The 144,179-nt window shown below is 42.0% G+C and overlaps 2 protein-coding genes across 3 annotated transcripts; one reads left to right on the top strand and one right to left on the bottom strand.

The window, feature by feature from the left end:
- Nucleotides 1-13,424: 13,424 nt before the first annotated feature.
- LOC125879262 (uncharacterized) lies at nucleotides 13,425-17,710 on the bottom strand. The gene is made up of 4 exons (XM_049561015.1): nucleotides 17,578-17,710; nucleotides 17,392-17,485; nucleotides 14,667-14,975; nucleotides 13,425-14,587 (listed from the first exon to the last, which is right to left on the bottom strand). Exons 2-4 carry the CDS (start codon nucleotides 17,474-17,476, stop codon nucleotides 14,226-14,228), a joined length of 756 nt encoding a protein of 251 aa, XP_049416972.1. The 5' UTR covers nucleotides 17,477-17,485; nucleotides 17,578-17,710; the 3' UTR covers nucleotides 13,425-14,225.
- Nucleotides 17,711-32,320: 14,610 nt separating this feature from the next.
- On the top strand, nucleotides 32,321-141,010 carry LOC125878966 (alpha-1,6-mannosylglycoprotein 6-beta-N-acetylglucosaminyltransferase B). 2 transcript variants are annotated; one of them, XM_049560513.1, is made up of 17 exons: nucleotides 32,321-32,821; nucleotides 34,235-34,347; nucleotides 52,060-52,204; nucleotides 62,885-62,994; nucleotides 65,756-65,829; nucleotides 67,859-68,026; nucleotides 72,341-72,505; nucleotides 79,982-80,151; nucleotides 102,451-102,582; nucleotides 107,742-107,875; nucleotides 108,847-108,977; nucleotides 119,462-119,617; nucleotides 119,784-119,930; nucleotides 120,049-120,165; nucleotides 126,065-126,139; nucleotides 136,074-136,339; nucleotides 140,287-141,010. In XM_049560513.1, exons 1-17 carry the CDS (start codon nucleotides 32,754-32,756, stop codon nucleotides 140,483-140,485), a joined length of 2,370 nt encoding a protein of 789 aa, XP_049416470.1. In that variant the 5' UTR covers nucleotides 32,321-32,753; the 3' UTR covers nucleotides 140,486-141,010. The 2 variants fall into 2 exon arrangements, with proteins under 2 accessions (XP_049416470.1, XP_049416469.1); XM_049560512.1 differs by having other exon boundaries at nucleotides 139,898-140,429.
- The last annotated feature ends 3,169 nt before the right edge of the window (nucleotides 141,011-144,179 follow it).

Raw genomic sequence — 144,179 nt, 5'->3', positions numbered from 1 at the left:
GACACTGCCAGCCATTTAGTTGGATCATTCGTCCGATCTTTTATGAGATACGGACAACAACTTTTGAAAGTAGCGGTCTTTGTCAAGTGACAACAAGGACTCTATGCAAGATTTTTTTGCTTCTATATAAGACATGACACCTTGTTGACATTAGCATGTCAGTTTAAGTACCACGCTTTCCTAGCATTCAGGCTGGGGGTAGAACTGTTTCCCCCCTTGGCTGACTACATCCCCCAACTATGACTACATACAGACTATATCTATGCTTTAAACAGGCGAAAGTGCTATTGCAGGGTTTGGTACATTATGCTGCAAAGGAACCAAGGTTGTTCAGTCACCACAAACATTTTGTTGAACAAATCTATCGGGATCACACAGAGATAGTGCTGACAGCTTAATATTCCAAGGATATGGTTGACAATTTATTGTACACTTTAAGCAGAATGGCTGCCAGCTGCAGAAAAACATGTAGACGAGTAATGGCACTTTTCTGATACAAATTATTTAGTCATCAACAACTTATGCAACATGCCACCTGAGAGAATGTTGATTAATAAATCACATGGGACCTACAGAGAATTACTACGCAGATATCTGTTTTTCCATCTCCAAGCATATTCTGCCCCATGGAAGATAAACGTATCTTCTTGTTTTGAAAGCCCTTTGATTTTGCCTCAAGATCTTCAAGGTTAACTCATTCTTCAAGCAGTAGATAAGCTGTAGATAACTTGGGGCATGCAACAACCTTGGTGAAAGTTGCATCAGCGTGATTAAATGGAAGAAGACACTGCCAGTACTGACATTTTTGCTGTTGTCACTGTTATTTACATTAACAACAGCAATGATATGGAGCCCCAAAGTGTTCAGCATTAAATGAGGAACTGTACAAAAGCCATATAAGTGAATTGTGAAAATATCCAGGAAATTTTTGAAACACATCACGTTATTGTCATTATTTCCATTTTCATAAAAACAAACACTTCTGTTTTTGCTCCCACTTTTCACAGGTTTAAGATGAAGCTCCAACCCCTTTCATGCACTGAATAGTTAAATTTCTCTAGTTTTGGCTGAAAGTTTGTTGAAGTCTGTTAGTAAGCACTTCTTCTTTTCAAAGATAATCTATACACCTGACAGGTGTGGCATATCAAGATGCTAATTTAGCAGCATCATTACTACACAGATGTGCCACGGAATGGTCAGAATAAAAAGCCACTCTAAAATGTGCAGTTGATTAAAGTTTTTTTTAAATCTAAAAATGATAAGCAGCAACACGCATCGTCAGTACATCTGTGCACAGCCACAGAGCTAAGTTCCTTTTTACAGGAGATAAATCCATATAAACTGGCGAGTAAACAACAGCTTGGGCATTTGTTAAATCTAAATGTTTTCCCTTACGCGCCTTTACTTGCTTGTTGCGCAATTGATGCAACAATACCTTATATTTTGTTGCACAACATAATTGGGTAGTTATGCATCTTCTTGTCCATGTGCTGCATTTGTTGGAACAAAATGTATTCACCCTGTATCTCCATTGGTTTAATGGAGGCACTGACCACCTCCTGTTCTTGTGCTCCGGTTGTCCTCTCAGTATAAGTAAGGTTAAAATCTCAAACATGTCATAAAGTACCTCCATTATGAGGAAGCAGAAGGATATAAAGTAGCACAGATATTGATACAAAACAATTAGCAGTCAGAAGGTAGTATATGTGCTGACTGGGATGATATAATGTACCTAAACCAAGTGGCAACCTCTGGGGTTGAAAGATGACGCCAACACAGAGGTGCCTGAAAAGGGATTTATACTTGTGTGGTAGTGTGTCTGTGTCACTCTGCAGTTACACCTCCAAAACACTGGTCGGTGGCGGGGTTTCTGTGAAGTGCTGTGAAACATGGCTTAATAGTGACAATTTCAAACACAAGTACACAAATCAGCTTCACTACATTCTTGGAACCCATTGGCTGTATTCGGTGTCTGACTTCCGGCAGACGGCGATACAGTCTCTGGGGGCAGACCCCTGATTTTTTGGCATTCCGGTTTGATTTGGACGGAAGAGGCAAATTTCTGTTTCTGACTTCCGTTTATGTATAAGTAAATATGCTGAACCATTGCGATGGATTCAGAGTTTGCAGTGACGCCAATTATGTTCCGCCTCGTTAGTTCACTGCACGGACCGTTTAACCTGGAAACAACTGCAGTCGGCTCAAATGTGATTGATCAATATCACGCGGACTACAAACAGCCTAGCACCGGAAACCAGGGCTCTTCCACTCTTCTTCCGGAGGCAAGATCTCTGGGGTTTGCCTACATATAGAGACTAGCTTCACTATAACTTGCAGCATTCACAGACAAAGCACTTTTGAACACATTTACCCACAAATACAACATGCTAATGGTTTTAGCACAAGCCTGTGGCATTTCATGTTGTATAAATTAGCCTAGTGGCTAGCAGACTTTTCCTCCACTCATACAAAGCCAGGGACAATGGCAACATTTAACAAAGGTTACATTACAAAATTCAGCTCCATTACAACTCACAAGGCTCACTGACAAAACAACGTTTTCCAAACAAATCTAAAATGCTAACGTTATTAGTACAGGCTACGTGGGGTATGGCGTAGGCGTCTATGTCGACGCAGAGCCTGCACTGTAGGTACGGTGTCGATTTGATGCAGCAGTATAAATCCCACTTAAAACTACAGTTTTAAGTTAAAGTTAAAATATCCAACTTGACAGCAGGAATAAACATTTTTACAACCTCATTCTCGGCTTCTCAGTCAGATCCCTCCCTTGATCCTCCACAGGTCCACCCACTTGCCCAAATATGGTCATTCTGGCTCCAAAAATACCAAGATGGTGAGAGCCGCAATGCTGAACTCAAGGCTTCAGAACAGGATTCCACAAACCAGAGGGTGATGCTACAGTAGCTATGTCCGTGATATTTGCAGTCTATTAACTAAACAAGCTGTGTAGAAAATAGCATCATGGAAACGACTGAAACTTTTCCCAGAAGCATAAATTCAAAACGCTGCCCAGCACTTAAATTTCTGTTGAGTAATACAAATCATCTTAAAAAGAGACATCATGAAATAAACCTTTCATTATAATGAGTTGAGTACTTCAATTATTTCACAAATTCTTGGTTGATATAGCTTATTTATTTCACACAATTAATTAATTTGATTACTTATTTCATAATGTGTCTTTCATTTGTTTAACACTGAACACTTTCGGGTTCCTTACTGAGATCTCCACTGTTTGTACACAGAGTCGATTGTGTTGAATCAGTAATAAAATGTTCCTTCTCTCCAGTCAGCGAGTTCAACTATGCTGAGTTCTCGCCTGATTTTCCAGTGAAGGTCTTAATGTTAGTGGGCTGCCAGCTGTAGACTGCAAACACACACACTCCATCCCTGACTTTACACACACTGCACTCTCTCTCCGAGGCGGAAGTGTGAAAACTCTTGTGTCATGAAGCTCATCAAGGAGGCGCACTTGGTTGGTTTCTGTGTTTGGGTTCCAGCGTGAGCCGAGGCTTTGTTTGACTGTGTAATGCAGCGAGATAATGGAGAATAATGTGACCAGCCATGTCTACCAATAGGGCGACTGTAGACTGCAGTGGACACACACTGTTTGTTTTGCTCTGATAGTGTTGCTCAGGGGGAGGCAGCAGTTTTGATTTTATTTATAGAAATATAACACATGTAGGTTTATCATATTCCTTCTCAACAATCAGAGACAAAATGAAATGCAATAAAACTACCTGTCTATAATTTTTAAAAAATGTACCAGTCATGACGCACCCAAGAAGCCCTTAATTAAAAGATTAAGCTTGAATGACATAACAATGGTTTCATCTCTGATATGTTCAAGAAATTGTTATTTGTCTTCTGTATCCTTGTCTCCACTCAATATGTTTCATCTCAGTAGACCTTGAGATGAAATAACATCAAAATTACTTTCATAGACAAAGAATTCTCTGTTTGAGTCTGCACTAATACCTGACGTCACCTGAATGAATCCCCATTCTCATCCAGCGTCAACTTGGACATCAATGACAGCGATAATGGGACAGATAAATAAATACAGCAGCAGAAACGTTGCCTATTCATAAGAGATGCACTGAGTTTAGGTGAAGAAGAGCCTTATTTTAAGTCTTATGTTTATGCAAAGATTAGTTAATAAGCAGGTATATAAGGTCAAAGTGAAAGCAGGGCTTTGTTTATTTCCGTGTAAAAAGTTCCAGTACAATTTTATTTATATTTTGCCTCTAGAAGATGCACTGAACTCGCACTTGCACTCAAGTGAAGAACCTTATTTAAGCCTCATTTCTAAGTAAGGATTTGTTAATTAGCAGGAGTGTGGCAAAACAAGGAAATGAAAGCAGTGCTTTGTTTAAATGTAAAAGTGCAAAGAAAATATTTTGTCCTTATCATTTTGGTCTTCATCATTCAGCCTTACTTTTGGGGCAGATTTTGGACAGACTGTTGTGTCCCAGACAGTTAGCACCAGGTCAATGAAAAGTTTAAATTACAAGCCAAAATTTACAGGTCACAGTGTAAGCGTGATAAACTGCATCTCGTTGCCGTCGCCATCAAAGACAACAATTTGAAGTGCCACTGAAGTTAAGGTTTTTGGCTCAGAATATTAGAAAAGGATAACGGCCTTTTTATCGTCTTTACCAAGAGTGTCTCTCTGTTAGTTTGGTGCTACAGTATTTACACTGAATCATTCAGCATAACGTTTACCAACCTTTGTTATCTCTGCGATTACAGATAAGTTAAAGAAGCTAAGCTCCAGAAGTTAACGTTAGCTTAACTAGAGCCCTTTGGACAACAGCTAACAATGATGTACGATCACCAAAGTACAAAACTAGAACAAAATAGGCTAATGAACTCCCAGCAAACGAGGTGACATGATGAACAACGCAGCTAGGAGCTAACGTTAGGCTAACTTTAGCTAACGTTACAGATGTAGACATCATTGTTAATCTTATTCACATTGAGTTGATGTTGTGGTCCAATGTTACCACACAACTTTATCCAAAGGAGACACTTTTCTCGGTTGAGATGTGGTTTAAAGGGTAAAAAAAAAATACACCTCATCACCCAGCCTCTCAGGATACCTTGTGATGGAGTTGCATGTACCCCATGCACACCGTTTGACCATTTTTAAACTTCAAATCTCCGAAAAAGCTCATGAAAACCGAACAAAACTGACTTTCTGTAATGCATTTCAATGAACGTCCAGGCAGAGAATGTCCAAGTGTATGGGAATGGCTATACGCACTGTGATTGGCTCATTGTGTTTGAGGGTGGGACTTAGCCATATGTCAATTACTATTACATCAAACATGATAAAGGTAAAACCAAATGTGGAAAACAACACAAAATAACTACAGAAAGGGGCAAAACAACCATAAAGCGACACAAAATTACAAAAAAAGAGACAAAATTACTACAAAGAGACAACATGACAAAAGCAACAAATTCTCACTCCGACCTCGTCACATATTGACATTTGGTCATGGACTTTCCAGATACGACGTGCAAGTGTGTTGGTTGTTGATGTTCCGGGACATCGTGTCAACTTCTGCCTGTTACGTGCATTGTCTTCTTTCAAAATACACTTCCGTTTTCACAGGAAATTTACAATTTACATACAGTGTCTTTCAAAATAAAGGCACTATGATGGTACAACACTGTGACTTGACCTTTTTTTCCCCTCAACAAAAGCAAGTAGTTAGGTTTAGGAAAATAGAACAGGGTTTAGCTTTATAATCTTACGGGATGCAAACACAGCTCTCCCAAGTGAAAGTCAGTGTTTGTTGGACCCACCCACTCCACTCTGACTTTTACTTTTCCTGGCGTGTTTCCCGCTGACGCCAACAAGCACCTTTAAACTATAATGTGACCGGCCACATATCATGCCAATGTTAAAGGACAGCTTTTTTCGTCTGTTTCTGATGCTGCAAACACAAACACAGTCGTGTCAAATAAACTGACGGATTACTCTACTTGTTATGTATCGTCACTGCATGAGTTAGACACAGTTAACTTTATTTAAAAAAGGCTTTTAATCTAAGTACACGCAGCTGTTAAACTTCGAGGTTGCCTTCCTTATTACCTTTTCCGGTGTTGCCACATCTTCAACACAGCTGCAGACCTTGTGAGTGTGTAGACACAAAGTGTTGTGAACGTACAGTATGTGAATGAATGCTACAGTGCTCCGATTCCACAGATGGAAGAATACCAGGGGATCAGAGCGAAGAGGTGGAGCCTGAACAACCGCAGTTACATAAAATAATTGGAAGCTTACATAACTGTTCAATGTTTGATGTAAGATGTTTTTGATGGCGCTCCTGCGGCACAGCTGCACTTTTGCTATCAATTAAAAACATTTAATGATTGCAGGTTACATTTGGTCTTCCCACATACGTGTCCATCACTGTGACTGCTAGTGCCTGGAATGACTATCAAAGTTATTTCAGGTAGAAGCTGAAGCAAAATGATGATGTGATAAACGAGCAGCTGCATTAACAAGCACAACAGGGTGTGGAAAAAAATTGCCTTGTCAAATATTGGCTCTGTTGATACATTGGCCTTTTTCACAGTGGCCTTAGAGTCTGCCAATTGGCAGAAAAAATGTCGGCATTGTATGTTTCTGCAAACAGGTTATGGTACCTTAAAACTTTAAATAACAACATTTAGTTATGGTTAGGAAAAGAACATGCTGCAGTAACTTCCTGTTTACACTGCTATTGACCGGGTGGCATTAAAGATGTTTGTTATGTCAAAATGTCTTCCACTGAAAAGGTCCAGTGGATTTATGGTGAGACATGGACAGCATTGACTAACTAATCGGCGCTGGTTATTAATATTATTGTGGCATATGAATACAGTCCATCTGATGCTCGTTTTGTTTGTTTACTTGCTGTTTCATCACTACTACAAATGCAACTGTAGCCAGTATTTCTCTATCACTATCCTCATTCATATTCTAAGAAGCTACAAATTATATGTAGCCACAAAATAAGCTTGAAAAGCTCCAAATCAGAACAGAAGTACAGAGAGTTGTTGCATAGAGATGATACACCACCGTCTCATCTGGTTGCATTGGTGTGAACCGCCAGGTTTTAGAACACTGTAGAACAGTGCAATGCAAGTAGTTGCCTGTTTCAACTTGTCTCGAATCTTTGGGCCTTGGAATGAGCTGTTTATATCTACACAGGGAGCGTGTCCTTGTCCATAAGTCTCACATGTTGCACTGCTATGTTTCAACAGAAGTCCAGAACAGGCAAACCAAACACTTGCTCTAGACAGGGCCTTTGGCATTTTCACGCTTTCACATCGGCCACCAAAGTTGCAGCAGCAACTGAAAAAACACTGATTTTTTCAGTGTGAAATTGCTTTACTTAGTGGTTATATTAGGAACTGATGTTCCTTGAATGGTTACCTGAAGCTGGCTCCAAAAGGAGTCAGTCACCATGGACTCTTGTGTTTAAATGCCCAACATTAAAGTGGAAATAAACATGTTTGTAGCCTGGTACAGAAGTGATTTTGATCTCTGTAGCAATTTTCCCATTAATGACAACTGTATGGGGTGTTAATTTTTAAATAGGTAGCAGGAAGACACTATGAGCCAGGGGCCAGTCAGCCTGAGCTGTTAAGAGGCTCAAAGAGAGCAGGTGTGTGAGCCTGATTCTTGATCTGTGAACACTCCCTGCACATGCTTGCCTGCTTACCTATAGATTGGTGCACCACACCTCTGCAGCAAGCTGCTTGAACTTTTAATTGCTGTTACAATATTACTGTTTGTCATTTTGACCCAAACTGACTGTTGGCTTTGTTATTGAAGTTCACTTGTAGTTATATGAAAGTTAAGTTAGGTGTTACATATAACTTACCAATTTAAATCCTATTAATGCATCGAAATGCCAAACTCAAGGCTTCAGGGGCCGGTTGCACCAACAGGGCTTACACTAGGTCTTAAGATAAGTCAGTTGTAACTTAATGTTCTAAGTCTTTCCTCATAGTTACCCCGGTTGCACGATTCAGGCTTAAGCCTTTTTCTCGCAAAGACCAGGCGTAAATCTTGTGCCTTGTCATGAGCACATGTAAAGTCAGAATCTGAACTGTTTCTATATATCAGCAGCCTGATACACAACACAAAAGGCACAAAAGTTGAACAGCAACCCATGTTAGCTTTCCTGCTACTATCTTCTTTTTATGTAGCTAACACACAGAAACAAACAGACATCTTGTCCTGACCTCAGCTTGTTAGATGAGTGACCAAACAAATGAAAAGTGTCCTGCTAATGTCTGTTATCAAGCAAGATATCAGGGTAATTAACGGTCCGGAGCAGCACATTAAGCAGCAGAACATAAACTTAGCAGCAAATGTCACTTGGGTCGATTCAGACGCTGGTGTGGTCCTTTCTCCGTAATACCACTGCTATCAGTGTACTGTTGGTACATGAGTTGTAAGCTGTAGCCAAGTTTGTTTGTCTCTCCTTTCCTTTCACGTGGAGCATTATGTCAATCAAACACAGACACATTTCTCCTGTGCAGCTCTATAAATCTTTGTATCTCAATGTCTATGCTGGCTATTTGGGGCAAATAAACACAAACAGTCCAACAATCAAATTTGTGCTAATGATGATGCTAACTGTTAATTATGGCAAAAGATGTAGCCATTGCGTACTCCTATTTTGAAGCACACGTTTCTTTATTTCGGTTAAAATATACTGCACGTGTCAAGAAGATGCTTTGAAAGTGTACTTTTAAAGAACAGTATAACATTGCATGATAAACCAAGGCAGTGACAGACACCTGCAGCAAAGATACAGATGACTAACAATAGCTGTTGCTGTTCATCTTAAGTTTATACTCACATGTCTTTGCTTGTAAATGCACATGTCTGCCTTTATCTATCCCTTCATTTTGCAGGGCTAAATTGGTCTGTTGAAGTTTCTGGAACATGTGTGTATGTAAGGAGGGATGGGTCACAGCTCCTCTTAAGGATGTAGGGAAGTGCGTTATTCTGAGAATCCATTTCATGCACTTGACGATATGGGTAGGAAGGAGCTATGAACTCAAGTCTGGGTTCATCCAGCCCTTTGACCATTATCATGTCATCAGATCTTGCCACTTTAGCAGCTGGGAACACGTGCACCACTGAGCAGCCTGTGGAGAGCAATCTAAAGTTGAGAGAGATCTGGCCAACGGAACAAAGGATGTGGGAAGTAATAGCAGCTGAATAATTTCTTGCACATATGTACAGAATGTTGTCTGCAACAAAGAACAGCTTCTGATGATCTGAGAGGTTTTGGATCACGGGTCCTCTCACTATTTACACTAAAGATGAGTCTCATATCTAAATAAATGTGGGTTTCACTTCTTATTTCTTTTCTTTTTCTGTCCTCATTGGTACAGAACATGATCTGCCACATGATTCTGAAAAATATCCGCGATGTGCATCATTGTGTCTGCATGGGTGCATGGGTGCCTATTAGCAGGAGGTGTTTCGCATGGCTTAATTGTCAGTCACGTAGCCTACAGAAGGAAACTGGCCGGGTATTTGTGTGTGTGTGTGTGGGTGTTCTTGGATATTTCAAAGTTTGAACTGTTCAGCTGCACTTTGTTTCTTCTACAAAGAGTGAACGTTAACAGAAAGATGACCTACGTATGTCTACTCTTATAAAAGCCCTGATCATTAAAGGAAATGGCCACTTTAGAATGAAAATACAGACAGTACTTACTGACTCTCATGCCGACAAGAAGTCCAGTGTAGTTTTTTAATCCACAAAACCCGTTCGGGGTATCGGAGGATAACATCTAGCCATACACTTGAAGTGCATGGAACCCATGTCCAAAATCATTTTGAAAATGTAATAAAACTCTGCTCATGCATTTCAAAAACATCAGAATGGCTCGTCCATTGTAATCCAAGTGCCCTGAAGCCGTGGCATGCAAAATTGCTTGTTGTGTTTACATGGCAACTCGTGCGAGACTTGAGAATGTTCAGAGACGTTCTTGTTCTCGAGTCTCATGTGAGTTGCCATGTAAACACAGCATGCCTGCAGGGCAGGCTAACTGACCACGGTGAGAAATGATGCTATAAAAGTGGAGTAAATTATGTCTTTTCAAGTCAATTTTGCATGCCGCGGCATCAGGGCACTTTGATTACAACGGACGAGCCATTCTGACATTTTTGAAATGCATTAGCAGAGTTTTATTACATTTTCAAAATGATTTGGACGTGGGTTCCATGCACTTCAAGTGTATGGAAAAATCCAGCTAGCTGTTATCCTCCGATACCCCGAACGAGTTTTGTGGATTAAAAAACTACACTGGACTTCTTGTCGGCATGAGGGTCAGTAAGTACTGCCTGTATTTTCATTCTGAAGTGGCCATTTCCTTTAAGAAGAAAATTAGTAGACAGAATTTATATATGATTAATGCTTCCCCAGCTCCACAAAGTGCTCTGGGTCCTAGTGCACGCTGTCGTGCATGTATTATCTTGATAGAGACTTGACACTGGACAAAATCAACATATATATTACCCAGCAATCATCATTGCATATCTGACAAAAATGTCAAAGAAGAAGAGGGAAAAAGAATAAATTAATCATTTAACTGAATAGTTTTACAGTATATTTATAATTTAAAAAAAAAAAAATTATAGCTTATATAGAAAAGCGTGCAAAAAAGAAAACTGATGCAGATGTATTTGCCTGTTTGAGGACATATAGCAAATGGCGCCATTTTTAATTTAATAAACGCACTGCCTGCACGGTCTACATATACCCCCCTGACAACAACACATAAAAGCAAATAATATCAGATAAATCAATGACTTAGACCACACTGTTTCATGAGGAATTGGATTGCTCTTCCAACCACTGCGCCTTTCAAAGCCAAGCGTGTCTAATTGTCGGTCTTTCATCAAATTTTCTGCACCAAAACAAGGAAACCAGCAAATTAGAGAAAAGCCAATATGTTGTCTTGACGCGGCCTCGGCAGCTTCAGTTCACCATAGCAACAGTGTTTTAATCTAGATGGGAGGACATCAGCTCAATCCTGTTGTCTCTGCAGACCCAAAGATTGAGGTGAAGCCTGGAAACAGCTTGAGGATGTTCCTGTCATGGAAAATTTGTTTACACATATGTTCACAGTAATTTTAATTGTTGGATAGTAGTGTTTTGCAAACAAACACCTACACATGGCTCTTTTAATTAACAACAGATTTTAGTATTTCTGACACACCAGGAGATAAACAATATTCTCCGGTGATTTGCATATAAATATTACTGATTAGATTTTTTATTTTTTTTTAATAACAGTGGGCGAATATTAACTAACTTTTCCCATTAAGATAAACAATATTGTTGCTGTTATGAAAGAGCAACAGGGGCATCAGTAGCGTAGTGGATAGTCCCAGCAGACAGGGGGACACTCAACGTGAAATAAATGCAGCTGGATGGAAAATCACATTTTTTTGCATCCATTCCGATACAGAGTCCTTTATATTGATACAGAGTCCAAGTCTAGTCCAGTCTACTGTTTTTATTCCTTGAGAGTCATCCTGACTGATCATGATATAAACTCTGTAATACTGTGATACCGTGACACTGCAATATTTTCCAAGACAGTTTCCATACTGTGAAAAGCTCATACCGTTGCAACACTACTTGGAACAGGAGGAAACTGCTAGCATGGTTCTCTTCAAAGGTGACACTTAGCAACATTGTTAAAGCTCAACAATTAACAAATTATATCTTGTTTGTAGAAACTCTACAAAAGCAGTTCCCACCTGGTGGGTCATGGTCCAAAAATGAGTCGCGGCCCATTCTGAATAGACCGCAAGTGACTCACGACGTGTCAAGTTTGTAAAGAAAAACACACTCTATTTTTAAGTACGGTAAATTTCCAGCACAGAGCTTTTATCCTGAAGCGCCATTTTCTGCTGCAGAGTGAGTGATTAACTGACAGCTACTTGACAGAGACAACAAACTAGCTCCACGACATAACCAGACACACTATGACGCTGAATATATTGAACTGCGTGGACCTCGAACTAATGACTAAGAAGAAAGAAAGAAAGTTGGGATGAACCACTCCTCTACAAAAACAAAATCGTGAAAACAACACGCTTCCAGGCTTCGTGCTAAGCTAACTAGCGGCTAGCAATAGCTTCATGTTTACTGCACAGAACGGCATCAATTCTCTCATGCAATTCTGAGCAAGAAGGTGATAATCAGATTTCCCAAAATATCAAAGTATTTCTGTAAGGCTTGATAATGATATTATTTTTACAAATTCATAAACTGTGCATTTCTGTATAGACTTTGGTAGCGTGTAGCATCTGTCTCCTGACATATTGGGCCTGAATGATTACAGGTTATAGATTCTGTTCTCTCACTGTGAAGGTGCTGCAAGAAAAAAACAGTCTCCGCTCTGTTACTCCTGTTACTCTGTAACTAATCTGCAGTGTGTATCTGCTCTCCACAGGGTCCTCTGAGGTCACGTTATCTTGCCTCTTAACTGCCTCTCCTGCTCTGGCAGCTTGCTTTAACAACTCTAAGCTCCCAGGCCTGGATGTCTCCTGTCTTTGTCCCTGTTTCACTGATGCATTATTTTTACTTTCTTTAGTTTGAGCCTTGAATCTCACGTTTCTATTAATGGCTTTGCTCCTGCTTGCGTAACCATGACTGCTATGATTAATAAGAAGAACGTTATTGTGCAACTAAAATACCTGCACATGTCCTCACCTGCTCTCTTGGCTCAGCCACTGTTGATGTTTACATATTACCTCAGGAGCTTATAGTTGTGTCTCTTTCTTCCTGCTGGATTTAACTGTACACCGGACAGCAGAGCTGGGGATGTTTTGCCACTCATGACTTCATGAAGTCGTCTAAATTAAGTGGTAATGTAAGTTTCAGTTACTTACCACCACCTGAGCAAAACCTGGGTGTAATCTGACACTTGCACCATTGAGCAGAAAATTTATCAACAAAATCTGAGATTGAAATACAAAAGCACATTCAACAGGCTGTAAAACCTTTGCTCCCGTCTACCGAACTACTCTACCGAACTACTTCAACCATGGGTTTTTCAAGCCTGGCGACACACTTGCTGTAATTGGCCTGAAGGGCTGCATACCTAAACACCTCTGAAGCAAATATGTTTGCAGCCAAGCGCAGTGAGGAGTTTACAGAAATCTAAACCAGTATAACCAAACAACCTCTCAGACCCGCTGTCACACCACAGATGAGCAAACACATCCGGTCGGAACAGCAGGCGTTCACCCTGTCACAGGAGAGGAAACATAGCTTTTAGGAACATCATGTACAGTACAGATCTTAATAGAGATAATGACGGACAGGCAAAGAAAGAAAACTTTACATGACATAGTCTCACAAAGCTTACCTGGAGGAAATGTTTATTACATTTTACCCATTTCAAATGGAACGAAGCAGATTTAGAAAAATAAAAATCCTTAATATACAATATCTACCACACATTGCATGTTATCAGAAGCTGTGTTTCAGATCAGTATCCACTTACTGTTAGCTATATTAAAAACATCACATCATATTTTGGTTTATGTGTCCCTAATCTATTCCTTTTAATTTCATTTTTATTGGCCCTCTGGTAGCTGCTGGGCCATTCACATGAATTATATCTGCTTAAAGGATTTTTTCAATTTTTTTGTGATAACTAGTAGGCAAATTTCCTCTCCTTCAGTGTCAGTGTATTTGCAGTAAATTCAGAATACTGATTCAGGTTTGCTTTACAATATTTACAATTTGCAAGCGCTGTGTTCATGCAGTGAATAAGCTGACCTTCTTGCATGGGAAGACTGCCCCCTTGTGGCCATCAGCATGAAGTAAAGGTTTTCAGTGGTTACAATGAGCATGATACTACCAGTAATACATGAGTGATATTTGGAAAAAAAATACTATATCAAGCAAAGATCTGTGCTATGGGAGTGAAAATATGCTTTCAGATTTTTACGCAAACCAAACAATACATGAGCCGACTTCTTCCCACCAGTTAAAGATTTACTTATCAGTGAAATATTAAGGTTTTTTGGAGCATCAAAAAAGCTACAAACTCTTGTCCTTCCAGAGCTACAGGCAGGTTTACTAAACAGTCATCTTCATGTCTGTTTTATCTCTGTCATATTTCAACTATTCTATCAGCACCTGAATTCCACCTGTGTCTTATGCCATAAATTTCACCATCGTGATTCCCACAATCATGCAGATCCACTGCAGTTTGACCATATTTCCCGATGAATCGATGACCAGTTTTTGAACCACATGTAGCTGTTGACTGGAGAGATATTTCCCTGTTGAAGGTATCCACAGTGAGCACTCATACGGCTGGCTCAGGTTTCCTTTCTGCACAACTATTGTACTGCTGACATTGTACCGCTGATTATCCACCACTTCCTGTGGGACGGCAAGGTCTGTTAAGTTAACGTCTCCCTGGAACCAGTGGACGGTGCCATCGGGGTAAACTCCTGTGAACCAGCACTCAGCGTGAATCTCATTGATGGAGGAGCCAAAACTTCCAAGGCAGTCTGTAAAGATTAAGGTCATTTAGAAAGATAACAGAAGACAGGGAGGAAAAGTGTAAATAAAGAAAAAGTCATAACTCACCTTGTACTGTAACTACAGTGTTCTTAGACCCTGATCCGGAAGTGGAGCGCAGTTTGCAGAGGTATGTTCCCTGGTCGTCTGGCATCACATTTAGGAGAGTCAGAGTGAGGCTGTGGTCACCACGCTCACACAGAACCTTGCGGTCAGGCTGGCCGTGTCCATTTTGACACACACTTTTGTCTCTAGCCAGCCATTCAAATGATCTAATATCCAACTGGTGTGACGAGACGGCATCACATGTCAGTGTCACATTGTTTCCACACTGGGCAGCGACCTGGGAAATGGTCTGTAGCTCCACACTTTCACTGACTGCATCATCAGAGAGAGGAAAAACAGTTATCTCTTTTAGTCACATTGTGTTATCATTTTTTTTATTTCAATGTCAATACTTAGCAATTTTTTTGTATTCCTCTTACAGGTGATTTAGATTTGGGGCTGCTGGTAAACTCTTAAAGGACTAGTGAGACATTTTGGGAAATAGACTTCATTGTTTTATGACCAAAGGCTAGATTAGAAGATAGGTACCACTCATGTCTGACCACAATTAATATGTAGCTATAGCAGCTAGCCTGGTTCTGTCCAAATGTTACAAAATCCACCCACCGGCACCTCTAAAACTCAACAGCGTTGAAAATCAAGATTAGAAAATATTTTGAAGATGTGGTTTGTGTTTGATTTAAGCAAATCCTTGGAATTTCATTGGAATGCTAAAAAGTGGGTGGGCTTGGAGTTATGCATGCTAAGGAGCTACAGAAGACTTTTAATTATTGTTTTGTTATTTTTTGTGTAGTTGATTACTCAAACTACAAACAATTGCGGGCTATGATAAGAAAGATTATTTTTATAGTTCTGTGCTGGTGATAGCCGTAGTCTAAGGTATTGTGTTTTTTGGTTGTTCGTCCATCCGTCTGTCCCATTCTTGTGAACGCGAATTTCTTCAAATGTGGCACAAATTTCCACTTGGACTCAATGATAAACTGATCAGATTTTGGTGGTCAGAGGGCAGAGGTCAAGGTCACCGTGACCTTGCATCCTTCTCAATCTCATGAACACAATATCTCAAGAACAGCTTGAGGTACCGTATTTTCCGCACTATAAGGCGCATCGGATTATAAGGCGCACCTTCAATGAATGGCCTATTTTAAAACTGTTTTCATATATAGGGCGCACCGCATTATAAGGCGCATAGAATAGAAACTACTGTAGTGGCTGGGGTTGCGTTATGCATCCAGTAGATGGAGCTGCGCTAAAGGGAATGTCAACAAAACAGTCAGATAAGTCAGTCAGTCAAACTTTATTAATAGAATACAAACCAACGTTCTGACAACTCCGTCGTAAGCGTGTCTCTTGAAAGGTGCCATTTTGGGGTCTTTCTACACACACAAGTGGCGTGGGACTGGAATTCCCCTTTACCATTTTTACCGCTGTTACTTCGGCGACGCCCCCTGACTACGGTAGCCATAATTAACCAATATTGATCCATATATAAGGCGCATCGGATTATAAGGCGCACTGTCGGTTTTTGAGAAAATTAAAGGCTTTTAGGTGCGCCTTATAGTGCGGAAAATACGGTAATTACTTCAAATTTGGCACAAACGTTCACTTGGACTCAAATGATGCACTGATTACATTTTGGTGGTCAAAGGTCAAGTCTTCATGATGTCATCTGTCTCATTTCTGTGAACGCCATATCTCAAGAACACCTAGAGGTCATTTCTTCAAATTTGGCACAAATATTCACTTGGACTCAACAATGAAATGACTAGAATTTTGTGGTTGAAGGTCAAAGGTCAAGGTCAGTGTGACCTCACAAAATATGTTTTGCCATAACTCAAGAATTCATACGCTACTTATGACAAAAGTTCACACAAATGTCTAATAGGATAAAATAATGAAATAATGGCATTCTATATCCAAGAGGTCAAAGGTCAGCTTAACTGTGTCATCATAATGTTCTGCATAAAACACTTTTCTGGCCATTATTCAATGTCAATTCTCAAGAACAGAAGGGGAGATGTCAGTCAGATCTTTAACTGGTGACACTAATTCTGGGTGCCCACCTTGAAACTGTGCTGTCGGGGGGACATTTGGTGTGAAGCATTCACACCAAGAGAAACCTGTCTGGTGCGCGGAGGCATACAACCACGGGGCGGCAATTCTAGTTTTGCATTACATTTTATGATTTCATATCACATGCACATTGTCAATTTAATCATTTTTTCACAACGTAGTTTGAACTACGTTTTAATTCACCAAGTTACTCTGAACAAAAATATAAATGCAACACTTGGTGCCACAGGTGTGGCAATGTGCAGTTACAGTCTGTTAAGTGCATAAAAAAGTCTTTAACTAGATCAAATATCAGGCAGAACCATAAGTTGTTTCCAGTCTAGGCTCAACTAAGTTAAAGTTACACAGTTGTAGTAACACGTTTACCACACAGGTGTGAATGTGTTATTGATTTTCTCATCCAATTTAGTAAGAGAGCCAGTTACCATGTTTCCTAAAATGTCAAATTATTCCTTTAAGTCCCAAAATGGGATTGAGGATATGAGGTTTAGCAAAAACACAGAAGAAACTGACTGAAAAATCAGTTTGACTGTTCCAACTGGAAGTCTCCTGTCTGCATTTTTCTCTTCAAGACTTACAACTTATCTTTTAACTTTTAAATCAGAAAAAAAAAAATCTGAAAAAACATCTTTTCATGCACAAAACAAAGCCTCACCAATAATGCAGACTGCTGACATGAACCAGATGATGGAGACCCAGCCAAAAACATGCTGCGTCCTCACACCAGAGGAGAAACTCATCACTTTGATCTGTGTTAAAAGCAACATGTATCACATTAGATCAAACCGCAGAGCCACTGTACTGTACAAGAGGTAAATAAAACAAGTTTGTCTGTACTCACCACCAAACACAAACACGCAGCTAACTGTCTTATATCCAGTGTGGATCTCTGCAGTGCTAAAGCTCAGGAGAATGTGGTGCCATGTGGTGTCAGGTTTTCACTTGAACAGGAGCAGACATGCCCTGGAATGAATGACTGTTGGGAAAGGTTTTGTTTCCTGTCGTCAGACGCCTGGTTAAAAGAAATCTAAAGACTCACAGTCCAAAACACGGAGATTTTATTTCGTAAATCGTCTCTACTTTCCTGGTTTATGAATAGTTTAATATTTTCTTAGTTTACACTTAATTCTGGCAGAACACCTGAAAAGGTCATGAAATATTTATTTTAGCAAATACATATGAATTACGAACAAACGTATACCAATTGAATATATTTAATAGTTTATTAGTAACTTGGATTTAACCATTTTTTTCCCTGTGTACTGACCCCAAAGAGCAATCTTCACACATATTTATTCATCATGAAATCAGTTTTGTCTTCCTTCATATTTAAAGCCCAGAGGCTATGTGAATATATTTCAAAGGTTTTCTAGGTCAGTGCTGCCGCTTCCATCAGATCTGACCCTTGCCCCTGACAATGTGGAGAGTTGGTGCCATCTGACAGTAGGAGTTCAATTTGACAGTTTCCACTGCTGGAAATAAGAGCATTGTGTTCTCTTCAGAAAGGGGGATTTCAGTGTTAATGCACCTTAAAGATATGGTAGGCACCTTATTTTAGAAGGATTGTTGTTATGTTTGTTGAGAGTCTCTTTAAAACCCGATAGCAATAAATGAAATGCTCTGAAAAAAGAACATTTCTTCTGTGAAAGCCTGATTTAATGGCAGAGAATCCTGCATAGAAAGTAGCATTGGCATTGGCATCAACTGCCTACACTGCAAAGCAACTTAAAAAAGGAAGACGTACTTATCAGAAAGAGTCTGACAATAAATGGAATAAAAAAGGTGTTAATGCTGGTGAAGTGTTTCAGAGATGGAGACAAAATGCTTACAGAAGCTTTAGTCTCACGGCTGCAGCTTCATGTTCACGTTTATGTAGCTAACGTTAGCTAGAGCCTCAAATCAAGGTGTGTCCTCTGCCTCACTCCCCGCCGCTACAGACCATCTCACTTGGAGGAGAGCTGGCAGCTGCTCTAGAGACAGAACCCAAGTTAGTGGCTTTGGCAATACGAATCCAGCCAGCACAAACCCCAGCTCCAACTCCTCGCTGGATCAGCTAAGTTAGACCCAGCGCTGTGACACCTGTTGCTGGGGCATTTGCACTGGCCAAATTTTAGCCGCTAAAGTCACCAATGGAAGGTCTGTCTCCACTGCCCGCTTTCCTCCCGGGGAAGCCCTTCACAAGGTGAAGGGATGGTGGGGTGGCTAACGTTATGTAGCTGAGTGATTTCCAACTGGTGGCTGATTTCCAACTGCCTCGCTACAATATGACAAATTTTATGATGTAAACTTAAAGTGAGCTTCCCCTGTTTGAAGACCAGCAGCCGCCACTGCAAAACTAATGACTAAGGAACAATCTGGATCCCGTGGCTACACCAGTTGGGAGCCACTGAACTAGCTAATTCTTGTCTTGGAGAGAGCAGGGCAATGAGGGGCTGAGCAAATGATGATTCAATAATGACTATATTTGATTGTTTGTAGTTTCCATATTAGCTCTCTCCCTGAAGCTGTTTTTACAACTCTGACTTGCACTGATTTGATTTTCAGTGGGCAGATCCTTAATTTGGGCTTTTAGACGACTGTATTGGAAATGCTTCCTTTTTAATCACCGTTATAATTAGAGCATTAAAGAGAGAATTTTACTCTGGGCTTCTATAACAGACTACTTGTAATAGCACCAGTTAAATTGTCCAGCTGTATGAAAGACAAAGGCTTTTTATTCAGCTCCTTCAGCACGAGGTGCACCTCTCTGAGTCACACTGCGAGCACTCTCTTTTAGTGCACCAGTTTGTTTATGGTTTGGAGAAGATTGCCTTTTAAGAGGTTTGTGTAATACCTCTTCTCACTCTGACTCACTTGCACCACTTATCTCTCAGAGGAGATGCCAAAAGACGTGACTTGGTGTGGGGCAGTGCTGGGGAAACTTCAGATTAACCGAATAAAAAAGCCAGCAATCTGCTTGTATCAGCTAGAAACTGGTGGAAAAACACAGTGGCAAAGAAATCTGTCCAGACACCTCCAGATACCACAGTAATCCTGTGTATGAAACTGCAGGCAAGCAGGAAATAACAAGTAACTCCTCACAATGAGAGGCATTGTCATGTTATTTTATTTAAATCAAGTTTATCTTTATAGAGCATAGGCCCCATTCAAGCCTGGTATTCATGTGTGATTTGTGTCTGGATTATCTGGATAATAACATCTTATCCATGTGTCTTTGCATTCATACCTGCTATTAAAATGCTGTTTCACTATCTCAGTCATGCTCACATTGTGCTCAGGTTCAGTTTGCTAATTATGTCTACCATACATCTTAAAAAGAAAACCTTGAAAAGATTCTGCAAAGACTGGGGTTGCCATTTACAAGGCCACAACTAGATCGTGCTTGAGATTATTTCCCATCCTGCTCCTGGTAGAAAGTATTACGCCAAACTCCCTTACAGATCCATGACATATTAAAGGGCCAGTGTGTAAAATGGGTTGAAAACAGTGACATCAGTGGTCAAATTCTAGATTGCAGGGCTCACTTGCTCACTCCTCCCGTCGGGTAAATGACGGCGGCCTCATAGGGACAAAAAGCCTTGCGCACAAGTTTTTCAGGAGTAGGTCTATCTAGTGACGAGGTGAATATTTATTTAGAAATCTAAACCATGTTACGATATTGTGATGAATCCCTCACGAGCAGGAAACCACAGGAGCGTTCGGGAAAAAGGCCAGTTTATTTGAGCACTCCAAAAACTCCAGTAACACTCCAGGGGGTAAAAGACTCCATCCCAAACTCTGACTCTTCTAGCGTAACAGGCACACTTCATACACACACACTCGTTTACCATGCTGAGTGGGGACCCCCTCCCCTCTCTGCTCCACCAATCTCCAGCCCGCACACTGACTGACAGCGTAGCCTGTAAACAGAGCTCAGCTGTTTATTTAGCCTAGCAATATCTCCGGACTATAGTAGCTGCAATGGACGACTTTGAACGCGATTTTGAAGAGTTTCTTGTAGCGGACACAGACCCAGAGCCATACCTGTTTGAGCTGGAGCATACAGATGAGGAACTCCATGTGTTTGATGCTGAGCGGGCGAGAAGAGAGGCTGAATGCACAGAATGGGATTCGGTGCTACTGCTACCATCGTTGGGGAGATATATCATCAGGAGGAAAAGCGCCGCAGAGAGTGCATCACAAGGAGTGAAGATGCGTCTTCTTTTCCTCGCAGATGACGGTTCGGGTTCATTCTCTCCTGTTGTGTGGTAAGTGGGGTCCATTCGCAAACTTCATAACTAAAAAAACTTTTCACTACTCTCTATCGACGAACTACCAACACACTCTGCTGTTTCCTCCTCCTTCTTCCTTCCTCTGTCTTCGTTGGTTCATTTATACACGCGAAACGCGTTCTCTGGCTGGCTGGATTGTCCGCTTGGTCTGCCGTACATACATGGCAGCGCAAGATGGCGATCTCTCTAAAGCAAGGCCCTTGATATATATATATATATATATATATAGAAGCATAATTATAAGGCTATGAAAACCAAACGAATTTTATTTTATAGCGATTATACACTTATATAAACATATTAATGGGTAGAATATTCAGATTCAGATTCAGATTGACAATAAACCATGCCAAATACTACACACTGGCCCTTTAACAATTCCCTACATGTCTGCAAAAAAGTCTAGCAACACAAGATAAAATGTGTCACGTGTCAACTGTATTCTTTTTAAATCAGCATCAATATAATCCATACACTGGACTATTTCAAAGACATTTTTCTTATATATGGGTTTTGATGCTGTAGTTGCATTTAAGTCACTACAGTAGACCCTAGTGCGTCATGCCATACACTGCCACCCACTGGCCAGGTGTTGTCAGTGCAACACAACTCTTTCAAAACGGAAAGCAAGAAATGTGCAGCTCAAGAGACCCGGGCAAGTAAATAAAATCTGGTAACATCAAGTAATATCTGAGGAGTAACACAGTTGTTAAATTATGTGATGAGGAAATTACAATTAACCATCTGTCCACTAAACTGAACATCAGGCATCGCTGGCTATATTTCAACTACTTAGTGCAACTTTGTTCTTGAAAATACTTTATCTGCAGTGACTTTCTTTGGTTGTAAATTAATTGATTTTTGTTATTAGAAGATAATGTACAGTTTTTGTGACAGAAACAATATTTTGACATCATTTTTGCAGGAAAAGTTCATTGAAAAAAATGACAAGAGCAAGGTTCAGTGCTTTTGAATGGCATTGAACAGTATTAGAATATGTTAAAATATGTGAACACTAGTTTAACAGCATTAAAAATATATTTGTATAGTTTCACATGATATATTGTAATCCTTAAATTAAGAGGAATAAAACAGTTCAGAAAAAAATCTTGACTGAGGTTGTGATAACCAGTTTTTTTCCACAGTCCAAGAGAACCAAGGCTTGTTCCCGTTCTTGCACCACCTGGGAGTTCCCTCCATCTCTCCTGTCTTCCTGATCTTCCTGAGACTGCAGCTGCTGGGTGATGACATGATATGACGTGTTCTTGTCAATGAACTTCAGGATTTGCACAAGTCAAGACAAAGGGCTTGCGAAACACTGATTAAATCAAGTTATTTGTTAAGAAAAACACTGAAGTTGAACCCTGACAATGTGGAAAAAGATGCCGTAGATATGAGTCAACACCTCTCTGGATTAAACATTAAGTACTACGGGTGTGAAGCAGTTCATAGATTTACATGTATTGAAACTGATTTATTTTTCAGGTGCTGCCTTTGTTCTTCACATCCCTTGTTATGTGTCATTTTCTGATAGTGTGATGCATCACTGCAAATATGAAAACATTTGCAGTTTGAGGCGAGCACATATTCTGTGGCAAGAATCAAATGATAGATTCAAAGACAGGTCAGTAGATAGGTAGGTATGGGTGATAGATGGATGATAGGTAGATGGTAGGTAGGGTGGAGTGGGTTGATGGGTGGGGTAGATGGGTGGGTAGATGGGTAGATAGATGGGTGCAGGTGGCAGTGCAGGTTGATGGCAGTGCAGGTGGCAGTGGCAGTGGGTAGATGACAGGCAGTGCAGGTGCAGGTGGGTTGATGGGTAGGTGCAGGTGCAGGTGGGTGCAGGTTGGTAGATGGCAGTGGGTAGATGGCAGGCAGATGGGTAGGCAGCAGATAGATGGGTGCAGGTGCAGTGCAGGTTGATGGCAGTGGCAGGCAGGCAGGTGGGTGCAGGTAGATAGATGGGCAGATAGATGGCAGTAGGCAGGGTGGGTTGATGGGTGGCAGTGCAGGTGCAGGTGCAGGCAGATGGGTGGCAGGCAGGTGGGTGCAGGTGCAGGTGGGTAGGTGGGTTGATGGCAGTGCAGGTGCAGGTGCAGGTGCAGGTGCAGGTTGGTAGATAGGTAGGTAGATAGATAGGTAGATAGGTAGGTAGGTAGATAGATAGATAGATAGATAGATAGATAGATAGATAGATAGATAGATAGATAGGTTGATAGGTAGGTTGAAAGGTAGGTAGGTAGGGAGGTTGATAGGTACAGTAGGTAGGTAGGATGGATGGACAGATGAATAGATAGATAGATAGATAGATAGATAGATAGATAGATAGATAGATAGATAGTTTCTATCTTTGGCTTCTCTCAAAACAGAAGGGTTACAGAAGCCTGGTTGAAGCTCCGTACACTGTATTAGAAGCTCCCAGCTATTTTTATTGTGCAATGTTTCGATCTAACAGAGATCCTAATCAAACACTGTCAAATCACATAAGACACATATTGTGCCACATGGCATTATAAATACCTTCAGGGGGAAAAAGTTTTTGTTGGAGGGAAATTTGGCAAGAATAGGCAGATTGGCTGCCAACAGGTTGAGGCACTGTCTGGTCTTTACACGCGAGCAATAATTGGAGATGAGGAGTAGCTGGCAAATCAGGCCGCGGGTGAGCGCCAGGGACTGAGGGGCCTGGTGGAGAGGTGCGGGAAACAGGAACAGCAAAGAGGTATGACATGAAACACACGTGAAACACTTTGTTTTGGTTTCTCACTATAGAAGAAAATGTATCAGAAATGTTATTTTTTTGAGATAGGCCTACCTGTGAAAGGCAAAAGCAGTGTTGTTCGGTTTTGTGTGTTTTGCAGGGATCATTGACAATGTTCCTCTTACAAAAGAACTAATGAGCACTGTTTCAGTGAGCCAGCACACAGCCAAAAAATGATGATTTTCTCTTCCTGTACAGCACAGCATCAAGCCTGAACAAACACAGGTGTGATCGTCACACAAACTCCATGTCTTTCAAAGTGCTTTTCATTTATTGGAGTTGAGAAAAAGTTCAGTTTTTACCTCCCATGATGAACACATCTACTCATATTTCCTCATCTTATCTTTGAGATTCCACACCAGATAAACAATTTAAAGACTCCAGGTGTGTGCAGTGATTTTGAAGGTTTTCTCTGGTTTTTCCCCTAACACTTTGGAACAGACGCTGCACACCCTGAGGCCCAACCCTCTGTCCTAATTGTATATACGGCTCCAGTTGCTCTCATCACTTGCCACTTTGCTCCCGGTAACAATAACCTGCAAACAGTGTTGTACTGCAGGAATGTGCTGGGATGGCTGCCAGTGCTGCATCCTCAACTAAGATGTTATTTATTTCTCTTCTAAATACTGTAAACAACCTCTTTACATATTAAATCACAAGATCACAAGTAATGTTGCAAAATGTTGAAAGTGTCACTACTAATTGTGTTGCCATCATTAATGAGAACAGTGTTTTGGAAGTGGGACACCTTTGATTACTGTGACGGAGGTGTTCCTGACAAAGACGATCAAGTAACAACACTTCAAAGATGCTGTCCTGCAGCTTGGACGGGAGTACACATACTGCTTCTGTTAATATTTTCCTCTCTGGGAAATGTTCACCAATATCTACCTATGCACTGTATTTCATTGAGCTTGTCGTGTGTTTCATGCTTAAAAAGCCTTAAAGGAACAGTGTGTCAGATTATGGGGATTTAGTGCCATCTAGTGGTGAGGATTGCAGATTGCAACCAGCTGAAACTTCACCCAGAATTTTTTCAGTGTTCATTGTTCAGGAGTTTTTTTTACTCGGGGCCAAATTATCCACAAAGGTTTCTTCCTCTCTGAAACAAACAGACTTGGTAAAACCTGTAATACGTTGAATAAAGCAGAATCACATTACAAATCAGTGTTTCACCCACATTGTTTGGCATGGCAGAGACAGGCCGCTGGTGCAGCGGGAGCCAAATTATCTCTTCAAATCAGATGGACCCGGTGATTGAAACCAGTGAAAACACTGAATAAAGTGGTTTCACATTAGAAAATCAGTATTTTCTGATGCTCTCATTGAGGCGGGGCATCTAACTACAGGTGACTGACTCAAAAACACAAATGACTCTGTTTAGAGCCAGTGATTGCCTTTTCCATTCTGGGCTTCTGTAGAAACGTAGTGGTGCAACATGGTGATCTCCATGGGTTCATCCCCACTCCCTCACTTGCACCTCTTCCTCGCATCTTAGCTCCACCCTCTTAAGACAGGAGGGAGATGAGAGGATGCGATGCGAGGAAAGAAGACATGAGGAAATATGTCTTTAGAGAAATGAGCCATCGTTTCCTCCGAAGTGTCGTGTGATGTGACATTAATTTCTAATGACGGTGGCAGCTGATTCCAGCTGGATCAGTTGTAGGCTTTACAGGCTTTGTTAAGAGCTATAGAAACCTTTAATGGAGTTTGTTTCTGCACATACATAATGTTATATGATAAAGATAAAGCTACCAGTGGCAGAGCAGCAGTGTTTTGTCTCTGATAGCAAACACCTGCACATGAAGAACCTGTGTTCTTTATCTTACGGTGTCCTGCTCAGAGCCACAGAATGCCTTTATATTATGTAGTCATTATTTCCATCTGTATTTATTGATATTATGATTGTGAGTTCATTTTTAAATACCCCAAACTATGATTATGGTGTCTTTTATTAGCCCAAATGTTTCGGGGAAAATTAAGATTCTGTAACTCATCAGTGATTTAAAAAGTGTTTCTTGCAGACAGAGACTCTCTCTGACTTTAATAACAGATTGTGAAGAGAAATAATCTCTAATAAATGGAGAGGTCGTTCGTGCTCCTTTTCTTGTTCCAATTTTTAACTAGATGGTGAATCAGAAAACAAATGAAATATAAAACTTGGGAGTGATGAACCTGAGTTAAAATTTTTATCTGTCTTCACTCTGGTATGAAACTCCACTGATGCTGTGATGTTTCAGATCAGCCCGATCAGCTGTCCAATCAGTAACTGATATCCAGTCAGGGGGTGTCGGTGGTAAAAGACTTTTGCCTAAAGGCTGCACTCGTGTATCCTCGCCTCCCTCCTCTGTGAAATCCCCCTCTCTTTACGACTCCTCAACTGTGAGCACATTTAATGAACTGAGGTGTCCTTAAAGATGGCAGGTGTCAATAGATTTCTGGGTCAAGGAGTTGAGGATAGATGAGATGAGGTGAGATATTGGGATGAGGAAATACATATAGAAGGCTCATTCTGAGATTCTGAAGTAGCTTATAAGTACAGCTGTCAGATAAATACAGTACTGTGACACCTGGCCAGCAGTTTGCCCAAACTCCCCTGAAACCTGAATTGGGATTTTCCAAAAATCTCCAAAAAGTATCCTGTTTTTTAGGAAAGTTTTGCCTCTCACACAGCTGTCACACAATGATGTGTTTATATACACAAAAAGGAAGCTACCTGTAGCCCCCATATTCTGACAGAATGCATCTCTTTTCATGCCGTGTGGTATAAAGATAGCAAAGAAAACCTCTGAAACTGAGAGCAGTTTGTGAGGCGCTGCTCTGCAGGTACAGTCCCTCACACACATTATGCACCCCTGCCGTGCTGATTGAAGAATACATTCTTAATATGACTCAATCTAAGTATAGCAGCATATGTTTTATTAAGTTATTATGTGAAGTGTGAAAGCTTTTGCAGAGGGAAAAGAAAGAGGAGGAAGACTCTGTTTCCATTCAGGCTTTAATGCATATGGAGCCTGATGGAGCTGTGTAAATGAACATTAAGACTAAGGCATCAGGAGTGCTGTGCCATCACTCACAGTTACATTAATGGTAACGCTGGACATTTATGGCGGTGTGAAGCAGGTGATCTATCTATGAACAGTCAGATATCTGCTGAGAGCCTCTCTGTGGGAAATAACTTGTCATGTGTAGCTGGTGGGTGCAGCAGGATGCAGAGAGGGAAATGAGGAATTTAAATAAAATCTTGTCTCTCAAGTGTCCATGGTCGGAGCTAGTCGGTGTCAAAACTCAGTGCAGCTCGATGTGAAACTCCCAGTTAATTGCACTTTTAAAAGAATGGCACAAGCTGCTTTCTCTGCCTGAATCATACTGAAAGATGTGGTTTGACAGCTTCTTAGAAGAGTGCAAAGTTAAAGCAGGGTGTGCCTATATAAGTAGGTAGAAATATGGAGTCAGAGTTTGTTCACTTTTGTCAGTTTAGCTTTTATTGTGCAGTCATGTGGATGGATTCGCTCATCATTCAAAGAAAATCATAATCTCTGCTCATTGTAGAAGTTGAACTGTTACATGACTGGACCACCTTGCCATAGGTTAATGTGTTTCTACAAGTTTAGCGCAAAGTTGAAAGGCTTATACTGGGGGTCAGCAACCTTTACTATTGAAAGAGCTGTTTTTCAGCAAAAAAAGAAGAAAAGAAAATGTGTCTGGAGCTGCAATGCATATTTGAATAAAGGTAACAGCCTATTAAGTCTAAATTAGCCCATCAACATTACGAAAAAGTCTAAATGAGCATTCATTATTTTTGATTTGCTACGAGGTGGCTACTCTGCAGTGGGCTATTTGTAATTATTTAGTACTTTAACTTTGCAGCATTGGTGGTGAAAGCAAATCAATCAGTCCACACGTTATTAAATCCTCTATTTCCCTCCAAGACTTTTCCTTTTTTGGATTTGGAATCCATAGCTAGCCTTGCTGGAGAGACTCCAGGCTAACCACAGCTATTGAGGTTTAGTAAATTTTGAAGGAAAAGGCTCCAGATTGTAGACATATGATGCATGTTTTAGTTGATGAAATGTTAAAACATTTTTTAGGTCTATGTATAGGCTACACATTTTTACAGTTGTAGAATACAATAATTGCTTTTGGCCTATAACAATGACAAATGAAAATCTGTTAGAAAACAATAATGTAGTAATGATTCCCATCAGAAGATAGTTATTTGTATATCCGTATATTTCTATGTCAAAGCCACAGGGAGCCACTGGTGAGGGTCTCAAAGAGGAGAATTTAATAAAAAAAAAAACAATGTGTTTGTACAACTAAGAAGAGTTTTGTATTTCAGGATACGGGGTGGACGTGTGGAATAGACTGCGTGATGAGTTGAAACAAAGCACAAGTATAAATCAATTTTAAAAGCTATCCAAAAAAGATATTTTTAGCAGATATACAGATGAGGAAAGGTTGTGCTCGAGGAGTGCATATTTATTTGTAACACTGCATGGTACTTGGACTGTAAATAAACTGGGTTTATTACTTATTTATTTAATTGGATGGTAAATAGACTGGGGATAGTTGTATATTAGTTGTGAATAAATTTGGGAATTTGTTGAACACAATATGAGTGAAAGAAGAAATGTAAGAAAGAGGTAAGGACATATAAGTAGTACTTCTACCTACTCCTTTTCTGACACTGTTTGTTTTGTTTGTTTTTAATTATGTTTATTCTTTTGGTTTGAAATAAAGTAATTCTTTAATTCATATAATAATAATAATAGTAATGATGATAAAAATAATAATAGTAATATGACTGATCACATTTTTTTTTTTAAATATAGCAAAACTGTCCACACATAAAGTCAGCTGTAACACCTGCCGATTTGTTAATGCGAGCCATTACTTTTAGATGGCTAATTTTTTAACAATATAGCTTAGCTGTTACCTTTAAATAAATATTTCAACTGTTTCCTAGCTAGTATCTGGCTAGTTTACAGCAGTTAATACCAACATTTATTTTATTTCATTTTATTTTATTGTAATTTAATTTATTTGTCTGCCTTTTAAAGCTTTTTAGACATATCCAATGTTTCTGAAGCTTAAAGCCTTTTTCCATTCTGGCAGTCGAGTCCAGTGAAGGGCATTGGAGACAAGATGTTTATTTTTCATTGAAAAAACTTCTGTTTTTCAGCTGCTTTGAGTGAAGCTCAGCAAAGAAATAAAATCATATGGGCTGAAGTGATGTGAACAGTCCTGCTTAGGATCCAGTCCCTGATTTTCTCCCTCATTCCTGGCAGGCAAACAATAGTAAAAACACTACATGTAGGAGTAATTCAGTCTGACTGGGTTTTATTTCTGATGCGATCAAAGCTTCAGTGCTCAGCGCGCTTGATTTTCCTCCCATTTTGTAACACATAAGCCCACATTTTCCACCGTGTTCCCCAGATGTGTATTTCCCTGTTAAATGCAAATACAGTGTTTAGTATAAAGGGAATGCTTTTAAGAGTTCTTTGTCCTTGGGCGTCTGCTTCTGTGAATCCTCAGTAAAGCGCAGGGAGTCCAAACCAAACAGTGGGAGGAAGAGAGAAATGGCAGTGAAAGGAGATCCTCAAGAGACAAGTAGACAGGCGGAGACAAAGATAGAGAGACTCAGACAGTGAGGCAGTATAGGTCAGCACGATAACAAATATTGTGGATAATGTAGTGGTTGAGAGGCCAACATGAAGCAGGAGGAGAAGATGGCTAAGAACAAGAGGAAAAATAAGATATAGATAAGAGGCATTACTCAGGGCTGGAGGAAGGCAGGGAAAGTAGAAGAAAAGAAAAAGAAGACATGAAAAGATAAAGATAAAATATAAGAGGTACCCTGAGAGGATGCTCCTGGTGGTAGTGTCCTTGGTTCAGCTCTCTCCAGGTGGTATGATTCATCTTCTCATCCAAAGGGTGTGAGAGCTTATCTCCGATTCAATGAACACGTGCTGATCTCTGGAGTGTTTTGCTCATTTGTGCAGCCATACTTGCTTTGCTTTAAAATATAAAGCAAAAAAATAAGTAACAGATTCCTATCTGTCAGTATAACACAGAGACACATAATCTGCTTTCTGAGGTTTCCTGTCACTGCATCCTGTAATGACAGCCCTGCAGTTGGTTAGATGAAAACCAGCCCTGTTGCCATTTTATAGTAAATGAATGTGATCTGACCAGTGGTGCATTTTAAATCTCTGCCCTGGCTTGTAATGTCAGCAGAGCCCGTCTCTCTGGGCTGCCGGCCAAGAGGCAATAGCGGCAACAGGCAGAGGCAAAGCCCAACATATGAGTACGAGTGAACACAGTTTCCATGGCAACAGAGGATGCTGCCGCTTGCTGTCCATTATAGTCCTGAACTCCTTTTTTTTAGTCAGATGATGGTCACTCTTTCCTTGATGACTTTAAAATGGTACAGCGGGTATACTGAGGTCAAGCAACAAACAACAATAAAAAACAGCAACAACCGAGAGACTAAGGGCCAACAGTCACCTTGTGATTGTTGATCATTAAAGGTCCAGCATGTAGGATTTAGGGGGATGTACTGGCAGGAATTGAATGTCATATAATAAGTATGGGTTGCAGCACTGTCGCCTGACACCAAGAGGGTTCCTAGTTTGAACCCTGGGGTGGAGGTGCCCTTCTGCATGGAGTCTGCATGTTCTCCCTGTGTCAGCGTGGGTTTCCTCCAGATACTCCAGCTTCCTCCCACAGTCCAAAGACATGCAGGTTAATTGGTGACTCTAAATTGTCCGTAGGTGTGAATGTGAGTGTGAATGGTTGTCTGTCTATGTGTCAGCCCTGTGATAGTCTGGTGACTTGTCCAGGGTGTACCCTGCCTCTCACCCAAAGTCAGCTGGGATAGGCTCCAGCACCCCCATGACCCGCAACAGGATAAGCAGCCCCCAGCAACCTTAGAAACAGCCGTGTATATTTTCACAGGGAGCAGATTGCAGTGTTGCACCACCATGTTTCTACAGTAGCCCAGAATGGACAAAATGACTCTCGATAGGGCCATTCACATTTTTGCATCAGCCACAGCCCGTCCACAACTAGAGCTTTGCAAAAATTTCTCTAAGTGCTTCTAATCGAGGTTCTTCTGTAGCCAGGGTCATGGAAGGGGCTGAGGCCTATACCAATTAACACTGGGCAAAGGGCAGGGTACACCCTGGACATGTCACCAGACTATCACAGGGGTGACACAAAGAGACAGACAACCATTCACACTCACATTGAGCATCACCAATTAACCAAGCCTGAATGTCTTTGGACTGTTGGAGGAAGCTGGAGTACCCGGGGAGAACATGAAGGACGCAAAGGGCCCACAATGCTAACCACTTCAACACCGTACCACCCAGCTTTTTTAAATGTCAACGTGTATAATCCAGCGAGAGGGAGACCTCTGTGGATGGTTCTGGTTCTTAAGTTATCAGAGACAAAAGGTGAGCACACATTAGTACAGTAAGTGCAGGGCTACTGGCCCTTATTGGATAAGCCGAATAGCATCAGAGAAACACTGATTTGTAACGTGAAACGACTTTATTCAGTGTATTTTCTTGTTTTAATCACCTAGTCTGTTTATTTTGGAGAGGACGAGACCTCTGTGGATAATTCAGCTCCTGGTTAAAAACCTCCTGAACAATGAACACTGAAAAAATTCTAACTGGGACAAGTTCCAGCTGGTTGCAATTTACAATCCCGACCACTAGATGCCACTATAGCCCCCTAAACCTTACACACGGTTCCTTTAAATTGTTGCAGAAGCTAACCACAACAGCAACTCTGTCAAATACTACATTTTGCAGTCTTAACTTTACCGTATTTTGATTTGATGTCCCTTTAAAAGAAGTTAAAACTGATCAAAGCCAGCGTTTTTATATTATGGGAAGTATAAATTCTCCGAGGCAGAATTCTCAAATAGATCATAAAGCATCCATCTTGAAAGAGATCTGACAGCTTTCATCTCTTAGTTCTACACTGTCTTTCAAACGCCTTAAATAAAGATTAAAAAGGCGTTTTCCTACAAAAATAGCACACTGTTATTACATCTGAATCAAGCACAGAGCTCTCAGTGTATTCTATGCTCAGTCCGCTGGGTGTCGCTGCTGAGCTGCTGTCAGTCTGCAGGGTCACAGTCACAGCAACGGAGCTGTCCACAGTGCTGAGATGTGTCCAGAGACCCCCCAAATGAACAATTACTGCACAACATTATGTCTAAAAATTGTGCTAAATTTATTTTGTAAGACAAATGCATGTCGCTGATATGGATTATAGTGATGTGTGTTGCTGAATTAATCAGAGAGAAATTTATTGCATATTGTGTGTTAATATTAGGATTTACATTGACTTGTGTCCAATATAATAATATTTTCTTACTCATACAACACTGAGGCGCTTTTATCATCAAGCCTTTTGTTTTCTGTCACCCATGGTCTGTTATCTGTTTTAAAAACACAAAAAAATAAATCATTTTGCAGTATAAATCGTTAGATGGCGCTCTTAGTGAACGAGCCACAGCCAAAGAGTTACTCACACAGTGAGGAGACAGAGTCAGAGCTCCATCCACTCAGAGGAATTCAAGGAACTCAACAGTCATGTGTTGTTGCACCAGATGCAGCTTTGTCTCCAGCAGCGTTAGGAGTACAGTTTAAACTGATTAAAGGACAATCATATATTTTCCTGCAGAACCGCAAAGAAGGACTACAGACCTGCTGCTCCTGCTGCTGCTCCTGCTCCAGGACGCACCGGCGGGAATCCCGCTGAAGTTCCTCACACACACTCGCATATAAACACACACTCACACAGAGCGCAACGCGGACAGCTGTCTGTCTGGCTGGGAAGTTGCCTGCCTCGTCACGCACTTCATCAATCCTCAGGACTGTGGTTGAAAGTTATGGTCTTGACGCTGGTAGTCACACAGACGCGCACAATGTTAAGGAGACCCGGAGCTTCCTACGTGTGTGGAAAATGATTGCAACCAGCGGCGAGCTTTCCATTATGGTGAGGAGATGTCTTCTCACTTTCAAACCATTCAGGTAAGACCCTCTTCTCCTGGATCTGTCGCAGCTGTTGGCACACTTCACTGCCATATTAAATGATAACAGTTGGCTGCATGGCTGATTTTATATTGTTGTGGGTTGTCTGTGTTTATTCTGCATCATGAAAATGAAAAATATATGATGAAATTAAAAGTAAAATGACTGGTGGTTATTCAGTCGCTGTGTAAATGCAACCACTTTACCCATTTTATATCTCCTGTTGTTTGCTGTAGCAGATCAAGCATTGCACGCGCACACCGTTGGCATTAATTGGAACAACTGGATGCCTGCTGTGCCCATAATTACCGTTTGCTTACACAGCTAAAACTTCCAACACCAGCAGCAGCTGGAGAGGAGTGAAAGCAACTCAAGCAGCTATAAACTCATTAAAACTTCCCCGGTTTGACCAGATAGGTTGCACACAGGCTCGAGGGCTCATTAGCATGAAGAAATTAGGAATCACCACGGTGGTGAGGATGTCCATGCCAGCGTGGGGAAGTCACTCTCTCAGGCGTTAAGTTCCCTGATGTTTTACAGCTTTCTGAGTGAATAAAGTGGTGTCACACATTATGTTCCCTGCCAGGGCTCCAGACCTGATTTAACATGATGGGTAACTCACATTCTGTACAGTTCAGTGGATGGTACAGAGAGAAAAGGATTATATATTTGTGTTTCCTCACACAGCCTGCATATCAGATCTCAGTTTTCACCATTACCTCACATATTGGATAATACTATGGCACTGTCACGCACTTGGGCTCTCGCTGAGTGAGTGCAGCCCCTCTGATGTCAGTTTTCTGCCTTATAAAAATTCAAGAAAGCACGCTGTGGTGTACAGAATGGAAGTGCGACAATCTGTCCTGCAGTTCCCCCTCTATAACAAAAGGATTGTTTCCAAACATTTTCTCAGCACGACTCCTTGAACATGCCAGACGAGCCAGCTTTGAGCTAATGGGTCCTAAGTATGTGTTATCTAAAGCTTGAGACACTGTGACATGTTTTCCATGTGTTCACTGCTCTCCTCCAAAATGCAACCATTTAATGCTTTTATTTTGGATGTCAGCTCACTGAGCACAGTGTGAAGACTCATCCGTGTAATGCTTCATTTGAGATGACACAGTCAAGTGAGTACACAGCGCTTTTGTGTGGGTTGATTGGTACAATATGAACTTTGCAAAAAAAATGTGTCTGCGCTCCATAAAGCCCAACAAAAGACACTGAGTGATGCTTTTTCAAAGAGCTTGTTGTAAAGTGAGCTCTCTTGCACACATGCCTTGTTTCATAATCTTCTTCTTCTACTGTCTCACCCTCATCTGTCCCCTGTGCTCCTTTTCCCTCTGTCTCATGAGCTCTAACCTTGTCACACTCTTGTCATTTAATCACCTCCTTGTCTCTGTCTATCTCCTGCAGGATCTTCGTGGTGGGGATTGGCTTCTTCAGCCTGTGCTTTCTGATGACCTCTCTCGGGGGCCAGTTCTCAGCCAAGCGACCCGGAGATTCCCCCTTCACGGTGCGAGCAGAAGGTAAGCCTGCAGTTACGTGTCAGTGCTGCTCGGTCGCCTCGGACTCCAGTGGCTGTGCCCTGCGCTGGTAATGAACAGGCTGGACACATGCTGAGAGCTTCATGGGGCTCCCTTGATTGCTGCCAGGGGGCTGACAGGCCTGCTCACTTTGCTCATCATGAATGCGTCGGGGGGGTACATGTCTCCCGGAGAGACTCCATCTTTTTTTACCCCCTTGCTTTCATCTCTGCTCAGTGCCCGAATGACCTTGCTCCAACCCACATGAACTCGTTTTAAGTAGTAGTGCTAGGGGCTGAAAATTTTAGAGGCTGAGGTGGGATTTGAGTTACCATATTGTGATTCTTGATATGTTGGCTATGTTGACTGTGTGAGTGTTTCATGTTGTGCAGATACACTGAATATATCATGCAAAGGAAGCAGCTCACCAGCTGAATTCCTATTGTAAGCTGAAACAAGCAAAATTAAGTTATGTAAACATGAATTAATCTGGCAGTGAAGATTAGAGATGAGAACTGAGAACCAGCTCCAAATGTCTAACCCATCCATTCCTTTTAATCAAGGCTGACATGTTTTTCTGACACTTGCACATTGAAAAACAATCACGTTAAACTCCTTTGTCTATTCTGGTGGCTGGGAACAAGAAGGAGTCATAGTAAAGAAGAAGAATTGGTCCAAAGTGTGGCTTCATTTCACACATAAATTGCCAACAGTGCTGTTTGTAATATCTGGAAATTGATCGTCTAAAGTGAGGGTGGAAACACCACTAAAACACTGAAACACAAGGCCTAAACTCCAAAAACGCCATGTATCTGATGCTCTACGCACAAATGCCACTGCTTCCCAAGAGGGCAGTACGTTTGTTAACGAGCATAAATATCCCACGTTATAACAGAATTAGCATCACGTAGGCAGGCAGGTTTTTTTTCCTTGACTAATATGTTACACCCACTACAGGTCTCTAGCATAAGGAAAGACATTAGAGAAGTTCAACATACAATCTATATTCCCCCACCTCACCCTCCTCAGGATCGACCCCCCCAGCTATCACTTACAAGGCAGGGTTTAATTTCCAATGTCACACCAGTGTACACTGCAATCAATACGACTTGCACTCGAAGTGCTAACACTGTTCCAATATTTCCACACGTGATTATCTTCACTGCAGACACCTGAAGCCTGCCCTGACTGTCTGACTGCATTTAACCTGAGCGAGTTGGTACAAATTAAAGAAAGAAAACTAGTCCACCTCGAGGGCAACACCAGTATCTTATTGCCTGTAACAGCTCACGTGCCAGGGTGGACTAGACTAAGAAAAAGACCAAACCAAACAAAACCAGACATCATAAACGGTCCCACAGCAAGAGCAGCTAATGGACCACTGATGCTCTGCAGAGACACAAATGGATCATCTTAAAAACACTTTATTACAAAATACTAAAATGCATACTGATTAAATGTTAAAAAACGACATGACTAAAATTTAAAATACCTGGTGCGTCGATCTGCTTTCCCTCTGACTACCAGCTGCCTTCAACCCAGCAGGGGAGCAGCCCTGAAATACATGAGACGTGCACCTGTCTCACCCAACATCACTGCCTTCGCTCCAACTCCTTCTTATATTGCATGTGTCACTTACCTGGTGCACCTCCTTTTTCCCTCCGTGCCACCTGCCACAAATATAAGCTAAATAAAATTGAATGTGGGACAAATATGCTCTCATTTCATCTATACTGCGTTCAGACTCAAACTGATCAGGAAGCAATAAGGGAATCGACCAATGACTTTGGTATCGATAAAACTGTATCAATTCCAATCCCTGGTGAGAACCTTTATAACATGTCATATCAGCACAGACATTCTTACCAAGTGCTTAATTGTCTCACAGTAATGTTTAAAAGGCAGTAAACCAGTGCCAGAGCTCCTGAAAGTGATGTAGTCATGGAGTAATGGTGCCTTTGTTTCCTAGTGACAGCTGTATGTTTCATTTGAGCACAAGCGATCATGTTTTGGTTGTAAAAAAAAGTCTCCTTAATCACCAGCTGATTGACAACTTCCTTTAGACAAATCTAATCTTAAAAAGTCAAACGTATCCAGCAACACTGACCTCGCTTCGCAGAGATCAAACCAATCAAAGCCGTGCCAGAAAAAAAACATCCAAACAATTTCTGAGACACCATCCCTGAGAGGAACTTGTTATCTTTCCCAGCACGTTCTCTGTGTTTGCGCTATGTGCCTCTGCATATAAACCACTACAGCGCTGGCCGTTTGGGAGAGTCACTGTTAGCTTTTGGACTTTTTGTCTCTCACCTTTTTATCGCTGCCTGGCACAATGTTGACACTGCGTGTCATCCTCTGTGACGGATACCAGCTGGCACGGGAAGAAGCAATGCAAATGAGGCGACAGTAATCATTTCATCCCTCCTGAATAATGCAGTCCATCTTTGGGCCAATCAGTGAACAGCATGTCACCCTGTGGTTGTTTGTTGTGCGAGATGAAATGTTTCTGAATGACTCCCTTGAATGATTGTGTGTGGTTATTATTAAAATATTGGCTTGTAGTCGGAGCAGCTCTTCATGTAAATCTGTGTAAATCTGTAAGTGTAGTAAGTGTTGTTGCCAGGTGCATCAGGTGTCATCATGGGAGACAATTTCAAGGCTTTTACCTATTTATGAAACAGTATATGCAAAGCTGGTTCAGGGTGAAGGAGAGGGAAAGAAAGGGGGGTGAGGGGGGTTTGAAGACAGGAGAGCTGTCTGATTAATTAACCACTCACGAGCTGCAGTAAAGGGAAGGCTTTCGGCCTCCAGCTCATTAAGCACTGCCTTGCTGCTAACCAGGGAGAGCCAAGCTATGTAAATTTTCACCCTTTCTCTGCGTGTGCGCGTGTGTTTGTGCACATGTGCGTGTTTGGGGAGTGAGGATTAGCAGCGCGGGGAGTTAGTGCAATGAACGAGCTGGGATGAGCTGTTCACAGGAGCAGCAATTTGTTTCCTGTGCACACCTATGGAGGGCTAAAGGACATATACATGCACACACACCTGCAGCCATGTTGTCAGTCATCATGTGTGTGACACGCATTAATGCAGGAAATGTAAAAATCTCCTAAACGCAGCGGAGGCACTTTAACATGCACAGTGTTTTGCAGCTGAAAGGTAAACAAAATGGCCAGGCTGTGCTGAGAAAACCCGCCTCCCCCCGTTTATTGCTCGTCTGTGAATGGCAGCGATTGCCTGAAGAGCAAAAGGTGTGAAGAAAAATATGTAATTATTGTCTTGCTACCTTCTGTTTCTCGCTCCCCTCTCTGCCTACCTCTCTACCTCTTTCTTTTTATGTTTCTCTGCAGCTCAGTCTTCTCTCACCTGTTTTTGTATTATTTTTGTCAAAAAAATCTCACCTGAAAAGACTCTTCTGCTTTTTAGGTCTGCACAGTCGAGAACATGCTCCATTTCCTGCAGAGTTATAGATTTCTATGTATAAAACAGCGTTGCACTCTTTGACACTCCAGAGCCAGAGACTCTGAGTACTACTGACTTGCATGTGGATCCCGAGTTATATATCCAGTTTTAAAATGCATGCATTTCCTTCATTACTTCCTTTTGAAGGTACAGGAAGCTAATGATGTGGAGAAGAAGTAAGAGGGGGGGGACAGAGGGAAGGGATTTCTGCCAGAGTGGGAAGCATGAAAGTTGGAAGCGTTTGATCCCAGATATCTTAAAGGCTCCAGAGGTCTACTGTAGCTTTCTAATAAGCTCTTTGAAGACCACCTTCACAGTGTGTCCTTTTACCGCAGGGGTCTTATTTCAGCTTTGCCACAAAGGGAGAAACAGGCCTAGGACACTTTCAGGTTTTTACACCGGTCAGAGGTAGACTAAATGGTTCAGATGTTAATGCGGTCTTTATTCCTACCTGCACGCTCCATTACCTGAGTTTTTTTTAGCTGCTGTCCTCTAAGTGTTGGAAAAATGTGTTTTGCTGCAGGCAAAGTGTGTGGCATCTCTCAACAGAGGCAAACGTTCTCTTTCTTTACCCAAATATGTGAACCCATATATTTGCCGCGTTTATGTTGTGTTGAATACATTTTGTCCCGAAAGATATGTTGACATCGCTCTGGAAAAAATAAATAAGTTTGTGGCTGAAACTCTGCAGGATTAAATGTAAAGAAATCCTGCCTTATCCACAAAGTTTTAATCCACCGCTAAGTCACGTAGTGGAGCATCAGGTGTGAAAGAAGCATCATGTTCAGTATCCTGTTCTCTGCGTTCCCTTCACAGAATCTTTTTTTTTCTTTCTGTATTTCATGGCTCAGCAGTCCCCACGACGTGATGCATGAAAATGAGTCTTTCTCTGGCATGGCTCTTTGTAAGGGTGTGGCATCTGCAGGTCTATCAAAGCTCTGAACTTGACTACTTTGTTCGAATGAAAAATGGGATAAGTAATCTGCCAGAAATAGAAGCGCTCTCCCGCAGCGCGTGTAGAAGTTATGAATAAAACAAACTGACCTTTGCTACTGATGCAACTTCACCGGTAGTTAAAGAGGAAGTGGAAATGAATGTGCAGCTGACTGCCTGGCTTTGTGTTTGACCAAAAAAAGAAAAACAGAGGCGTGAATAAAAGATGACTGCTCATTGTTCACTCTTTCACAAGCTCCTGTCACCTGCAGGAAAGACCAGTGATTTTCTCTTGGATTGTGACAACAGGGGTTTTACTGATTGTTTTTGCCAAGAAGGCCAGTTACTAGATTCAACTGCAAACGTGTTCTCTGTATCTCAGATTGCTTTATTGTTTATGGCTCGGTGGTTTTCAGAGTCTTTTATTTAAAGCATCATTTGATTGGCATTTAAGACCAAGGCTCATGTACAACCTGGCACTTTGCTCTTATTGTTTAGCACTACAATAGACACGTTTTCATCTCAATAGATTTCTCTTGTGTGTTTTGTATGTTGTCACCGCCTGCTTCTTACTGTAGAATAAACTGTTGAGAAAAACTGGTGTTGATTTTATTTCGTGTGAAGTGTTGGCGTAGACATTGGTACATTAAATTGTCTCCTGGGGGAAGTAGAGGGAAATGAAGTACTACAGTTTTGATTGTTTCTGTAAATTAGCCGCTGCAACATTATAACCTTTCTCTGAGCATGGTCATGAAGTGTGTGCATGCGTGTGGACATGCAGTACACAGAGAAACACAATCAATTTCGAAGTAATTTATTCTAGGTGATAGAAGAAGTAAAACCACTGAATAAAGCAGTGTCACGTTACAAATCTGTGTTTCTCCTAAACCGTTTGACACATCGCAGACAGGCTGCGAGCCCAGCACCTGCCAATGTGTGCTCGCCTCTTTACTCTGATAACTGAATGTGTGCTCACCTTTTTTTTTTTTTTTTTTCACAGACGTTAAGGAGCCGAATTAGCCACAGAGGTCTCTTCCTCTCTTAAACAAACAGACCTGGTGATTTAAACCGGTACAAACACTGAATAAAGCAGTGTCACGTTATAAAATTTGTGTTTTTCTGACTCTGCTGCTCACTACAGTTCAGTCAGGGGTCTAGATGCTGGTGGTGGTAGAGTTGGTGAAGATGAGATGAGAAAAAGATGAAGTGCTGGTGATCTGGATGGGTAGAGGAATGAGCCTTTGTTGAGCTTGTCCTGGACTCTGGATATGATGGCAGAAGGTGAACGGGGTGGAGGAGGGTGCAAAGATTCTGCCTAAAATGGCATCTGACAGCAGCAGAGGAGAGAGCAGGTTTGAATTTTTGCAGGAGCATCCTGATTGGCTGATAGAGATCGTGGATAACTAAAAAAGTGAACACCCATAGTCAGCTGATCGGAAGAAGCAGTAGGAGTGGGAGGGAGAGTGAATGGATGAGCACAAAGAAAGTCTTCCTGTGGCCAACATCAAAATGCGAATGGCCCTATATAGCACCAGTGTTTCCTTTGTCCGTTCTGGGCTACTGTAGAAACATGGCACTGCAACATGGTGACCTCTGTAGACAAGGACCCATTCTGTATGTTGACTAACGGCTCTGTCTAATGTAATAACAACATGATGTTTTTTTTTTCTTTTAAGGTGATTATATACAACACATTCTCACTCTGACCTCGTCACATATTGACGTGCTTGGTCATGGACTTTCCACGTCTACATACAGTGTGCAAGGTACCCTGGGTGTGTTGGTTGTTGACGTTGACGTTCTTGACGTGTCAAGTTCTGCCTGTTACATGCGTTGTCTTCTTTCAAGATACACTGCTGTTTTCACAGGAAATTTAACGTTTGCATACACTACATCGGAGCAACACCTCGAATTGATGTTTTTTTCCCTTCAACAACAAACACATGGTTGGGTTTAGGAAAAAACAACAGGGTTTGGCTTTAAAATCTTGCGGAACCCGCTCTCTCAGGTGAAAGTCAGTGTTTGTTGGACCCATCCACTATCAATCCCGCCTGCCCTACTCGAACATCCACCACCTTAACTCTCGTCCTTGTCCTGCCGTATCCCCCCCTTGATGCTGCCAGGTGCCGTTAAACTATAACAGCAACCGGCTGGGCATCATGCAGATGTTAAAGGATGCCTTTTTTGGTTGGTTTCCGATGCCGCATGCATGTGCTGGATTTTGACGACTTTGGAGTGAGATCGTGCTCTTATATACTAAATAAACATACTTATTATATTATATTATTATCACATTACCTACATCCTTCACACTGGACCTTTAAAGTGACTTTGGTACACAGGTTGATTTCAGCCTCTTGTGGAGCACATAAACTGTCGAGCAGGCATTATGTAGGGTGAGCTGCAAACTGGGTCAGGAAGTTCACTTTGAGACTTGGTTTAGGTAGCATTTTCTATTCTTGTTGTTTCTTTTGCATTCATGCAGAATTGTCTGTGTGCAAACAGGAAATATGTTTATGCAAATGCTCATCATATTTTTATGGTTCTGCACAGTCTGAGCACTGAGTGCATAAAAGAGAATAAAACTACTAAAGTCCCGTCCTGGAAACCGATTGTACGCTGTGACACCCGTGTGTTTCTGGGTGAACTGAGGAGTGTGTGTTTTTAATAAGGGTATATTAGCAGAGCTGAACTGGGTGTCTGAGTCAGCTTTTCCCTACCTTCCGAGTTTCCAGGTGTGCTTGTATCAAACACCATAGTTTAAAGTTGTGGTGAATCCAGGCTGCCGTGTTTTGGTGTGCAGTTTAATAAAACATCACTGTGCTTCTAACTAAACTGGTCTACGTGTGCATACTGTGAGCAGGGTCAGAGCAGATTACTAAAGAAAGAGACAGATTCAGGTTTTAATTGAAGCTAGAGAACCAGGTTTAAAAAATAGTGCAGGTTTTCCAGGCTGTCAGGTGCAATAAGAAGCTGGAGCTGCACAGAGTATAAGTGACAGAGGCTTTCTGCTCTAATAGCGTCTGGATCTGTCACTTGCCCCCATGCCAAAAGGAAGAGAGAAACTCAATCTCAATCAGTATACTCTGTAATGAATTTGAGAGCGAGAGGACGTCTGAGCATGTGTGTGTAAGAGTGCAGAGCGGGAGGAAATACATGAATTTATCCTGGTGACAGGTGAGATGGAGAGGTCTGACCATGAGGCCCCTCTCTGAGAAAACTAGCCGGCCAGAAGGCACGTCAGGAATGACAGGATTTATTTATTTGTGTCTGAATTATGCCGGTGGGGAAGAGAAATATTACTTTTTAATATAAATCAACATGACACACAGCTATAATCAATTTTTGATGAATAAATTATAAAATGAAGAAACACTGCATTTCCATTTTACTGAGCTCCTTGGAAAATAAAACATTATATGAGATGTTGGACAGCTTTATATTTGACTGGACTGTGTTGATATTGCTAAAATGTCTCCAGTACTCCAACAATAGAAAACAGTGTTTGTTGTCCCTCCATATTTAAAGGGACAGTTCACCCCAAAATCAGAAATACATATTCTTACTCTTACCTGTAGTGCTGTTTATCACTCTAGATTGTTTTCGTGTAAGATGCCTAGATGGCACTTGGCTTGTGGTGCTCAAAGTGATTTGAAAAACAGCAATGTCTCTTTGCAGAAATCATGTCCCAGTTACTCAAGATAATCCACAGACCCTGTTGTGAGCAGTTTCATGTAGGAACTATTTTCTTTCTTCCATGCTACACTCGCTAAATGTATCACTGCACAGAAGGAAGTGTGCATCTACTGCTAGTTCACCTCCACTGAGCTAGCTAATATTACAGCTCAGCCAAGGAGGACGCCACTGATGTTTACATCTCGCTGTCATGAGCACGAGCCTCTTGTCTGAGTAGTTCAAACTTCATCTGCGTGGTGAAAGAAAATAGTTCCTATGAAAGTGCTCACAACAAGGTATGTGGTAGGGTTGCAGTGGTGTACTGGTTTCAAGGTGTATCATGATATGAAAGTTGACAGTTATCATACTGTGTACTTTTGCTTATTTACGATATTGAAAAATGCAACTGGACGGAGAATCTCACCTTTGTTTTAGTTACTTTCAAAGGGGAGATTTTTTTTAAACATACTCCATGTAAAAAAATGGTTTGAAGTTTGTATTATAGTGATAAAACGTTTGTTCTACTAAAAATAACCCTTCCATTTTCATAATAATAATTTTGTGATACCATGAAAATATGATATTTTCTGAGACAGTTAAAATACTGTGGAAATGTCATATCATTGCAACCCTAGCCTGTGGATTATCTTGAGGAACTGGGCCATGATTTCTGGAAAGAGACATTGCTGTTGACTTTTTGGAATGTAGTTTTTCATAGGGACTAATTTCTGTCTAACAAACTACACCTGCCAACTAAATCATAGTGCAGAAGGAAGCGTGCATCTACTCATGGACAACAGGCTCGCACCCGTGACAGCTTGAGATGTAAACGTTAATGGCGTCCTCCTCGGCTAACCTGTAACATTAGCTAGCTCAGTGGTGCTATATGAGCTAGCAGTAGATGCACTCTTCCTTCTGCGTGATGATAAGGTTGGCGGATGTAATTTGGTAGAAATAAAATAGTTTCTACATGAAACTTCACCCAACAAGGACTGTGGATTATCTTGAGTAACCAGGTCATGATTTCTGGAAAGAGACATTGCTGTTGAGATTTTAGAATGTAGTTTTTCATAGGAACTAATTTCTATCTAACAAACTACACCTGCCAACTGAATCATAGTGCAGAAGGAAGCGTGCATCTACTCATGGACGACAGGCTGTGGATTATCTTGAGTAACTGAGACATTGCTGTTGAGTTTTTCAAATGTATTTTTGTGGCGCTTTGAGCACCACAAGCTGAGTGCCATCTAGTTCCATTATACTGGAGAGAAGGCAGACATCTCTACGGCTGATATCTGCAACACTCAGCAACTCACATCACATCAACAATCTAGACTGATAAACAGCACTACAGGTGAGAGGAAAAATATGTAGTTTTGATTTTGGGGTGAGCTGTCCCTTGGTGTATCTTGAAAGACAATGCATGTAACAGGCAGAACTTGACACAGTGTTCCAGAACGTCAACAACCAGTGCACCCAGGGTATCTTGCACGTTGTATGTGGCGGTGGAAAGTCCAAGTGCAAAATGTCAATATGTAACGAGGTCAGAGTGAGAATGTGTTGCAAAAACACAAAAACGCAAATGGCCCAATCTTGAGTCAGTGTTTGACTTGTCACAGAACGCAATGATTTTCTATTTTTAAGTGATTATACACTAATGAAAGCAGTTATGAATATTACATACCATTTCTGCCAATAGACACCCCTAAATCCTACAAACTGGGCCTTTAAGGTGAAACTCATTTCATCGCAGCAACTTTATTGCTTCTTTCTTCACATTCTTTTGTTGTACATCTGGCAGTTTTGATACCTGTGTGTGTGCTCAGGTGAATGTGTTTGTGTGGGTGCCAGTCAAGTGCTGCCGCATTGTCTTCATTTAAAGGAAATGCTCAGTAAAGCAGCGTGCGGTGTTACTCATACTCAGCAGGTATTCAGGGTTTTTTATCTCTAAAGAGAATAAATGACATTATTTTAAACACCTGCCGTTTAAGTGATGAGACAAACTTTGTGCAGCGACTGCACACATCATCTGAGCATCAGCGTTGCTGGTGGTAGAATTAGGCCAGTGTTGTGAGACAATGTTTGCGGAGCCTCCCGCCGAGATAATGTCAAGCAGCATCTAATTCCTGGCACTGCATGAGGGCCAAGGTGGTGAGATGCCACTCTTTCTTGTCAATATGATTTTGTTTGTGACTCTATAAATCAATCGAGTGCCATTATTAAAATATCTAGCTCTGTCTCCAACTGAAGGACTTGCTGATTTTGTTTGGGGATTTGAATAAAATAAACTGAACCACAGGATCTGTGATGGCTGAGAAAGATATCCAGTCAGTTGTGTTGCTTTATAGTGATCTGTGACATCAGTTTTTAGAGGCCATATCTAAACGAGCCACAGACAGAATGATCAATAAAAGCACTGGCGCCTCTCGTAGTTTGACTCGGATCTGTAACACTTAATGTGCAAACAGATGTTCTCTGGGGAACTTTTAAGCTTAACAAAACAGTAATCTGTCAGTCATGTAAAATGCTTTAGCAGCAGTGGCTCAGTAAAACAGGGTGAGGACTTAAAAGCATGATTTGCACAAAGAACAGCTAAGGTCGATGATAAAAGCAGACTTCAAACAAATGGCTCAAACACTAAGGGCTATGTTCATTTCGTCTGTATCTTTCCACGTTTTCTGAAAGCTTATGGAAACTGACAAAATGGAGCAGTACATCCAGAGATCTCAGAGGCAGTGTAGCATATTTCAAGCTAGATACGACTGTTGGAGATGACAAAGAAATTTAAATAATGACAAAACAGAACAAATCAGTAATATAGCAAAAAGAATTGTCTGTCCACATGTTGGGATGTATATAATGGCCACACAGACCACCGCTGTCCACAAGGCTGCCTCCGTTCAATAATACGACCCCCGTTGCCTGGTTTGTTATTGTGTGAAACTTTTGACTTTGCCGTCTGTACGCCGATGTTTCTGTTTTTGTATATAAAGGGAGTATAAATGATCCTTTAAAGAAGTATTTCACTGGAAAGATGGCCTTTTAATAAAACTAGGATGTCTATGCAGTAGAAAGATGCAAATGCTTTTGAAATTGGTGCCACAGAACCAGAGAAAAATTCTGCTTTTGCTCAAGAGGGAGAAAACCTAGAACTACCATAATGCACAGCGCTGCACCAGACCAATAGACGCTCCCATCGTTGGGTGACATGACGCTAACATGTCTGTTTGAAACAATGGCGGCCGGCTGGCAAGAAACAATCTTATATTACAGTTTAACAGTAAGCTAAAACATATATCTGTAACCATGTAAGGTAAGAAATAGGCTATGCAGTAACAGAATCTTGGTTTAAATTTGATCAGTGCTGCCTAGTTTTACCATTTTTTTGGGCTCTGTTTTCACCATGCAGGTATCAGTATTGGACGCACTTCCTGTTCACAAACTCTTGCTATTACAGCTAAAAAGGGCACAAAAATATGTTTTTAAAAACATTATAGGCAAATCGATTTCATTCCGAGTTTGAGAGACAGAGAGGCGAGTCTGTCTCTTGTTCTGCTTCTATACTCTTAGTGTCTGTGGTGGCACCATGGGTGAGGGACAATACAAAAATGATGTAAATTACGTCATCTGGTGGAGTTTCGCTGGAGAGTGAAGAGGGATATTTAGGCACCGGAGGGAAGTTTACTACAGGTCATTTACACATACTGCCCACACTGTTTTAATACAAAGTTGGCTGAAAATCAGTGAAATATCCCTTTAAGGCTGCTGGGATAGTCACATTTCGCCTCTCTGTCCCTCTCCTCAGCCACATTCCCACTTCCTCAATCTACTTCATTGCCATTCTCTACCTGCCCATCAGAAGCCTGCTAACTTTTCCTCCAGTCCCAGTCACCTGACCTTCCCTGCCCACGTGTTTCCTCTTTCCCTCGTCACCCCTGCAGTATTTAGCCAGCCTTTTGTTGCTCATGCTTCGTAACCTCAGGGTGTCGGCAGGTACTTAAAATGTCTTAAATTAAATCTTATCAATATGAAGTCTTAAATTTTTAATTTGCGAGGTCTTAATTGCCACAGTTATTTCGTCTCACTTCATTTAATTACCTTTAATTTATTTTTGTCAAAATGAGTCACGCTCTCCTGCTGCAAATCTCTAACTCTACCACTGAACCCAATGCTGTTGTCTTGCACTTACCTGTTGGCAAAATGGAGATAAACCTAACTCACTTTAATAACCGTATTCCTACATAAAGCCTACCTCTGCACCTCTTAGATTTGGTTAAAAATGATTTTGAAAAGGTCTAAAAAAACATTAAATTCAAGTGATGATACCTGAAGTCATCATGTAGCCTGTTGCTGGACTATTGCTGAAATCCAGTCTGAGTCAAAGGTTGGAATTTTCCACTTGAAATGTCAAACTTCCGAGCTCTAAACATTCCAGGTGGACAACACTGAACATAAAAAAGAAAACATGGCTGCCCCTGACAAACTTATTGTGTATAGTACACACAAATAAACTCTCAGCAGTGCAGCCTTGCATATATAAACAAAATAGAGGAGAAAAACCTCAGTTCATGTCAGACAAATCAGTGTTTTTCAGTGCATGTAACCCGCTCTGCATGCATCTGTACAGCACTGAAAACACCTCTTTCTGATCTGTACAAGACCTCTGCCTCTTTCTCTGTATAGATGCATGCTTGTGCCCTTGATGTTAATTGAAAAGGTCGCTGTTTTAATAAAAACGGTTGACATAAATGTACATTACTTATTAACTGTGCTTCTGTCAAGCTACATCTATAGGAAACCTGCAATAGTCAGTGAATGTGGTACTATTCTCCTTTATAATTGCTGTGCAGAGAAGATGTCTTTCAGAGATTGTTTGCTATAATCAGCCACCTAATAACACTAGTGACATATTTTGACCTTAATTTGCACGCAGAACAGGTTTTACTGTATGATAATATACTTTATGGTTTACCATTTACAATGTGCGCATCCATGGGTGTTGCTGTTGCTGTGTGATGTCAGACAACTTCCTCTTCGTGAGTTCAGGGTACAGGGATTTGCAAGAAGGAGCTCTGACTTTGAGTCTTTCCATTGTACTTTTTTCTAGTAGGAGGGTGGAATTTTTTTTTAGCTTTGAGCTGTCTTGAACGCAGCATTTGACATGTTGCCTGCTCCTGACCTGCTCACCAGCTTTTCTCTCGGGATTTGTTTGTCTGTTTGGACTGCCTTCCCGGTTTAGACTTGCCTGCCTCATGATTCCTGTACCTGCCTGTGTGTGAGCCTATCTATATACATATATATATGTATAGTATATACCTTCACTTTGTCAATAAATAAATCCCTGAAATGTTCCTATGTGCCTGGATTTTCTGGGCTCCTTCTCCTTGTTGCCTCACACCCACCCTTGTGACAGGGATGGCACAATAGACGGTCTGGTGGGGTACTACGGCTAGAGGGCAGGTACATACTGTTTTCTGTGGGGCTGATGAGAAAGTTAGGAGCAGGTGTGACAATGTGAGGATCAGGTGATGGGGAAACTGCTGAACGGAGAGAGAATGGTGGGGTCTGAGAAGACAGGGGAATTATTAGCTTGCAGCCAAATAAGACAGGTAAAAGGCTGTGGCCATGACATTGCAAGTATAATCTGAAAGTCAATGAAAATTGCTGTTTTGGGGTTGACTACACAGCGCATTGTCTTTTGAAAGGTTTTAAAGGGACAGTTCAACCCAAAATCAAAAAAATATATCTTGGCCCTTATCTGTAGTGCTACACCGCTCAAAAAATTAAGGGAGCACTTAAATCACACACCAGATCTTGATGAATGAATTATTCATGTTGAAAATCTTTACTGATATACATTATATAATTTGTTGAGAACAAAACGACGTAACAACGGTCAATGGAAACCAAAATCATCAACCCACTGAGGGCTGGATTCAAAATCACACCGAAAATCAAAGTAAACAAATTGAAATCACAGGCTGATCCAACTTGCGGGAATTTTATCACCGCAGCTCTTAATGTGACTCGGTAGTGTGTATGGTCCCCGCGTCCCTGTATGCACTCCCAACAATGTCTGGGCATGCTCCTGAGTTGGTGGATGGTGTCCTGGGGGATCTCCTCCCAGACCTGTATCAGGGAATCAGTGAGCTCCTGGACAGTCTGTGGCGGTACTTGGTGGCGTCCCAAAGGTGCTTAGTTGGATTAAGGTCAGGGAAACGAGAGTGACAGTCAGTGGCATCAATGCCTTTGTCATCCAGAAACTGCCTACACACTCTGGCCACAAGAGGCCGGGCATTGTCCTGCACAAGGAAAAACCCAGGGCCCACTCCACCAGTATAATCACTCTGAGGATTTCATCCTGGTACCTAACCGCAGTCAGGGTACCGTTGGCTATGACAGAGGTCTGTGCGACCCTCTAAGGATATGCCTCCCCAGACCATCACTGATCCACCACCAAACCGGTCATGCTGGATGATGTCACAGGCAGCATAACTTTCACCAGACTCTTTCACGCCTGTCACGTGTGTTAAGTGTGAACCTGCTCATCTGTGAAGAGAATAGGGCACCAATGGGGGACCTGCCAATTCTGGTGTTTTCTGGCAAATGCCAATCAAGCTGCACAGTGCTGGGTTGTGAGCACAGGTCCCACTAGAGGACGTCGGATCCTCAAGCCATCCTCATGGAGTTTGTTTTTCTGGTTCGAAACTTTTACACTAGCAGCCTGCTGGAGGTCATTTTGTAGGGCAATGCTTCTGTTCCTCCTTACACAAAGGAGCAGATACCGGTCCTGCTGCTGGGGTGTTGCCCTCCTACGGCCCTGTCCAGCTCTCCTGGCGTAACAGCTGGTCCCCTGGTATCTCCTCCATGCTGTTGAGACTGTGCTGGGAGACACAGCAAACCTTCTTGCGGCTGCACGTATTGATGTGCCATCCTGGAGGAGCTGGACTACCTGTGCAACCTGGTAGCAGAACAGAAAACTATAGAAGAATCAGTCAGGAAGGATAAAGAGAGAGCAACTGTCTGTGACCACCACATGTGAAACCATTACCTTTTTGGAGGTTGTGTTGTTTTTGCCTCTCCATTGCACCTGTTGTCACTTTCATTTGCATCATAGCAGGTGAAACTGATTCACAATCATGTGTGCTTCCTAAAAGGACAGATTGATATTCCTAAAGTTCAACTGACTTGGTGTTATACTTTGATGATTGAGTGCTCTCTTCATTTTTTAGCAGTATATATAGATTGTTCTGGTGTGAGCTGCAGAGTGTTGGAGATATTGACTGTAGAGATGTCTGCCTTCTCTCAAATATAACCGTTTACAGGGTCTGTGAGTGACATTAAGTCAAGCTGTATTTAACAGTAACTTAGATTTGTCCTTCCTGTCTGCAGTCTACAGTGCTGAGATTTTAGTATCCTGTTAAAGCAGTCAACTCAGTGAAGTCTGTCTGTGTTGCAGTGCGTGTAGCCAGTGAGTCTCTCTGAGGACAGTTGTTTATAGCTGCTTTGTCAGAGTTTCACAGTGCACACAGCAGGCTACAGTACAAATGGCGATCTAATTGGAATTTGTTCATAATATCGATTGTGCCGTGGCACTTCCGAAATTGAGTCGTTAAAGGAGATTAGCTGCTGCTAAATCGGCCCTTTATTAACCAGCAGATGAGGAATGACAGAGGAGGCTCTACATTAGCACATAGATACCATCAGCTCCTGTGCCGGACTGTGCAGTGGACACAAAAAAACACATTTGCCAATGTTTCCCAAGAGGCAGCAGGAAGCAAGAGTAAAAAGCAGTCTGATGAGCAGTTGATTGCAAACATATATAAGGCTCAGTTCTAAAAATGTATTGCGTAGGAAGGGTGTTCGGTCTCGGTAATGGTGATTTACGAGCACAATGTGTGCCAGGAGCATTACTGTGAAGAAATGTGAGTTCTTCCCACACTTTAGCCCAGCGGCTTTGTTTGGATTTAGTGCTGCCAAGTACACGGGAGCTGATAGAGGATCGTCTGAACTTGGCAAATAGTCTTGAGTCTGCTGAAATGAATGTGCAGAGGAATGGTGAAATAATTGTTTTGGTGATTTTGGTGCTCAAGGTTTGGTCTTGCAGTCACATGCAACAGGTGTCAGTGGGCAAAGTGTGGACAATATAGGATCGTCTCTTCTTTTAAATGTATTGTTAAACTGCTGCGATAAAGCTGCAAACCAAAATGGGAATTCATTTAGACTTCATATCTGTGGTAGAGAGAATTGTTGTCTAACTGCTGAATAATTCATAGCAAGACGTCTTTAGGCCAGTTCGAGTGATAATATTCTAGAAATGACTGAAACAGTGCTAAGCCAAAGAGTAAAATATGTACAGGCAGTAAAGGGAAGAGATTTAGTGGGATATCTGGGCACTAGACTGATTTCTGTAATCCTTGTTCCCGATGTTGAGTGCCTCTCCTCCTTTTTTATTTAAACCTCAACAACACACACATAAACAGTACATACACATGGACACAGACTGGTAGAAGTGGGTGGTTTTTTCTCTCGGTGCTTATTTTATTTACTGGTGTTGTAATACAATTTCTTTTCAGAGAAAGGTGACTTTCGCTCGGGCAGTGATAAATGAACTCTGACAGGAGAAGTGAGTCTGCCCACATTGCAGTTTCTAAAGCCTAATGCAATTGATGAGGGAACAGTGAGAGGTGAGCCTTTATTTTCACTCAGCCTCCAAGAACAATGTGAGGCTGTTGTTGGTTTCTAGTATTTCTCTCAGGGGTCCAAACGGCAAATAATTCACTCCCGAGTCCCAAGAGTGGTATTAGTCATCCTGATTTTTTGGATTTTGTTCATCAGAAACGACTTTTCGCCGAAGACGAATCGTGTTTTCATGAACTCTTTGGTGATTTTAAGCAGTGTTAATAATTACTGTGCATCGAGCTCAGAGCGAGTGATCACAGCAAACAGTGCAGGGTCGGGACCTCGACTCGATGCAGTCTGAGACCCGCTTTGACCCTGTTGTCTGTAGCTGCAGGCTCATTAATTGACTAGGTGTTGCTAACAGCATCCTTCTGCTTTACCACCTGTCAGGTCGTTAACAATATGAGCCCAGCAGAAAGACAAAACCAATACTGTCAGACTAATTTACCTGATCTTGTGTTGTGTGTGTGTGTGTGTGTGTGTGTGCGTGTATGCTGCAGAGCTGGCTCCGGTGAGCTGCTACTTTAGTAACAAAGGACAAAAGAAAGTAGAAACTAGACCGAGGTATATGGAACATAAAATAAATGGATTTCAAATGTGACCATGAGTGAGTCTGTGCTACATCGGTGGATTTAAACTGCTGGTGCACTAAATCATTTCAGAGAGGAGAATATATTGTGTTTGAAAACAGAACAACAGGCAGTTTGTTTTGTTCCTGTGACCTTGTTTGCTGCAATATTTAAAGTCAAATGTGGTTATATAAGATGTGACTTTTTATAGAGACACACTGTACCCTGCCGTAAAATTGACTCTTATTTTTTGTATTCTAATTTATCACTTACTCCTTTTACTTTGCTCTTCTGTTGAGAATGACTTTTTATCTCTTTTATTCTTCATCCCAACCCTCTCCTATCTCTATGATGTACTTTGTCTCACACTATCTGTCCGTGTCTGTGTGTTCTTCAGTGCTCGGTGGCCAAGAATCTCGTGGGGTGCTGAGGAAAATCAGTGACATGCTGGAGGTCATTATGAAGAGGATGGATGCTCTGTCTAAACTGGGAAACACCACAGATGCCCACAGGCTGGATGAGCTCAGCTCAGCCCTGGACAGGTACAGCAGCTTGGTTTTTAAATGCCTTTTTGGATCCTATGTAATGTTTTTTTAAACGCGGGAGTCTCCAGGGTAGAAACATGAAGGCATTGCAGAAGTGGCAAAAACTGCAGTTCCTCTAATGGCCACTTGAGGCTGGCTCCAAAACTAAGTCAATCCCCACAGACCCCTGTGTTAAAATGCCCAACTTTACAGCAGAAATAAACATGTTTACAGCCTGGCGCAGAAATGGTTCTGGTATTTGGTATTGCTATGATGTATGATGTGTGTTGCTCATTTAACCCCTACTGTGACAGCAGTGAGAGACACCAAGGTCACGAGCCAGGGAGGCTCAGACACCAAGATTATGAGCCAGGGAGGACAACAAGTGTCCTTGTTAGTCTGAAGAGATGTTGTGTTTTAGGAATGTCAAGGCGCCACATATTTTGACTGTTGATGTGCATGTGTTATGGGAACTATAAAGATAGCAGGGCAAGAAGACTTGCTAGGCACTCACTGACTGACTGTTCATGCGGTTGTATGTGTGAGTGTCTCCATTCATGAATGCTTATTAAAACTCAAGAAAGACAGCCGACGTGTGAAGACTTTTTCTTTAAACTGTTCATTAAATAGTAGTTTTGCCACCACAAAATTGGCGACCACGAAGGGACCTCATCTGTGAGCGGATTCTGGAATTCTGGACTGAAGGTGTGAAGACTGTGCGCACAGCAAGAGCTGAGGCTCTTACCACCTCAAACTCCCCCACAAAGGAAGGTTGAGAGGAGGGCCTGATGTCTGGAAAACCGGGATTCCCTTCACCGTTGGGGTCCAATGAACTTGGTGGCTGTCAACACCTCGCTGTCTTTTCTGGTGAGTTTTGTGGACTGCGCAGGAAAAGTCTTTTCCACCTATTGTGATAGGTTGGCAGACGTGCCAGGCACCGTTTCTGGGAAGCGGAGTGCAGGAAAAGTGGTGAGCTCGGTTTAGGTCAGGGACCTAAAGTAGTGTAGGTTGGGAACCTAACATGACACCTGATTATTTCAGCCGTTAAGGGCGGAAGAAAAGGTGGTGAGAAGCTGTCTGGGTTAAAGGAGAAGTAGAGACACTTGCTATCAAAGTGGAACAGGCGAGTGAGTGAAGCGCATTTTTTTTTTCTTCATTTCCTTTTTGTAAGTCGTGCGCAAAAAATCCTTTAAAGTGATAAGTTTGTGCATTTTTTGAGATTGATTTTTGCTTCCACAAGTTTGACTTACTTCTAATGCTAATAAGAAAACTGAGAGTTTGATTACAATGGGATCTGGACAGAGCAATACCTCAAAAAGGAAAACTGAGCCTGATTATAGTGCTCCTAACGTGAGATTTATGGAGATTAATTATGGAAAGGAGAGCGTGGCTCAGTTAGATCTGTGGGTCAATAAGTGCTGTTTCCTGAGAACAGGCAGCCTGAGTGTTAAACAGCTCGAGGCTTTAGAGGTGAGGTTGACAGACTTAGAAAGAAGGGGATTGGAAGTTTGGAGGTAAGGTCAAGTTTCAGGCAGATTGGTCAAGTTTTAGTCGTTGGATGAGGGAAGCCAAGCATAGGCAGGGCCCCAAAGGTTTCCTGGTGCAGTGTTCGAAGCTGGATTCGGACCTCGACTCGGCTCCACCCGAACGGCCTCCACCGTTTGTTGAACACCACGAACCGGGGGGAGTCAGCCCTCCCTACAGAGACATTGTTCTTCGGCTGATGACAAGATTGAAAACGGAGTTCCCTGTTCGTTTGGACTGGGAAAAGTGGTGGCGGTTAAGCAGGATGCAAATGAAACTATCTCTGCCTATCTATACCGCCTGAGACAAGCAGTGATGCAGTATGGTGGACTGACCGAACTTGAGTTATTAGCTTTGCTACCACAGTCTTTATAGCTCAATCCCCCTTCATGACAACTGTTTGTGGGTGGACTGTTATATAACTCACTAGGGCTGCCCCTGACTAAGAATTTTCCTAGTCAACCAATAGTCGTCATTTAGGGCCATTAGTCGACTAGTTGCCCACATGTTTACGATATTAATTTAATTATTAAATTATATATTTTGGGCGGGGCAACACAATGGTTTGAGTTGTTAATGTTGCCTGTTAATGACGCTGTCGGCAAAGCAGTAATGATTGTGCTAAGTGGCAAATGGGCATGTAACTACTTCCATGTTTCAGATGATATGTCATGTTTGTAGTCGACCAATGAAGATGAGTTTACATATCACCTTGGGTTCGTCCTTCACCTTCTCAAAATGATCCCACACTTTGGATTTCCTGCCCGACATGTTATTAACTAGCCTGTGGAATAACCGCAGGTACCTGCCCTGGAAATTAACCTGACTCCTGTCTGGCTGCTAAGCATGGACACTTCCTGTGTCTGTCCTTTCAAATTAAATTCCCGCATGGTCCAGTCATAAAGGTTTTGATTTGTTTTGACAAGGCGCAGCTCCTAAGAGAGTTTCACATTTGTTTTTTCGTGTTCTTTTGTCTGCAACTAGGTGACCAATGAAATCTTGCCGACTAATGACCTTTCTGGTCGGCTAACATTTGGTCGACTATTAGGGGGCAGCCCTATAACTCACACTTTAAAAGTGATTAAAGTTACACATAATTTAGGGCATGGCTGCTTTAAGTGACTAGTAGTTTTTAATTTAATTTAATTTTTTTTAATTTTATATACTTTATTAATCCCCGAGGGGAAATTCAATTTTTCACTCTGTTGTCAATTACACACAGGTCCAAACACACACATGCACAAACTGGACCTATACATGCACTAAGTGGAGTGATGTCAGAGTGGGCTGCCCATGACAGGTGCTCTGAGTGGTTGGGGGGTTCGGTGCCTTGCTCAGGGGCACCTCGGCAGTGCCCAGGAGGTGAACTGGCACCTCTCCAGCTACTACCAGTCCACGCTCCATATTTTTGGTCCGGACGGGGACTTGAACAGGCGACCCTCCGGTTCCCAACCCAAGTCCCTATGGACTGAGCTATTGCTGTCCGTTGACAAGTTGCTACCACAGCAACAACGTTGGTTAGGTAACTTAACCATGGCATAACCCCAGATTCACACAGTATATTCATAGCTGTATCTATCGCTATTTTAGTGTTTCAAGTTCATGAGAGTTGTTTTGCTTGACTGTAAAAGTCTTGTGCAGCAATTGGTTGCACTATAAGACCCTCTACAGAGTTGAATATTTAGTTTACTGCAAGAACCTTTTGTTTCAATGGTTTTAAGCCTGTTTTGCCAGCGAAAATTAGCATTAGCATTATCACAGTTAACCATAGCTCTAAATGCACCAAACAAGCAGCTATTGAAAGGGTTACCTCCACCCTGTCATCCAAATATGGTCGCATCTGGCTCCAAAAATCCAAGATGGCGTTAACCAAAATGGCAAACAAAGCTTCAAATGGGAGTCTACAAACCAGTGAGTAATGTCATACAGGCTGTTTCCATTATTTTATTCAGTCTATGGTTTTACATTAGAAACAGCAGTAGAATGTTGTCATGTACAGGCAGGGCTGACCCCAGTTCCTAGAGGAAGGCAGCACAGATCTGCACGATTATTAGGGAGTTGCAGTAGACCGGTGAAGAAAGTACTGTGTTCTCCTCATTCTTTTAGAATAAATGCACTCAGCTCTGCCTAAGGAGCAGTTTTTAAAAGCTGCATATCAGGCGTAGTGAGAAGAGGTACCCTGGAGGTACAGGGTGGAGGTGATGTGTATTTGGATGAATTTTTTATTTCCTTAATGTCAGTGTGTACCTCAGGCACCACTCCAGGGGGTCAGGGAGTAAAATTTCATGCCACTCCATCCAAATTATTACAAGTGTTGAGTTTGTTGGTTGAGCTTTAGAGTTCATTCTTGACCCTGGTTACAACAGTTTACAAAATATTCTCACCTCAAGGTCCATTGTGAAGCTTCTCTGAAGCTTTTGTTCATCACATGATCTTTATCAGCAGAATTTGCCTGGTTGTATCACACTTAAAATGCTAAGAAAAACTTTTTTGTCATATTTAAGTGTCTGACACTGCTGAGAGAAAAATGCCTGTATAACTGGTGGTTTCTTGGCTGACTTACTCAAATAATAAACATGAAATTCTCGTACTCGTCTCGTACTTGTACTCTTCGTCCTCCGCTTATCCGGGTCTGGGTCGCGGGGGCAGCAGTCTCAGCAAAGAAGCCCAGACAGCCCTCTCCCCAGCCACTTCCGTCAGTTCTTCCAAGGGAACAGTGAACAAGATCCCGAGATACTTAAACTCCTCCACCTGAGGCAGGACCTCCCCCCCCGACCTGGAGTGGGCAATCCACCCTTTCCCGGCTGAGGACCATGGCCTCAGATTTGGAGGTGCTGATTCTCAGTCGCTTCACACTTGGCTGTGAACCGTCCCAGCAAGAGTTGGAGGTCACTGTTCGATGGGGCGAGGAGGACCACGTCATCTGCAAAAAGCAGGGACGAAATCCTCCCGTCACCGAACCTGACACCCTCCACCACTCGGCTGTGCCTAGAAATTCTGTCCATGAAAGTTATGAACAATGAACCGGTGACAAAGGGCAGCCCTGGGGCAGTCCAACCCTCACTGGGAGCAGGTCCGACTTACTGCTGGCCATGCGAACCAGACTCGCGCTCCTTCGGTACAGGGACTGGATGGCCCTTAGCAAGGGGCCACCAACCCCATACTCCCGGAGCACCCCCCACAGGATGCCCCTGGGGACACGGTCGTAAGCCTTCTCCAAATCCACAAAACACATGTGGACTGGTTGGGCGAACTCCCATGCCCCATCCAGCACCCTGGCGAGGGTAAAGAGCCGGTCCACGGTTCCGCGTCCGTGACATGAAATTATTTTATTCAGTTTTTTTTAAACAATATGGCACCATCCCAACATATTGTTGTGCATGTATAGCTCTATCATCCCACCATTTCACTGGACTGTTTGTTTGTTCTTCCCATGCTGTCCGGAAGATGGTGTCCATCTGCTGTCTACCATCTGCCTGATTACATGTCAACACAGCATTATTGTAAATTGATTCAAAATTATTGATTGAGAGTTAACTGATTAAGGTAATTATGAGTGGGCTGGTGTTTATTTTTGTTATTTTATAGTGGAGACTGGTGATTTATTTGCTCTTTAATAATCTAAATAATCTGCTCATGACACAGTAGCTATCCTTGTCATTACTTAAGTATTCAGTGTGTAGTAGAACATGTTGGATAGTATATATGTAGTTGATGGATATCCAGGTGCTAAAGCCTGTACAGATGTGGTCCTGTTAGTTTGAGACCTGCCAGTAAATTCACTCTGTAAACTAACCTTGGACAAAAAGTTAAAACATTTTTTTTTCTAGTTTTCAAGGTGGTCGCTGCAGTGTTGTCAGCGGTGATAGAGAGTTGCTGTAATAGGCCGTGAGCAGCTCAGAGCTGTCAAGGTTAAATTTGAGGTGGTCCACTGAACATTCTTTCTAGTTCTCCAGCTCCAACCTGTGTGCCAGAGGTGAATTTCATTGGCATAGTAATAGTAAGATAAAAACAGGGAGGCTGAAGAAGTCCTGAGAGATAGACAGTGCAATGAAAGGAAGAAGGCCAAGTGCGGAGCCCTGGGGCATCCCAGCGGAGCAGGTCCATGCTGAGAAAAGAGCCTCATGCCGCGGAAACCTGGTGTTAAAGGAGATGTTATGTGTTAGAACAAACCCCATCCCTCTCCCTGGGTAGGTGGGAATATGAAAGAGACTGCCATATAAATATATATATATATAAAAAAGAAAGAAAAAGAGGAAGAGCAGGGGTCTTGCTGGACAAGTTGAAGCCGCCAACCCTGAGTTGTGTGTGTGTGTGTGTGTGTGTGTGTGTGTGCGCGCGCGCGCTCTGCGGTTGCCATGGCAACAGACTTTTTTCCTCATGCTTGCACCTGCTCAGGGTTTGAGGAGAGGAAGCTCCCTCCTGTTTTCTGCCTTTGCAGTTCATTTCGCTCCTGGACATAACCTCCGTCTTCCTCACAGCCGGGGTAATGTCTCCACCTCAACAGAGCCTCGCACAATGATATAATCACCTCAGGTAATATATTAAAAGGTATTGTAATAGTATTTGAAATTAACAGTATGTGTGGAGCTGCTGCTGACTGCAAATGATGAACAATGACAGAAGAGGTGTGACGCCTCACCTGACCTGTCGGGGGGAAAGTATTTATTGTATTCCTGCCAAAAAGCTGCATACATTTATTTTTATCTGCAGTTTTATATTACACTTCCAGAATTTAATTTTCTCCGCAAAATGCCCTGTGGATTAACTCTGTCATAGAGTTCTAACAATCATTTAATTGGCCTCTCAGGGACTAAACTGGAAAATGTTACAGTGACAAAGGCCAAATAGTTTTAAAACTGACTTAGTGCTAAAAATGTTTCTCACGCTGATACATCTCGGCTTCGGGTTTTTTTTTTTTTACCTCACTCAGGTGATTAAAAAACTCTGCATGGCTCAAGGTCAAGGGTTGACCCTGAAGATTAGTGAGAGATCTTCAGGCACGAAAAACTTTGCCCACCTGGTATTTCGTTTAAAAAGTAATTAGGTTGTCCTCTTGCTCCTCAACAGCTGATAGCCTCTCCTGGGTCAGAGTCCCTGCAGTATAAATATGGGACGGTTCTGAGTGAGACCGCAAATGTCTGTCTGCACAAAGTGAAAGCTTCTGTGCCACTGCATAATAATCATAACTGTGCATGTGTGTGTGTGTGCTGACTTCACTGCACTGTATGTCAGTGTGTCTGTGTAATTGGCAATTAATTTGTGCTGACCTGCTAGTCTAAAGTAGAGAGGGCTTGACTACCACTTGCCTCCTGGGCACCACATGGAAAAATGAAATTGGAGTTTAGGAATATGTTAAGTTATGCATATAAGTGCGCTTAGATTGCTTTCCCCTGGCGCACACACAGAAATACATGCTGCATCAATGAAATCTGAGGTTTACTGCTTGATCTCAGAACCACCGTTACACTGGTGTTTGTTACTTCCCCGAGTTTGTGTGTTCAGAGCTCTTTAATGAGCAATGTAAATTCCTGGAAAACTACAACATAACAAGAGAGCTCATTAAAATAATTCATTTATGTGTTTGTTTTCTTGTAAAACAGAGCAGTGATACAGTAGCTCAATCGATGAATGAGCACATATCATTAAGGTCATGTGTTGATGTGCAAAAGTTTGAGGTCAATATTTACTTTTCCCTTTGTTTGCTGTATGTTGGATGTTAATCTGAATGTGTGTTGAATTGTGTAGAGTCGTGGATTGAACTGCGAAGGACTTCCACCAGTTTAACAGGACTTTCACACCGGTAAATGGGCTTTGAGTCCTGTGTGAGTCAACGTTGGCTTATTGCACCTCTTTTCTGAACACTGAACAACTTCTAGGTACCTCAGCTCTGCAGGACAATATAGCCTAACATGTAATATAACATAATGAAATAGATAGATAGATAGATAGATAGATAGATAATTTATTGTCATTGTACGTTATACAACGAAACTTTGTTGGAATACAATATAAGTGTTTACATATGCACCAACACACACTCACATATTCACCAACACACACTCACTCATCACATCGTTTTCACCGTCACATAGACACACATTCATATCTATATTTTTAAGACATATGATAAATAGTAAATAAAAGCAATAAAAACAGCCAAACACAACAGTTATTGCCAGTAATACTCGTGGTGAAATTCGGTGGGAGGGCTAACGCATTAGGCCCATGGCCTATACTGATCAATAGTTCAGCTGCAGTAACATCACACGAAGATACAGTACCAGGTTACCGCAACAATGCACTACAACAAAACTAATTTAAGAATTAGGCTAACTCGCTCGCTCACACACCCACCCACACACACACACACACACACACACACACACACCAACTATTTTCCGTTGTACACAACTTTAATAAGAGGTTAGGGCTTGAGCCTAGGGCTGGGTGGTACGGCCTAAAATCAATATCATGGTATTATTTTGGGGGGATGCGGTGACGGTATGATATCACGGTATCGTCTTCTCTCTTTTTTTTTTACACTTTGAATAAAACAATTTAAAAAGCCATACAAGTCTAGGATGGAAACTATTTATCGTCAGAAGTTAAACGGTTGCTAATCCATCTATTATTGTGTATAAAATGTTATAGGCTAATATGTATAAACGTTAAAGGGAAGTGCTTCTCCTGCGGGCCTGGGTTTGGGGTGGTTGGCCAGGCCACATCCATCACGTAGCGAGGGAGATGCATGAGGCAGGCAGGCAGGCAGGCAGGCCAGCCGCCGTAGCTGGAGTACTGCGGTATGAAGGTAACCACAAAAGCAGTATGGCTCTTGTTTACTGCAGTAAGTTACCGTCACCGCGAATACCGCCCAACCCACTTGGGCCTGATTTTTGGATGAGGTCCCGCTCGATAGACAGCATTTAAAATAATCCACCTCGTTCAGCATGATGCTAACCAATTCACAAGACTCAAGGCTCACTCTCCCACTACAGTAACAGCGGGCAGGCCCTCACTGTACTTCCACGCACTGTCATTGGCCAAAAGTCAGTGGCCTGGGCTGAACTGGACAGTCAGTCAAGGGGGCTTGTCATGACACCTGTCACTCACGATGTGACAACAATGATTGGAAGCTGATTCTAGGATTATAGGCTGTTAAAAATCAGCTCATTTAGATAAATCCTGCGTTTTTGTGACTATGTTAGTGCTGTTGCTGCTATAGGTTCCACCAAATACAATCAGTTATAAGGTTCAATAACTAATATTTTAATATTTTTTTAATTTAATACTTTTCTCATCTTTACTGTATTGTATTTTATACCAGCCGTCTCTGGTTATTGCACAAAGTCTATTATGAAACCTTGGGTAGGTGAAGCAGGGTGTGAGGGGTGGGTGTGTAGTCTCTGGAGTCTGTCCACAGCTCTGGGGCATTCATTTCCAAAAAATATTTCATTTGTTGATATATTAATTAGTCAATCTACAGAAAATGAATCACCAACAGTAATTCATCAAGCTCAAACTTCTGCTGATTTCCTTTCTTTGTAAATTAAAAGCTCTTAGTTTTGAGCACTCAGTCAGACAAAGCATTATTTCCTGACAGACAATAATTAACAGATCAGTTGATAATCAAAATAATTGTTAGTTGTGGCTGGAGCTACAACAATAAGTCATTTACTTAATTAGACAATGGGCAGGAAATTAATCAGCAACATGTTTCATAATCACTTAATTGTTTAAAGGTATGTTGGAACTGTCAGTTCCTGTTTGTAGACATTATCACCAGTGAAATGTGACAGCCAACCCAAGAGTCACTCTTTTATGCTATAATTGTATTTTTTTCTGCACTGTGTCCTTAATTTTTGGAGTGGCCTCATGGAGGCATGCTGCTTATGGTCTGGCACCTCGTCAGTAGGTTTTTATAAAGTCCCAGCCTTACCTGCACACTGTGCCCGGAGAGAAGAAAATAAGAAAATACAGGCAGAAGGCAGGGTCTGTATGTTGTTTATTAGGAAAATCATGCATAGTATAGCTTTAAGTAATCTTCTGTGACAGTAAACTGAATATCTGAATATTTTTTTACGATTTGCTGACATTTTATAGACCAAACGATTAATCAGTTAATTATTAAGAAAATAATCTCTCGTAATGAAAATAATGATTCTGGCATGACTAGCTTCATAGAGAGTTGCACCAACTTCACACTACTGCACATACAGTAGATATCTGACAATCCAATTTGAAACTATTTTTCTTTTCTCTTTCGGACACCAGTAGGAATAGGATTTTGTTTCTTAGAGGTCTCTCTCAAGAATATTTAATAATTCACTGCATAAATCTATTAACCACTAAAAGAGGTAGTTGCAGTGCATTCCTGAAGTGTTGCAGCAAATGCTAAAACATTTGCCCTCTTTCCTTTGAAGGTTCATTTTTACACAGAAAGATAATATTTGGTGAACTGTTTCTTCTCCTTTGGTCTTTGCGCCTTTTAAACCAAACACAGTTACAGGTCTTGGAATATATTTCGATAAACTTAGGCTCTGGGGTAAGATGAAACTTTTACAATACAACTGAACCTGTCCTGGGCTGAACAGAGCTTGAGTTAATTTGCTGTTGCTCTGTTCTTCATTGACGTGTTTCCAAAATCTCCTAGAACTATAACACTGCAGAGACTGTACGTTGCAAACATTCGTCTGTTTTCTCTCTGTGCTTTGTCCTCTATATCTCCTTCTCCATTGTAAATATTGGTTCTCAATTGTTTTGCCAACAGCTTTTAGGCCATAGAGGTCAAGTGCAGTGAAACACATTAGCTAACAACCTAATTGTCTTCTGTTTTCATTCCCCTCCGGGGACCTGCTTTAATATGCCAAGCTACTTTTTTTTAATCTTAACAAATAAATTATCTGTCAGTGTTTTAAAAGCTTTTTCGATTTCACGCCTCAAGTTCCAGAGAATTAGCATTTCTTCCACTGCTTCACACTCACTGTGAAGGGTGGAAAAACAGCAAATACAGCTGGATGGAATGAAGCTATAAAAGAAATATACTGTAGTGTCGTGTCCTCTTTCTTTTGAAGGTGGCTGATTGCGGTTTGAACAGAATTTGGGTCATTAGACGATGGTTGTCGCTGGAGTCATTCTAACATATTCTCTTTCTTTTTGTGTGTTTGTGATCAGGATTCAGCCTATAGGGCTGGTGGAGCGGATTCAGGCCATCGCCCAGAACATGTCTGACATGGCGGTGAGGGTGGAGCAGATCCTACAGCGCAGCATGGCCAGCAACAGAGGTATGATTTCATACACACATACACACACATGCCGCCCACTCACACACCTGGAGAATACCAAATATAGCTGTGGCCCTTGAGATGTATCCCACCTGTCCGTTTCAAATCCATCCAATCTGAAGACACTTTTCCCCTTCTGCCCACATAAGCCTGACTGTCAAGCCTGGATCCAGCCCAACACTTGAATGCACAATTTATGTCTTACATGGACTCGCTGGTTGATCGTATAGAACATGACGTACATTATTCACAGCACATTACTCCTTCAAATAGCAAGCCTCTATTTGTGTCCTGGTGTAAGAGCGCCTGTGCAGCACAGTACAGTGCCCCATTGTTGCTGCCATATCATAACAGCACGGCTGCAGGATGCTTAAATCACAATGATGAATTACTGCCTAGTTAATGGGATCCGGGCCTGTCAGCTTTCTTTATTAGCCTTCACTCTCAATTTCTTTATTGGGCTCAGAATAGAAATTAGACAACGCAATTTAATTCACAATTCAATTCCACTCCTGTATCCGCTACATTGGACTTTGTGACTGAAAACTATTCACCTCACTGTCTCATTAAAATGTATCAGATAATTTGCCTGTTGTCATAACGTCTGATATCATTTAAGCAAGGCCAATGTGAACCTGGCTAAGTTTTGACAGCGGCAGGCAGGAGCACTTTTCATCGTGAGAGGTCTGCCGTTATCATGATAATCAGACAGAATGGCTGGCAATTATTTGTCTGTGATTGTGCTCTTCGACGCTTGGCAGGATGCTGGCGGAGGAGCTGCAACTGCTCCTTTAATTAGGCTCACTAGTGCCGGGCTTCAACGGGGAGAAAAAAGGGAAGAGGAAGGAGAGGAGAGGCAGAGAGTAAAGGGAATAGTGAGAGCGGCTGAAAGAGACAGGAAAGATTGGATGAGAAGGAAAAGGGAGGAGGAAGAAGGGTGGGGTGGGATGTTGGGGGGGATTATGATTTTTATGAATCACACTAATGCAATCTATCTATAGTAAATCCAGTGAGTGGGATGGAACAGAGACTTGGCCATTCAGCAAGGGAGGCCAAGCTTTTATGTGAGCTTGTTAGCTGGCTCTACTCTCTGATTTATCTCTGTTCATCCCAAAGGCAGGATATACTGTAATGTGAAAAGACAAACAGACTTAATGCCCAGGGGAAGCTCTGTAAAGAACTGTCTGATCAATATAAGCCCTGTTAAATCTTAGGAGATCCAAGGCTAGTGATAATTCTGCCTGTTAATGCATATAAATTGTATGGAGCTGGGTGTTGGATTAAAAAATTAAACCTATTACACTCATTTTTAGGTTCACACTTGTATTTAAGGTTTCTACTAGAACATGTTTACATGCCTTAATGGTGAGAAAACACTTACTTTTCCTCATACTATCTGTGTTGGAGCACCTTTATTTACTCTCTGTCTGAGATTTTAAACCCATTTAAGGCAAGGCGCTCAACACTTGGTGAGTGTTGCTCCACAGAAATGACGCATTTTCAACAGAAAAAAGGGATGCTCAACACTTTTCTGTCATGTCCCACACCTGAGTAATATCGTGAGCAACGTCATATTTTGTTGCACAATGTGATTGTAGTGTTACTGACATCGCCATGGAGATAGCTTTCAACCAACATCGACTCCAACCTGTATTACACATCTATGTCCACAGGAGCAGCCGTCTGTCAGCAGCAGCTCCTGGTGAGCTGAGATGACAGCGTCCGGCCAAACTGTCTTCAGCAGGCTGACTGACAGCAGACATTTACTGAACCAAAATATTTTTCGAGTCAGTGCTATGGGAGGAAATCAGCAGTATTGATTCATTGATTTTAATTTACTAACGCACTGCAGTGAGTGAGGGGAATCTGCTGGTCACAGATAGACCAGGAGCTGATCAATCGATGTAAATACACCTAATAAGGCAGGGGTCTCTGGTTACCATGCAGACGACTTTAAACCTTTCACCGAAGCATAAGTCGAGAACCACGTACGTGTCTTTACTTTCTGTCCAGCAACACTCATCAAAAGTGTCCAGCACCCTACTATAAATCAGGTTTTAGCGCCCGTCTCCCCCTTTCGAAAAAGCCCAGGCTGCTCTGATGGGTCAGCACTCCCGGGGCTTCTGTGTCTCTGCACTATCATTGCCGCTGGGGACTGACTATAACAGGGAGCAGCGGCCATGAAAAATCCCCAGTAAAAGTTTCCTACATAGGCTACATAATGTAAAGACTTGAAGTAGCGTGCCTGAAGCACATGACCATATTAAGAAATCTAGTACACCATGACGATGTGTTGAAGCCAGATTAGAAACATAGAGTGTTCAAAACGGTAGACAGGGTTTATTTCTTCATATGTTTACCTCATTATTTGAAACTTTGGCCATATTTAATATGAACGTCATGCACTGTGATCCTATATGAGACACAAAATATGAAAACATATCATAGGTCCCCTTTAAACTTTGATGAAATAACAGAATGTCTAGACAATGGAATGGAGGTTCACAGAAATACAGAAAGGATGCTCTAATTTAATCGACCGAAGATGTGAAAACACCGTAGACATGCTGGATGTACCTTGTCGGCATGTTTTTATCACCTTCCTCTTTGTGTTTGACTTTTGTGTCTGTGCACTTTCAGAACAAGGCGATGCAGCTCTTTTCGCTGATTTGTGCCGGTGTCTGATGAGTGTGGGCTTTTGTCGGAGCGTGTGTGTGTATAGGCTTTGATAAATACCCTGTATTTTTCTTCTCTTCTCCAGTCAGGGATGGAACATTAGGACAATGTGAGATTCCCAAAGATCCCCGTTATCCAGACTGTCCCAGCAAGATGGATGTAAGTCTTCATATCTCACTTAAGCCCAAACAATTTCACACAGAGAGCAAAATAGCCCATTGTCCTCTCTTGGTGATTCACCTTGGTGCAACATAAATTTTTTATAATAAGATACGAGGATGTATAAAGGCTGCTTGTGCAGAACTGGGTTGTCTTGGTGACAAAGAAAAACAGGATGTAGGAAAGAATAAAACACATAAACACACTGTGTATACGGTACATATATACATCCTATAAATAACAGCCAATGGCAGTAGTATCCACAGCAGGAAACTGCAGTGTGTGCAAACAGGTATAAACAATACAGCATGTCCAACGTGTGCTTCTCTCTATTAGCATGAGTGTGAAAAATATGCACCTTCTGTTCAATGTATATTTGTAAGAAGTTTCACCCACACATAAATAAATAAACATAGCAAGTGTAGAAAAAAAGTCACGTTCACCAGTGGTACACCATTGTTTATTCTTTGTATCACCATCATGTTTATGCATGAAATAGGTCTCCATAAATATGCCAGTCAGGTCCACACCACATGAATGCACTACACACATATATTATATACAATTTTGACTGCGGTCCAGTTAGTGTTGCATGTACAGGCCGCCTGCTTTACTATATCCTTACACTTTCAGGGGGTCTTGAACAGAAAAAGTTCTGTCAGGAAAACCCTGGAGGGAGAGTAAGATGGATGTTCCTTCAGCTCCCTACCACCTCATGAAAGCCATCCAGCGTAATGTTAGTTCAGCCTTATGACAAAACCACACCACCTTTACTATTCAAGTATCCTGTCTGCCTCCTCCCCTCGGACGTCCACTCTTTGCAGTGCAAGTCGGAAAATTAGCTGACCCGAATGTCTCCAACAAAATCTGCCCTCTCTGTAACATCTTTTATCAAGTTAGCGAGCTGGATGACCTCGTCGCACTGTTTTGCTGACTCCACCTGTGAGTGGGAAGCTATGGAAATGCTGACAATTATCTGGGCTATGTGCTCAAAGTACCAAAAAATACATTTGCAAAATTCAACAGCAATGTCTCTTTCCAGAAATCACGACCTGGTTACTCAGTTTAATGGCGGAACTATTTTCTCTCTACTGAACTACATCCCACAGTACGCTCCAATCCTCACCTACAGTCAAGAGCTTTGGGTAGTGACCGAAAGAATGAGATTACAGGTACAAGCAGCTGAAATGAGTTTTCTTTATAGAGACAGAGTGAGGAGACACCTGGAGCTACTCCTTCACATCCAAAGGGGCCAGGTGAGTGGGTTCAGGAGGCTGATCAGGATGCCTACTGGTCTCCTGCAGTTAGAGGTTTTCCGGGCACATCCAACTGGTAGGAGGCCCTTGGGCAGACCCAGAACAGCTTGGAGGGATTATATATTTCATTTGGCTTGGGAATGCCTCGGGATCCCCCAGGAGAGGCTGGAAAGTGTTGCTGGGGAGAGGGATGCCTGGTGAACTTTGCTCAGACTGCAGCCCCTGTCACCCAGCCTTGGATAAATAGGATGACGATAGGTGGTTGGATGGATGGATAAACTACACCTACCAACCGTATCACAACGCAGAAGGAAACGTATATCTACTCAGGGACAAGGGGTTTGTGCTTGTGACAGTGTGAGATGTAAACATTAATGGTGTCCTCCGCAACTGAGGTGTAACGTTAGCTAGCCAGTGGTAGGTAGCTAGGTGAGCTAGCGGTAGATGCACGCTTCCTTCTGTGCGGTGATAGAGTTGGCGAGTGTAGCTTGGAGGAAAGAAAACAGTTCTGAAATGAAACTGCGCACAACATGATCTGAGGATTATCTTGAGAATCCAGGTCATGATTTCTGGAAAGAGACATTGCTGTTGAGTTTTTCAAATGCACCACAAACCGTGTGCCATGTAGTTCCATTATTTTGGAGAGAAGGCAGACTTCTCTACAGCCGATATCTCCAACACTTGGCAACTCCCACCAAAACAATCTCAATTGATACAAAGCACCACAGGTAAGAGGGAAAATATGTACAACAGTTTGGGTCTTTGTCTTCCAGTGGATGCGCGCTCGTTGGACCTCAGACCCTTGCTATGCCTTTTATGGTGTAGACGGCTCCGATTGCTCCTTCCTTGTCTACCTGAGCGAGGTGGAGTGGTTCTGCCCCCCACTGGCCTGGAGGAACCAGACTGCTACACCCACATTGAAGCCTCCACCCAAGAGACAGGTAATTTTTCCATATCAGTTGCTTTGATTCCACAGCAACAGAGTTACCTGAAGGAGAAAAGAAATAGGAACAGAGCACAGGGTAACAGTTTGACATTGAGGTATAATAATTACTGCAGAGACTTCAGTCCAAGTTCCTCGAAAGCAAAAACAGTCAGGGACACAGTTGCCTATTTCTCAAGTGCGATGCCAACAAGGGAGTTTGTCCCTGTCTCTGCACAGGAGAGGCTGCTGGGTAGTCTCACATCTGTTCAGTGTGAAGAGAAGATCCTGGGGAAAAAGTATGATATTCTCTGTTCAAATTTTATATGGAAGTGAAAAGAGCCAGCTGACGACTGCAGAGCCAACTGAGGAGACAGGTGGTAGTCTTCACTCTTCACATGCCAACAAGGGTGTCAATCATTTAGGAGTGACAAGGAATCTGGTGTAAATGTGAAAAGTGAAAAGAGAATTGAGAATGACAAATGCTGCACATCAAGGTGCTGCTGAAATACTGGTGCTGTAGATTTGGTAGCTTGACACTGATACTCCAGAGTGCCTTTAACTTATTTCCCAAGTTCATTCAGAGCATTTATTACTTCATTTTTGAGCAATAGCTCCTGGGAGAATCTGAGTACCCAACACCTTTTCTCATAGGGTGCTGCCTGTCATTCCCAGTTGTCATTCTGTTTGCCTTTCTGCATCATTTGACTTTTATTTTCAGCATCAACACATGATGCATTGTGCTTACAGTCTCTCCTCAAGGTCTATCCCACCAATCGTCCCTACCCCTCCTCCCCCTATCTCCCCAGAGTAATGTACAGCCAGGCCCTGATGTGAATTCATTCTGCAGTCTACCTTCTGCTCTAATTGCCAGCCTGTATTCACTGAGACTAATCCCAAGGCTTCCCTTGGGTACTCTGCATTTTGCTGTGCCGCACACAAGTTGCTCTTGAGAGCAATAATTCACCTGCATTGTGAGAGTACAGTGCACCTCTGCATATTGATTTTTGTCTTTGAGAGGGTCTCAGTTTCTTTCACAGTATGTGTGTTTGAGAGAGACAGGCTGTGTTTGTGTGCACCAGTTTTCTCTTCTGTATATTTCTAATTCCTTTGTGCAGAGGAGTGTACTTAGTCCATTGATCAATACTCACATGCTAGTATTTGGCTGTGATGCAATGATTATAGTGGGCAGAGCAGGAAATGTAAAATGAGAGCAGACTATTTATGCGAATGATCGAAGGAATCCCTCAGGCAATGTGTCTGAGAGGCCTTGCCCCAGGGCACAGCAGATACCAGGATACAGTGCTGCTAGAAAGTTTGTGAAACCTTTAGAATTTTCTGCATTTCTGCATAAATGTGACATAAATATGTGATCAGACCTTCATTTATGTCTTAAAACTAGATAAGGAGGATCCAGTTTAACAAATAATACAAAAAATATTGCCTCAGACAAAAGTTGTTACAAAACCATGTCAAAAGAGTTTGGCCTTCATCAATCCACTTACTGTCAATCATACAGTTAAATAATGGAAGAAAGTCAACACCATTGTTACTCTCTTTCAACAAAAATAACTCAAAGAGCAAAGACGTGTTATCCTCAAGAAAGTCTTAAGAACTCCAGGGTAACATCCAAGGATCTACGTCCAAGAATCTGCAGGCCTCACTTGCATTGACAAATGAGTTTATCAGCAGACAAACACTGAAAATGGTATGAATGGCAGGATGTTACATATAGCACTTTACTGGTCTTAGCAACCACTCAAAGCACTTGCGTCCCTGCAAGGGCCAGGGATTGAAGCACTACTTGGTGGACGACTGCTCTACCTCCTGAGCCACAGCCACTGATGGCAAAGTGAAAGTCACGACTCTCCAAGAGGAACACTGCTGCCCATCTGAAGTTTGCTAAAGGCTATGTGGATGAACTAGAGGGCTACTGGAAGAAAATGTTTTGTGAACAGATGAGTCCAAAATAGAACTTTTTGGTGTAACTGAGAAGCGCAAACCAAATGCTACATTCCAGCATAAACACCTCATCCTGACTGTGAAGCAGGGCGGTGGCAATATCATGGTTTGGGGTTTCAGTTAATTTTGCTTTCTATAGCCTAACCCCCATTAACTGGGCGCTTTCCTCTCCAGCGCTCCATTAACTCAGTGAGCTTTAGTGCCACATTTTGAACATTATCCATTTAGAGGTGGTGTTTTTTTGTTTTTTGTTTTTTAAAGTTTTGTGTTGTAAAAGTCTTGCCTTTTATTTAATGTTCTGTTGGCTTTGCTGACAGACAGCCAGCCCACTGGTGCCCACTGCCCTGCCCTCCACTGGTTAGCTAGCCTTGGCCACTTTGCACTGTGCACCACTCGGGTCGGGTGGCAGCTAGCTAGAGGCACCATTTTGCGATTACTGCTGGTAATGCTGTCCCAACCCATGATGGCAGTAGGCCTACTTACCAAATGCCTCATGCTGCTAGCTAGCTTCCACCCAACTCAGGTGGTGTGCAGTGTAGTAAACATAAGAGTAGCAAAATTAACCTGTGGACCAGGGATGCTTGATGTCATTTGCTCAGAGGCCACTTTTGAAAAATGACAGGAGGCCAGGGGCCAGTTAATAAACAAACAGTCATAGTACTTATCAGTATATATAATAAATGAATTGCCTGTGTTCAGCCTTTTGACATTTGCTGTCCTCACTCATCTCAGCCAAGAGGCAATCCAGTGAAAGCAGCCCTGTGCAGGTCAGGTGTATGCAGGAGCATTTCTAAGATTTAAGGGCTAAATCCAGACCTCTTTCTGGGGGTCTTAGGGGATCCACCTCATTCACTTTTTTTTTATAAGCAAGCTCTATTTTGATGCTTTTTAAATGCCCTGTTCAAGCATATTTACCTTGAAAATCCTATTGTGAATCAGTTTATTTTCACTTTGTATGAGTAAATGGTCGGTGGGAAACCCAGCATCAGAGGCGGATTTAGGATTGCAGGACATCCAGGGCTTAGCCCAGATGGTGAATGAAATGCGCACGCTGATGTGCACGCAAAAAAAGTGGTGCTTTTATATCTTGCTGCAAGTTTGCTATCTTTCATTTTCATTATAACACAACGTATAGCCAGCTAACGTTATCAAACCAGCAAAGTAACGCCGTCAAACTTCAGGATATCCATATTCTTCATTCGTCTTTCTTCTTTCGTCTTTCTTCTTTTGTCTTTCTTCTTCAGCATCCAGGTACTCGCCGTGACCACCAGCCATTCACTGACAATCGGAAATGCTCTGCTTTCACCTAGTCATGGAAAAAAAATGTTACCCTGGAGAATAATGAACAAGAAAACACTTCTTCTTCAGGGTAGGCCCAGGCAGGCTACACAGTACACAGGCTACTTTCCCGCAGCTGCTGCCTCTCTGCTGGACTCCGGTACTGCACGTTACTCGTGAGACGTTTTTTGTTTGTTTGTTTGTTTGTTTTTTTCCAAAGTAAAATTCACATTTGGGGCTTTTCAGAAAACATCCGGGGCTTGAGCCCAAGGAGCCACCCCTTAGCCCCGCCCCTGCCCAGCATCCTAATCTGGCCCACGGGCTGTAAACTGATTATCTCTGTTGTAGATCAACATACATTACTGGTCAAAAATAATCTGGCAGTTAATCCATTACCACTTAACCACTGACATCCCTAGTTCACACACTCTTTCCACCAAAGATAAGTTGAAGAAGTTTGCTCTATAAAAATAGAGTCTGCTTCTGTGCAGAGTTTGTATGTTCTCCCTGTGTCAGCGTGGGTTTTCTCCGGGTACTCCAGCTTCCTCCCACAGTCCAAAGACATGCAGGTTAAATGGTGACTCTAGATTGACCATAGGTGTGAATACGAATATGAATGGTTGTCTATGTGTCAGCCCTGTGATAGTCTGGTGACCTGTCCAGGGTGTACCCTGCTTCTCGCCCAATGTCAGCTGGATAAGCGATTACGGAAAATAAATGAATGAATAAATGTTTAACTGGGTCCTCTTCTTGTATTCTTTGGACTTAGATAAAGGTCTGAACACATTTGAGATCACATTTGTGCAGAGAAAGAGAAAATTCTAAAGGGTTCACAAACTTTCTGGCAGCACTGTATGAAGGGCTCTCGGTGCTCTGTTCTGTCTCCTCTAATAAAAAGAGTTCCACTTGTAGAGAATAGTATAATGACGTTTTTTTTAGCATCTCACCCTCTCTGCTTCAGGTCACGTTATAAATCTTAATATCAGCCTGTTAGAGATCCACATAAAGAAATGAAGCACTGGCTTATAAAAACATCAGAAGTTCTGAACACTTCTGATCCTTTCCAGTGATTTTTATTGCTCCTGTCATCCAGGCTGTTTTCCAGTCCGACATTGGAGCTCTGCTGGAGCAGGTGGGCACGGGGAAGGAATCACTGAGCTTCATGAAGAGACGCATACGCAGGATGGCAGCACAGTGGGCCTCCGCTGCTCGACGGCTGGATGACAAGCTCCGCAACCACTGGAGAGAGCAGAAAAGGGTGAGTATAAGGCACACAGGAATATGCTTCTGCACACGCTGGAGGATGAAAGTGTAGGATAAGAGAACAAGTCTGTGTTGTGGTTTCATCTTTTCACTGCGTTGCGGTTGCAAACAGACTGCAGATGACGAGCCAGTAAAAAAGTGCTTTTCTCAGTTTCAACGGGTTTTTTCTTTCTTGTTATTTTCTGTAACTCTGGAAACATGCTCCTCAGCTCCTAATTTGATGTGAGTTAATCTTAAAGGAGGGGGGAAAAAAAACTCTTAGCACAGGATGTTTTGGATCAAACATCAGAAAGCTAGACAGTCCTTTAATGCCCACATGCTAAGCTGCTACGTTACCACAACAGCTGTGAGTTTGTTGGACTAACTTCTTTATCTTCAGCTCTGTGTGAATCACACAGTGTTGAGCCACAGACATAAGTAGATAATGATGCAGAGTCTCTCCTCGCAGGCATCGATTGGCTATAGTGCACTTTCACCACTGACATTTACAGGGACATTTCCACTGAGTGTCAAAGAGTGCTGCCTGCTGACGTCTGATGAAATGACATTAGATCCCTTCCAGGAATATGTTTAAACCTTTACAAGATGCTATAACTTGTGAGGAATTAACCCATAAAAAGTGTTACAGTGGGAATAAACTGGAAATGTTCAACGTATATCACTGAGATTTATCTTACTTGAAATAATGCTATATTGTGCACAACTTCCCACTCTCCAAACTGCTACACTTTCATCCCTTGATTGCTGAGTTATTTTTGCCTCTTTGTGGCTGTTTGATATGTTGATGACACATGATGATTTGTTTGGTGTTGAAATGTTCTCGTCTTTGCTGCCAGTGGGGTGCCAGCAGTCTTTTTTTGCTTTGAGCTGCTCAGTTTTTTTGGTCCTGAATATACTGGTAAAAATAACCTGGTGTTAAACTCTCAACCAATCAATCAGCTCACTTTTCCTCCGGACCCGCAGAGATTATACGAGTAAGAAATAGTCTGAAATCACTTCACCACAATGTGTGCAGCTTTTATTCTACGTTATCCACTCTACACTTACAACATAAGGTTCCTTGTGACTGCCTGACATCCAGGGGGCATTTAGACTGACGAACATATGACTAACACTGTAAAATCTTGGCACGCAAAACTTGTAGCAACACTGTTTTCATACCCACGCAATAGGTGAGCAGTAAATGACAGTGTACAGTAATTCAAAAGACAGAGAGAGACCTGTGAAAAGTAGTGTATGATCAAGAGAATTAATCAGACGATGTATAGTGTCAGTATCTCTACTGTCCATTAAAGGGACAATCCAACCATTTTACACACTGAGTTCACTGGTTTACTGGTCTCAAGACGCACTAATCAACCAATAAAAATGCTTGTATAATGTCTTACATGGCTCTGAAGGAGCTTTCTAAAGTTAAAAAAAAAAACAGTGATGTCACAGTGATGTAATCTTTTTTAACAATTAATAAACACATTCAAAGGAGCTATATGTAAGAAATCTAAAGCAAATAGTTTAAGTTTAAGTTTATTTCCTTTTTATTAATCCCCCTGAGGGGAAATTCAGTGTTTTCACTCTTGCTTGTCAATTACACACAGGTCTGAAAGACACACACATGCACAAACAGGACCTATACATGCACAAAGTGGAGAGATGTCAGAGTGAGGGGGCTGCCCTTGGTGAGGTGCCCCGAGCGGTTGGGGGGTTTGGTGCCTTGCTCAAGGGCACCTCGGCAGTGCCCAGGAGGTGAGCTGGCACCTCTCCAGCCACCAGTCCACGCTCCATATTTGGTCCAGACGGGGACTCGAACAGGCAACCCTCCGGTTCCCAACCCAGGTCCCTATGGACTGAGCTACTGCCAGTAGCCCAGTAGCTAGTCGTAAAATCCTCCTAATATGTCACAGAGACTAAGGAATAATGTTCATATAACATACTGATTTCACCGACAACAATAGTACAGCCAGAATATTTGCATCTAAAAAAATTTTTTTGCAGTCTGCAAATCATGCTTATGTTTTGAATTTGCGTTTTGGCCTGTTGCGCCACCCACTGCCGTCTACCAGTCACGCAGTCAGTAAAGTCTCAGCGTCAGTTACAGTTACGACTGAGCAGCACGGCAAGCAGCATTAGCAGTGTCCCGGTACATAGCATTAGCAGCCGGCTCCTCCTCAGCTGTATCCCGACAGCAGCGTTAGCCTCAGAGAAGCCGGAAAACCGAAGATCAAGAACGCGGCGACGCAGCCCTGCCACGGCAGCCGCCCGCAAACAAATCAGTCTCCAGCGTGCCGCTGTCCAGCAACCTCAAATCTGTGGGGGAGGGGGGGGCGGACACGACTTGCGGCAGTATTTTGAATTTGAGTGCAGTAACTGTTTTGGCCACATTCTTACATACAGCGCATTTAACAAATGCCTGCCTTACCGACTGGAGTTGTGGGATTTGAAAAAAGAGCATCACTATAGACTGTATAATGTTGAATTCACACCAAATGTGATGGGAATTTTCACGTCACAATACTTGTGTGAGTTTGAATGCTAGAATATTTGCATTTACTTGCTTCATACGCTCATAGAACTTGCATCATATGCACATGAAATCTCTGAATCAATGAATGAACTTCCGCCAGTACATCTTCAGCATCATATGTCCCTCAAGGATCTCATTGCTGATTGGTTATCACGGTGCAAATCGGTTGCTAAAGTTAAGATTTTTCAACTCTCACGATTAAGCATATCATGCAAAAATTAAATTACTACTGCTGCTTCATTCGTGCTGCTTAAACCACGTATTTCTTGTCATATGCATCGTGTCCATTGCATTCATTGTGCCACCCAACTAGAATTCATGTCTAATCAAATCTTTACATTGACTTTACATGTAATTCACTTGTGTGAATTGTTTTATTTGCGCCCAGTGTGAATACAACTTTAAAATAATGGACGTAGCCATTGCGATGTAGGGCATTGGTTTGTGGACGTTCGTTTTGAAGCCTTGAGTTTGTCATTTTAGCCATCACCATCTTGGATTTGATTACTGGAGCCACTCTCCCAGTTTGTGGGTCACAGCCCCAAGTGCTCCAATTACTACTAGCACCACTGTTGCCTTTACTCCCCACATCTTTTCTAGCTCCTCTTTCAGCCCTTGGTATTTTTCGAGCTTCTTGCGTTCCTTCTTCCTGATGTTGCTTTCGCCCAGGATTGCTACATCTGTTACCAGTTGGTTAGCCGTCACTAGTTTGTCAGTCTGGATCAGGAAGTCCCACAAGATCTTAGCTCAGTCATTTTCAACCACCTTAGGAGGTGTCTTCGATTCTGACCTTGGGACTTCCAGCCCACTTGATTATGGCGTCCTATGTACACTGCTCCTGCCTGCGTCTTACACCCTGCTATTATGTGCTGAACTGTCTCAGGAGCATCTTTGCATATATATGTATGTGTATATATATATAAAACACAACCTTACCTGAGGCATGTCATGTTTTGCCTGAAGCCTCATTCAGCTCTGACATCTGCGCCACATGCCTGTCTGTAAAGCGTATCACGTTAATAAAGCACAGTGTCATTAGTTTTCACATCACAGTGAAGAGGCTGAGGACTGAAGATCTCATTTTCTCTAAATCGTTTAATTTAGAACATGTGGACAGCTCGCCACAAATCCCTCTGAAGCTGAGAAGTGGCTAAATTCTCTAAAAGCTTAAATGAAACACGAGGAATAAAAGACATTAATTTGTAGTGTTTTGCTTTTTGTAAACCAGCTGACAGTATCCTGGCATTCTGCGGTGTGTGTGTGTACGAGCGTGTGTGCGTGTGTGTGTGTGTGCGTGTGTGTGTGTATATGCAGTGTTGTTTTTCATCACTTTCTTTCATCGGCCAGTTTTGCAGTTGGATAAATCAAAGCCCGTTCTGTTAATGACAATTCACTGTTCCAAAATGCCTGCTTCTTCCCCACTGGGGAGAGGGCTTTGTTTACTGTAATGATGTGTTTGACAGTAATAGTTACTGTCCATTAAGCAGCAGGCTTGGCTGCCATCGCTGAAACACAGAGTGCTGTTAAGAAAACAGAAACAGAGAAATGTTTTATGGGCCATCTCTGGCCAACCTGTCTCTGTTTTTTCTGCTTCCTGTTCCATCCTGCTGTTCTTAGTCTGCACTGCGCTTCCAGTGTTTGAGTGAACAACCCATATTCATCTCCTCCTTCATTCTCTAATATTCCTTACTCGGTATCTATGTGATTGAGTTATGAATCATCGGTATTCGTGTGAGGCACAATGACTTGAACACGATGACGAACAAACATTCACCGGGGAAATGTGCACTGCTAACGTCATGTACTGTAAACATACCTGCAAATGTTGCTCAGTTCATTGAGATGCCGATACCGTCCCCACTCCTCAGTATCGCTGCTAATGACATACTGTCTGCCTGTGGCTCTTAAGCTACAGTGAAAGTTTGTTTACTTTGCCTGTGGTTCCCCTGCTGGTGCCAGTACAGGGAAATTTTTAACAGGAGTGAGACACTATTCGAGGGGGGAAACAGACTTCGACACTAGAGTTGTTTTCAGCCTTCCAGTTGCTGTCAGTCAAACACCTGCGAAAGAGATGACTGAATGTGATTTCATTTGGACTTTAGTTTTCTTAGAGTTTGCTCACAGTCTTTACTCTGTAAATTCCATAACTGGTATCATATAAGAACTGAGAAACGCTAGCATTGAGCCATTTCGAATTCAGTTTCATTTTAGAGTCATTGGGCAAAAATCCAATAATAACCTTTGAGCATTCTGTAAGTGGACCGAGAGAACTCTAGACTTCTGTCCCTCCTCTTGGCTCTGTTTTCAGACTTTAGAAAGTCTAATCTGTGACAGGAGGCTCTGGCCAATCACAGGTCATTTCAGAGAGACAGCATTCCTATTGGCTCTTCTACAAATGCAGACACGTGTGCACGTCCATTGGGTGAAAGCCTGATTCAGTGGTGGAGAATCCCACAGAGAAAGTTGCTCTCTATTCCTGCGTTGGCAAGCCAACAAAAGGAAGATGGACTTATTGAAAAGAGTCTGAAAGAGAGTCTAACAATAAACAAAATAAAACCTGTCAATATCAGCAAAGTGTTTTTGAGATGGAGAGAAAGTGTTTCGCCTTCTTCAAACTGGAATCAAAAGCCCATAGCTGCAGCTCAAAGTTTATCTTCATGTAGCTAATGTTAGATAGAGCCGTAAATCACTGTATGTTCTCCGTCTCACTCCTCGCTGCTACAGACTGCTTCACTGGGAGGAGAGTGGGCAGAGGCTCCAGAGATGGATCCCCAGTCAGTGGCCGCAGCAAAACAAACCCAGCTAAGACAAACACAACAGCTCCAAGCCCCTGCTGGATCAGCAAACTTTCTGTTACTGCCATTACACAAGTTAGGGGCCATACACATGCTTTTTTGCGCCCTCAAATTAATTGCTTTCAATGTAGACGCATGGCAGGCGTGCTCATACGCCAGAGCAGTGCTTCCTTGTCAGGGCACAACGGCTGTGCCCCGAGATAAACAGAGTTCAACCTCTGGAACGCAGCAGCACACACCACGTCTTGCGATGAGGAACAACCAATCACAGCCGACAGATTTCTCTCTCTTCTTCTGTAAATATTAGTCTGTTATGAATATGGAAAAGCTGATCAGGGCTGCCAGAGCTTTTCATCTGTCCCACAGATGATAGACCTACACATTTATAAACAGCACCTGGAAGAAGATCAGCTCTGCACTCAGGATTTCAGGTAAACAGGTTTTGATACAGTACTTGTTATAATTGCTTAGCATCCAGAGACACAGCCTACTGCTGTGCTCTTGAAAGCTGGCTCAAAGGGCCCGTACACATGCCGCATCTTTAGGCGTTACTTTTGTGTCTTTTTTGTGCCAGTTTTCAAGAGTGCAGCGGCAGGTTGTGTCTGCAGTTGCGAAGCAACCTTAACAAGCAGCCCTGCACTAAAATGATCAACTCTTCCATATTTACCACAGACAGATATTTATGGAAGAAGGGAAAGATATATGTCGGCTGTGATTGGTTGTTCCTCGTCACATGCTATGCGATGAATTTGAGAGCACAAGAAATGCAGCATGTGTATGGCCCCAAAAAAAAGGGCCCAAAAGGAGCGCCCAGCGCCTGACCTAGCAGTTTCCAGGCGGTTACATGCATGTGTACAGGCTTTTAGATCCTGCGCTGCCTCTGGCCACTAGCCTGCTGTGACACCTGGCACTAGGGGGTGCGCTGGCTGAATTTGAGCCGCTACAGTTGCCAGCCGCAGGTCCATTTGAGGAGCTGCTGCCCAGGCAGGGAGCAAGGCAGAGGAACAGTGGGGTGGCTAGCTGATTCTCGTCTCATTTGTGCTCTGATTAACAGAGAGAGAACGCCGGGTTGAATGAATTTGCTGCGCACAACACTTTGAAACACTTTGTTACTGCATGAAGCGTGTGCATATCCCATAGTTGTCTGGTGGGAGGGGCTTAGGACGGAGAGGGAAGAGGGGGGCCTGCTTTTGCTTTCCAGGTTTCTGCCTACCCCAGCTTCAAGTCTGAAAAGCACCCATTTAAAAACCAATTTAGCCCAGTCAGATACATCCTGGGCCAGCCAGTTAGACACAGGGAAAGTCTAGATGCTGATGTAACTTGACACTTCTCATAACCTCATTGACATTTCTTAAACCATCTTGATATAAAGTGAAACATGAATCTTGAGTTCTGTTCACGGACAGATTTTAGGGATAGTTCAGGGGAAATTTGGAAACACATCTGTCTTCGGTTTGCCAATTAGAAGACTAAGGGCAGCGTGACGACTGGTGTGTCTGTCCAGACAGATGCTGAAGGAGTTCATGTTGATGTCGACTGTAAGAGGAAACACCTCTTAACAAGCAACGGAATAAATGTGTGCTCTAGTAGAAGAATATAATTGAAAGTTTTTTTGAGACAAAAGTAATTGAGAGTAAAAATATTAAATGCTGCCATCTGTTTAAAAAACCCTCTAATTTCATTACATATTTAACAGCCTGGAAATTCCATCCTTCCCCATCAGCAATTAAAGCGCTCGTGTATCATTCTGCATATCAATTAGCCCTCGGCAGGTCAATTTTCATTTCAACTCTGTGCACAGCTGATTGTATTGCGTTGCGAGTTGCGTTGGTGTGACTACGCTGTCACTCCGCTTTCTCTCTTTCATTAGAGGCTCGATTGTATTTAAAAATTTGACACCATCGATCCATGCCAAATATCTGAATTTATTCATATGCGAATCCTTTTGAAGCATTTGTGAGAACTGCTCTCAAAAATCTCAGTTATTCACCACGCAGGAGTGGAGGGTGTCCGAATATGAAAACAAAAAAGTAATGGAAATAATGACTTGCTCTTTACAATAACAGTGCAGAAGTGGTTTAACAAAAACGCAAACACTGCATCAACAAAACTCATTTCTTGCTGTGATTTAACTGCTTTCCTTTTGGTGTTCCAGATTCTGGTTCATGTGGGCTTTCTGACAGAGGAGTCTGGGGATGTCTTCAGTCCCAAAGTGCTGAAGGGGGGTCCTCTGGGTGAGATGGTGCAATGGGCTGACATCCTCACAGCCCTCCATGTGCTGGGACACAACCTCAAGGTGTCGGTTTCTCTCAAGGAGCTGCACGGGTAAGCGTAGATCTGACTCTCTGATCCTATTATTTTCTCAAAGCTACAGGCAGAACTGCCGCAGTCAATGCACAGCACTCAGCTTTGTGTCTCTCATTCAAATTTAATGTGAGATTCTTTGGGGCAGGAATCATCTGCTGTTTAATGTTTTATTCTTTTTTAGCTTATTTGTTGAATGAAAATGCCTTATTGTCCATTGTGCTGCACGCTCTAGTAGTGATCGGCAACCCAATCGTGGCTTCACTGCCCACACACTGTTTTCGATCACCTTTGGCCACACACAGATAAGCTATCTCTCCCCCTTGCAGAGTGCTGTCTCAGCCCGAGGGCTTGACAGCATCTCTACAGTTTGTGCATCTCTTTCCTGCCGCAGCTCACCGACTACAGAGTGATAACGGGCTTGTCGCTCGTCATCACAAACAGAAGTGCTCATGCCAGTAGACACACACACACACACACACATACATATATATACACACTGTGCCTTCCAGTCAGACAGACCATATGGTTTCATCTACAAATGTAAGACTATTGATTGTCACGCCGGCAAGGTGCAATAAGAGGAGTTCAGACGGGTCCAGTTCTGCCATGGACATTTCCTCGACACCGTGATCTCGCAGAGCTGCTCCGGCTTCACGCTGGCTGCCCAGGAAAATAACTGTGTACAAGACGAGATTTGCTGTCGATTCTTTTCTGCCAGTGGGTGGTGTGAAGCGGGAGCAGACAGGCTGATGGTAATGCGCGCGCTTGTTATTGAGCACTGTATCCATTGCTGTGGGGAAGAGGTAAGGGCATTGATGAGTTAGAGCTGCCCTTTGATCTTAAATTTCAGGCTGTGAAGAAAAGCCGCTTTGATAAGAACAGGCCCGGGAGATCAGTGAGGTGGGGAAGATGCCGCAGTGGGAAAGCTTCAGCTCGCCTTGCCATTATTTACCCCACTAATTGGTGTCACGGTGTATTGAATCACTGCTGTCTGTCTCCATTGGGAATATACCATCAGAAATGTTTTAAGAACTGCACAATACTCACAAAGAGACATCAGCCAAGGCTACGGGTAATACTTTCCAGCGGATGAATAAAGTCCATATCTGTGTATGTGTGCATATGGGTTTTTATGCCACAGCATGGCCAGACTTTATCGAGAGATTTTATTAGTATATGTACTTTTATATAAGAGTGCAGTGCTATTCCATTAGGGCTGATATTGGTCCCTATTCATCACGAAATTAAATGTTCAGCCTAAGAGAAAATATAATGGAAGGTCAAAATTGAAGCCAAGTGGATTTATCAGGCTCGGCTATTATAATACTATTCCCTCTCCCCACCAAACACAACCCAGTGTACACATCCCACTCTCTTTTATGGCCGTCTTAAATTGGCCAGTTAATGGCAGATGCTGAACATCCATAAATCCCCATTCTGTGACTATTAATGAATAGAAAAAGGCAACATTTCTCTCCATCCCTTACTCTCCCACATGCTATCAAATTGACAGATCGTTATGTGGGCTGTGCTTCCACAGATTCCCTCAGGCTTGTCTCTATTTACATTTCCTGCTCTTCACTCTCCCCACCCAGGCTTCGGAGAGGAGCTTAATATTGCTGAATGGCCTGCTGTGGTTCTTAAAGTGGACAGGATTGTTGATATGTTTAGCGTTTTCGCCGACAGACAGATTAGCCACAACGGGAGCTTGGTTTCGGCGGGAGTCAAGCTGTTGGTTTGCATCACATAATTGCCTCTAATTGGCAACATTCGGGCTCTCTGGTGGTTTCACTGAGTAGTCACTTTGGCTGGCATCTTCCCTTTGCTGTCCTGCTTAGACAAATCGGCGATGCTCACACATCCCCCCCTTCAGCCAGACTCTTTTCTCGACAAGATCCTGCAGATGCTCCACTGAGGTGCCATCTCTGAACAAAGACGTTCGGTCTTTTCTCTTACCACACGCTGCAAAATGTTCACAGGGGACCATTTTGGGGTAGTGCGGTTGTGATTGTGATTACTATACAGCTGCATTTACAGATTTTTTTTCCTAACAAGGTTTAATGTTTTACAAAGAGTAAATTCAGACATATCAGACTGCATGTCCGTGTAAATCAGACACATTTTATCCAGAAACAGTGACTCATGTCTTCCTGATAACTGATGACTCACCTGTTGCTGCTGGTAGAGTCAGAACTGTTTTTCATTGTGGCATCAGCTCTGCCTTTTGGTCTAACAGTAATGCAGAACCTTCCCATCAATGGACAGCAACAAATCGTAAATGGAGAGCCCTCCTAATCAGTAAACAGAATATGAAAATCATCGTTATCAGATAATATGTCAACAATCAGTCAAGATAAAGCTAGGTTATCAGCCAAGTAGGCCTGAGTGCACAGCAGCAACACGGGGAGATCAGTCATTTCAATTAAAAACCTGCAGACATCCTGTCTCATATCAGCACTTGTCCTCCAGTTGTCTCCAGCACCACATCTTCTCTTCCCGCTACCTCAGGACACAGTCATCCACCCTCCTCCACAATAGCAAAGGGGTTTCTTACCAGCTTGTGGTCTCCTCTAACTGCCTGAGGAATTACAAATTTAGATATATTCTGTTCTACACTACAGTATGCTGATCATCATATCTATGTACGGGAAACTTCCCAGACTCCCCTGACGCTGTATTGGTCATGGTGGCAGTTCAAATATGATGTTAAAATTAATAATATATAAACATTTTTTAGGCTCATGTCTTGTGAGGCCCCTAAAGGCTTGCACTAAAGTGTCACTGGCTGTTTTGGTGTCAGTCAGCTGGTCAGTCCACACTATGTAACAAATTTTGGGGTAGCAGCCATGCATATATTTGTACAGACATTCAAGGTTCTCAGCGAACTTGGTCTCACTCCAAAGTCGTTGAAATCTAACAGTAGAGCAGTGACTTGCAGCGTCAGACATCAATGGAAAAAGCTGTCCTTTCACGTTGGCATGATACGCGGTCGGTTGTCGTTATTGTTTAATTACACCCAGCAGTGACAGGGGAAAACGAGGTAGGACAACAATGAAAGTTAAAGCAGTGAAAGTCTGTGTAGGGGAGGGTGGGTGGGAGTGGTGGTGGATGAGTCCTGGCAATCACCGACTTTCACCCAGGAAGCTGTGTTTGGGTTCGCTTCCCGTAAGATCACAAAGCCAAACCCTTTTCTTTTTTCCTGAACTCAACCACGTGTTTTTGTTGCCTTAACCTAAACCTGTGTGTATTGGCTAAACGTAACCACATGCATTTGCTGTTGAAGGACAAAAGACCTACTGGATTAGTTACCATGACATTTGGTACACATATTTGCTTCCCTTTAAGCATTTTAAAAACTTTAGTGATCCCCTGACTTTACATCAAGGGCCATCAGGTCAAAGCTTGAATTCATTTAACACTGTGGTTTGTGAACAAAGACCTCCAAAATGAACATTCCTATCAGACTCAGCTGTACTTAGTATTTAGTGCAAATTAGCAAATTCTAGGATGTTAACCTGCTACACTTTAAGGGTAAAAAGATAAATATTAGTGTGAGCATATTAGCATTTAGCTTGAAGCTAAAGTACAGCTCATTAGAGCTACAAACATGGATGTTGACTCTTAAACTTATTACACATCATTAAGCATTTTTTTCATGCAATTAATTTGTACATCACTGTTTTTCTGAATGTTTTTATCATGAGTACTTCACACCAAACTTGAATACCATGCAGCAAAAAAGCTTTGTAATATTTCTGAGCTATAGCACAGGAAATAATGAGGAATATGACACAAAAACATGGCGTCTCCGTAGTTCAAACCAAGATGGCAAACTATTTCTCCTTTCCATCATGACAGAGGCAAGGCATACAAAATCCAGTCTTTTTATTCTTTCCTTTCACAGTAAAAGCTCTAGACATGTACTGTACACTGCATACTGTTTACCAGAGGCAACTTAAATTCACTCACAATATTTAGCTAAAGGGAAATGCAATAAAATAGCTTACAGGAGCTTAGGTCATACGAAAACATGCCTCAGACAGACTGCCAGCTGCTCCTCTGGGTCAGTAGGATAGTTGTCGCAAATTCGCATCACACTCACAAATCTAATTATTTGTAGTGTGGTAGTTTATAGTGTTACAACTGTTGCAAATTCACATCAATTGTTTATTAGTCACGCCCCCGAAATGTAAAGGCCTTTAGCCTCGTTAATCTATGATAATAGGCTATGAAACTGAAACCACTACTCTCTAATTTACTCATACATCCTAAGGCACATGTTTCACTGTAGGTCTGATTCAGCAGTATCAACCACTGTATAATCTTTTAGACAATGGTAATCTTATTTGTTTTCAACTTACATCTCACTTTGAAATGGACTTCATGTTAAAACATACACATTTTAAGATGTAGCCATTTTCTGTAATATGAGTTTGAGTCATTCTCTGTGTGCAGTCTTAAACTGACAGCATTATATATAAAAAGAGAAATGGTAGGAGTGTAGACTTGAAAAACTTGCTGACAGGAAGTTCGGCCATGAAGAGAACAAAAAGATGCATGTAAAGGGAGAGAGCTAGTAGCAGAATAACAAGAGAAGAAGAACAGTCCTGGGTTTATTGTGACCGAGGTGGCTGTGACATCACCGCTGTCAGTAACACTGGGCGCTCGTCTCACACTGAGGGGAGGGCCTTTACAGCCCTATGGCGGTTTGCAGAGTGGCAAAGACAGCTGTCACTTCCGCTTGGGACTCTCATCCTCTCCCAGAGCGACACGGGTAATTAGCCAGCGACAGAGCATGGCGTCTCAACACCTGAGGAGCAGTGGATGGGGGGAGGATGGTGTGAGAAAACAGAGGAGGGTGAGAATAAGTAGGGGCAGAGGAGGCTGCAGCTTGTCAGGTTTTGCGATATCTGTCAGCAGAGTGAGGAACTAATGTACGCACACGCTGCCACCCTGCAGAGTTGTGATGCAGAGATGGTTCTCACACTCTCTCTGCCTTCTCTGTCTTACTCATGCTGCTATAATTTTACTGTTTTTACTTACTATTGTATCTCAAGCCCTGGTTGAACATAATCTGAGTGCTGCTGTGTGAAACAATGGCGGTTCTATATCAGATACATTTCGTGGCCTTCACTTGACAGAGCACATTAACACATGCACCAAGTAATTTCACCTTCTTTCGCCTTGCAAACATACAGACGTGTCTAAATTGTGTGATCGGTAACCCCAAGAAATGATTCAACTCTTTTCAAACCAGGGGTCAATCGTGTCTGTAATACTCCAGCCTGAGCAGTGGAAGTAATGACAGGCATGTGCAGGGCGTTCTGAAGTGTATAAAACTTGAAATCAAAGCTGTCTTTTTCCCTCAAAGCTCCAACAAAGAGCCTTATTATGCTGCCAGTCTCAGGTTGTGCCTTTCCATAAGTGCTGATGCTCTCTCGCCCTGCAGCCTTCTGATTGATGTGCCTTTGTTTTCATGTTCTGAGATGAAAAGCAAAAACAGCAGCATTGATAAAAATAGCCAGTGTAGGCCATCAGTGAGATAACGTCATCGGGGTTTGTCTGCAGCACAGTGTTGTGTGGTGACTAATTGAGGTTAGCAGTGCAGTGATTTTGTGATGTTCTTTAATACTGACTACAAGTAGGCTTTGGTGATAATTATCATGGTATTACAGTACACCGGGGTATTTAGAAATCCAGACAGTATGATTTTCAAATAGAGATGCCCATCTTTTCATTAAATAGAGATGCTGTAACCAAGATGTATTGTATGTAATGCACATCATGCACCACCAGAGGTCAGTGTGGTGGAACAGGCAGTTGGGTGGTGGGGATAACGTTGTAGGTCAGCAACGGCAAAGAGAGACCACAGAGAAAACAGCTTATTTTGACATCTAATTCAGTGAATTAAGGTTTTATTTCGACCAATCAGAGTTGGTGATTGTTGGAACAGTGAACTAACAATCTAGACGACTAATTTAGACAGTTTTGGGGGTTTTAAATTGTTTCTGTTGAGTTTGAAATAAGTGTGGTATACATTGAGTTAACAAGGCAATTGGGCTAATGTTATTAGTCTTGGTTAGCTGAAAGAGAAAAACTTGAATTCAGAAGGTGTATGGTTGAGTTTCTTTGTTTAAAAAGAAAAGTATGTATAAGAATATAACCTTCCTTGACATGTTGTGTTTATTTTGTTTATGTATTTAACTGAAAAAGCTAAGAGAGCTTGTGGAATTTGACAAATTTGCCGCTGGGTGAGGATTTATACAATTATTTATACACATTTTGGGGGGGTTCTCTGAACTTCTGTAAAACTTCAATTACAGGCCTCGTCCCAATTAAATGCCCTGTCCCTTTTACTAGCCAAACATGGCTACACATTTTGACAATTAAAACCCCTGTCTCAATTAAACACCTGGTCTGGTTGCCAAGAAGTTAATTTTTTAAATAAAAGTTCTTCAGATACATATAAGCAGGTTATTGGCTACCTCAAATTATGTGTCCATTCCTTGTCCATTGCTCGATTGTTAATTTCAGTGATTTAAGGCAATAATAGCCCGGGCTATTAGTTGAAGTTTAAAGGGAAATTTCGGTTTATTTCAACCTGTCTCCTATCGTCCTAAATTTGTTTCAAGTGACTAGTGACATAAAAATAATAGTTAGCATGTTAGCCGTTAGCGTAGATACAGCTGGGGCGCATAGTAGCGTCAGACCTGTTAAAACGTAAGTGAACGGGCATACTTCAAGTGCAAAGTTAGTCCACTAAACAAGCTTTTTTTCCACAAAGACTGCCTCATGATAAATGTCAGAGAACATATAGAAAATGACATGTAAACGTGTTGTCTTACCTTACCGGTGTGCTGTCATGTTTGTTTACCATTTAGCTCTGCTTTCCAAAGTGCGGCCAAAATATTGTGAGAACAAGCAGCGATCTCATACCGTGCCTGAAATCTCGCGATAACAAGCAGCAACAGCTGGAAGGCAGAACCGGACTGTAGCCTGAAAAGTTCATTCATTTATTTTATGAAATATTTATAGACTAATGGTAAAACAAACATGGCAGCACACCGGTAAGGTAAGACAACACGTTTACATGTCATTTTCTATATGTTCTCTGACATTTATCCTAACGATACGAGGCTGTCTTTGTGGGAAAAAAGCTTGTTTAGTGGACTAACTTTGCGCTTGAAGGATGCCCGTTCACTTACGTTTTAACAGGTCTGACGCTACTATGCACCCCGGCTGTATCTAGGCTAACGGCTAACATGCTAACTATTATTTTTATGTCACTAGTCACTTGAAACAAATTTAGGACGATAGGAGACAGGTTGAAATAAACCGAAATTTCTCTTTAATGCTATATACTTTTGTTGTCTCTTTCTCCTCCTCTCTGGCAGTCATCTCTTTGAGCTGCATCAGTGTCCTCAGTCTTTCTTTTGTTGGGTCCCTTGTCTCTCTTGCCTCAACACTCTTCTTTTTCTTTCCCTGCTGACTGAGGAATAGCATCTATAAATGAAAAAGTTTGCTCCGGCCAGTGGCTGTTGCCTAGTTGTGACTCGACTGTTTTCACAAACTTTCTCACTTTACAGCTAAACAGTACACTCAAATATGTTTCTGAAAACATCTGAGGTGAGAAATAGTCAATGCAGTAGCAGAGTCTTGCTTCATATTTGATCATCGCTGTCAAATATGTTTCTGAAAACATCTGAGGTGAGAAATAGTCAATGCAGTAGCAGAGTCTTGCTTCATATTTGATCATCGCTGCTTAGTTTGACAGTTTGACCGCATATTAGCAGTGACTGGCGTGATTTACAGCTGCGTTAGAGACTCCTCGGCAAATAACAAATGCCATTAGGAGCACAACAAGGAGCAAAAGGAACATTTTTTTCTGTCCCAAATATGACAGTAAGGCTCAGTATTTTTAATACAGATTCCCTACACACATGAAATTGTTATACTTTCTGCAGCATAAGGACTTTGTTTATCTCAGTTTAAGAAAATGAGATCCTCTTGTGATCTTGACAGCTCAGAAAGTGCTTCCAGAGTAGGTGAAGAGAAAAATGGGGAGAGAACACAAATGAGCTGCTGATTTTGCACTTCACTCCCTCTTAATAAAAAAAGAGGTTTAGAATCAGAACAGAACCTAGATGTATGTATTACTGATGTTTTTACTCATGAATGCAGATAAATTCCTCTGGTAACTCTTGATGCCTGTGTGCTGTGATAGTGACCATTTTCACATGCTGTTTGAACATGAATTTTGAGCCAGATCCTGCACATCAAAGTGGGACATCAGCTGTATCTGATCACAACAGCATCAACATCTGAGTTTTCCTCTCCTCCTGTTTTTCTGGAGTCTCAAGTGGTCGATTAGCATGCCAGCCTCTGTTCCCTCTGGCAGGCCGGCTTTCACACACAGTGGCACATCGACTTTCCTCTCTGCCCATGTCATTCCCTTCACACTGGGAGTCCTGCAGCATTCAGTAAACCCCTTGCCCACAGCCTCAGCTCCTCATATGGGCCTGGATATCTGCCACAGCCAATTCCCCTCACTGTTGGACATATGCACCCTTCCTTTAAGAAGCAATGCAGTGTGACTATGGAGTCTCTAACACTCTTTTGTCTCTCGGGCGCTCTCCCTTTCCCCCACACTGGAGAGTTGCCATGGTGCCAGTGGCTAGCTGTGAAACAGAGAAATTGTGCCCGATGGTGGTTGTCAAGTGGTGTCAGGAAATTTGTGCAAGTCTTGCACCTTTGTTCTTCTTTTTGAAGTCTTTTTCTTTAGGAATCCTTCCCTCACAACTTATTTCTCCTCTCTGAAGTCTGAGCAGGTCATTAAAACACACATTTGTTTTCTGTAGCAATCCAATTAACGCTTCTGCAAACCACAGATATGTTGATTTGTTATTTTGTACTGGATACTTTGAAACTTTACATTTCTAAACAATGCTGTTGTGAGGGTGGGGTTATATTTAGGCACACAAACCACTTGGTTATGGTTAGGAAAATATTATATTTTGGCTTAAAACACCCACGTTTGATGGCAAAAAAGCTGGTGGAAAAGCGGGGACAAGTGGGTGAAACACACCCAGGTTCGCTGTCTCAAAGGCGGGTGAGAAACACTACAGTGTGCTGGAAAAAAACACCTAGGTTCAGTGCTACGAACACTGGTGCAAACACCTCGAAGGGGGTCTCCAAAAAACGACTGGTGTCATTTTTTGTTTCAAACAGCAGTGATCCGTAGCTTGGTAGACGTCTTATCACCCACCGCCCTGTCCATCTCCTAATGACAAAGTCAACTAATATACACTACTTAAAAAAAGATAACGGGGCACCAATGGCTGACCTGCCAATTCTGGTGTTCTCTGGCAAATGCCAATCGAGCTGCACAGTGCTGGGCTGTGAGCACAGGTCCCACTAGAGGGCGTCAGGCCCTCATGCCACCCTCATGGAGTCTGTTTCTGACAGTTTGGTCAGAAACATGCACACGAGTAGCCTGCTGGAGGTCATTTTGTAAGGCTCTGGCAGTGCTCCTCCTCCTCCTCCTTACACAAAGGAGCAGATACTGGTCCTGCTGCTGGGTTGATGCCTTTCTATGGCCCTGTCCAGCTCTCCTCGTCTAACTACTGATCTCCTGGTATCTCCTCCATGCTCTTGAGACTGTGCAGGGAGACACAGAAAACTGGACAAACTGGACTACCTGAGCAACCTGAGGTGTGAATGTGAGTGTGAATGATTGTCTGTCTCTATGTGTCAGCCCTGTGATAGTCTGGTGACCTGTCCAAAGTTTTCTTCTCCAACATATGAAATGTACAAATGTAATATATTCATGGTTTGCAGAAATGTACAGTGCCAACATTTCCTTCTGGCATCTGGGCTGTGTTTAGAGCCCACTTTCATACTGTGTTTGGATGAAAAATAAAAGATAAATTTATCCTACTGACAATTCCTGCCTGTGTATCCAGAGCCTGATACAGCTCACGCCTCTGTGCCAACTTCAGTGTCGTCCAAAACTTGTTAAAAACACATTTAGAAACATAAAGTTGCACACAGTGACATAATCCTTCATTACGATGGACCAGCCAGTGTGATTTATTCTGAAACAGCTCTGTAATTGCATTTCCAGTATTTGAAGAGCGGCTGTGCCTCGTAGACTTCACTAAGCACACTCATGGATGTGTTTATGCTGCTGAAAGGGATGAACTACATTTGCCATGTTCATCACAGTAAAGCGAGATGTCGCCGTTATGTAACGGTATGGCTCTTTTATGTGTTTTTAACAGTTTTTGGTGACAGTAGAGCTGTAAATCATGCAGGCATGGGCTGCATTAGGCTGCACAGACAGTACTTGTTAGTTGATACATTTCATTGCTTGCTGTGGTCTTTTCCTGGGATTTGTTGATAATGATAAAAAAGGATAAAATAATGCCAGCCTTATCTTTTAATCTTGTGTGCATGTGCTTCTGTGAAGGAGATAAAGAGAGAACGAGAGATAGAGTTGTTTGTGCCTGCTTGTGTATGCATGCTGTACTGTAAATGTGTGTGTGCTCATGTGTTACAGTATGTGTGTGTACTCCCATTTGCACACTCCCGGCTCCTTAATGCACTTTAATCCCTTTACTCTTCCCTTAAAGTTTGCCTGGATTTGCATATATCCAATTAAACCTCTGAGCAGCAGAGGCTTCAGTGGATCTGTGAGGAGCGGAGTCACGTACGATTCTGCACTCAGTCACTGTAATACATCTGCTCGCACATTTTAATGCCCGTCAGCATTAAACTATGAGAGGCCACACAGGCTATAATTCAAACTTAAATTCACACACACATAGTAGTAAAAGCACACACATAATTTGTACTACATACACACTACTGGTGAGTGAAACCGCACACAATTAAAAGAATACACAATCACATATATACATGCACAGCCACATTTGCATGTATCACATAATGCATCTTTAGCGAATGAGTTTGACCTGCGTATATAAGAGCTATTTAAGTGTGATGTGTGAAAACTATAGGGCTGCCTACGGTTGACCAATAGCACTAATGAACCTTCATTAATATAGGCCTATATTTTATCTACAAGTGCACGTCACACACTGAGCGAGCCGCCTGTTAATGACGCTGTGGGCTAATGGGCATGTAGCTACTTCCATGTTTCAGATGATACGTCATGTTTGTAGTCGACCAATGAAGATGAGTTTACATATAACCTTGGGTTCATCCTTCACCTTCTCAAAATGATCCCACACTTTGGATTTCCTGCCCGGCATGTTATTAACTAGCCTGTGGAATAACCGCAGGTACCAGCCCTGGAAATTAACCTGACTCCTGTCTGACTGCTGAGCGTGGACACTTCCTGTGTCTGTCCTTTCAAATTAAATTCCCACATGGTCCAGTCATGGACCTCCTAAGAGAGTTACACGTTTGTTTGTTTGTTTGTTTGTTTGTTTGTGTCTTTTCCCGCAACTAAGCGACAAATGAAATCTTGCCGACTAATGTCCTCCCTGGTCGACTAACGTTTGGTCGACCATAAGGGGGGAGCCCTTGAAAGTTAATATTAGTGCTTTTAGTTATGCTAGCGGCAAGATTCTCAGTCCACCACTTTGGTTGGTACTGAAATATCTCAATAATTAGATAGACTGCCATGAACTTTGGTACAGACATCTATGTAACCCTCATAATGACTTGTAAAAATGTGGAGATCCAGCTCTTAAACTTTAAATTTGATTGAATTGAATGCCTTTATTGGAATTTGGAGCGTTACTCCACCATGATGCATACAATAAATACAATAAATAAATACAAATTAAAAGAGCAATAATGAAATAAAGTGCAGGTGTTGATGTGCAAGAGGTGGCAATGAGTGGACTGAATTTGTTTGTTTAGTGAAGTTATTGCATGTGGGAAGAAGCTATTTGTGAATCTGGTGGTTCTGGATTTGATGGACCTATAACAACTACCAGAGGGTAACAGTTTGAACAGGCGGTGGCCGGGATGTGTACTGTCCTTCATGATGTTATTGGCTCTTGAGAGAGTGTGGCTGTTTGCAGTGAGTGACAGAGATGGGAGAGGGCAACCAGTGACTTTTTGTCTGCAACAGAACACCCAGCAAACCACACAGAAATACAATATGGGTGGATGCTCTCCCTTGACACTAGCAGTATCCTCAGGAAGTGCAGGCGCTGCTGTGCCTTTTTGACAACTGCCGTGGTGTCAGTTGACCATGAGAAAGAGTCCGGGATACAGAGAAATTTTAATGAATGCACTCTCTCCACGCACTCCCCATTTACAGCATTGCATTGATGCAGCAGATTTAAATGTTATAACCAAGAACTGCACTGGTGTAAACTGACACTGTCTCATAATCAAAGATACATGGAAATCATTTCAGTTTTTGGCCAAATTAAAGTACAGTGAATTTTACTGAGCCCAATAGACTGATCAATTTTCTAACCTTAGTTCTATTAGCTGTAAAATACCAGTCCTACTTGTACATGTACGTGTACCTCGATTAGATGATTCCCAGTCTTTACCAATACTTTACACATCATACTTTTTTTATTATTATTCTCATCAGTGTCTGGAATGTCCGTAACTTTCGATAAGTTTCAACAAAGAGATAAAACAAATGCAGGTGCACAAATCTTTGTCCGAGCCTCCTTCAATCAGTGACACCTGTGTTTACAGGCATGAGTTTAAGGCCCAATCCAAATACCCCCCTTGACCACTACCCCTTAGCCCATTAGCCCTCAAAATGAAGCAACGAGGGGTAGGGGTTGAAATCTTTCCCTAGGATTTGGGACACCACTCACTACGTCATCGCGTCGGTTACATTCGGGAACTGCCCATTGGTCCGACATCCCATTGTTCCGACCATATTAAATCCATTGTTCCGAAGTCCCGTTGTTTCAAAATCATCATGATGCAGGTAAGGGTTAAGGTCTGGTTAGATTTAGACACAAAAACCACTTGGTTAGGGTCAGGAAAAGATCATGGTGTGGGTTAAAATGATAAAGAAAGTGACAAACACATAAGCCGTGAGCCTGCTTCACCTCAAGCCTTTCCACGCTGACCCAGAGCCAGTTGCGGTGCACCATCAAGGTAGAAATACGCCCGCCAGGAGCTGTTCAGCACCCCGGACCTTCGGACTAATGGGATGTCGGACCAATGGGCTGTCGGACCAATGACATGGATCCGTTACATTCACGCATACGTAACTATTTTAAACAGGAATCCGCGAGCCATCTACATTACGAGGTGGCATTGTTATACTAGCTGGCATGTTATCGTAATTTGAACAATCCGACAATTTTGCAGAACAGGACAGATGACAGACGCCAGATAGTGCGAGCTAGCTAGCTAGCTAACAAGCAACCTGATGACAGTAATGTTAGCTAGCTGGCTAGCTTTTGGTCAGCTCCAATCTAGACATCGTGAATAGCAATAAAAACTTTTTTCCCCGTCTCTTGCTCGGTGGTAGCCATGGCAACGTGTACCCCTCGCAGGCAAGTCAGCATCTGAAATCCCTCGCTCCGAAGGGCTAGTTTCATATCCACTACCCCTCGTTATGCCCCCTACCCCAACACGCAAAAAGGAATTGGGACACCCCTACCCCTCGCGGGAACGCTCAAATCTAGGGGTAGGGCCAAGGGGTAGGGCTGGGGGGGGGGGGGGGGGGATTGGGAAGGGCCCTTAATCTTTATTTGCCTTCCTCAGCCAGTGGCATACACCACCTGGTGGCGTGATGGGATATTACATTTGAACCCAATTTAACGTATGGCACCAGCAGCATAAAACGGATTTCAGAAAACCAGGGCCAAGCATAAAACACAATTCAAAGTGGTAACCTTATCATCTGAATGAATTACAGAGCATTTCATATGCAGGTAAAGGTCAACTAGATTATTAATACAGTGAACTAATAGAATATGCTATTGAATGTAATTTATAGAAATCTTTTTTAGACCAGTATGAGGAAATGGACCAGAGAACACAAACGTTCAGTGGTTCAGTGAAAGTATGGACGACCTTGCAGATAAAACTAAAATATATTCATGCTCCTATTTTCTGCATCGCCATCTCAGCGCATCTGAGTCCTCATGGCCATGGTTTGATGTACTGTAACTGCATGGCTTTATTCAGTAGCATAACTATGGAATGTTATAGCTCCACAAATCTGCATATACAAAATATGAGCTGAGCTAAGAATCCGTATTGCACACAGATTGACTGTAGAGTGATGCTGTTTCCAAAGGAGTTGATTAGTGAAAGGTGTTTTTTAGTCGATGTCAAGATGAAACTCACAACAAAAACTGGTGCAGTGCTTTAGACTCAACATATCTCACTAAACCTCCAATCTTGCTTTGTGGCAGTAACATCAGCATGTTTTCAATGTCACTGTGATACAATTTTAACCCTTTAAAGCCTGAGCAAATTGGCTTGATTTCTTTCAAAAACATGGGAAGAGCGTAATTAGCAACAAAGGAGGAAATGACCCAAAAAATTTGCAAGAAATTAGTAAAAAGAGAAAATTAAAAACAAGAAAATCAGAAAAAAAGGAGTTAAAAAGAAACAAGTAAATGACCTTGAAAAAGTTGTTTACATTTGTTTTAAAAATTCAGTAGTATAATTTAAAAATGTAATAATATTGATTATATTCCTCTCTAGCTTTTTTCTTTTTTCCCGTTTTTTTTTAAGATATCATTTTCTGAATCTATTTTTTTTTTTTTGCAATTTGTTAGACATTTCTTACCAAGTTGCTCATTGCTTTTTTCCCCATGTTTTGAAAGAAACCTTTAAACCGTGAGCAACAATTTTCTCAGGGTTTAAAGGTTTAAATACTTGCAAAAGGTGTCAGAAAAGCAGCACAAGAAAAGTGATGTTGCTCCAGGTTTTAAATGGTTAAAATAGAGTCTAAAATATGAAATTTATATAAATAATCTAATCTTCACTTTGTCTTTTTCCTGATCTTCTTAACTTTATATTATGTCATTATGTACATGTTTTTATGCATCTGCTGACTCATCGTCTGATCTATACATCGTCTCGATCTTTGCTTTGTGCTGTAAAGCACTTTGTAATGTGTATTAAAGTTGCTGCCGGTATTGTGACCTTACTGTGGTTAGACCCTGCCAGCTGGACTGTATTGTATTCACCTGGCTGCATCCTGCACACAGAGAACAGAAATACAGCTCAAGTGAGGAGCACTTTTGTTTGTGTAAGCACTGAATTGCCTGGCTGTGTACCTTTGACTGATGAAACCACGGCTTAAAGCACCGTCAGCTGACACGCTCCTGCTCATTATCCCATCTGCTGTAGGGGAAACTGCCTGTTTCCACAAGGCAGCCGCGCTGACTGAATATGTTCAATGTCCAAAGAAAGATCGATCAGCTCTTGTTTGGCAGGTCTTTGTGTGTGTGTGTGTGGAAGCTGAGTTGTGCAGGATGTGTTTCTGAGGCAGGTAGTGAGAGAAAAGGGGGAGTATAAGGTCATGGTTCTGCGACGACCGCTGCATCAACTTTCATGAAGAGGATGCAGGTTGACAGCACTAAAAGCTCTCATATTTTCCAACAAACAGTGACTGAACACGGTCTTTTCTTCTCTGCTTCCTGTGCAGGTTTGATCATCTCCGTCCTTTTCAGAGATGCTTTCATTGTTACTGGTTTGCTTTTCTTTATGATGCCCTTTTTGACCATTGATCACAGAAAGTTTATGTTTGGTAAGTCTTAGATATTAAACATCCAGTCAGTTTTCATCTGCAATCTTTTTGTGTTGGTTACACAATTTATGAAATTTAGCCAGAAACTCAGGCTAAATTTTTCACATCTTTATTTGACATTCTGTCAAAGGCATGGGAAACTTAAAATCTTAAATTATTATTAGGTTAGAAAGGTGTTAGTCAGCAGTAGCTGTGTTAATAGCCCCTCCATTAACTTGTAGAAATGTGATTAACAGCTCCTCAGCAGAGGCGGACCGGGGGTGGGGGGCTGGAGTCTGGGGCTCCGGCCTCGAAAACTTCCTTAAAAGCCTTGAACGTTTTAGGTTTCAGCTGTAACTAGACTGTGTAAGATGAGATTCATTTTCATGACGACGTATTCAATACATTGTCTTGTTTTTCTTTGTTTGTGTTATGTTAAATTTGGCGTTACGTTTGGCGGAGTGATATATTTAAGATTGTTATCGATGTTCAGTTACGTTCTTTTTCTGACGTTAAGTTGGATCATGTTACACAGAGAAGTTAATTCAGTAAGTTTATAGGTAAGGCATGAGAGAGAAACCTGCCTTACAGACTGTATATAAAGTTTGACACCATGACAGCGCCCCATAAGTGAGGCCAAAACATCTCTATCGCCCCCTGGTGGCTGGCTGCAGTATAGGTCATAAACCGTCCCCTCCATGTTAGCGAATGGGACATAGGCCAAAAGTAAGTCAAGTCAAATTCACTTTTCCAAAAGATAGTTTCTATTATTTTAGGTAGTTCTTTTGTTTTCACAGGAAATTTACTGTTTACGTACAGTCCCTTTCAAAATAAAAGCACTACATCAGTACAACAACGCAAATTGATGTTTTTTGGGGGGTTTTATCAAACAACTAGTGCACGTGGTTGAGTTTTGGCAACAAAAAGACGTGGTAAGGTTTAGGGAAAAAAACAGGCTTTGGCTTTATAATCTTATGGGACACGAACATCACTCTCTTGGGTGAAAGTCCATGTTTGCTGGACCCATCCACCATCATTCCTACACGCCAGACTGGGATTTAGCCGCCTTAACTTTCATACTTGTCCTGCTCCATTTCCCTCTGATGCCCCCAAGCGCTGTTAAACTATAACGGCAACCGGCCGCGTATCATGCCAACGTTCAAGGACAGCTTTAGTCGTCAGTGTCTGACACCACAAGTCACTGCCCAAGCACTCGGATTTGACGACTTTGGACTGAGACTGAGTTGTGTTATTTGATGCCATAAAAAGGGCGTTCAGCCTCATGATCAACAGCTGTGTGTGCCAAGTGGTGTGCTCACAATCAATGGTGCTGCCTATGATTGGTTGGAGAAGTGTATGGGCAGGATCTTGTTACCCCAGAGATTGCTACTGCGCAGACTCTGTCTCCATGTGATGTCACCAGCAAAAGATGTCAGCAGCCATATGTGGGATATTTTGGCTTCACTGCGAACAGCAACTGTTTAGCTTGTTCAGTTAGTCAGTTGGTCGGTCCACACAAATTTCCCCACCCTTTGGCGGCCACAGGAGGTCAGGGCTTTGGCGATTAAGGGGTGGGGCCATGGGGGGACGCTTGTGTGTACACGGTCGCAGCTGTTGTGAATTCGTACTTATTAAAAATATCTTCAACCTTGTGTTATACATATAATAATAAATGCCTAGTTGTTTATCTAACTATGCTGTTACCTGAAGATAATTAAGTAAATGTTCTTCTCTTGGCTTAATGTTTAATTCAACGTATTGAAGACCACATTTACTTTTGTTTGGGATCCTGCAATTAAAGCAGCCCAGATTATTATGGCATGGATTCAAATGGAGCAGATTTGTCAGCTGGGAGTGGAAAGAGTGAAAATTAGTCATCTTCAATTTTTTGTTGTGTTATGGTTTCAGAATGATGAAAACAGTTGGAGAACAATTAGATACAAAATAGGATGTAGGCTCTGCAGGATTTTATTTTTTTCCTTGGCAATGATCATGTTTTTCCCAAACAATGTAAGTTTTACAGCTTTCTATTATCTTAAATTGCTTGAAAAATAGTATGTATACAGCTGTTAATGTAAATGAGCATACCCTATGGACCCTTTTTACAATGTCTGGCTCCGCCCCTGCTCCTCAGTGCTACATTTAATGTCCTCACAAGTATAGCATAACAGTATGTGTCTTTGTGTGTGTAGTATCCCTACAGAACTGTATTATTGTATTTATAAAAACGTTTTAAAAACTGCCTCATGTCACATTATCTTGACAGACAGTAAACTGCATTTAGTACGTGGAGAAAACAGATCTGCACATCCACTTACTCTTCTCCTGCTGTACTGTTTTTGAACTGTGGCGTGGCTCTTAAGAACTGCTGAAGTTTGACAAAGCAACACTTTCTCCTGTAATGAAAACAGACACACTTGATTGCATTTTTTTTCTCGAAACAAAGTGCTACCTTGATCCCAACTGAAAGCAGAGCGCTCTGAAGCTGCGCTGTACTTTGTCATAGCAGACAACAAATTTATATCTGCTGTCTTTTCTGCTTTTGGTAACATAAGGTTCTTTTGTAACTGCTCTCATCTGGTTTTTATTTATGCCTTATTTTTCCAGGCAGCAGATGCTTTATCGTGACTGATCAAGCCTGTCTGGTTCGCTGCACGGAGCAGAAAAGTAACAAGGGCACATTATTACAATACAACAGTGACTCGCAATCTCACAAATATTTATCACAAAACAATTATGCAAACATATTACTGTCATTCACATGTGAGCCTTTTGGGGAAAACAATATTAAAAAAAGACACTAAAACTAGATAAATTAATACACCAGCCTCGTTATAATCAATTACTGTGTCCGAAAACACGCTGTATTTACTATATAGTGCACTGCATGCACTTTATTTGAGTGTCCAAATTCTGAGTGTGAAAATGTATCCACTATAATGTCCCACAATGCAATGCTTTAACACTAAGCGACTCAACAGCTGTCAGTGATGAATCTCAATATACTGCTCATTAATCAGCAAATTATTGAGCGTTTATTAAACAGGGAGTAGTGACTGATTAAACAAGGAAGTGATTTCAGACACAGCTGACTGCTTTCATCACTCACAGTGCAGTGCAGTAATAATGCTAGCATGTTGATGTTAAAGAAGCTGTATGTGACGGTGGATTGTATGCACACTGTTGTCAACATGGAGGTGGCTGAGATAGCAGCCAGCAGCTAACGGTGCTGTCTCCATAAACGGCACTAAAAACAGCAACAGTGCTAAAAGCTAACGTTGTTAACCTGGAGGGAAACCCCAGGAGCAATGCTGGGCTATGAAGACCATTTGACTTTGAAGTTGCAGTGATTGATTAATTCATCAATTAGTTGTCAGCCAATAAATTAATCACTAATTAATTTGATAATAGATTCATCTGTTTGTTAAAAAAAGTCAAAAGTCTTTGATTGTATCTTCTTAAATGTGAATGTCTTGTGGTGTCTTTATATGACAGTATCTTTGGGAAACGCTGATCAACATAGTTTTTTTTTTTTTTTTTACCTTTTTACAACTAATCAGTTAATTGAGGAAATGATTCACAGATTAATTAACAATCAAAATAATCATTAGTTGCAGCCTTATTTGACATACTCAGCTACCATTTGTATGTGGGCCCCATGTGGTTAGCAAATGAGCTGAAAAATGGGCCCTATATGGGATTGTCCAAGGTTTCCATAATGGCCCCATACCAACTGTCCACATGGGTGTGTTTACCTAAGCGCCGTAATAGACTTGCCACTTGATCGAACATACGCGTTCACAATGTGCCTTGTCTGTCTATATACTTGCTGCAGCACTATGCAGCCAAAACACACAATACTGGCGGTCTCCACTTGGGGCAGTGTAGTGTAAGATTTAATCTCTAATCAGGTAAAGATGATGTACTGCATAAGTTGATTAAGAGTGAAAGTCATATAACCATGTTTTATGTATAAGGTCCTATAAAACTGTTTGTTATGCATCTATGTGTGATAAAACAATGTTATACAAGTTTATGTATTCACAACACAAGGTTATGTATTCACATTGAAGAGCACACATATACCACACTATGTATTGTTTAATAATAGCACACACACACACACACACACACACACACACACACACACACACACACACACACTCTTTAATGTTTGTATTGCATGACACACACTCAAAAGCTCACATTGCATGAAAGCACAGGGGACTGTATAGAGAAAGTCCCCAGGTTTCATATATTTTTGAAAAATAAAGTGAAACCAGGCTCGAATCTAATGGTGGGAGAATTTGGGGACTTCCAGGCCCAGAGGTCATGTTTGGACAAGGTCTGCCACCAGTAGATTTGGGTTTAGGTGGGAAGGATTAAAGGAAAAAGGGTGGAGATTCTCTCGAATCTTCGCTGGCATAAAAGGGAGAACACAGAGAGCGACACTTCAGTCGTGCTCCGGAGCCTGACTCAATGAGTTGTACGTGTTGTTGCTTGTGAACACATTAAACTCGATTGCACCTGATTTTACTCGACTCCAGTGTTTCTCTAAGTGTTAGCTAGCTGAACCTAAGGTACTAATTCAACTCAGAGGACAGTCTGCAGGAGAAGTAGAAGACGAGGTCGGGAGCCATCTGGCCCACTTTCTCGCCCTGATTTTCGCTTATACAGCAGACAACATAATATAACCCGGAAATCGGGTAGGGCATGCCGGGTGTTGTAAACAAACATGGATGCCCTTGATATGCTTGATGAGGAAGAAGAACTATGTCACTATGTAACGGCGTGGAAACATCACAGAGATGCGAGTAGTTCCACACCACGTCTGTCAGCCTCTCTTCAAAAGTTTCCGCCATTGCACCAAAAGCGACTCTGTCTGGTCTGATCTCACGGTCACCGTGTTCATTCACACGAGCACCTCTAGTGGTCGTGTCAATATTGCATCTTGCGCACGTGTCATGGTACCCCATGAGATGTGCGGCCAACACGTCAAACGAATGCAGATCACACATGGCAGCCATGATGCTGTCGCATTCACGTTGTTTGCAGCAAGTATATTACGGCCCTAAGTGGGCCTCACATGAGTTATGCTCCAGATACCTGGGTACCAAGTGGATATGGGCCCAAAATGAACATCTCATCTTGGGCCCACTTGGGTAAAATCACCCATGTGGGCAATTGGCATAGGACCATGATAGAACATTTGGACAATACCATTTTCAGCTCATTTTCTACCAACATGGGCCCCACAAACAAATGTTGGCTGAGTAGTGGCCTAACTGTGGAGTTATAGCTTCCGGGTCAATCACGTGATTTACATTGTGAAAGAGACTTATATATATATATCTCCTTTATTTAACCAGGTAAAAGCCTCATTGAGATTAAAAATCTCTTTGTCAAGAGTGACCTGGCCAAGAGGACAGCATCAACCATTGTTACAACAAGGCAAACAGATATATACAACTGTCATACACAACAAATTAATAACAACCACAGTGTGCAATTAACATGGAATACAAGGACAAATATGATGTGAGAACTTCTGTAAATCAGTGGATTACTTTTTGTTAAGTATCATATCCCCTGTGAAATGACTCATTTCTCTATCAGGATTTGATCCATTCAGTCCAACAACATTTCAAAAGTCTAGTAGTAAGTACTGGACAAACAGAATAATGATCTGATGGTGGTGCTAGGTAAAGAGTCTGAGGATGTCGTTATTATTATGCATTCTCTGGGGGACATGAATATGTGCACCAAATCTAACACCAACAGTTGTTGAGATATTTCAAAGAAAAGCAAAAATGTCAACCTCATGGTGGCACAAGAGAAAAAAACAGAGGATCATCAGAGTCAGCAGGATTCATCCCGTGAATGTTTGTACTGGATTTGATGGCAGTCACATAACAGCTGAGATATTTCAGTCTGGACCAAAGCAGTGGATCGACATTGTCACCCAAAGCTGTGCCGCTCGGATGGCTAACAGAAACTCTGGTGAGAAAGCTAACAATGCAGAAAGAAGAAAAGCAATGAAAAGGCACTATTGTAGCACTCTTGCAATCTACATTTATGCAGCAAGTGCTCGGATGGCGTCCCGACAAAGGCGGATTCAGCACAAATAATGCTTGAAAGCAGCCGCCCCTCCGCTTCTGTCAAAGACGTGTGGTTAAATGAACATGCTGCATGGTCTCAGATAATATGTGTGTTTTCAGGTGTGAGTTGGAACAAGTTGTGAAGACAAATTGGGGCGACTCCCCCGTTGCGAGACATCGCTGCCTGGTAGCGCTGAATTCTGTATTGTTCAGTTGAATGGCTCAGCCGTCTTGCTGAGAACACTGGCATGCTTCACGACGCAACTGGGCTCTTTGATTCCTCCTGTCTTCAACTCTCTGTCTCTGTATGTCTGCCGACCAAACTCAAATCGTACAAGCAGCCATTAACACATATCTTGAGCATCACCTGATCTTTTATTAGTGTCTGACGTCTTTTCTCTTTCTGTTTTCCCCCTCTACTTTTGTGTTCTTCATCTCTCCTACATGTTTGCAGTGACTGTTTGTATGCTACTGTGCACACTCTTTGGCTCACTAAAATTGCACCTGCCCTGTCTGCAGGTTTTTGGGGGTCCCTCCAGGAAGAGGCAGCTGCCCTCTGACAGGACCTCTGCCCTTTGACCTCATCTACACAGACTACCACGGCTTGCAGCAGATGAAGCAGCACATGGGTCTGTCACTGAGGAAGCACAAGTCAGTCTTTTGCTCTCTTTCTATGTATCTTTTTTGTTTACCTAGCTCAAAGTGCAGTGTTTGTTTGTTTGTTGCATCCATTTTTGTCACCAGTAATTGCCTTTCTGATGAAATACTTCACTATTGGCTTATTGACTGGCCGGTGTTACAGGCTGGTAGACACTGGGCCGGTAACTTCACTGTGCATCAGCAAAAAATTCTCTCTCCGGGGGGATCCAATTTGGCCTCCTCTTTACACAGTGATCAATCACCCAGGTGCAGGCTTCAACACAATCTCCGCTCTTTATTTGCATCTCATACTGTAGGAAAGTTGGAGTAGATTGTTTACTTAAAATGAATGAGTTGGCCCGTGCACATGTGCATACTTATGCGCTACAGTAAAACACAGCTCATGTATTTGTAAATGCTAAAACAAACAATCCATAATTCTGAGCGGCTCCAAGCTCTTTTCTTTCTGTAAATGCAGTGTTTGGTCTTTTTGTTCCAGCCGGGCAGCGCTGGAGCATTCACAGTGTAGGAGCAAATCCTCTATTTTTTATCCAAACAAAGGAAAGCAAACAGCATTTAATGCAACTCTGGGAAGAAAATATATTTATGAAAGGGAAAAGACTAAAAGGAAACAAGTTATAGCAGTGTTAAAGTGCGTAATATAATTTAGATTATATTGTGCTGCTGTATTGTAGCTTGTTTTTATTCCACATTGTACTTTAAATGCAGGAGGAGAAGCGATATTCATGAAAAAAGCAATCTTAAAGATTACAATCCTGCTTGATTTGGCAACACCTGTAGTTACTGGTGGTAATGGAAAGTGCAGTTCAATACTACAGGTCACAGAGTTCTGGGGGCAGAAAAACAACCTATTGTTGTTTTAATAAAGAAGTCAGCCGACAATTGGCCTTTTTCCATTCTGTGAGCAACCGTAATCTGATTTTACGCTGCACAGGGCACAGAGTCTGTGGACACCAGTCACAGTGAAAGGAGCTGGTTACTTCGCTTAGTTAGAGGTGTGCAACCTGTCGCCTGCAGCTCTTTATCCAACAGCTCACTGTGGCTGCTCCTGACTGTTCCATGACTCGCTGGAATATTTCAAACTGAGCCACTGTCCAGAAATGCCAAAAATGACCGCTTGTCTTGTTCTGTGGATAAATCTTTGATGAACAGTGGCGGTAAATGCTGAGCTCACTGAAAAACACACTGCATTGTCTGTGACCCCTTCATAATACGTGTCGGGTCCATGTCATTGGTCTGACAGCCCATTGGTTTGACATCCCATTAGTCCGACTGTCCGCGGTGCTGAACAGCTCGCGGTGGGCGTATGGTGCGCCGCGACCAGCTCTGGGTCAGCTGGGAAAGGCTTGAGGCGGAGCAGGCTCACGGCTTATGTGTTTGTCACTTTCTTTTTCATTTTAACCCACACCATGATCTTTTCCTGACCCTAACCAAGTGGTTTTTGTGCCTAAACCTAACCAGACCTTAACCACAGGGCATCATGATGATTTCGGAACGGACTTCGGAACAATGGGTTTAATATGGTCGGAACAATGGGATGTCGAACCAATGGGTTGTCGGACCAATGGACAGTTCCCATACATGTCACCCCCTGTTGGAGTTGGGTATATTCAGGATGTCAAACTGACTCAGCAACAACAACAGGTTAAAAAGACAAAGATAGTTAGAAGCTAAAGCCGAACTATAGGCTACAGATCACAGTGTAAAAGTGAACCACCACATCACTGCTGATCGCCACACAAGACAATGAATATAAAGGGAAACTTTGCTGATATTGAACCAGCTGTGTGGCATCACAGTGTGTGCAGATCAACGGTGTTTGGCTTCACCCCCATCCAGGGATCTCCAGGGGAAGTCAAACAACATTCATCTGCACACACTGCGATGACACAGAGCTGGTTGAATATCAGCAAAGTTTCCCTGCTTCCCTTCACTGGTTCCTGTACAGCAGGGTTGGTCTTTGTTTCACTGTTATAATCATTAAAAGCAAAAGCAGCATGTGTATACATTCAGTAGGCTATATCTTCAGTAGCTAGCTAGCTAACCCTACACTTTTCAGGGTTTGATTTTGGTTTTGGAACAGGAAAGAAACGTATATCTTTTTCCAACCTCTCCAGGTAACGAGTATCATTAATACACAACATGCCCCAGGCACAACATTTAGCTCCAAATCCACAAAACCAGCCTGAAAATGAAGGAAATCTGAAATGATTGCATTAGAGTCAATGGAGCACAGCTGTGTTGTTGTCGAACCCTGGTCTGAGCCGACCTGATGTTACGTTATGATTGGCCAATCTGTGTCCACGGATGGGACTTAGAGAAGGGTCAATTAGATGTCTAGTTTGGTTGCCAAGCAGTTCATTTTTTTATAGAAGTCATTTGGATGTACAAGATCGGGTTGTTGGCTACCTCAAATTATGTGTCCAGTCCCTGATTACCCTGTAAGTTATTCATATTCCTTTAGTCCATTAGGGTCCTCACATCCAAAGATTCAAAAGGGACTTTAATAAAAATTAATCCAAGTTGCAAGTATTGTTTTAACAGGATAAAGTGGTGTTGTGTCGGTATGCTGGGTGCTGGGTGCCACAATCCTCAAGAGCCCTAACTCTTTCTCTGATGCCCTGCCTGTTGGAGCTAGATCAAATGAATGATTCATAATTAATATGCTAGTTGAAGCTCAATTTCTAAGCAAGTTATATTCATACTGGATTAAATTAACAGTTTCATTGCATTTCCTGATCTTTGCCAAGCAACAGTTTTGTGTGAAAGGAATTAAAGGCCTGTCCCAAGTATAGGTCTGTTGATTTCAGTGATTCTAACAAATAATTTAATTGAAGTTTTATGGTAAGTAATAATAAAATACTAAAAATATATTTTGAAGGGGTCTGAAAAAGAATTACATTGAAGTGTCTGATACCTGCAGATACCCTGTGCAATGGTTACATCAGTGGGCCATAAGCTTAATCTCCTTTGTGTTACCTCATGGAGAGAGAGAGATTTGAACTGTAGGGAAAAACATCTCGCAATATTTCACCCTGATTCTCCTGCGTTTTAAATTCTCTCAAACCTGGCAGAGCAGCCGTGAAATCCTCAATCCAAGGTCAGCTGATCGACCAACGCTCCTCAGCTGTCACAGAGCGAGAGACCGATACTTAATTTACCCTCCTGCCCTGACACTGATTAGCGATGCGTGGCATTGATGAATCTCAGATTGGATTACATCAATCGATTTTTTATGACTAACCAGTGTGAAAATTCACTGCTGATAAAGTGCTGATGTAATTTTCTTCTTCTCTCGCTGTAAACTAAACTCATAATGTCTCCTCTGTTCCTCCGTGGGTTATCTGTTTGAGTTTGATCTGGGAGGACAACATATTTAAAGATGTTTTAGTGCTGATGAGGAGTGTAATCGACTCCCTGTTGACGAGTTGCCTTCAAGTTATCAGAGAGAATTTTAAGCATTTTCCGACTCACTCATGGCAAGAGTGTTTGGCATCTCCAAGGGCCAGTGTGTAATATTTGGCATGGTTTATTGTCAATCTGAATCTGAATCTTCTACCCATTAATATGTTTATACAAGTGTATAATCGCTATAAAATAAAATTCGTTTGGTTTTCATAGCCTTATAATTATGCTTATATATATATATATATATATATATATATATAGCAAGGGCCTTGCTTTAGAGAGGTCGCCATCTTGTGCCGCCATGTATGTATGGCAGGCCGAGCGGACAATCCAGCCAGCCAGAGAACGCGTTTCACGTGTATAAATAAACCAACGAAGACAGAGGAAAGAAGGAAGAAGGAGGAGGAAACAGCAGAGAGTGTTAGTAGTTCGTCGATAGAGAGTAGTGAAAAGTTTTTTTAGTTATAAAGTTTGCGAATGGACCCCACTTACCACACAACAGGAGAGAATGAACCCGAACCGTCATCTGCGAGGAAAGAAGACGCAACTTCACTCCTTGTGATGCACTCTCTGCGGCGCTTTTCCTCCTGATGATATATCTCCCCAACGATGGTAGCAGTAGCACTGAATCCCATTCTGTGCATTCAGCCTCTCTTCTCACCCGCTCAGCATCAAACACATGGAGTTCCTCATCTGTATGCTCCGGCTCAAACAGGTATGGCTCTGGATCTGTGTCCGCTACAAGAAACTCTTCAAAATCGCGTTCAAAGTCGTCCATTGCAGCTACTATAGTCCGGAGATATTGCTAGGCTAAATAAACAGCTGAGCTCTGTTTACCGGCTACGCTGTCAGTCAGTGTGCGGGCTGGAGGTTGGCGGAGCAGAGAGGGGAGGGGGGTCCCCACTTGGTATGGTGAACGAGTAGCCTATGTGTGTATGAAGTGTGTCTGTTACGCTAGAAGAGTCAGAGTTTGGGACGGAGTCTTTTACCCCCTGGAGTGTTACCAGAGTTTCTGGAGTGCTCAAATAAACGGGCCTTTTTCCCGAACGCTCCTGTGGTCTCCTGCTCATGAGGGATTCATCACAATATCGTAACATGGTTTAGATTTCTAAATAAACATTCATCTAGTCACTAGATAGACCTACTCCTGAAAAACTCGTGCGCAAGGCTTTTTGTCCCTACGAGGCCGCCGTCATTTACCCGACGGGAGGGGTGAGCGAGTGAGTCCTGCAATCTAGAATTTGACCACTGATGTCACTGTTTTCAACCCATTTTACACACTGGCCCTTTAAAATGTACTTCGGAGATGAGTATTGGTCCAAGCGCTTGACTCATATTCATCACAGGCTTGTCCAGCCCAGCTGTGAAACAAGGCTGTGATTTAAACCTCACACATCTCACCTTGAGGTCCGTGTAACCTCTGCTCAGTGGCGGCGGGCTGGCAGGGGACGTGGATATCCATCACCACTGACAGCTTTACAAACCAACACTCTGACAACAAGACAGTGATGGCGCTGAGATGAACTCCCGTAGCTCAAAATGAGGAAGATATTTTCCGTCGTGCTGTTGACAGATTCTGCATACATGTGCTGCATTAGGTGAAATAAACCAAGCAGGGTGGAATTATTTTCCACTTTATCACTTTTGTTTGTCCCACTAAATCAGTGGGAGACTGTATTATTTGAAAGCAGGAGATAACTTTGATCTAATTTTAGCTCAGCCTATTTCTTATTTCGTCCCAGGTGCCACATCCGAGTGATTGACACCTTCGGCACGGAGCCTGCTTACAACCACGAGGAGTACGCCACTCTGCATGGCTACAGGACCAACTGGGGTTACTGGAACCTCCACGGCCAGCAGTACATGACCATGTTCCGTATGTGGGCTTTCATTTCTCTAACACTCACTGAGGTTCTTCATCTGCATATGGGAAATGGTCTGAATAAACGCACATAGAAGAGATCAAAAACATGACGTGTTTTGATTCGTGCTCGTCTGTGTTTATGTGACCGAGAGTGGGAGCAGATTGTGGGAGTTTAGAAAGTCCTCAGACCGTAACTGCCCAGGCTTTGGGCCACAAACAGGTCAGAGAACTCTCTCAGAGCAGCTGCGCCTGAACAGATGCCTGAAGCCACCTGCTGCGAACTGAGCACCGCCAGCCATACACACACTACAATACTCACACACACAGAAGCATTCACGGCACATTTGGTGAAATTGGTGACAGAGGAAACCGTTTGTGCAGTCGCCAATTAATTCAGTGACAATCAGCCGCCCCGCTGTTTCCAAAATACTTGCCGTTATCACAAAGAACGACACCATGAAAGATGTCAGCTTTCATCTTGGGTTTGAAAATTGACTGAAAATACTGTTCCTTTTTCCTTCCCACTTGACATCTCCCTGCTGTCGTAGATTTCCTTTGTGCGTGCCAATATTCATTGTGTTGTGCTGTGTCCTGAAAGTTGTAAGCTGTGGCACATTAAAGCGGCAATCCAAAACTCTTTGAAGGTTAAAACAACAGCAAAGATGACAGAGAGAAAAGTGTCACTCTTGTAAATTTGCTTCACCTTATTGTTAGTATGCAGTGGAGTCAACCACGCTGGTGATTTGAATGCAAATACACTCCACCGTTTCTTTAGCTGATGGAGTTAGCAGTGGCATCATCTTACAAATAAATAGAATAATAACCCATAACAAAACCACTGTTCTTCATTTGTTATGCATTCTTTACATGCACAGCAGTCTACATCTCCGCAGCAGCTCCTTTTAGTCTAATAACTTTTTTTGTGAGACATGAAATTGGACTTGTAATGTTGTGTTGCCAATTGCTTTGTTTGTCCTTGGCAGCCCACACTCCAGATAACTCTTTTATGGGTTTTGTGGCGGAGGAGCTGAATGAGACGGAACGACTGAACATTCAGCGGAACAAGGTTAACAATATGGCTGTTGTGTACGGCAAAGAAGCCAGTATGTGGAAGGTCAGTATCGCAGAATAACCCCTGCAAAAACTTTCAGTAAATAATTAGCGTGTGTCTAATTTCTGAGATTAAGGAAACAGTTCCGATTCTAAGATACGGACTGAAGAACTTCTGATCTTTAATCTTTTTTGTTTCCTTTAACACTTTCACTCTGTGGCTCTGAGATAGAGAATTACAAGTAGATTTAAAGGGCACACAGAGTCCAGAGACAGAGAACTGTGGAGAGAAATTGAACTCAAAACTGTCACAAATGTGTTTTATATTATCTACAAATGAAGTGTGCACAATGATTTGTGTGTTTGGGTACTTAATAAATGTGTCTTTCAACTGTGTGATGAGGAAAACAGGAGTTAGTTGGGGAAAATATAGGGTTTTTATTTACCCCAGAAATGCAAAAACAACACAAACTAATAGCTTAATAACTAGGCTCATAAAAGAGGTCAACAAAACAGAACTATACTCAAAACAACAGCAACAAAACAAGGTGTTAACTGAGCAAACTGACCCAACAAAATGAAACATGAGTTTAACAACGTTTAACTAGAACTAATACAAAGGAAAAACTAAGTTAACCCAAATACCTCCTCTGACATAACAGTAGACAGTTTTGTCTGATGAGTTGGCCACAGCCCACAGGATTTAGCAGCTCACTGTCCTTGGCCACACATTTTGCTTCTCCAGGAAATGACCTCCAACCAGCACGGTAACTCAAACAGAGAAGGACAAAGGACAAAAACTGTGGTGTGGGTTAAAATTTGGATCTGAACTGTTTGAGTTGTGGTTGCCTGCAAATAAAACTAACCAATGTACTTAACAAAATGGTGAGGTGAGTGTGTGAACAATATTACCACTTCAGGTTTTCACTTTGTGTGGCCTTGGCCATCACACAATCCACACTCTTCACAGTGTCCAGATCCACACAGATTCACAGTTGCATGCGGCGTTTAAGACCATGTTTACAGGAAAACGATCCGCTCTCATTTTCGTTTTGAAAAAAGTTCTGCGTTCAGACGCCATCGTTTTGATAACAATCGTCGTGCACACGGATCTGCAAAAATGACCAAAAACGCTGTAGTATTCATGCCAGGCCAGCAGTTGGCAGTGTGACTTTGTAATGAAACAACACATGCCTGCACACATGCACTTCCTTCTACAGAGAAACAATGTATGTATGTGTAACAAAATGGCAACCGCAGGAACATTTGTAAATCTAGACGCTGGAGAAGCGTTGATAAATTCAATAGGGTGAGCAGCACAAACAGAGCTCGGGGGTCCGTCATTGTTGTTGTGATGGTCGACTTTCTCATACATGCCTAGTAACTGGAACCGTAATGCGCAATGTGCAAAAAGTCTCCATGTTCAGAGTAACTGCATATTGCAAGTTAACATGACAATGGAGACGGTGCTGTTTCCGAAAGAGTGCACTCGTGGGAGTGAGTGGAACCCGTTTTCAAAATGTTGCTTTTTCAGGCACCCAAAATGCCACTGTCGTGTCGGCCAAAATGCAACTGAAGTTTACCGTTTTCGGTTGAAATCATTGTCATGTAAACAGGACCTAAGTGCTGGTGGAAAAGAGCCCGGTCTCACCCCAAAGTCGTCTTAATCCGGAGCTTGGGCATTGACTTGCAATGTCAGAAACCAGCGAAAAAAGGCGTCCTTTAATGTTGCTTTGATAAGCGGCCGTTTGCTGTTGTGATTTAATGGAGCCCGGTGGCGTCAGGGGGAAACATGTCAGGACAAGAACGAAAGTTAAGGTGGCAAAAGTCTGAGTGTGTGGTGGGTGGGTCCAACAAACATAGACTTTTCATCCAAGAGAGCGGTGTTCGTGTCCCATAAGATTATAAAGCCAAACCCTGTTCTTCCTAAACCTAACCACGTGCTTTTGTTACCTAAACCCAACCATGTCACCATGAACCCTATAAATGTAAATTTATTGTTCGTATAAGTTACTGCTCAGCGGTGGACGGTGGATCTAATCCAGGCAAAAAGGTTGATGCTAGAGTGGATGGTCTTTACACACCAAGGTTATCTTTCCCACTTTGAAATTGAAAGCCCAGATGTCCCAGTTATCCACCAGCACTTAAAGGTAGGATCTGGAGGATTTTCAAACAAAACAAAATATAGACATATACAAATGAAATCCTGCTTAATCATCACTTATGGGCTTCTACTCATGTGTGGTGGTGACTCTGTTTGCAGAGCTCCTGCCCTTTAACTGTATTTTGATGTTTTTGTGAGCTCGGACCGCTTCTGGACGGAGATTTCCCCAGCCAATGAGAGAGCGCAGGTGCCGTGCCCGAGCGTGTCCGAGCGCGCACCAGCGCGAGCCTTGCCTGAACCTCTTCTGTGAAGCCTTCTTCCGTACCTCCGGGCTCCGTGCACCCGGGAGAGTTGAGCCTGATAGGAGGGGCCAAATTTGAATGTGTGTTTACAAACAGCAACTGGAAAATCCTCCAGACCCTACCTTTAAATGCAGCATGCATTTGTGAATTATGTGTAGCTGGAGACCGTGAAAAGAATCTGTAAAGAAACCCGTACGTAAAATATTAATATTTATTTAGGTTAGTTATGTCCAGGTTGGAACACACATTTGTGAGTATCCAAACTTATGCACAATCATTGTACACATTTATAAATCTTATTTTTCATTTGTCGATCATGCAAGACATATTTCTAGTATAATTTCTCTCCATGAGGAACCCTCCATGATCCTGTTCAGTCTGATGCCATCTTGTGTAACTATGGGTTCAAACAGGCTGATTATAAATAGGTGTCAATCTGTTAAAGAGGTGCAACAGGACATTTCACAACACATGTGAGAGGCTTCCTACAACCTCTTGAATGGTTTCATGTGACTCTAATGGCTCTTGTGAAGATGTGCTCTTACCACCTCTCAGTAGAATAGAGTGAGCCTCTGAAATGAGCCATAAAAGCTTTTCAAGAGGTAGAGTGTCCAATTCCTCTCGCAAGATGCCCTGTGCATGTGTGATATTGTGTAATTCCTCACCATGCAGAGATGCTACATGAGGTGAATTTCAGAATTTCAGGCCAAATCTAAACATGAACACTTTTTGTCAGATTTAGTGTGATTTACACCTCCAGAGGATGGAATTATTTCATGTCCATCACCAATACAAATCTATAAATCTTCTCGGAAATCCTAGAAAAAGATGCTTCTTATGCATGACTAGATTTTCAGTTGTCTTCAGTATCAAAGTGATCCCATTATAGTTGTCTGTACATCCATGGGTACATTGCAAACACTGCTAACTGCTCACTTGCAGCCCAATCGGCTGAATAAATGTCGACATTGTACATTTCTGCAAACCACGGATACGTTACATTTGTACGTAATTATGTAGGGGATACACTGAAACTTCACGTTTGTATACGTTTCAACAATGATGTGATTGTGTGGATAGGTTTTGGCGCAAAAACAGTCATGTTTTGACTGAAAATACTCTGGCAGGAAAAGCAGCGATGTCTTGATAAAAAAAAAAAAAAAATCCAAATGTCCAGACTTGCAGACTTGTAGACTTTGCGGCCACGTTCCCAGGAAGTCTGGGAGTGCTCAGTGCTGTCAAAATCTACAATCCAACAAGTCCACAAGGGGCCTCAAGTGGACTTCTGCAGACTTCCAGTGAGTGCACTTGGGGTGCAGACCTAAGCAGCCTTCACTGATTTAACTGCCCACAATTCATTGCAATATGGATGTGATCTGGTAGATTTTTTTTCTATAGCCGCCTAAAAAAACAAAACATATGTATATGTAGAATAGTAACTGTAGCCTCTTAAACAATACGTGAATTGTGTTGGCCAAAAATAATATTTAACAACATCATGATACAGGAATATGCAGAAATATAGGCTATAGAGGGGAGTCAAATGCACTGTATTATGCTGCCTACCCTATAGATTGTGCAGGGTGATGCCAAATATTTCGGCCAGAAAAATGGCCAAAACAACAAAAAAAGATCTTCTGATGTAACTAATCGGCCGACCAAGTTTATTTGTCATAGCTCTGTCCTTATTTAGAAACATTTCTTCTGCAGTCTATATGCTGTTCAGAAATTTATTGTGTTCACTCACAAAACAGCCCTATACATGGGATTTATATCTTATTACCAGCTAAGCGCTTTTTGATAAAAAGCACTGTTTAGATAAAAAACAACCTTTTTTGTGGTATAGCAGGAAATATAGCAATATCACAGTGTTACAAACACTTTTTGTAACACTATCCCTGGTGGAAACACAGTGACGGGTCATTAAAAAGCCCTCACGTTTTGTGGTTAAAAAGCAGCCGGAAATAAAGCAATGACTCCAAAAAAAAAACACCATTTTTTTTGGTTTGTTGGTCTCAAACTGCGGTCTGCAGCTTGGGAGGCCTCTAGTTGTCACACCATCAACCATCCGTATAATCAGAACTACGTCACTTTAAGAATATGATACCTGTGAAACACACAAATTAAGGTGTCGGTAGTTTGCAGGGACGTAATTCAGCATACTTTTAAATCTGTTCATTTGCCAGAATGTAAACAAATATAGACTAAAACAGAGCTCAAGTCGGAGCCTGCAGGGAACCATTACAATTCTTGTTTACGCCCCTCAAAGCTCCACAGTTGTCTTGATTTTGAGGCCCACAGTGATTTAGAGGAGTTGTTACACCCCTACACGTGACATATGACTCCAACAGATTGAATGTTATAATTGCCACATTCTAAGTTTCTTTGAGTTGGATAAAATCCAGATACGTGTAAAGTTTGGAGAACTTTTGAATCCCACTTTGCTTAGCAAACCTCCACATTGTGCACTGTGAAACACCCACTAGATATTACATTTCCTCCAAACGTGTTTCTCCTCCAGGAATCTGGCCTGAAGTGTGATGGTAGAAGAACAATCATTTTTGTTTAGAGTAAATTTTCCCTTCGAGCTGCTGGCAAGGGTTCTCGTACTCACTGTAACTTTGAAGTGTGCTGCAGCCTCCCACAAGGTTTGGTTCACTTCACTGACTGCAGCTTTGTTCCTACACCGACATAACATTCCCTGTTTCTCAGAACAACTCGAGCTGCAATGTAACATTTGTGCATCTGACAGATTGCGGCGTAAAAGCTGGCAGTGCCGGGTGTCTCCAGACAACGAATCCCTCCTTGTTGAGCAGTCTCTTCCTCCACCTTTTAAGGTTTTGTGGTTCACATGAGAGATTTGGGGCCTGTAAAGGTCCTATGAGAGGAAAAATGACTAATACTTCATGTCATATTTTGTCTTTTTCTCTATACGCCTGCCTCCCTCTGCTCTGCTTCCCTGCTCTTCATACTTCTGTTCTCACCCTGTACTATTCTGTATTCATCATCCCATGATGCATCATTGATGGATCCACACAGCTTCAAGTGAGTACACCTGCTCTTCACTGGCATTATCGATTCTACGAATACCAAAAAACAGACCTCATCTTCCACTTCAGCTGTGTCGGGGCAGGAATTTATATATCAAAGCCTAACTTTTGGATTTCAGCTCAGGAAACAGACATTCAAAAATATCAGACTTGTTCACAGCAACCTCAAACATATAAAATATCTCACATCATTCAGATTTATTACTGAAGTATAAACTTTGTAAAGTTGCACAGAGGAGCATCATATAAAATAAAACCATTTAAAGAAGACCTATTTTGCTCATTCTCAGGTTCATACTTGTATTTAGGTTTTTACTAGAACATGCTTTAATGGTCAAAAACACTTTTTTTCCTCATAGTGTCTGTACTAGAACTGTCTGAGAAGCTCCAATTTAGCACCTGTCTCTTAAAGCCCCCGTCCTAAAAAAGCCCAGTCTGCTCTGACTGGTTCTGGGTCCAACGTATCTCGGCGTATCTGCGCTGTCATTGAAAATAGCAGCATATTCTTCCATGAAAAATCACTGATAAAAATGTTCCAGCAGGAATATGATCCCAAATCGAAGAGAAATTAACAACATCAGCAACCAAGATTACATGTTTCCCCGACGTTAGCATGTAGCTACATGTAGCAGTGTAGGCTACATAATGTGAACACTTGCAGAAGCGTGCCTGGAGAAGATGAACGTCTAAAGAAATATGGCACACTATGAGGTCATACTATAGCCAGAGTAGAAAAACATTGGAAACAGAGTATTCAGAATGGTCTGAAGCTTGAGATTTTTGCATACAGGGATTACTCTTACAAACATTTACCTCATTTTTTTAATCTTTAGCGATGTTGAATGGTCATATGCAGCTGGTGCAGCAGTTAGTGGGTTGGAAAGCTGGAGGGTCAAACTGTAAAATCAAATAATCAAATAGAAACAAATGATACCAGATTAAATTAACCATGATGAAATATTGCTGACACCATAAGGTGGAGTTAAAAAAGTATTTCACCGCTGGAAAAATGCTCTCTTCCTAAAACTGGGCTGTCAATTTAGTAGAAAGACACAAACACTTTGGAAGTGGTGCAATTTGACCAGAGAAAACAAAGGATAAGAGTTGTGGCATTTGCTTTTCCTCAAAACCTACAATTACCATAATGCACTGTGCCGCACTGGACCAATAAAAGCTCCCACTAGTGGGTGATGTTATTTGGGCTTGGTAGGTTCTCTTCAGGGAACAATATGGCAGCCGACAGGTAACAAACAATTTAGAATTACACTTAAACTGTAAGATTAAATATATCTCTTGAAAGTGTTACAATTTGATCCGTTTTTTCAGGCTCCATTTTTATAATACAGGAAACAGTATGGCACCCACTGCTTTTACACAAATTTTCATATTACAACCAAACAGTGGACTTAAGATGTTTCTGAAGGCATTTTAGGTAAGAAATAGGCAATATAGCAACAGAATATTGGTCTATATTTGATCAGCATTACCTAGAAGGACTTGTACGTGCCAGTCTGGTCTATGGTTAATATAATCATCCTTCACTGTAACACTATATATAAGACACATAATACATAAAAATATAATAGATCCCCTTTAAACAGATTTAGATAAATTACTGAATGAAATGGAGAAGCTTTGTCGTAATTTCTTTTTCTATATAAAAGCTAATCACAAACGTAATTCATTTTAAGGAATGAATGAATCCAAGAATGTTTGATTTTCAAAACATTTTGGGAGGAATGTTTCTACAAGTGGAAGAAAGTGTGATTTCATCTGCATGTTGATTGAAGACATTAAAATGGCTCAAGATGAAAAACGATTTATGCCTTGAAGACATCACACGAGTGAATAATTCATAACATTCCCCATGAAACGCTTTTTGAGATAAACTAATTCAGCTTCACGTCAGTGAAATGATTCAAACAAATTGTCCCCACAGAGCAACACAGAAGATATACATCAATTTAAGTCCTTCATAACTTCACAGGTACCGGATAGTTAGCAGTTACCAAGATGATAATGATGTTAGTGCTAACAAGAGCAGACTCAGCTCATTAGATCTGCCTCATTTCCAATAACCAATACTGTTGTTCAGGCTGGGGTGATACTCTCACCCTCCTCAACACCTTTGGGCTTTTCTCCTTTCAAGAGTAGTTCTGTGTTATACTGATGAATCTGTTCAGTTCATTTAACCGTAGCAGTGGTTTTGGCGCTGAAGGGGAGAAACTTTGCAGCGTGTAAAGTAAATGTACAACAACGTAAAACAAGAAAGGGCAAATAAAAGCACAGCTGGCATCAGATATTCTGTCTGTGCAGTCCAATGAGGCAGATTGGTTCATGTTAATGTAATCAGTTCATAAAAACAGACTTTAACTTTGAACTAAATCAAATAGCAAATGTTTCAAAGATGGCTCATGTTTGGCTGGATTAGTATTGGCAGCATTTGACAGGCTTGAGAGGTCTTTACTTTGATTTGTGAGTTTTCAAAGTGACAAAAGAAAACTAATAGCTCCACAAAGATGCTACATAAAATGTCCAAACTGTAGGTGAAATTATTATTTTATATATCAAGGGGAGCAGTCTTGACAACCATGGATATATACATATGCCAAACACAAAGTGAGCAATCAAACACTAAAACTAACCAACAGGGGCCTCATTACAGAAAAATATCCTGACTATAGCCTGTACAATGAAGATGGACGATATGCCAGCTCCAAGCAGCAACCTACGGAACTGAATAAGGAAGCCAAAACTGAAGTGCCAAAAACTGCAGTTCCTTGTGTGGCCATTTGAGGCTGGCTGCAGAACAGAGTCCTTCACGGGTCCAGTTTTCAAGATCCGCCCCGACCCGACCCGGCGACGTACAAACCCGCACCCGAACTGCAAACCCGCGCATCAGGCCAATTAGTACTGCAACCCGGTCCGAACTGTTGAAACACGACCCGCAGCCCGACCCGTAACCCGGATTTAAAGTAATCATTTTGGGTCATATTGGCTGAACATTGAACAGCATATCGCCACAGTTAAGGTGCCAGTAAGTAAACAACGACCTGAATGAAGCAGCTCTCACAATAAAAACCTGACTTCAGGTCCATCATCAACCCTCTGTGTTCTTCTCCCATACGAGCGTAAAAGCACTTGTTTGTTACGTTTAATGCTTTTAAACTTTTAATCTATGTAAAGGAACTTTACATGTGTAATAACAGACTTACTTTCTGTCCAGAGCGACGTTCAGCAGTTACGAACCGTCACGTGTTTTTAGAATCCATCGAGGAGAGAAGTAATCCATCAGGGAAACACTTCAGAAACATTATAAAGTGATAGTTGTATGTTTTATCCACTTATTTCTCAAATACCTAAATAATTATTTACTGTTTTGGAAGCGGCGCTTGTTAGACGGTGGCAGCCATGTTGATTCTGTTGTCCAATCACAAATTGTGTTATTAGATGGTGAAACGCGTGTAAACAGCTGAACCAATGACCGTTGCAAAATAGCAGAGGCGATCCTCAGAGAGTAAATAATGACCAAGATAGTTATCTGTAGTTTACCGAACTAATGACTGATGTGTTTATCTAAAACCCGCAATCCGACCCGCATGTTGTTTTTTCCACCCAGATCCGAACCCGGGAAAAAATGTTTTTTTTTAAAAACCACCCGCAAATCAACTGTTTTTGCGGGTACCTGACCCAGTGCAGGACTCTGCTGCAGAACCCAGTCAGTCTCCAGAGACACCAGTGTTAAAATGCCCAACTTTACAGCTGAGATAAACATGTTTATGTACACTATGTATTATGTATGTTATGTTATGTTCACTCCAAAGTCGTCAAAGTCCAACGCTTGGGCAGTGACTTGCAGTGTCAGACACCAATAAAAAAAGGTCGTCCTTTAACATCAGCATGATACTTGGCTGGTCACCGCTATATTTTAACAGTGCTCCGCGGGACAAGAACAAAAGTTAAGGTGGCAAAAGTCCAAGTGGAGCGGGTTGGTCCAACAAACATTGATTTTCACCTGGGAGAGCAGTGCATCCTGAAAGATTATAAAGCCAAATCCTGTTCTTTTTTCCCTAAACCCAGCCATGTGTGTTTGTTGTTGAAGGAAAAATACGTCAGTTCGCAATGCTGTAACAACGTAGTGCCTCTATTTTGAAAGATACTGTATGTAAACAGTACATTTCCTGTGAAAACACAATGCATGTAACAGGCAGAACTTGACACGCCATCCCAGAACATCAACAACCAACGCACCCAGGGTATCTTGTACGTCGTATCTGGACGTGGAAAGTCTGTGACCAATGGTTAATATGTTACGAGGTCGGAGTGAGAATGTGTTGTTACAGCCAGGTACAAAAAACAGTTTTGGTCTCTATAGCTTCATGACAACTTCACAGGGGACACATTTTTAACGCTTAAAGTTATGCATAATTAGGGATGGACCACTTTGTGTGACAGGCTGTCTGCCAATAGTGTCCCCATTTTCTCAGTCAGATCCACCCCTCGCTCCTCCACTGTGCCAGCCTCTCACCCAGATATGGTCACTTCTGGCTCCAAAAAAACCAAGATGGTGACAGCTGAAATGCCAAACTTAAGGCTTCAACATGGAAGTCCACAAACCAGTGGGTGACGTCATGGTAGCTAGTTCCATTATTTTTACAGTCTATGGACAGCTGCCCAAAAATGAAGCCACCTGGTGGCTGGTTGCAGTATAGGTTTTAATCCCTGCCCCATTCATGTTGGCACATGGGACATGAGACAAATTAAAAACAAATGTCAAATAAATTTTTCCCAAAGATGATTTCATACAGATGGCCATTGGCCATTTATTAAATTTAGGATGGGGTCTATGCCATCCTAGCTCAGGATTCCTATCTTAAGGTTGTGTAATAACTAAATTTCTATCCTAAGATAAGATAGGTGGAAAACATGTTTCTGTAATACCAAAAATCCTGCATGTCATACTAAATTGAGATAGGATAGGATTTCAGACTTTTTCTGTGCACTGAATTTTTTTTTTTTTTTTTTGAATGCGATAATAAAGCAGTTACTTTACATTTCCTTCCTTGATTCAATTTGTGTCTTTGTCTCAAAGGGAAAGGAAAAGTTCCTGGCCATTCTGCATCGCTACATGGAGATCCACGGGACGGTGTACTATGAGACGCAGCGCCCCCCAGAGGTGCCCGCGTTTGTCAAGAACCACGGTCTGCTGCCTCAGCAGGAGCTGCAGCAGCTCCTCAGAAAGGCCAAGGTGGGACCATCACTGAGGCTGCCAGGGGCTTGGAAAATGCTCAGATGTTTGCATACACGAATTCTGAATCATAATGAAATGCTTTGTTAAAGTCTAGTGAGTTTTGACCTGGATATTAGCGCTCAACGTATAGACTCATGATCCTCCTTTTTTTTTTCCTGTCAAGCTGTTCATTGGGTTTGGCTTCCCCTACGAAGGCCCTGCCCCTTTGGAGGCCATAGCCAATGGCTGCATCTTCCTACAACCCAAGTTTAACCCGCCTCACAGCTCTCTGAATCATGACTTCTTCAGGGGGAAGCCCACCTCCAGGAAGGTAGATGCACTTGTGCTGCTCAGCAACTATAACATAAATATGCAGTGAGTGCACAGATCTCGACTTCAATTGCTGTTTTATTGTGATAGTAAATATATTTCATCTCTTCCTCCCTCAGGTGTCCTCTCAGCATCCATATGCAGAGCAGTATATCGGCAGGCCGCATGTCATCACTGTCGACTTCAATAACTCTGAGGAGTTTGATGCGACCATCCGTGAGATTATGAGGATCAATGTATGTTAATTTACTGGTGTTCGCCATCCAAACTCAGCTCTGCTCATTCAACACAATAATGTTCTTCTAATATTATAGTCTACTACAGTACACTTTACACTGCTGCATAACGATGCTGATGATAATAGTGTGCTCCTGCACACTTTATAGGCTGGCCTGACCCACTTTTGAAGCCCTCATCCTTTAATAGAGCTCTTAATCACGGCATCCTGCATTACAGCAAAATGCTTAGCTGGCTCCCTCTCTGCCCTGCGCGCTGCTAATTGCTTGAGATATTGAGCAGCTCAGTATGTAAACTGTGCCCACACCTGGGTTTACATGGCAGCCTTCCAGAGGCCAGCCCCACAGGCAGAAAGCATTGTCCACAGCAGATCATATTAATCAATCACGCTGTGCTCAATCTGTCACTAGAGCAACATCGAGCCACGGCCAAACCTCTCGCAGTGCCAAGACGCATATGTGCCTCTACCTGCCAGGTGTGTTAAATAGACCTTGTGTTTCCTGCTGATAGAGGCAAAATGAAGTACGAGTTGTGGCGCTGGTAGATGTTTTAAAAGTGGATTGTGCGGATAGGAACAATACTGATCACACAGGCTTAATGTGCAAGTTTCAACTTACTTTTTAAAAGATTGAATTAAAGCAAGAGCAGCTTTATTTTCCATGATCGTGATGAGCACACCAGATACGTGCATGTGTGTTTGATTCAGACACAGATGGGAAAAAAGACATTTGTAATCATGGTTGGTTAAATTTTCACTGGTAATCAACATGACAAATTATACTCTGAAATGCTAAACATGTAAAGAAAATGTTAAAAAAGAAAAAGTGTGACATTTTGCCCAATGTACTTTTATGCTGTCTTACCAAGAGTAAGATGAGAAGTTTGTTACCACTCTTATATGTAACCGTGAAGCTATCATGGGCAGCCTGTAGCTTAGCTTAGCACAGAGACTGGGAGCAGGGGGAAACAGCCAGCCTGGCTCTGTGCAAAGGTAACAAAATCCACCTACCTGCACCTCTAAAGCTCAATGATTAACAAGTTATGTCACAGACTGTTTCTTGCCTGAAAGCAGGAACTTATTGGAGTCCGCTGGTTGCCTGGCAGCTCGTCGCTTTGTTTACACTTTGGCTTTTGTGCCAATTAAACAAAGAAGATATTATGTCTCGATTTAGCTGTTTTCACATATGAACATTGGACATAGGAGTTTGGAGGTTTGGAGTTGCCCTTTCACACATGTAACAACAGAAGATTGTCTGCGTCTGACACGTTCTCACATACTGGAAACGGTTTGGGGTTTGGTTTGGTTTTGGCGAGGGGGAGGCATGACACAAAAACTACGCCACGGAAATGGAAGAGTTTTTTTAGTTTACAAAGCCAGTACATACATGTAATTTGGTCATATATGTCTGAATCTCTTGCCATTCCTTGAAAAAATGTACTTATATTGCGCTTTTCGCAGACATACAGTACAGAGTTATGTACTTAACAAAAAAAGTTGAAATAACTGAAAACATGTTTTATATTCTAGTTTCTTCAAAATAGCCACCCTTTGCTCTGATTATTGCTTTGCACACTCTTGGCATTCTCTCCATGAGCTTCAAGAGGTAGTCACCTGAAATGGTTTTCCAACAGTCTTGAAGGAGTTCCCAGAGGTGTTTAGCACTTGTTGGCCCCTTTGCCTTCACTCTGCGGTCCAGCTCACCCCAAACCATCTCCATTGGGTTCAGGTCCGGTGACTGTGGAGGCCAGGTCATCTGCCGCAGCACTCCATCACTCTCCTTCTTGGTCAAATAGCCCTTACACAGCCTGGAGGTGTGTTTGGGGTCATTGTCCTGTTGAAAAATAAATGATCGTCCAACTAAACGCAAACCGGATGGGATGGCATGTCGCTGCAGGATGCTGTGGTAGCCATGCTGGTTCAGTGTGCCTTCAATTTTGAATAAATCCCCAACAGTGTCACCAGCAAAACACCCCCACACCATCACACCTCCTCCTCCATGCTTCACACTGGGAACCAGGCATGTGGAATCCATCCGTTCACCTTTTCTGCGTCTCACAAAGACACGGCGGTTGGAACCAAAGATCTCAAATTTGGACTCATCAGACCAAAGCACAGATTTCCACTGGTCTAATGTCCATTCCTTGTGTTTCTTGGCCCAAACAAATCTCTTCTGCTTGTTGCCTCTCCTTAGCAGTGGTTTCCTAGCAGCTATTTGACCATGAAGGCCTGATTCGCACAGTCTCCTCTTAACAGTTGTTCTAGAGATGGGTCTGCTGCTAGAACTCTGTGTGGCATTCATCTGGTCTCTGATCTGAGCTGCTGTTAACTTGCGATTTCTGAGGCTGGTGACTCGGATGAACTTATCCTCAGAAGCAGAGGTGACTCTTGGTCTTCCTTTCCTGGGTCGGTCCTCATGTGTGCCAGTTTGGTTGTAGCGCTTGATGGTTTTTGCGACTCCACTTGGGGACACATTTAAAGTTTTTGCAATTTTCCGGACTGACTGACCTTCATTTCTTAAAGTAATGATGGCCACTCGTTTTTCTTTAGTTAGCTGATTGGTTCTTGCCATAATATGAATTTTAACAGTTGTCCAATAGGGCTGTCGGCTGTGTATTAACCTGACTTCTGCACAACACAACTGATGGTCCCAACCCCATTGATAAAGCAAGAAATTCCACTAATTAACCCTGATAAGGCACACCTGTGAAGTGGAAACCATTTCAGGTGACTACCTCTTGAAGCTCATGGAGAGAATGCCAAGAGTGTGCAAAGCAGTAATCAGAGCAAAGGGTGGCTATTTTGAAGAAACTAGAATATAAAACATGTTTTCAGTTATTTCACCTTTTTTTGTTAAGTACATAACTCCACATGTGTTCATTCATAGTTTTGATGCCTTCAGTGAGAATCTACAATGTAAATAGTCATGAAAATAAAGAAAACACATTGAATGAGAAGGTGTGTCCAAACTTTTGGCCTGTACTGTAGGTCACAAAGTGCTTCACAAGGGCAATATTCAACAGGAAAGAAATGATAGAGATGAACGTAGTGAAAAGTGCACAACTAGCAAAACTTTAAAGCTTTTTACAGCTCTGATGCAAACAGGTTACCCAAATTCCTGTCCAAACAGGTGTGTCTTTAGCCGGCTTTTAAAGGAAACCATAGAGATAGCAGATTGTAAGGGAGAGCAGAGCATTCCAAAATTTAGGTGCTCAATTTAAGGCGAGTGCAAAGGACAGACAACAAAGGTAGCGTATTTGATCGGAGGGAGCGAGCTGAGGAATACGGGTGAAGTAGTTCAGCTACATAAGACCAAGCTTGACCGTGTAATGCTCTGTAAGTAAGACTGAGAATTTGGACTGGATCCTAAACTCAACAGGGAGCCAACGATGTGCACCGTTTTGCTACAATGTCCTGGTTGAATGACATGGCTTTGAGGTGTGACGGGTCTCAAATGCTCCGGAGCCAGCATCCCGGTGGCAGACACCACAGGACACCTTCCAGAGCTCATATGTCCATGCCTTGACATGTCAAAGACAAGTCCGATCCATGGAGGCTCCACTGTGGGGGTACCGCTGAGGTACCAGCACGTCCCATGAATGCTCGATGAGATTTGAATCTGGGAAATTTGGAGGCCACGTTGATGCCTTTAGCTTTTTGTCACGTTCCTCTGGCATGGTGCATTTTCCTGCTGGGGGGGGGGGGCACCGCCATCAGGGAGTGCCGCTGCCATGAGGAGTGAAACTTGATCTGGGTGTTTGGGTGGGTGGAGCACTTCAAGTAGCATCCTCATGAATTTCTGGACCAAAAGTCCCCCAGGGAAGCATTGCATTGTAACAAGATTATCAATGTTACTCACTTCACTCAACAGTGGTTCTAATTTTTTGGCTGATCGGTGTATGTTTCCCATGACAATATACCCTTTGAATTTAACTGAATTAATCCCTGCCATATTAAAATGCGGTGCACTTGTGTAACACAACGGGGTGATCAAAACACTGTGATTTACGTTTGAATAAACATTTTGCTACGTTTCTGCAGGGCTGAACACAGCCCTGATGTGTGTTCTTGTCAGCTCTCATTGGGTCATCTCATCATTTCAGAAGCCAGCAAACTGTAACCTAAAAAGTTGTTTATCAACCTTATTCTTACAAGGTAAAGTCTGTTTAATGTCAAGTCCAGCAGATTTGAATGTTTACATTCTCATGTACAGATTATCCTGTTAATGTCTAGATAAGACCAGGATTACAGTGTATGTGTGAAAGGGGCTTTAGTGAGCTCGTGAAGGTGCTGGTAGGCAGATTCTGTTACCCTGACACAGAGCCAAGCTGGCTGTTTCTCTTTGTTGCCAGTTTTTATGCTAAGCTAAGCTTAGCTAACCAACTGCTGTTTCATAATGTTACATTTTCTGCAAATTTCTGCAATAATAGTAGTTCAGTATATGTGATGAAAAGTTAAGTTTTTTGAGATGCATCCTAGTTTACTTACAGTATGTGTTTTCCAAGCTGAGCACATAATGTAATTACTCAACACTTGTTTGCATAGGGTTTGTTTGTAGTGCTGCTGCTAATGATTTTAGATTGCTTCTTCTGTCAGCAAACTCGAGAGCTGCCTGCCTGTCTGACACACTGTTGCCTCAGACTTTAATGGCACCATGGCAACAGTGCATCATGGAAATAAGGGAAACAGGCGGCTGATAAAGAAGCACTAAAATGTCTGAGACACCTGCCCAATCTTACCCACCAGCTGGGTTTGTGTGCCGTCTTCTGGACATGGCTGCTGCCAGCATAACTCAGCTCAGGGACGTTTGATTTTATCGTCATCGATGATGGCATGAAATAATGAATGTTGCTCACATATTTTTGTGGCCGAGCAATGCAATCAGTTTGGGCATATAAATTGCACAGTCATTTTAAAAATGTTTTCCGCTGCTGAATTCAAATCACCCTCTATGAAGCATTCTTTCTCTCTCCCGCGCTCAGATTCTATTATATAAAGATGCCCAAAAGGCAAATTGCATTGCAGAATATCTGATGAAGTGCCAGATACATTTCATTAAACTCAGATGAAATAAAGTAATACGAGAGTGCTAAAAGGAACACAACACTAAAAGGAACCATTTATCAGTTTAAAAGCCTGAGTGCTTCAGTGGCCTGATGGTAAACAATGAGATCTCACTTTAGCTACCAAGGGAGACATTCACTGCACATACACATTCTGCACCGACTGTCCCGACAGAATGTGTCCTAATATAGGTCGTAATTATCGAAATCATCAGAAATACGATAGGTTTAAAAATGCAGTAATTACAGTAATATAAAACTCATCTCCACAGACACTGAACTGCAGTGACTTTTCTACACCCTCATCAAAAGTGCGTCTTTGTCCACATCGACTCCATTCGCACAAAACACTAGAAAGAAAAGGAAAAGTTATTGATCAGTGTTCCCTCAGTGAGTCTGGCTCACTTTCCTCCCATCAAAGAGTCAGACACTGAGTGACAGGCCTTAACAGTGACACTGATAACAGCACCCAAAGGACCCTGAGCGCACAAAAACACCAGCCTACCCGGTGCCGTGTGACCTGTGGTCTGCTGTCACTTTAATCCATTGTTTGACATATTGATGCAGTCATCACTAAAAATAATGAAATCAATTTTCAGCGCTGTCACCTGTGATGTATTAGGTCATTGATTTTAATGTGTGGCTTGTGGCATGATATAAGCCTCTCACAATTACGCTAATGAATATGTCAGCTTTGATTAAGATGCTCAGCTCCTGTAATTACAATGGCTTGGTTCTGTGGACACACACACACACACACACACACACACACACACACACACACACGCGCTCTCTCCCCTGCTGTTTCTTCATCTGTGTGCACATCTGTGTTTGCAGGTGGAGCCGTTCCTGCCCTATGAGTACACCTGTGAGGGGATGCTTGAAAGAGTTCACGCCTACATTCAGAACCAGGTGGGTCTCGAAACTCAACCGGATCAGCAGGCGTGCTGGGTGAGGTCATAATGATGTGACACAAGTTGTTTGTAGGGACACATGTTGCCTCACAGCATAATTAGGCCGGTCACAGTTTTGTAGTGTGAATAGAACATGGAAATAGAAGCAAGATCAACAACTGTTGCTCTTGCAGGTAGTAACACCCTCAAGAAATCTGTTTACAAAAGACCAATGCAGTCATTTCTTACTGAATTAGGTTAAATGCTGGTGGGCAGTCTGTGTGCTATATGTGTTACATATACTGTAGACAGTATAAAAGAGGTGGACAAGGGTCTCTGAGTCTGAGTCCAATGCATTCAAGTGCCTCAAACCTGCATTCTTTGCAATGGTCAGCAGTGGACAGCTTCACCGGTTGCAAAAAGAAGTCTGGTTGTATAGAAGTTGAGAGAAAATTACCCTACTTCTCTCTGATTTATTACCTCAGTAAACATTTTCCTAATGAGTTTATGGGCTCAGTCGCTAGTTTCAAGTCTTCTTGAGTACAGCATGATGTTCACTTTGTAAATTATGGTCCCATTTAGAGTAAAATAGATCATTAAACAGGGTATGCTTCAGGGCGTGGCTATCTGGTGATTAACAAGTCGCGACCACAGTGAATTGTCAATCAGGATAGAGGCGTAGTAATGTGTCATTGCACTGTGGACATTTTAATAGACCTGAACCTGTTTGTGGTGTCAATGCTGTCCACTTTTGCAATGTGTTTCCGTCTCATGAAAGTTAACTGTGACATTTTGGTAGCCTAAAATGTCTAGTTCCAGTTGGGCTGTTCACACAGGACATGCCGCAGCCCCGAGCTCTGCAGCCAGCTTCTGATGTGCAGTATCAGTTGTGGCATCTGGACTATTTTTTTCACAAGCGACAAATGAATCTGGCAAGAAAACACACTGATAATCTATTATGAGCGATACAAAAGATAAATTAGATCTGAAATAAATGATCTGATTAAGATAAAATATGCGCCCAGTGCTTCCACCTATTTGTCAGATGTGTCTAAACAGAGAACAAGAGAGATGAGCAGACACACACACACACACACACACACACACACACACACACACACACACACAAACACATAAGGAGACAGAGATAGAGCTCTACATGTGATTAGAAAAGAGCAGAGGAGCAGAATTGCTTTCTGATCGGTGCAGAGAAATGCACCTCTGTGTGAATAGCAGGGAACCTGCAGACAGGCAGCTGTGTGACAACTGAAATAGCGGGGCACTTTGGCGTTCAGTGTGAACATGGTGTAAGAAGTCACCTGTTCATTTTTTCCAGTAAGTAGATTTTGTTTTGAGCCTGTTTTTCACCAGCCAAATCCCAATTAATATCACAGGTAAAGTGAATTATGGATCCAACTGGCGCTAGTGCTGGTATAGGTGGGCGTGCATAGTGTCCTCAGGTGCTCAGTCAGATCCACGCCTTGTCCTTCCATGGCTCCCCCCTCTCGCCCAAATATGGTCACTGTTGGCTCCAAAAAAAAAAAACAGGATGGCCAAACTTAAGACTTCAAAGCGGTATTCCACAAACCAATGGGTGGTGTCACGTTGGACAAGTCCACTTTTTTATATCCTCCTGAGTACCGAACTTTTAATGGGTATGCTTTTTTAATTTCTCCTAGGTATTTGAGAACAGTAGGAACTGATGAGTGCAAAAAAACTCAACGTTGTCAACGATAATTAAGTCCCAATGTCCTCAAACGAGACGATAATAATGTCCTAATGTCTGCAAACGAGTACCTCCTATTTAGCAGCGTCCTAGCTTGTTACTGTTGCCGTTTTGTATCTGTCTGCTTTTGTGTCAGGATTGGCAGCAGACTGACTTGGCAGAGATGGCTGCCATCTTGTTTTTCCATGGATTAGTGAACTGTGCTCTTACTACCACTAGATGGCACAAAAAAGTGTCCACAAACGAGGACAATAGATCTTAGTTAAGTAGAATAAAGTATAGGGGCAAGCAAACCCAAAATGTGATGTCCTAATGTCAGGAGGATAGAGTCAAAAACTGGTTAGAGTCAAGTCGTGTTATTATAATAGCACTGTTAGTACTAGTGAGTTAGATAGAAAACAGTTGCATAAAGTCTTCTGTGGCCATGAAGCAGCTTTCCAAACAATAACCCTGATGATGCCATCAGTGTTATTTCAGTTTCGGTTCAGCGCCCACAAATTAAAAACAGAAAGCTTGTTCCAAACTTGAGATGAGGTGTTTGAAAGATTAAGGCACTTACTGAGCTAATTAAAGGGTCTAACAACAGGATGCATTGTGGAAAATGTCAGCTAAAATTCCAAAAGGACGTCTTGGCCTTTGCAGAATTTTGGCCGTTCCTCTGAAGTTATGAATATTGTGATTCCCCCCAAGTTTAGAGAAGTACAATATTAAATCCCCTTAAATATACCCTGTGGAGTTTTCCTTTAAAAGTTTTGGTTTAATTTCAGTTTTACTCACCATGATGCATTGTGCGTATCCTTGAGGTCTAAAAAATAAGTTGGATGCATTTTCTTCCACCATAAAACATTTACAAAGGTAATTTTTCTTCAGGTTTTACCAGTCAGTGGAATGGCTGGAATGTGTATCACCTAATGTGCGTCCTTGTACACAAGAAAAACAAAACAGGGACCCACACACTGCAGCAATGCTCCACACTGCAGCTTTAAAGGGCCAGTGTGTAATATTTGGCATGGTTTATTGTCAATCTGAATCTGAATCTGAATCTTCTACCCATTAATATGTTTATACAAGTGTATGATCGCTATAAAATAAAATTTGTTTGGTTTTCGTAACCTTATAATTATGCTTTTATATATATATATATATATATATATATATATATATATATATATATAGCAAGGGCCTTGCTTTAGAGAGATCGCCATCTTGCGCCGCCATGTATGTACGGCAGACCGAGCGGACAATCCAGCCAGCCAGAGAACGCGTTTCGCGTGTATAAATGAACCAACGAAGACAGAGGAAGGAAGGAAGAAGGAGGAGGAAACAGCAGAGTGTGTTGGTAGTTCGTCGATAGAGAGTAGTGAAAAGTTTTTTTAGTTACACGTTTGCGAATCGACCACACTTACCACGCAACAGGAGAGAATGAACCCGAACCGTCATCTGCGAGGAAAAGAAGACGCAACTTCACTCCTTGTGATGCACTCTCTGCGGCGCTTTTCCTCCTGAAGATATGTCTCCCCAACAATGGTAGCAGTAGTACTGAATGCCATTCTGTGCATTCAGCCTTAGATTTCTAAATAAGCATTCACCTCGTCGCTAGATAGACCTACTCCTGAAAAACTCGTGTGCAAGGCTTTTTGTCCCTACGAGGCCACCGTCATTTACCCGATGGGAGGGGTGAGCGAGTGAGCCCTGTAATCTAGAATTTGACCACTGATGTCACTGTTTTCAACCCATTTTACACACTGGCCCTTTAAAAATGGTTAATAAAACTCCCCAAGGACCCTTTAAAATCTACCATATGTTTGTAGTTTGGAGCCATATAAGCTGACAACACTGGCAGCACATGAAGTTATGTATTCAGACATCTTTTAGCAAAAGTGCAAGTGTTTGGAAAGGACTGTACTGAGTATACCAGCAAATATGGAGATGTAGATTTAATGTAGGAGTGGCATGCAGAGATTTTTTGGCTTGTGTACTTTTCCTCTGCTGAAACTGGGTCACAGTAGGAGGAAGCTGCAAACCTAACTTTGAGTATTCATTGAAATCATTTGTGACTGATCGATGTGCAGTTTTAGCACATATTGTCTGACCTTTTTAAAACAGTAGGGTTCTCTAAGTTCTGGTTTGCCTCTTTGGACTCTTTTTAGTTGGACCAGAAACTTTAGATGCAACTGATTGGAACCACTGTACAGTGAGTTTCACTGTGCTTTCCTGGCCTTGTCACCAAATATCAGAATTTCCAATTTTTCCCTACAGTCTCCTCATTTTAAGTGTCTCAGTGGTAAACACAGCACTAGGACAGAATATGAATGGAGAAGGAAGCAATAACATTCAAGCACCTCCATAGAAGACAAAGGATACATGTATTCACCTCTGCTCATTAGGTCAGTCTTCACTGTGAGTCTTCTCAGCTTCTTTGTTGACAGGAGAGGAGAATTAATCGGCTGTTACATATTGGATCCTTGTTTCTGAGCCAATCCGTTGTATTTTCTCAAATGTTTGTGTTGCGCTTTTAGTCGTTTATCATTTGTCCATCTCTTGGAAAAGTTACACAGCATCTAAACGAGGCAAAATGAACTGAAACTGACCACTCTACTGCTACTTCATCTTGCATTACTGAGCTAGCTAACGTCACAGCTCAGGCTATAGGACGCCACTAGTGTCTGTCACGAGCATGAACTTCTCGTCCATGAGTAGATGCACGCCTCCTTCTACGGTTGATGGGTGTAGTTCGGTAGCAAGAGAATATTTCATGCAAGAAACTGCTCACAACACGTCTGTGGATTGTCTTGAATAATGAGCCCGGTCTCACTCCGAAGGCATCGAAATCTGGCGCTTGGGCAGTAATTTGTGGAGTCAGAAACAAATGAAAAAACTGTCCTTAAACGTCGACAAGATACCTGGCCGGTTGCCGTTTAACGGTGCCCCACGGCGTCAGGGGGAAACGCGGCGTGACAAGGACACAAGTTAAGGTGACCAAAATCCGAGTAGGGTGGGTGGGTCCAACAAACACCGACTTTCACCCAAGAGAGCGATGTTTATGTCCAGTAAGATTCTAAAGCCAAACCCTATTCTTTTTTCCTAAAGTTAACCATGTGGTTTTGTTGTTGAAGGAAAACATCGTCAATTTGTAGCATTGTACCAACGTTTTGCGTTCATTTTAAAAGAGACTGTATGTGAATGGTAAATTTCCTGTGAAGTGTATTTTGAAAGAAGACAATGCATGTAACACGCAGAACTTCACACGGTGTCCCAGAACGTCAACAACCAACACACCCAGGGTACCTTGCACGTCATATGTGGACGTGGAAAGTCCATGACCAAACATGTCAATATGTGACAATGTCAGAATGAGAATGTGTTGGAAACATCCCTACTTTCTGCAGAACTACACCCGCTGACCATATCACAGCGCAGAAGGAAAGGTGCATCTACTGCTACCTCATCTAGCATTACTGAGCTAGCTAACATCACAGCTCAGGCTAAAGGACGCCATTAATGATGTCTCCACTGCTCTGCAACTCACATCTCAACAGTTTAGACTGATAAATAGCACTACTGGTAAAAGGAAAATATGTATTTTTGATTTTGGGGTGATCTGTCCCTTTAACAACTAAAGTATCTGTTAGACTTCTGTTAGAACTGTCTCTTCTCCTGAAAGCGTTAATGTCCTTTGAATCCATTTAATAAACTGAAGGTATTCCTCTGTTATTTTCTGAAGTTCCCATTATGGGATTTCTTAGTTGCTTGGCCACAATATTTATTACTCGGCTACACCGCCTGGGTCAGCTATTAAATTCTTTGCAGGCTGCAGCTGCAAGCTTAATAGACTCGCACGGTGACTAATTTTTCTCAATGATGGTCCTCGAGGACAGTGATGAAAGAGAAAAGCAATGCTCATACATAAAAATGGATTTGTTATCCAACCTTTTACACGCATCAAAATGAGAATTCATCAGTAATCAAGACATGATGTTATTGTGCATTTTACTGAAAACCAGGGCGAGTGCTCAGGCAGAAGAGCAACCAAAAATAAACACTCAAACACACCCATTATTACCCCCACACACACATTTCTATACCGTCTGTTTACAGACGTTGTTGCCCTCTGGTACATCCATCATGTTGTGATGGTTTGTATAGTGTCTTGCAGTGGCAGGTTAGAGAAATGTGTTAGCCTTTGCTCTGACACCATCTCTTCTCACGCTGTCAGACACACACACACACACACACACACACACACACACACACACACACTCAACGTGCCGTGACTGACTGAGACTGTGACTGCCCGCCTGGCTTGTACATTGTCAGACTCCCAATCAGACTCTCCTCCCTCTCTTTTCTTCCACTTTTCTTAACTCTCTCTTCCACCATTTCACACTTTTTCCAATTTTATTTCTACTTTCCCAAGTAACTCACAGCTCTTACCCTCATTTTTCTACTGTCTGCCTGAACCTCTCGTCCTCATTATCTCCCACAGTGACTTCCTCTCACCTCCAGCCACTGGCAGAGCTCCGGTCTGACCCTTATACAATGTACTCTTATGGCACCTTAGTCTTTTCCCCTGTAAACATTGTCTGTGTGATTGTATGATGGCACAGGTTTCACCCTTGTCCTATTTCCTTGTGTCCCTGTAATTGTGGAATGACCGACATTTCTCAATCAATACTGGAGGTCAAACACTGTATTTAGAGAGAAAAGAGACAGAGATTTTTTCCCCTAGTGGATAGTAACCATGCAGGAAGAAAAAACAACAGAATGTTAAATTATAACCTCCTCCTGCAGCTCTCCTCTCGGTCCTAAGCCCCTCCCACTATTTCCCATACACTGATTTTTTAATCTTATTTCATAGTAGAGTTGCACATAGCTCATTTGCTCAGCTCCTCCTTGCCCCGGTCTCTCTTTCTGTTTACAAGACAACAAATGAGGCAAGAGTTAGCGCGCTAACATTAGCCACCCAACCGTCCCTTCGCCTCACTCCCTGCACTGTGGACTGCTTCCCTTAAAGGAGAGCAGGCAGCAGCTCAGGAGATGCTTCTCGGGCGGAGGATTTAGTGGCTCTAATTTGGCCATGGCAAACTCCCCCCAACGCGAGCTGGTGTCCAGCAGCAGTGCAAGGTATAACCTGTGTAACAGCAGCAACAGAAAGTTTGCTGATCCAACTGGGAGTTGGGGCTGTTTAGTCCCCTAGAGCTGGGGTTTGCCCTGGCTGGATTCGGCTGCTGCAGCTGCTACTGGGGGTCTGTCTCTGCAGCTACTACCCGCTCTTTTCCTGTAGAGGTGGGGAGTGAGGCGGTGAACACACTGGTGTTTGAGGCTCTAGTTGACGTTTGCCACATAAATGTAAACTTGCCACCGCCATGAGCCTTTAGCTCCAATTACCAGAACGCTAAACTATGGGCAACATTTTTTCTCCATCTCTGAAAGGCTTTGTTAATATTATCAGGTGTTTTATTTAGTTTATTGTCAGATCCTCTTTTCGATAAGTCCATCTTCCTTTTTTGGGTTGCTCTGCAGTGTAGACAGTTGTTGCCAATGCAGGAATAACAACTTTCTTGGCAGGATTCTCCGCCATTAAATCAGGCTTTCACCAAAGGGACATGCACATGTTATCTACATTTGTAAGGCAGCCAATAGGAACAGTCTCTCTCTGAAATGACCTGTGATTGGCTAGGTACAATCTCCTGTCACAGCCTAGGTTTTCTAAAGCCTGAAAACAGAGCCAGGAGGAAGTGTAGAAGTTGGGTTTGCTCTCAGACCACTTGAATTACAATATGCTCAAGGTTTACGATGGAATTTTTTCCCAAGTAGACCAAAATTACACTGCCTATCTAAGCTTAAAAAAAATAGTGATGACAATGTCTTGAGAGGGCTGTGAGGTCATCCCATTTGTCGGCATGTAGTGGTTCAGAATGACAATGACCAGCTTTCCCTTGCAGCAGGACATTTATAGATAACCTCTATCTGAGATACCTCAATGAACATAAAACCTACTGATGATGTCACCATTCCCCAGTATGTGACAAATCAACAATAAATGGTGGCTCCAGTGAAATAGGATAAGTGCTCATGCCCAGGTAAAAGCCTGATTTATGAAATGGATGTTGGTTAGTATCTATCTTTTTCCCCACAGTCGTTTTGACTTGTCACAGCAGGAAGAGCACAGGTGTGAATAACAGGATTAATGAGGGCTTGATTCCATTTAGCTGCCTCGGTTTCAGGGTCCAGGTGTTGTTCATGCTGGCTCACTGTCACTCTGTCATGGCTTACTGGGACACGTGATTAAAAGTGAGCCACCATTAGTGTGACACCTGTGTTCTGACTGCTATGACAGTTCAGAGTGTCTTCTGTGTTTGTTAGAATAGTCATCTATTGTGCTGAAAAAGTGTGCACGTTTATACCTAAACTTGCAATAAAGTACTGGCAACTCATTTTCAATCCTGCTTTTGTTTTATTCATTTTTAAGTCTGTTTTCTTATTCTATTCATTTTTATTTTTATTTCTTATGCCCTTGGCATTCTGCACTTAAAATACTCATCCTATTCAACTGTGTTTCATTCTGAAAACCCTGATAAAGAAAAAAAGTTGCACAACTGCAGCAAGTAGTTACATGATGAAGTTACAAGGCTTGTATATGATTAAAATAGACAGTTCAGTTAATTACTTGCCTGCAGGTTCTCCTCTAATTAAGCACATAATATCTATAGTACGTGACATGGTTAAACAAAGTTCCTTCTAACCTGTGCGGTCGCCTGGTTGCAGGTTTTGCTTGTCTAGACTTTAGTGGTTGAGCTGTTGAGTATAATATCACCATAAGATCCAGAGTGTCTGCAGGTCTTTACAGAGTCTTACAATGTCTTAAATTCAATTATATAAATATAGGGTCTTAAAAACCATTAATAGCCTTAAATTTCAACCTGGTCTCACTCCGAAGTCATCGAAATCTGGCACTTGGGCAGTGACTTGTGGCATCAGACACTGACGAAGAAAGCTATCCTTTAACGTCGGGATGATATACAGCCAGTCACTGTTATAGTTAAATGGCGCTCGGTGGCGTCAGAGGGAAACGTGGAGGGACAAGACTAAACGTTAAGGGGGTGAAAGTCCGGGTAGGGTGGGCTGAAGGGTGGGCGATTGGTCCAGCAAATGGCGACTTTTACCCAAGAGAGTGGTGTTCGCATCCTGTAAGATTTTCAAGCCAAACTCTTTCTTTTTTCCTCAACCCAACCACGTACTTTAGTTTTTAGAGGAAAAGAAAACTTAGATAATTTTCCTGTGAAAACAAAAGTGCATTTTGAAAGAGGACAATCCATGTTACAGGCAGAACTTTCAGGTCGTATGTGGACGTGAAAGGTCCATGACCAAACGTCGATATGTGGCGAGGTCGGAGTGAGAATGTGTTTTGATCTAATTTGATTTATCCATATTTTAATTTGCTTTTGTCACAATAAATCAAGTTCTTCTGCACTGAGATCCACATTTCTGATGTTACAAATCTTTAAAGCTACCACTGAACCTAACTGTCTTTTGCCTTTATGCCTCCACTGACCCACTGGCCCCACATACAAAACTAAATATATGCACACATAAAAATAAACTGTGTGAATAAGAAATATTGTAATTAGAAATCATAGCATATCCATTAACCCCTGCTATCCATCTCCATCTCTTAACCTCGCCCCTTTACATCGCTCCTTATATTCTTGATGAGCTGTGCGTGGGTCTGTGTGTGTGTTGGAGGTGTTGTCTGTGTTGAGGAGTGGAAGTGCAGTGGAGAGATTGGAAGCCCAGTTATTGCCTGCGGGCGCTGGGAGCCTGTTTAATAAACGGGTCTGGAGGCCAGTGGGACATGTCAGAGAAATGTTATTACCTGGGTCTTATGAATAGCCCCAGCTGGAGGGGGGAATCTAATCAGCGCTCTCGCCAGAGTCTAATTCTGCCTCCAAAGCTCATTTGTTATTGGGTGGCATAACTGCATTCATATCATTTCCTGGAAGATTGACGAGGACTTGTCAGCTCTGATAAGCACCTTTGTGTCGTAACGGTCCTTTTATTATATCCTCTATCAGCTGTCCGGATGTATGTGTGGCAGAGCTGAATGTATAATTTGTCACCACTCTGTGGTGGAGTGTCGAGTTTATTTCAGCTGACAGGTCAAAGTGTTTGTGATATAACTCTGAACATATTACTGATCTGGGTCACTTTATCTTTGCCCCTGCAGGACTTTTGTTCCCCTGAAGTTCCGTTTCCTCCAGTAAACTCGTCTTGGCTGAGCAGCCCTCCCAGTCCTTTCATCCTCCTGCCGAACTCCAGCATCCTAACTTGGGCCTCCAACGCCAGCTCCTACACATCCTGGCCACCGCTCAGCGCACTCCGGCTCTTGGCTTCGCTGGAGGGCCAGTCATGTGTGAAGGCATGCCAGAGTGCAGGACTCATCTGCGAACCTGCCTTGTATCGTTTCATCAACATCAAGGAGGCCTTCAGCGCGTAAGATCTTTCTTCTCTGGGATGATTTGTCATATCATGATGCACAATTTGAACCAAAACATTTTTTTATCGTTTCAATTGCTCCTGCTGACACAAAAATAACACGACATTATAACAAATTAGTTTTGTTAAGTTTGCAATTTTTGATATAACAGAATTTCAAGGTATCAGAATGTATCAGGGTAAAATTAGACACAATATTTCAGAGTTTTTAATGATAAAAGTCCCTCTTTAGACCCGTTTTATCGTACTTGTACTAATACTAATATTTCATTTAACACAGTTTTCCCACATAATAGTGTTCTGAAAAGGGGCTGGAAGAGGATCTACTCTTTCTCCCTCATTGAGAAATTTGCTTGCAAGAACATTTTACTTTCACTTGTCGCTCCAGCACTGCTTGCGCTTGGTCTTGGTTGACCAGTGAAACAGCAGTGCACATGAAGGTGGCTAAAGTTAGCATTCGCAGAAACATGGGAAAGATTCAGTCATAAATGTTGGAGCCTCGGTCAGATCCAGACTCAGATGAGGAGTCAGTTGTGCACCCAAATCAGCGGCGAGCACATATACGAATGGTAAGTGTAGTTAGCGTATTTTATTTGTTTGTTTATGTCATTTGTTAGTTGGTGGGCTAACTGTCATAATAATATCTGCTACAATGGTGTTTTTGGCACACAAGGAAGCCCAAGGGTCAGATCTTTCACTATGCTAATGCTAACTCTGCTCTCTGTTTTGAGGAGTCTGCTCTGTGCTGGAGGTTTCAGGTTTTTTTGCTGGTGTTGTTTCAAAGTCAGTTCTACCATCGACATGTGTTTCCTGTAGTGGAAAGCGCTTGTATCTAATATAGCTTGCCTGGTGTATGTTCGAATCTCAGATTTTAGGGAAATACAAAATATCGCGGAATGTGAAAAACCTATCTAGTAATAAACTTTGCATAGAAACAAGTCAGTATAGTCAAGGTCAGACATTTTAGAGCACTGGTTCCCAACCGGTCCAGCCACATGGTCTAGATTTCCCCTGAGTCATTAATTCAAGGTCCACACAGTTTGATATATTCAGCGTCACACTTTCATTCGGCCATGTCATCGAGTAAGTTTGCTGTCTCTTTAAAGGATCTGTCCTTAAGTCACTCACACTACAACAGGAAATGGCACTTAAAAATTAAAGCTCTGTGCCGGAAATTCTCTGTACTTCAAAATAAAGTGTGTTTTTTACAGACTTGACAAGTTTGAGAGTCACTTGCGGTCCATTTAGAATGGACCTACGGCCCACTTTTGGACCACGACCCACCAGTTTGGAACCACTGTTCTGGAGGATAAAAACAGAAGAAAAGCACATTTTTGAGTGAAGGGGGACTTGAAATGAAAACTATTTTTAATAATTGTTTTGAATGACATGAAAAAAATGGATCATCAATCATTTTATTCCCATGATGGTAACATATACAATGTTATGGATGAAAAGTTATTTAACAAACAGGAGACAATTTGTCTATTTCAGTGGTAGTTATTCTAATGTGGGAGAGGTCAGCTGTGGAGTGCCCCAAGGAAGCTGTCTCGGACCATTGCTATATACGATATTCACAAATGATTTACCACTTGTTTTAAATAAGGCTACCATATCGATGTACGCGGATGATTCAACTATATACATGTCAACAACTACATCTTTTGAGTTAAACACATTCCTTGATTTGGAGTTGCGATCAGTGGTTAAATGGATAGAGGGAAACAAGTTAGTTCTTAATGTTTTAAAGACAAATAGTGTTATATTTAGCTCTGCTCACACTCTTCAAAGTTAACCTAAGTTGAAGCTCTGCATAAATGAATTATCAGTTAAACAGGTCAAAGAAACCAAACTCCTAGGTGTTATTTTAGACAGTAAATTATCATGGACAAAACATATTAATAAAATGGTTGCTAAAATGGGAAGCAGTATTTCAGTTGTTAAAAGATGTGCAGCATTTATGTCACAAAGCTCAACTAAACTAGTGATTCAATCTCTAATATTGTCCAATCTAGACTATTGTCCTGCAGTATGGTGTAGTGCTACACTGGAAAATATAACAAAGTTGCAAAAAGTACAGAACAGGGCAGCTCTCATAGCGCCACACTGTGGCTATAGGACAAATATTGTTGGAATGCACAATTATTTAGGTTGGCTACCTGTTAAAAATAGATTAACTTATTCATTACTAGTATTTTTTAAAAATATCATTGCAGCAAAGAAACCATCTATTTTGTATAAGAAAATATCTTTTAGCTCAGATAGACATAACTACGCAACCAGACTTGCTACAAGAGGAAGTTTTACATTACCAAAAGCAAGGACAAACGCAGTTAAACGAATGGTTATATATAGAGCTATGCGAGACTGGAACGCGCTCCCAGAACACATTGCACAAGAAAACAGTAAAATTAGATTCAAAAAGTTAGTTAGGATACATCTATTGACCAGAGATGCTTGGTAAATAGGCAAGCTGAAATTACATCTGCTGAGGTAACAGCAAAATATGAACGTTCAGTTGATTGGGTGATGTGTCCTGAGAGAGCGTGAGCTGATGAAACAAGGAAAACAGGAGTCATTCTTATTGATGAAGAAGGATAATATTTGACTTGCGTTATTGGGTTCGTGAAAAACTGGAAATTTGAAGAATATAGACTTATTTTGTTTTTGTTTTGACATTGCATGTGAGATTAATGTGTGAAATCGATTATAAATTAAATTGTTGGACTGAATAACGGTATTAATTAGAGTTTTGTTTTACACATATGATACATATATAGACATTGGATGAAATATATTTATATGTAAATGTTACATATACCCTTTGCTGACCTGTAGGAGCTGTCGTGTATGTGTATTGTCTTGTGTTTTGTTTTGTTTTTCTGTATTATGTGTGATTATGTGTTGTAAATGGAATAATTGTATTGACACAATGTAAAGACTGTTGAAAGGACCCCAGGAAGAATAGCTGTTGCTGTACAACAGCTAATGGGGATCCTAAATAAAACAAACAAACAAACAAACAAACAAACATACAGTAAACTGAAAGAGGAACTTAATGTGTTCTTGCCCATTGCACCATCCACTCTATTGATGACTGTGTGAAATGTATAGTGCCTTGTCGGGACCTTCTTTAATAGGAAACAATGGATCTCAAGCAGCCTGCAAACCAATCCCGAATCTGCATTTCCAGTGTCAAAATTGTGCCACAGCACAAAGTACAGAATCAGACCCTGGCTCAGCCTTTCACTGTATATTTGGTGAATTATCACCGACACCTTCTGGCACTCTTGCTAACATTAATATCAAATATATTACTGAGTTTTATTAGTGGAATGATAATTAATGAAGCGCGAGCAAAAGTCAGGAAGACAGTAATGTAATCCATTTCTCATACCATCTGTCTTTCTTTTCTTGCAGGCATTCTCACTTACATGCTCTCATTGTCAGGGGCTGTTTAGATGTCAGCTGTTCTAGCAGCTAATCACATTAAACCATTGTCGGCGTATCATCTTGTTGCTGTCCTTTAAAATATGATTTTCTTTTTGCTTTTAGTACGTTCATGCTGCTGTTGTGTGCACCCTCCACCTCCCCATCATCGCCTAGTCTTCGCAGCTTCATCAGCTTCATCAGCTTCATCAGCTTCATCAGTCTCAGGAGAGTTATCATCCACCATCACCAGTGTCTGGACTCCATGGGGGGGGGATTTATCTCACTGCTCAGAGAAAATGCCCCTCAATTATTAAATCTCCCTGTGGAGTCTGAGAGCCAAAGTTTTCCTGTCAGATCCTGCTCATTACATATCATGTGTTAATCTGTGAACCTGTAATCTGCATCAGTTGTCTGTTTCTGCATTCACCTTGAAATACCCTTTCAACTTGAAAAATGAAGTCCTAACCTGTGCCCTCCTCCGCCGCCTCCTCCTCCTCTGTCTTTGTTTCCAGGCTGGACCTCCAGTGTGACGGAGTGGAGTCCGAGATGAACCACATCTTCCCTGCCTTCTCAGCAGAGCACGCTGAATGCGGCCTGCAGCAGGACCCGCTGCTGTTCAGCTGTGCCGGCTCCAGTGCCAAATACCAGCGCCTTTGCCCCTGCAGGGACTATCGTATCGGCCAGGTGGCACTGTGCAGAGACTGCCTATGACCAGAGGAGGATGCATGGACGGAGACTCTTTTCTAACACTTGGTGAGATCGCTTTGAAAGGGAGAGTCTGTGGAGAAATGCTGTTATACATAAACTCTACTCCTTTACCTCTGACCAAGGACTGGCTGCCAAAATTGTAAGACAGTATTACCTCTCAGGGAACTGCATGATTGTACTTTGAATCTAGTGAGTGTGAAGCCTCACTTTAAAGGTTTACATGGCTGCATTAGGACCACAGTCATTACAAAAGTCGCGATGAAATGTGTCACGTGATGGATCGGTTAGATTAGTAAAGAAATTATGAGCAATCAAAATGAAAGCTTTGATTTAAAAAAATGCAAATGCTTGAAATTCTTGAAATTCACAAGTGTGTTTACTCAGTGTTGTGTGAATACCTACAGTATCATAGTGGAGTTTGGATATTTGTACTAGATGCACCCAAAGCCATTTACACCATGTCGAGATGTACTATTTTACATGTCCTGTAATGAATATATTTGTACATAAGTGTTGTTTAATAAAATACAGGGGAAAAAAGTTGGTGCCATTATTTATAATGGGATATGGGTGGAAATTATTAGAATTAATTATCTTTTGAATTACGAGATTCTTTCTAAATTATGGTACATCATTAATCTTTTATGGTCAATTTCACAAAGCAAAGTGTGAGGAAATATCCTAATTACTTCTTTCAGATTTTGATTTATGTGCAAACAGTGCTGCAGACTCAAACTCATTTGTTTATAACGCAGTCTTTGGATACAAGGTGACAAAAGTGTTTGTTTCCAGAGGGATGTAGATTCCTGCAGCAGTGTTTTGGATGTTTTGGGCTTCCCCTTTGCTCAAACTGATGCAGATATTTGTATATAATACATTATTGTTCAGCTTTATCTTTACTCAAGCCCTTACAGAAACCAATACTGTGTTGTCTTTTCAACATAAACATACTTTTTTAATAGCAGAAGCAATAACAGAGGCAGACATCAAGCTTCTATGAGCTGCAGCAGTGGGGGGCTTTGCAAATTGTTTCTCAAATGCCTAGAATCTTTTAGGTTTTTAAAATACTTTTAATTTGTGTCATTCAGATAGTAATATGCCCATGTTGTTTATCTTATTATGTAATGCTGTCATGTAAAGAATTCTATTATTATGAGTAAATGTTATTCTGCCATCCCAATATTCAACTCAGAGTATTGAAACCACCTTTACTTGGCACTGTTGGGGAACCTTGATTTGCAATTACAGCAGCCCAAATATTTATCTCTATATTTTTCTCACTCCGACCTCATCACATAGCGACCTTCCACATCCAGATATGACGTGCAAGGTACCCTGGGTGTGTTGGTTGTTGACGTTCTGGGATGCCGTGTCAAGTTCTGCCTGTTACATGCATTGTCCTCTTTCAAAATACACTTCTGTTTTCACAGGAAATTTAATATTTACATACAGACTCTTTCAAAATACACACACTACGTCGGTACAACACAGCAAATTGATGTTTTTTTTTCCTCCAACAACTAACACACATGGTTGGATTTAGGTAACAAAAGCACATGGTTAGGTTTAGGAAAAAAGAACAAAGTTTGGCGTTACAATCCTACAGGATGCGAACACTGCTCTCCCAGGTGAAAGTCGGTGAAATTCAATGTTTGTTGGACCCATCCCACCCACCCTACTTGGACTTTGGCTGCTGTAGCTTTCGTTCTTGTCCCGCTGCATATTCCCCTGGTGCCGCCGAGTGCTGTTAAACTATAGCGGTGATGGCTGCGTATCACGCCGACATTATAGGACGGCTTTTTCGGCTGTGTCTGACACTGCAAGTCGGCACTGGATTTCGATGTCTTCAGAGTGAGACCAGGTTGATCGGGAGTGGATCATGTGTTTGGTCGTGTGTGTGTGTGTGCATCTGTTTGTCCACAGCTAATTTATCCAACTACTGGACCTATCAGCCTAATATTTTGTGGGCACTTTTATGACTGTATTCTTAAGGACCTCTCGTGGTTACAGTGATTCACAATTGTTGAAATATCTGTTTTATTGACTGATTCATACCATCAGTGACTGCTGATTCCTGCCTCCTCCTATCTGGCAGTAAGGGGCAAGTTTTCTGGAAATTGTCTTATCTAAAAACAACCAGCCTTAAAATCTGTTACAGATTTTAAGGCTGGTTGTTTTTTTTGCCATCATCTTGACTGTAAGGGAGCCAGGAGGGACTACTACTCCTGGCACAGCTGTGATACAGTTTTGTTTCAACTTCTGCACAGCGTCAGCCAGCCACCAGGGGGTGAAGTTGTTTTGGCTTTATTTTGGGTTCTGTCATGTCGTCCATCTTTATATATTGTCTGTGTATTTATCATACCCTATGTTATATACTTTAAGATTTTGTTACTGCCTACGTCACTTATGCTGGAAGGTCAAAGGGCCCTGTGCACAGTTACTACGTCCAAATTCTTGCTAGCTTCTCGTGAGTTTGCTCACAAGTTATGTTAGCAGTTGTGTCAGTGCAGCTGGAAATATCACTGTCAGCAGAGTTCAACATGTCTCCTTCAATCGAGCAAAGCGATGGACGGTCAAGCCACACTTCGTCCAACTTATCGTAAAATGGGCAAGCTCCAGAACGTTCGTGCACTGCCACCCAACAACCACCACTTCCTGCACTGATGACGTAGGGATGCATCACTAAAAAAAGTACAAAAGATATGTGGTCAAATCGGTCCTTAACCAACTCAGCAAGTGGTTTAAGGGATCAAATCACAGTGAGTCATAGTGGTTGTTTACACTATTTAGCACTGTGATCAGATCATCCAAGACATGTTGGTATGAACCAGGTATGGACAAGGCCTTAAGCACAAAATTGGATATAGGCTCTACTTGATTCGATCATGTTTTCCCAGATGATGTACAGGCTTTAGGTCTTCTATTATCTAAAATGGTTTGAAAAATAGTGCATACAGCGGCTGCAAATGGAAAAAAATCTCATTTTCCCAGACCTCCCTATATTTTGGCTGAGCCCTGAATGTTTACAACCTCTGGCTCTGCCCCAGAGCATTACCATACAGTGACTTATATGTGGTAGCAGCAACTAAGGATAGATATATTTTGATTTATCCTTTATGTACAAGTTCCTTTATATATTTTACAGACAGGGGAACAGGGTTTTTAAGTGTAGGTTCACACAACAATGCTCATATGTAAACTGAGACAGTTTTTGGTTGCGGTTATTAAGATAGATATGAAGAGATCCCTCCCTAATTTAATTCTGCTGTAAGTGATGAGGAGCAAAATCCTTACCCTTTGCAAATTAATTCTGTACTTGAGCTGCAGCTCATATGAGGCTTTAGCACTCTAAGCTAAACAAATGAGAAGGACGTCTTCCAATTTTAGTCTTTTCAATCCCACATTCCCTCCTAAATGTTTCCCAAGACAGTATTTTCTTGCTGAGTTGCTGCAGGGAGACAGTAACACAAAGAGGAAATGCTGTTCTAAAAAGACCTCTTTTGCAAGATACCTGCCTGATTTGTCAAACTCAGACTGCTGAAAGCCTCATATCGGCCTTAGCCGACTTTTAGGATACATCTTTGCACTGAGTAGGACTGTGGATTTTGTTCCCCGCTTCTTACAGTAGAATTACATTATAAGGAAATCTCTTCAGGGCCAGTGTGAAGAGAAGGGATGATCACAGCAACCAAAAACT

The sequence above is a fragment of the Epinephelus fuscoguttatus genome, linkage group LG19 (assembly GCF_011397635.1).
Source record: "Epinephelus fuscoguttatus linkage group LG19, E.fuscoguttatus.final_Chr_v1".
Lineage (NCBI taxonomy): Eukaryota > Metazoa > Chordata > Actinopteri > Perciformes > Serranidae > Epinephelus > Epinephelus fuscoguttatus.
The sequence above is the reverse complement of the archived record's forward strand: the minus strand, read 5'-3'. Positions and strand labels throughout refer to the sequence as shown.

Excerpts from the sequence above, each read along its gene's own strand:
- LOC125879262 (XM_049561015.1), bottom strand. The coding sequence starts at position 17,476 with ATGAGTTTCTCCTCTGGTGTGAGGACGCAGCATGTTTTTGGCTGGGTC. Across the intron at positions 14,976-17,391 it reads GTCAGCAGTCTGCATTATTG|TCAGTGAAAGTGTGGAGCTA; the intron begins GTGAGGCTTTGT and ends CTGATGATGCAG. Across the intron at positions 14,588-14,666 it reads CACTGTAGTTACAGTACAAG|ACTGCCTTGGAAGTTTTGGC; the intron begins GTGAGTTATGAC and ends TAATCTTTACAG.
- LOC125878966 (XM_049560512.1), top strand. The coding sequence starts at position 32,754 with ATGATTGCAACCAGCGGCGAGCTTTCCATTATGGTGAGGAGATGTCTT. Across the intron at positions 52,205-62,884 it reads CTCAGCTCAGCCCTGGACAG|GATTCAGCCTATAGGGCTGG; the intron begins GTACAGCAGCTT and ends GTTTGTGATCAG. Across the intron at positions 65,830-67,858 it reads ACTGTCCCAGCAAGATGGAT|TGGATGCGCGCTCGTTGGAC; the intron begins GTAAGTCTTCAT and ends TTTGTCTTCCAG.